Source organism: Myotis yumanensis, unplaced genomic scaffold (assembly GCF_028538775.1).
Source record: "Myotis yumanensis isolate MYYU_CA2020_CCGP unplaced genomic scaffold, mMyoYum1.0.hap1 SCAF_6, whole genome shotgun sequence".
NCBI classification, from domain to species: domain Eukaryota; kingdom Metazoa; phylum Chordata; class Mammalia; order Chiroptera; family Vespertilionidae; genus Myotis; species Myotis yumanensis.
Window position 1 is genome coordinate 38,252,096 of NW_027223757.1, and position 113,429 is coordinate 38,365,524.

A 113,429-nucleotide genomic window follows, 5' to 3' on the forward strand; every position below is an offset into this window, starting at 1 on the left:
AGAGAGAGAGAGAAACATCAACACGAGAGAGCATTGATCTGCCTCCCACATGTGCCCCAACCGGGGATTGAACCCGCAACCTAGGCATGTGCCCTGACTGGGAATTGCACCTGCGACCTTTTGGTGCACAGGAGGACACTCCAATTAACTGAGCCACACAGCCAGGGCAATCAACAGTTATTTTAAAGTTCCTATTGGATAGTATCAATATCTGGGCCACCTCTGGATCTAGTTCCGTTGACTACTTTATCTCTTGATAATGGGCCATTGTCATTTTTTCTTGCTTTTTAATGTATCTTGTAATTTGTGATTGAATGTCAGACATTGCATTTGAAAAAAAACAGTAGAAGCTGGTATAAATAGTATATATATACCTACAAATGGGCAAATCTCTCCTTCTATTAGCCATTAATGTTGGGGGGACCAGGTAACTCTCATCAGTAATTGATCTGTATTTGAGTTTTATTGCTGACCTTCAATATAACACAGATTTCAAATTCCTTCAGTGGTGGGCTGCTGCTACTTTATGTTTAGTGTGTGGAATGCCAGAGTTTTCCTCAGTGTTCCTGCTTCACCCTCAGCTTTCAGCTGACTGTACATCTGTACAAAAGTGCTATCTCTCACTTATCCTACCTACCTCCTAGCTGTAGAGATCTGTTGCTTGTTTCTTTGTGCAAGACTTGTAGTTGGGGCCACAGTCTCATGCAGGCCCTGTGCTCTTAACTAGTTAATTGCTACACATCCAAAACGGAAACCATCCCCACACACCATGATATTTTGAATTTAATTTAAAAAATCAACTTGCAATGAATATTATAAAAATAAATATATTACTCACAATCGGGTGTTCTTAAATATTTTCAGCTGAAAATTCTCACGAAAAATGATTTTACAGTTGGTCAAGGCTGCCATTTAGGGAAAACATGACGTGTGGGAAAGGTCCGCCGCTTGCGTCTACAGACGCTTATAGCGTACAGTGGGTTAAACTTTAAGTGTGGGCCTTCCTCTCCTTGTGGCAGTCAGACTCTGCATTGTAATGGTCTTAAGTGAGTGAGTTCCCTGTTCCTCTCTCATAGGCAGCAGAACAGTATCAGTGCAGGATCCTGGTCACAAGTGGGGTGACTCCTGCACCTCTCCACCACCACAGCCAACCTTTTCCTGGCACCAGGGGACAGGAAGGTTTTGTGCCACTCCTCTAAATGTTAAGAGATAAAACAACAACAACAACATGAGATTGATAACTTTGGAAAACATAAAAAAGGAATCAAGTCCCCAAGGGGGAAAAGGGGAGTAGTGAAATTAACTCAATGGAAGGGTTTTGTAGCAAATAAGACATAGAGCTGAAACCGGTTTGGCTCAGTGGATAGAGCGTCGGCCTGCGGACTGAAAGGTCCCAGGTTCGATTCCGGTCAAGGGCATGTACCTGGGTTGCAGGCACATCCCCAGTAGGAGATGTGCAGGAGGCAATTGATCGATGTTTCTAACTCTCTATCTCTCTCCCTTCCTCTCTGTAAAAAATCAATAAAATATATAAAAAAAAGACATAGAGATAGATAATTAAGACTATATTAGAATATTTCCAGAGGGAAACACTTAGGAAAATCATTTTAGTAATACAGGTGAAGTGTAAGAGAAATAGGGAACACAGTAAGATTATTTAAATGTATTTAGAATCCCTGAAGCAAAGAAGAGAGGAAAATGGGACAGAAGCAATTTTTTAAAAAGCTAATAGCTGAGAATTTTTGAAAACTGGTGAAAATGTCACAGATTATGAAGCCTAAGCCAAACTTAACCCCCCCCCAAAAAAACCTAGTCACATTCACAGTAAATAAAGACCAAAGAAAAACATCTTACAAAACATCTAGAGAAAAAAGACATTACCTTCAAAAGAGCAATAGTTAAACTTATTGCTGGTTTCTCAAAAGATATATGAAAGCCAGAGGGCAAATGGAAAATTTCCACAGTGCTAAAAGAAAGTAACAACAATCTAGAAATCTATACCCAGCAAAACAAAAACAAACACGTTCTTCAAAATGAAAAGAGAAATACTGTAAAGGCATCTCTGGACATCAAGGCAATTATCACAAATAGGCCTGTGTTAACGGAAATAAGACAGGTGTTCAAGCAGAAGTGAAATGAGCCTAGATGGAAAATCAGGGGGGCAAGAAGAAAAGATTGATGAGAAGGGTAAAATCTGTGGACAAATCTAAATAAATATTGACAGCATATAACAGTAATGCACTGTGGAGTTTAAAGCATAACAATGGCATGAAAGTCGAGATTCTTGGAGTTAAAATGTTTTAAGATCATTGCACTGTCTGGAAAAAAAGGTTCTTTTGTGCTGTTGCTGGAAGTTGAATTGACTGTCAAATGGGTACTGCTAAAGACTTTTGTTATTTTTAAATTAGATTGAAGGAACATTCTCCCTCAGACCCAATTCCACTTCTTTCATGACATTTTTTAAATGACTTTCTTCTGCTTTTGACTCTTAACATTTCTTAAAGAAGCAGCTTACCATAAAGGACAAAGCCAGGGCTTTTGAGTCTGACCTGGGTTTACACTCCTGCTTGTGCCTTTACTTGGACAAGCAATTTACTGGAGCTTTCCCTTTTCACACCTGTGACATCGAAGGTAATCACACTAGCCTCTCGAGATTATTGTGCAAATTAAATGAGATTAAGTATACGAAGAGCTTGCAGTGTCATGGCCAATACTGAGAGCCCCGTGCTGCTCCATAAGAAGTAGTCGTCTTCCTCGTGGGCTGCGTTGTGCACAAACTGTACTGTGCAGTTTGGCACTTGATTGATCACCCTCCCGCACTGCCTCCCAGGTTCCTATGTTTGTGATGACTCTCCCTCCCATCCTGACCAGATTGTAATCTTCTCCAGGTCAGGGACTATATCTCCTTTTCCTCTTGTATCCCTAGTTCAATGAATGGTTTTTGGAGTCAAGAGTAATACTTGTTGCAGCCACTATGGAAGACAGTACGGAGTTTCCTCAAAAAACTAAAAATGGGACTCCCATTTGACCCTGTGATCCCACTTCTAGGAATATATCCCAAGAAACCAGAAACACCACTCAGAAAGGATATATGAACCCATATGTTCATAGCAGCACAATTCATCATAGCTAAGATCTGGAAACAGCCTAAGTGCCCATCAGTAGATGAATGGATTAGAAAACTGTGGTACATCTACACGATGGAATACTATGCTGCTGTAAAAAAGAAGGAACTCTTACCATTTGCAACGGCATGGATGGAACTGGAGAGTATTATGTTAAGTGAAATAAGCCAGTCAATGAAGGAAAAATACCACATGATCTCACACATTCATGGATAATAGAGACCATTATAAATTTTTGAACAATAATAGATACAGAGGCAGAGCTGCCTCGAACAGACTGTCAAACTGCAGCGGGGAGGCCGGGGAGGGTTGAGGGGCAGGAGGGAGGGGGGTAAGAGATCAACCGAAGGACTTGTATGCATGCATATAAGCATAACCAATGGACTGGGGGGTAGGGGAAGGGGAAGCCAGGGGATTGTCAAGGGCGGGGAAAAAAAGGACATATATGTAATACCCTTTGTAATACTTTAACCAATAAAAAAAAAAGAGTAATACTTGTTTGGAGAAAACATGTAAATGAGATGAAATACACTCCTGAACCACACATTGTGTTGGAAGGTGTCTTCATAGCTGCCATTGCAGAAGGATGTCTGCAACCTTGAATTAAAGTTCTTCAGCTACGCATGAAAAGCATAAATGGTGAAAGCGTCACTAATTAATGAAAAGAGAAAAGTGCTGTTTACCATTCAGAAACCCTCCAGTTGAAGCACTGAAGAATCCAGCAAGGCCAATGCTGAGTATCATGGCTTGCTGCCCTTAAAACCAACATCTCGAATCATATATAATACCCTTCCTGGGCAAGAATCCCATCTGCTTAATCTCTGCTAACTGAGTGTATTTTAGATCTGACTGTTGAAAAATACCAAGCTAAATCAGTTTAAAAAAACACACAACAGAATGCTCATAACTGGTTTAATTGATCTTTCAGTAATCACACACATTACCTATTTATTTGCTATAATGAACACGCCATTTCAGCTAAAATAAAATTTAACTGCTCAAACCGTGGCATTACAGGCAGGGAACTTAAATGCTGCTTTGTGTCCATTGTAAGTTTCAGCAGTTAAATAATACGGTGTTGTCATTTCTTCCTTTGTCATCAAGACCGTTTCACTTAGGATTAGGGCTCCCCAGCCGATTCTCCTGATGGAACATTTGAAGCAGCAAATTTCTATGTGTAGGTTACGGTCTGGCAGCGATGACAACATTCAGAATCAAACCCGTTGGCCTCATCAGCACTCAGATTGCACTGCTCTTGGTGAAGCCCCCCTCTGCTGTAATGGTGATGACTCTCGCCTGCCAGGCAGACTATGCAAGGAAAATCGGAAGGGGGTTGGCCGTGCATCTGGAAAATGGCATTGTGATGACTCAGGTGGGATCGGAGTTCAGAAAATCAATCCAAGTTCCCCTCAAATGAACAAACACCTGTTCTCTGTGTCAAGGTCAAATCCTACTTCAGTGGAGCTTTTTAGACTGTTCCAGTCCCACACACACCTCTCTCTCTCTCTAACTCTAGTTGCAATTATAGTTCTCCCTACATTACTTAAGACTGATTATTTATTGATTTATATGAGTCATATTGTTGTTCTGTATGGGCTAACACTAGTCTCTTCAGTTAGACTGCAAGCTCTCAGAAGTCGGGGACTAACATCTACATGATTCTGGGCCCATAAGAAGGGCCCAATAATAGCACCTGACTGAAGGAAATACCCTCTGTGTGATTTGACCCTTTATGACTCTGCCTAGATAGTCTGCAGTGGGGACAGCAGCCTGCAGGGAGCTCCTAAACCTTATTACGCCTTCTCTTCTGTGGATCAGATTCCATGTTGTTTGTGAAACGGAGTTAACATGGTGACCAACAGATTTGCCCATCCATTCATTGATTTATTCACTCAATAAATATTAAGCACCTACTATGTGCCAAATCTCATTTCTCAAAACTCTAAGAACTGAGAAAATCCTTGCTGACCATTTTGGTAGAAATGGGGAAAACAGTTGAAAAGAGCTAGAAGAAAACTTTCTTCTCACACACTTCTCTTCAACCCCAACTATTGAGCAGGAGCACGCTACCCCCAGTCTCACCTCTCCTGCTAAAATCGCTGCCCTGATAGGTGGAACTGCCCCTCCCCTGCCTCCCTGGCTGGGATAATAACAGGCTATTGCAGTGATGGCGAACCTATGACACGCGTGTCAGAGGTGACACGCAAACTCATTTTTTTGGTTGATTTTTATTTGTTAAATGGCATTTAAGTATATAAAATAAATATCAAAAATATAAGTCTTTGTTTTACTATGGTTGCAAATATCAAAAAATTTCTATATGTGACACGGCACCAGAGTTAAGCTAGGGTTTTTCAAAATGCTGACACGCCGAGCTCAAAAGGTTCGCCATCACTGGGCTATTGAATTTTCCTGTGTGAAACTGGTTTGCTCAGGTCTCTGCTGGGCAGGCTGCCCTTGCTAGGTTGGATGGCTTCCAGCTATGTTCTTCTGGAGAAGATTTCGTGTGGATCAGGATTCCTCCTAGGGCAGGAAGAGGGTGGGGAGGGAAGAGGAAGATTAAGTTGGTTCTGCTCTCTCTGCCTAGGGGATCAGATCACTTCTTTTATAAATTATAAACAGGAAGCCCTGCCTTGGGTCTGCCCTCACCCCCAGCCCAATAACCACTGACCATGTTTTAACTCCTCCAGAGAAGAGTCAGAGCCTTAGTTGCCCATGAGATGATCTGAGCTGCCGTCTGTGCTGGACCTCTTGGGAAATCTGAGGTCACTCTCTTGACAGCTGTGAATCCAAGAATGATGCACCCTACTCCCTAGCTTCCTTCATTTTCCTACTAGAAACAAGATGTGCTAGAATGATAGGCTGTTAGAACCAAGAGGCACCTTAATCATCCTTTATTGCAGGCCTCCTTTTTCTCAGTTGTAGAAATTATGAGTCAAAGTGGTTTATCCAAACAGGCAGAGCCAGCGCTGTGTGCAGGTCCCCTGACTCCCAGACTGGGCTCTCTGATACGCTCTGTTATCTCTCACCATTCTCTTTCCATCACTCTGTTCTCTCAGTCCATTCTTTCTGCCTTGACTGGCTCATCTTACTGTTTTTCTCCCTTTTACAATTATAAAAGCAAAAACTACTAGTATAAGAATGAATATGAGCAAAACTGGTTTCCTCAACATTCTGCCAAACACCTTTGATTTGTCCACGGTTTGCTAAAAAAGATTTCTTAGATTTCAATCTGGTTAAGCATTCACTCTATTGATTTACTGTGGACTCCTAGAAGTTTATTGTCTTGCGCTGCTTTGCAAGCGTAACCCTGCTGAACGGAATCTGCAGGCCAGCTCGGCGGTTCTGTCCTGCAGTCCAGCATCCTCTCTTCCTCCATGTCACCTCCTTAAACATCGTTTAGGACAGGCTCGGCCTTCACCACTGAATTCCTTCACGCCACAGGGAGAAGAAGCGCCTGGCAGAGCATACAAGGGAGAAGTACTAGTAAGTGATGGTCAAATGAAAAGCTGATTCAATGATTAAGACAGATTTCTTATGAGACCTACTATCACCATCTGTTTTTTGAAATCCATGAATATTATATCAGTAGGAACCAAACATTTATTTCCAATTGCAGCAGATAATGACAAGTGATGATGGACCAAGGCTCGTGCCACTATCAGTTGTGTTTATTTCAGATTATTCACAGATTTTCCATTAAAAGGAAGTAAGCAATTTGTGAGGAAAGTATTTTAGGTGAAATGAAGGATAAATAATTTGATAATCTCTTGATTTCCTAATAAGGAAAAACTGTAAAATCTGTAGCTTCCTCTCAGAGAATACTTTACACTCATTAACTCAGAAAAAGTTTGTTATTGCAAAGAAAAGGAAAAGGCAAATTATCACATAAGCCTCTGGGAAGCAGGAGTGATTAAGTGCCACTGCCTACCTAGAGTGCAATCTTGTTTTCATGAGAAAACATCTGAAAAAAACTTGAGCAGCTTACACAGTCCAAAGCAACCTCTGTAAGCAGACATTGCCACCTCTGGAGCCACTAGAAAACAAATCACTGGGCAAATTACAAAATGGAACTTTTAGAAATTAGGAAAATAATGAGCCATTTTACTTTACAAACATATGGTGATGAAATCACATTATATCTGTGTTTGTGGTTCAGTTTTATTTAAAAGTATTTTTTAAAGTTGGTAGGAGTGAAGACACCTCCACCCCCATGCTTCCCACAAGTACCATCCAGCCAATGGCAGGGCACCCTGGGAAAGTGGAAGTATGAAGGAGCAAAACTTTTTAAGTGTCATTATTCCTCTGACATTCCTTAAAACCACTTCTGTGGAGTATCAGGCAAATTCCCTTAACCTCTGGAGTTTGGAATGGTTTTGTAGTTCATGTGACAACATGTGGGGCACGGTTACGGTGTTTTGGCCAGGTTCAAGCCTTGGGCTAATGAAAGGACAGGGTACTCTCATTGCCACGTGCAAGTCCCAGCTGGAGGGCAGGGCCCTCCCAGCACAATCATAGCCAACGGCTGTGGTTGTAAGCTTGAATCTATGGTCCAAACACATAGCCCCACGTGCCTTGTGATAGAGTTCTGGTGCATGTAGTTAGATGAGGTTGAAACTCATGAGAATGCTGTAAACAACATGATCACGCCTCTACTTTGCCTCGTGACATCTGCTATAAAATAAAGACACGGCTTGTGGGCACTGTCTTTGTTGTCTCCTCATCAGAGAGGCAGCGTCCCACTGAGACCCAGCTTTTCATTCTCTTCTCTGTCTTTTCTCAATCCTTTCACCCCCCCACTCAGGATCACCTTTGGCCATAACAACAACAGACTTCAAAATAAAGGCTTTTGGTCTGCAACTATGTGCTCTCTTTTCTAAATATGACTTACTAGAGGCCCGGTGCACAAAAATTTGTACACTGGGGGGGGGGGTCCCTCAGTTCGGCCTCTGCCCTCTCGCAGTCTGGGACCCCTCGGCGGATGTCCACCTGCTGACTTAGGCCCGCTCCCCGGGGGATCGGGCATAAGCTGGCAGTCAGACATCTCTCTGACAGCCTGGGAGCCCTCGGGGGATGTCCACTTGCCAGCCGGGAGCAGGCCTAAGCTGCAGTCGGACATCCTTAGCGCTGCTGAGGAGGCGGGAGAGGCTCCCGCCACCACCGCTTGCTGGCAGCCATCAGCCTGGCTTGTGGATGAGCAGAACTCCCCCTGTGGGAGTGCATTGACCACCAGGGGGCAGCTCCTGCATTGAGCGTCTGCCCCCTGGTGGTCAGTGTGTGTCATAGTGACCAGTCATTCCCAGTCGTTCTGCTGTTAGGGTCAATTTGCATATTACCCTTTTACTATATAGGATAGAGGCCTGGTGCACGGGTGAGGGCTGTCTGGTTTGCCCTGAAGGGTGTCCTGGATCAGGTTGGGGGTCCTTCTGGGGTGCCTGGCCAGCCTGGGTGAGAGGCCTATGGCTATTTGCAGGCTGGTCAAGCTCCCCAGTGGGGGCCCTCACCCCATGGGGGTGTGGCCAGCCTGGGTGAGGGGCTGAGGGCCGTTTTCAGGCTGGCCACAGCCCCTTCAGGGTCAGGGGCGGTCCTGCTGGGGTGCCTGGCCAGCCTGGGTGAGGGGCTGATGGCTGTTTTCAGGCTGGCCACACCCCCCAGTGACCCAAGCTCCCAGCCTCTCCTTTTTTTCTTTTTTTTTTTTCTGGGATTTATTTATCTTCTATAATTGAAACTTTATAGCCTTGAATCTAGCCCAGTGCCAGCCAGGGCAGGCGGGAAGCTTGGCTTCCTCCATCTCCAGGGGCAACCCAAGCCTCCTGCTCGCTCCAGCTCCGTAGCAGCCACCATCTTTGTGATGGAGTGATGGAGTGATGGTTAATTTGCATATTACTCTTTTATTAGATAGGATAAGAAGGCATATGCCTATGGAAGAGGGCGTGGGATGGGGAACCAGGGAAATAGTGGGGGAGAAAAAGAGGGGCCTTGGAGGAAGGATGGGTGAGAGGGAGAGTCAGAACAAAGGACACATGGGGTTCCAGTGTTCTGCCTCCTGGTCCCTCTTGTTAGCACAAGTGATGGGGCTGCCCATGGATTCACAATCCTCTCTAGCTCTTCTTGGGAGCTGCTTAAGGCCTGAGGCCCAGGCTGACTCTCCCAGGAGAGTGTGGCTATAGCAGAGGCAGAGGTCAGACAGACAGGCTCTGACACGTGAGTGAGCCGTGGGATGATATCAACAACAGCTGACCTGTCACAAGCCCTGAGGACGAAAACCAATGGGAATCTTGTTTCGGAGCTGCCAGTGCCCAGCTAGCTCTTGGCTAGGTGCTTGGGAACAGACTGACTAACATAATGGAGTAATTTTGTAATCTGTCATAATACCATAAGCCACAGATCCACAGGCCTTGACCCCTCACAGGTATAATAAGCTCCTTTTTTCAGCTGCACATGTTCTCCCTGTGGGGAGCAGAAAGGGGGCACTTTTTCAAAATGCATATCCAAAGCAGACGTTTTTCTGGAGAACAAAGCATTATATTCACTAGCAGCAATCTTATAAACCAGTTCTTTTTACTAGCCAGTTAACTAATTGACAGTTAAGAATCTGTATTAATAATATACTGTAGCCAGGCATTGCTTAATCTGACAGTTTTATTAAAAATGTAGGCAAGCTTTGCAAGCCAGCATGACTGTCAGCTTTAAGCAGGAATCCTGCTTACCAAGGATCTTAACGTTGCCTGTAAAACAATATCCCACCAGCAGAAAATTGTTCTCCCAGGACAAAGTCCAGGAGTCAGCAGAGTTCCTCACTTGGAGGACTTTTTGTTGTTGTTCCCTCTGTGATGCATCTGGGCAAGGAATTGATTTTTGTCCCTGTTTTCTTTTTTAAATATATTTTTATTGATTTTTTATTAGTGTAGATCCCTCATCTCATGCCTAGGTTGAGACCTTTTACAGAGAGGAAGGGAGAGAGATAGAGAGTTAGAAACATCGATGAGAGAGAAACATCGATCAACTGCCTCTTGCACACCCCCTCCTGGGGATGTGCCCGCAACCAAGATATATGCCCTTGACCGGAATCGAACCTGGGACCCTTCAGTCCGCAGGCCGACGCTCTATCTACTGAACCAAACCGGTTAGGGCTGTCCCTGTTTTCTTAAAATCTTATTGGCATGATTCACATGTTCTGGACCAAATGATCCAGGTGGTGAATTATCCCGACTCTTTCTTTCTGCTTTTCAGTGTCCTTCACCCTCTTTTAAAACATTTTGTTTTATGGGGTATAGAAAGAACTATTTCTCAAGTCATTAGCAACTCCATCAAAAGTTTTGTCCGTAATGGCAGAGATGGTGAAATTCACAATCTATAATATCACCTTTCCAGTCTTTGCCCTTGAAACCGTACCCATTTTTCAAGACCCCGCTTACACACTCCCTGAATCTTCTCTCCTTTCCTCCTCTGATGGAAATCAAGTATCTTCCTCTTCCACTGTCCCAGCACTTGCGCTAAACTTCTCTTGTGCCCTCGACTCACCTTGGGGCACAATCTGCCCCATCTATGCTCTCAGCCTCCCTCCCATGATCCCTTGCCCACGGCAAATACTAAATATTCAGTAGGTCAAATGGAACTTACCTTTCAGTGGTATCTCTAATCTCAGTCAGTCTGTAAACAGTCTTTTGACCTCTGTGCTTTTTATAACTACCTCTAGAATCTAGTCCTTCTCTGTGCCAAGACCTTTAACACCTCTTGCCCATCTTCCTGTTTCAGCCTCAGCCCCCTTAAGAGGACTGTCTCGAAGCCAAAAAATATGACCATGGGACTCCTCTGCTTAAAATTCTTCCACAGGTGTTCATTCATTCCCCAGATATTTACAGAGCACAGACTGTGTGCCACGTACTGTGTTGGGCGCTGGGACTCAGCAGTGAACAAAACACTCCAAGATCCTGCACTCGTGGAGCTGATATTCTAGTGGGGGGACAAACAATACATAAACAAGTAAGTATACAAGTGCTATGGGAGAAAAAACCAGCAAGGGGGATCTGGAGTGAAGAAAGGGAAGGTCATGCCCTGCCGACATGGCTCAGTGGTTGAACATTGACCTATGAACCAGGAGGTCAAGGTTCAATTCCTGGTTACCCGGTGGGGAGTATGCAAGAGGTGGCCGATCCATGTTTCTCTCTCATCATTGATGTTTCTATCTCTCCCTCTCCCTTCTTCTTTGAAATCAATAAAACATATTTTAAAAAAGAGAAAAGGAAAGAAAGAAAGAAAGAAAGAAAGAAAGAAAGAAAGAAAGAAAGAAAGAAAGAAAGAAAGAAGGAAGGAAAGAAAGAAAGAAAGAAAGAAAGAAAGAAAGAAAGAAAGAAAGAAAGAAAGAAAGAAAAAGAAAGAGAAGGCCAGCGCATCCTGGGTTGGGCACTAAAGGACAGACTTCTGTGAGAAGGTGCCTTTGAGCAGGAACTGGGGAAGTGGGGGAGAGAAGCAAGTGGAAACCTGGAGGAATTGCTCACCAGCTGGAGGAAACAGCAGTGGAAGAAGGTCCCATGGTGGCAAGGAGCAAATCAGTGTGTTTGGAACAGAGTGAGGGTAAGAGGTAGGAGGTGGTGGTGGGTGGGGGGTGGGGGGGGTGGGGGAGCGGGGGGATTGGGGGGGTGTTGGACTTTGTGGGCATTATAAGGACTTTGGATTTTACTGTGAGTGATATGGGGAGTTTAAAATGTTTCAACAGAGGAGAGTTTTAATCTAACTTCAGTTTTTAAAAGGTTACTCTGGCTACACTGTGAGTAGAATGCTAGGGAGGGCTGGATGAGGCCAGAGGTAGGGAGGCCTCCTCAGAGGCTATCGCAGCGCTTCATCAGAGAGATGGCGGTCACCTGCACAAAGGGGTATCATGCAGGTAGTGAGAAGTGACTGGCCTCCATGTTTTATCAAGGTGGAGCCACATGGCTTGCTATTGGGATGGTGTAAGGAGGGAGGGAGGGAGGAGGGAGGGAGGAACCAATGGTGATTGCAAGTTTTAAAATATTTATTTTAAGCAACTGGAAGAATGGCTTGTCCTAGGACTCTGTTTGGCCCACCTTCCAGTGTGGTCACCCTCCTCTCCTTTCCTATATTCTATACTCTATACACTACTCACACCTACCTTCTCCATGTTCCATACTCACATTCTTTCTCATGCCCAAATCTTTGCTCATAACAATCCCTCCTACTGGGTTGCCAAAGTAGGGCCTTTTGTCTACAAGGTGAACTCCTCTTCCTCCTTCAAGACTTCTAAATCTCTCTCTCTCTCTCTCTCTCTCTCTCTCTCCACCCCTCCCCTCTCTCACACACACTCGTAATAGGCATATTTTCTTGCTTTTTTGAATATCTGATAATCTTTGATTTGATGGCAGACATTGTACATTTTATTTTGTTGGGTAATATATATTTTGAATTTTTATAACTATTCAACATTTTTCTGAAATTAAGTTAAGGTATTTGAGAATCACTTGATCCTTTGGGCCTTTTGTTTAAGATATTTTAGAGTAAACTAGAGCAGTGTTTAGTCTAGGGCTAATAATCATTCCCCATTATTGAGGCAAGACCCTTCTGAAGACTACCAACCCTCCATGAATTCTGGGGTTTTCTGGTCTGGCTGGTGGGAACAGACACTATTCTTAGGTCTGTGCCTGTACCAGGTATTACTCTCTCTGATCCATTTAGATAGTTATTTTTCCAACCTTGGGTTACTCCCCGCCCCCGCCCCCCATATTCATGCTGATAAATACTCTATGGACTATTTGAAGGTGGTTTTCTACAGTCTCTGGCTTCTCCCTGTGTGCAGTCCTCTCTTCTCTGGCACTCTGTCCTGTGAACTTTACCTGCCTTGGTCTCCCCAGACTCTCAGCTCCATCTCCTCCATTCAGGGAGTCCAACAGGATCCACCAGAGTTCCACTTTGCTGTGGCCTAGAAACCACTCCAGACAGAAAGCTAAGGAAGTCACAGGACTCACCTCATTAGTTTCCTATCTCTCGGAGACCGCTGTCCTCCATTGCCTGATCACTGCTGTTTCACACATTTAATCTGGTCATGTTGCTGTTGCAGGTCAGAGGGTAAATCAAGTCCCTCTTACTCCATCATGGCTGAAAGCAGAAGTCCTACAGGCTCCTCAAATCTGCCCTGAACAAGCGTAAACGAAAGCATTGGGAAGATCAAACTCAAGTAACTTAGCTGCATGTCAGAATATAACAAATCCAGTGTCCCGCAATGTAAAATTCACAATGTCTGTCATCTAGGAAAAATGACCAGGCATACGAAGAAGCAGGAGAAGATGACCCACACCCAGGAGAAAAATCAACCAATAGAGACAGATCCAGAAATGACAGAGGTGATGGAATGAGCAGACGAAGAACTTAAAACATCTATTGTAAATTGTGAGGATGTAGAGGACAACATGTTGAGGAGAGATATGAAAGTTCCTTATTTACAAAGAACCAGAGACTTGGATCCTAGTGTTGACGCTTCCATGAGCTGGCTGTGTGATCCGGGAGAAAACCTCTCCCTCTGTGGGCTCATGACGTCCCTGCTAATGCTCTCTTCCTCTCGATCTCTTTCTCACCCCAAGCGTTCTACATCCTACGTATCTGCATGTCTCCATCTCTACCTCCCAATCATCTCTCCCCTGGACTATGGCCAGTCTCCCATCCTAGAAACTGCCACACCCAATCCTTTTCTCCCACAACATAGCCAGAGAGATTTTTCTAAAATGAACAATAAACCATGCCTCTCTTCTCGCCCTCCACTGCCCTTACGATAAAGTCCGCAGTCCATCTTGCAGACTCGAGGCCCCTCTCGGTCTGGTCCCACCCTGCTAGCTCCCTTGAGCCTCTCCAGAAACCCTCACGGCTCCACTCCTGCCCTTTCACCTGGGAGCTTCTTGCCTAGAACGTATCACCCGATGATTTTTTCACTCAATGAATTTCTGCTTCTTCATCAAATTCCCAGTTTAAACACCACGTCCTCAGGGAAGGTTTCCCTGACCACCTAGGTCCCGCCCCATGACTCAGTTGGGCGCTGCTCCTGCTCTGCACTTTCCTATTTCTCGGATTCAATGGTCACAGCACTTATTTCACCACAAGATAAATGCTTAATTGTCTCTGCCCGTCCCAACCTCTGTGCCTGTTCCCCATGGCGTCCCTGGTTCTAAAAAGAACAAATGAATGTCTCTCCTCTGTAATCTATTCCAGTTCTGCTCCTCCATCCCATCCCCAGAGCCCTGTGCTAGACCATGGCCCTGTCACCCTGGATCATGAATTAGCTCAGACCAGCCTCCCTGCCCGAGTGTCTTCACACAATTCACCCTGCTCAAAGCAGCAGGAGCCACTGTCCTCAAGCATTTGATCATATCACTGCCCTCCTTAGAAGCCTACAGTAGTTCCAATTGCCTCTTGAATTAAATTAAAACTGTTAATCATGGGTTTCAAGGGTCTCTACCAATTAGCTGCCTCCCTCCCCCCACATCTAACTGCTGTCATCTTCTCACAGGCCCTCAAGCAAGGCTTCCCCTGCTGCCCTAAACACCTGCGCTGTGTCGGTCCACCTCCCTCCTAAGCCAGTACCTGGGGCACCTCTCTCCTTTCTTAGCTCACTCCCTCTTTCTCCCAAGTCATAGCTCTTCCCCCATTTTAGAAATACAGGGTAGGGCAAATGTAGGCTTACAGTTGTTCATATGGAAAACAGTATAATAATGAATAAATAATAATACAAGAATAAACTGTTTTGCATACTCACGACTGTAAACTTAAATAACTGTTTCCTAAATCAATTCCATGTGGCTTTGTCCTTTCTATTATAACCTGTTTTTAGGTATGCAGCGTATCTGTGCTTAGTTAGTGCCTCAGCCTGTGACTTCTGCCGATTGAGTTTTGGTATTATCTGCCCTATTAGGGCCCAACAACGCCAAGGACAAGGGACTGTGTCTTTTCATCCCTTGGGACTCCCTGTGATCCTCAAGCATGTTCTGTGCCTGAGGTCCTTGCTCACCTCTGCAACAGAGATGGAGGGGAGACTGGAAAGTGGGAATTCCTAAAGGAAACCTGTTTTCCTTCAGGTTGCCCAGCCCAGTCTCCAGGCAGTCTGACAGGTGCAGCCCAGCTGAGCAGCAGTTAGTTAGTGGTCAGCATCGCTGCCCCAGAGGTGGGGGGTGGCGGGGGGTGGGGGTGGGGGATCTCAGTGTGGTGGTGAAGAAGAGGGACAACAGCAAATCTTCTGAGTGCCCACTCTGTGCCAGGCCCTGTGCTTGGAGCTTTACAGTTGTTTTTCATGTCCACGCCCCTGCTCTCCCCGCCCCGCCCCGCCCCCCGCCAAACCTGACGAGTTAGGTGAGATTATACTTAATTTACAAGCACTTTAGGAGTCAGAGCAGTGTGTATAATCAGCCCTCTCACTGACAGAGGTCTTGCAGACCCCCTAATGTGCTTCTCTTCTCACACCAGGAAGGACGGGTAGGGGGGAGCGGACCTTCTGGCACAGTGCTCCAGATCTAAACCCGAGGCTGACAATGTTGTATACACACAACACATACACAACATATACAATGTTGCCTCCCACTTTATGTCTGAGAAAGATGCCCCAAGCTTGCCTGCCCCACACAATCCTGCTCACCTTGTTTCTTTTTGAAGATATATTTTTATTATTGATTTCAGAGAGGAAGGGAGAGGCAGAGAGAGATAGAAACATCAATGATGAGAGAGAATCATTGATCGGCTGACGCCTGCACGCTCCACACTGGGGATCCAGCCTGCAATCTGGGCATATGTCCTGACCAGAAGCGAACCATGACCTCCTGGTTCATAGGTAGATGCTCAACCGCTGAGCCACACTGGCTGGGCCCTGCCCACCTTGTTTGTCTAGTCAGCCCATGTGAGACAGGACTCTTCCTATAAATAATTACTTTTTAAATTCTAGCCAAAGATTCCTTTAAGAATTTGATGAAAGCCATGGACTCTTTTCTGAGAAAAGAACGACATGAACATATGACACTTATGTATAACATCTGTGTGCGTGGAACTCCTCTCTGACTCCTCACCATTAGGTTATCCTAACGCAGGACCTACAGCGAGAACTGCGTGTTCTCTTCCGCCTTTCCGGCTTGCAGAATTCAGAACTGATTAAAGGGATGTGTTGGAAGACTCTGTGTCCATGTTATTTCTGTATGTCCATGTTTCAAACGATGTGCTGCCGGAGTCTGGAGTTATTTAACAATGCAAGTGCTAGCTTGATAGTGGCGACCTAAGAGAAAACCTAGGGATTGAAAAAGAAGTCAGAGAAGGAGTTTGCGGGAAGGTAATTTCATGCTCCTTTGCTCTGATTGTACCCAATGAATCTGTGGTCCCCACTGTCGGTTTGAGTCACAACACCTTTATTTCCAGAGGGACTCTTGTTGTGAGTGTAGATTACACTACCATTCTGCTTCGGCTTAATGTTTTGAAGCACTATGCCAGAGTGGGCTCCATTTACAAGGGGGGGCTCCTTTTCAAACAGTGAACTCGTTTTCCTGGAAAACTCTTCCCTTTGTATGTGATGAGAAAGGAAAAAAGAAGACAACTGGTCTTGTGGGAGGCTGTTTGAGGCTGAAGCGTGACATCTCTCGGTGGAGAGAAGGAAGGGCCTTCTAAGTAGGCCACTTTTAACTGCGACACTCCCGAGACCAGTGTCTGTGGCTTCAGCATGCCTGTGAACCCCCTAAAGGTGTATGCAAAATTTGGGGTGTAAAATATGCATTTTTCTTAACAAAAAAATTAGAAAAAGGTCCAGAGCTTTCATCAGGTCCTCAAAGGCTTCTTTGCTCACGAAGGTTAAGGTCCACTGGGTTGGGCCTGTTTTCTCCAAGTATTTGAGGGAAGATGACCTCCAGCAGAACCACTGGGGGAGCTTGTTGAACACTCAGATTCTGCCCTGCCCCCCCCCCCCCCCAACCAATCTTCTTAATCAGAATCTCTAGGGGTGTGACCTGGAACTCGGAATCTTTAACAACTTCCCCAGGTGATGTGGTTACATTTCTGAATTAGCTAGGAGGTTTCAATTGTTTAACATCACTGGTTAGAATAAGACCAACAATGACAGTGCGGTGCCTATATTTACCCAAATAGGGCTGCGTTCAAATCCCGGCCCAATTACTTACTAGTTATGTAACCTTGACAAATTATGAACCCCTGTGAACCTGAATGCCTTCATGTGTAACTGTGGGGCTAAAACATTTACCTGACTTGAGGTAATATTGCCCACTGCTTAGCAGGAGTCCAAAAAATACTTACTGGTCCTAGCTCTTCTTAAACACTGAGTATTTCCAAAACTCTCCAGGTCCAATGTTGTTTTCTTAAAAATGCCTTATGAGGCTCCCCCCCCCCCCCCCCTACACCCGACCCATAAAAATGTTGTCATTAAAAAAACAGGTTAATCATTTTCCACAATGATCCACCATCCATGTGTAAAGGAGTCTTGTTATGTCATCAAATATGCCTGAACTGTAAACTATAAGTTGAAATTTATTTGTCTCAACTGAACAAAATAGCAATATTCATATTTTGCAGGTTCTACTACACTGTAGCTCTCTCTGTGGGAATCCCTTCCTACTCCCCTCCCCCATGCACACACACTGGATTGTTTTGAGCAAATTCCTTCCCGCTGGTGATTTTGCAGCCTTATTCTACAACAGTTGCATGTTTTCTGTCATTGGAAAATCATTAACACAACTGGTCATTTTTATATACCAAAGAACATTTATGATATAAACAGAAAATATAAAAGACATACAATGTCTAAATAAAAACAACAAACTCTTCTCATTCATTTTCACATACATTAACCAAAGTTGTCATTTGAGGAAAAAAATCTAAGAATTTGTCCCTGGTGCCTTTTTGAGGTTAGACATTTATTTCAGTCACTGGTGGAAGAATTGCTTATTTTGAGCAACAGAAATTATGGCTCTGTGAAGAACCACAATTCTGCTTACCTTAAATTTATCACCTTATTATTCTTAAATTTGTTTATCAAAATCTTTTTGAATAGGATAAACCCAGGTTTTGTAGTCTTTGATTGCCATCTGCTGGTGGTTCTCCATACTAGAAAGTGAAAATTTCCAGGAAGATTGCAACACCCTGGCTATTGCTTGATTTAAGTAGTTCTTGCAACCTCAGAGAGAACGTTATTCTAATGCCCATAATGATATCAGAGAATCACGCCAAAGTTCCAGAGAACATGCCTCTCAGAGACATACCTTGGGCAGTTTTTTCAAGGGAGGATGGTTGCACAGCTACTAAGCATCACTCTGCAGGGCCAGTTGCTCACTTTTTTTAAAAAAAATAGACTTTATTTTTCAGAGCAGTTTTAGGTTCACAGCAAAATAGAGTGGCGAGTACAGAGAGTTCCCATATACCCGCTGCCTCCACACACACACAGCTTCCCCCACTATCAACATCTGGCACCAGAGTGAAATGTTTGCTGCAGTTGATGAACCTATATGGGTGCATCATAATTACCCAAAGTCCATAGTTTCCATTAGGGTTAACTCCTTTTTTAAAATTTTTTTTATTTTAAAAATATATTTTATTGGTTTTTTACAGAGAGGAAGGGAGTGGGATAGAAAGTTAGAAACATTGATGAGAGAGAAACATCGATCAGCTGCCTCCTGCACACCCCCTACTGGGGATGTGCCCGCAACCAAGGTACATGCCCTTGATCGGAATCGAACCTGGGACCCTTCAGTCCGCAGGCCGACGTTCTATCCACTGAGCCAAACCGGTCAGGGCAGGGTTAACTCTTGATGTTGTCTATTCTGTGGGCTTTGACAATGTATAATGATGTGTATTTAACATTACAGTAGAGAATAGTTTCACTGCCCTAAAAATCCTCTGTGTTCTGTTCACCCCTCCCTAAACCCTGGCAACCACGGATAGTTTTACAGTCTCATAGTTTTGCCTTTTCCAGAATGTCATATAGTTGGAATCCAATAATACATGGCCTTTTTATTTTATTATTTTTAAAAATATATTTTTCTTGATTTCAGAGAGGAAGGGAGAGGGAGAGAGAGATAGAAACATTATTGATGAGAGAGAATTATCAATCCACACTGGGGACTGAGCCGCAACCTGGACATATGCCCTGACCGGGAATTGAACCGTGACCTCCTGGTTCATAGGCTGATGCTCAACCACTGAGCCACACTGGCTGGGCGGGATATAACTTTTGTACTAGATCTTTAAAAGGTTTGGCTGATATCCAAGGGTGAAAACTATATTCTGAGTAAAGAGGAAAGAAGGAATTAGTAGAAATGGTGAGCTAGTTCACCCTCTTGTTTACTGCAGGAACATACTTAAGCCATACACTAGTTAAAAACCACCTCTCTCTCTCAGCATCCAAAGGAGATTGCAATGTCTCTCACTCATGTACTTCTTTAATAAAGTTCATTTTAAAGGAAGTATTGCTAATGTGTAGACTGTAACCTGGAAGCTGGACTGAAAAGTATTTTCCCACCTCTTATTCCTATTCACAGCCAGACTGGACTTCATGCTATTTTCCAAATGTGCTCTGAGATGATTCCACCTGGATTTTTTTCTTTCATTTCTAGTTAAGTTTCAAGACCTAGCGCAATTGCCTTCTCTCTTGAGGCCTTCTGATTCTGTCAAAAGAAATGACCCTTTCCTATGAACTTATGATTTATTTATATATCTCTTATAACATTTACAATTTCTTTTTTGGGTTTTGTCCACTTATTGAAATATTTTGTTCTCCTTATTAGATTGTAGGTGAGTTTCTGGAGGTCAGAGACCCTGTCTTAAACATTCTTGTACTCCCCACACTGGCTAATAGTGTGTATGAACTCTGAGAATGTTGAATGTTGAGTGACTGAATTTATAATAATCTGTATATTTGGAGGTTGGGAGGTACATTCATTCTGGAGTTGATGATGTTTTTACATGGTTTACAGTTACTTGATGTATAGTTGCTATCACTTCCAGGAATGCCCCTTCCACCTCCACGCCCCTGCAGCAAACTCACCCAGCATTGAAACATGAGTGATACATGTTTTTGTTGTTGTTGTTGCTAATCCTTTCCAGAGGATATATATATATATATATATACATATTTATTTATTTTTCCATTGATTTTTCAAAGAATGAAAGGGAGATGGAGGGAGGGAGGGAGGGAGAAAGAGAGAGAGAGAAACATCAATGTGAGAGAGAGACATCGATTGGCTGCCTCCCGCACACGCCCCAACAGGAGTCAGGTATCGAGCCTGCAACCAAGGTATGTGCCCTTTACCGGAATCAAACCTGACACCCTTGAGTTCTCAGGCTGACACTCTAACCACCGAGCCAAACTGGCTAGGGCAAGAGTGATACATTTTGATTCACATTATGAATATATCTCACTAGGCCTGGCACTTTAAGTATGTAGGTAGTGGAGAAGAAACATTGTTTAAAATGTATGGAGCCAGAAACTATTCTGTGGAAAATTCTTCTACTCATTAGATGGTAAATTTGTAAGCAGAGGATTTGATTGTCATTGAGCCTTGTCAAAAAGGAAAATCTATTTTAGTAGGAATATACTCAATATGCAGTGCATACAATTATGAATGTATCATATTTTTAAAAAATTCTGATGGGAACCATGCAAAATAGAATTTATCAGAATTTTTCTGTTTGTAGAATACAAACTTACAGCAATTACAATTATTATAAACTAGAGGCCTAGTGCATGAAATTCATGCACTGGGCAGGGGGAGGGGTCCCTCAGCCCGGCCTGTGCCCTCTCGCAGTCTGGAACCCCTTGGTGGATGTCTGCCTGCAGGCCTAAGCCCCCTCACAGTCTGGGACCCCTCACTCCTTACCACTTGCTCGCTGCTCCTTAGTCCTGCTGCTGAGGTAGGAGAGGCTCCCTCCACCACGGCAGTGCTTGCCAGCATGAGCCTGGCATCTGGCTGAGCAGCGCTCCCCCTGTGTTGAGCGTCTATTGCCTGGTGGTCAGTGCACATCATAGCGACCGGTCTTTCTGGTCGTTCCGCCGTAACGGTCGCTTAGGCTTTTATAATATAGATATTAACTTTTTGAGTAGACCTTTATTTTTTAGAGCAGATTTAGGGTCACAGAAAAATAAAGTGGAAAGTACAGAGGTTTCTCATATCCTTTCTGCCCCCGCATCAACATCCCTCACCAGAGTGGTACAAGTGTTACAACTGATGAACCCACATTACACATCATTTCCACCCAAAGTCCATAGCAAATATTAACTTCTGTACCTAATTTTATAATTTTGTATTTTTCTTAATTAGAAATCCTCAATTTTATAAGCTTCAGGACCCAGAAATATTTGCTTTTTAACAAGATGATTTATGTTTTTACTGAAGTTCTAATCTCTACTGAGATTTTTTCTTCTTCTTACTCAAATATCTACGCCTTTGAAATTGCCCAGAGTGAACTCTTCTGTTGACTTATGGCGCTCTTCCAGGTTATAATTCAATCTGGGTGGGAAATTTCACTAAGTGCTATTTTATGGCTTACTTTGCAATGCCAATCATTACTTTTTCACCATGCAATTTAGCTGTATTGGTGATGCATAAAGTTAATTCATAAAGAAATGACCTGAGTTTGTTGATACTTCATCGACAACTTGCTGTAGTACAATAAATTTTCAGCTTTGTAATCGCAAAAGTATTGACAAGTCCAACATACTAATGAAAACTGAGGAGCCAAAATACAAACCTGCTCCCAATACTAAAGGAAAAACATAGACCTCAACTCCTCTTTTAAAGTTGTTTTCATGGTTTTAGAGTTGAGCATAAACAAGTTCTAATGTTTTTCTAACTCACACCTCCCTTCACATTCTCTCCAAGTCTGAGATTGGGATTTCATTGGGTCCTAAGGGCCTTAGGGGGATAGGGAATGAAAGAATTGCAATTGTTTAGTACCTTTTACCGAGTCAAAGTTTCCACATGTAGGCTACAATTTGAAATTTCAACTGAAAAAGTGTTGTGGAAGCTTTTTGTCCATCATAAGTGTTGTAGAAATGTTACTTTGTTGATGTTACTGTTGTCATTATGATGGAGGTTACTTTTCATTTTTATTAGAGACAAATAAAAGAAATTGGTTAACCTGAAGAAATTTAGCTCTTTTTTAAAAAATTTGTTTTTATTGATTTTATAGAGACAGGAAAGGAGAGGGATAGAGAGATAGAAACATCAATGACATTGAAGGGCTACCTCCTGCACACCCCCTACTGGGGACCAAGCCTGCAACCGGGAGGTGTGTGCCCTGACCGGGAATCAAACCGGTAACCTCTTGGTTCATGGGTCAATGCTCAACCACTGAGCCACACCATCTGGGCAGATTTAGCTTTTAATGGGAAAAAATCCTGACTCTGAAACAAAATAATAAGGGTGATTTGCTAGGCTTTGGCAGTGAAGGTTATTGTAAGGTTTGGGGGAAAGAGGACTGGAAACACTGTATGTATCTACTTAGTAATTCCAGTCTTTTTGAGGCTAATTCCATTAAGTAGAAAATTAAATAATGTTGATTATGGCTACACAAATGTATTTTGGTATGTATAAATGTAAGTCAACACCAGTAGTACAAGGATGACTTGCAACGAAGAAAAGAGTCACTCTAAAGAAAAAGCAAATTATTAAAAGGAACCTAAAAATAGTTAGGCTTTCTACACTTGAGGGGAAATATCTGCCTAGCAATTAAATATTCATTTATACACATATAGAGACAACACAAAAATGCCTTTTAACATGTACCATTAGAACGAGAAGAAAATGTGGTTGTAGCTCTGGTTCTACCATACTCATTTACTTTTAAATATTTCATTAAAATGATCTCTTGAAAGGAACTATTGTGTTGGCTTAAAAGCATCACAGTGAATCAAAAATTGTGACTAATTAAAGGTAAAATTCAGATTTGCTTTGGAGAATATTTGGATGATTTGAGTTTATCTATGTTCAATAAAGTTAAGTTTTAGGGTGAAATGTGTTTATACTTTTGGAAATAGAATACATTTTCAAATCTTTAATCTGCTTTGGTAAAAAAAATCACATTTTAGACTGGTCTGGATGTTAGTAAATAAATGCGATTTGTTCAAAATGTTGTTTCATGGTTCAGTTCTGTTCAAGCCACTCTTATGCATGACCCCAAAGCTGCAGTGAAAAGATTACTACTGCAGAAAAAAAGTCAGAAGTGAAGTATTTATCATCAATAATTTATGTTGCCACGAGATTATAAAACTGATGGGTTATCTTTACACAAATGCTGAGTAAAACATGTAATCAGAGCAATAAAAAATAACCAGTTCAGCATTATTAATAGCTGGGAAGACTTAATAACAAATTCAACATAAACAAAAGAAACAAGGATCCTACCCATATCCGCTGAGCCAGCTTTTGTTTCTGAAGCCAGGCCAATAGTTCTGAGCATCTTAGCTTTGGGTGATCACAATACTGCTCTGACTTCATAGCCCAGTCCTCTTCCTCTCATGTCTATGTTTTATTTTCCCCCCTCTAATATAGTCTTTGATAACTTTATACAGAACAAAGTGAGGAGGGAAACACAGAGAAAATGATTTTCTGAAATTTCCTTTCAAAATGGGACATTTCAAAGGGAAGACAGAATCCGTGTGAACATAGTCTATGACAAAGGAAAGCATTACTGATAATGATACTACTAGTTTTGAGGACATGATATAAAAGATGACATATGGCTAGATTTCTCTTCCAACAACGGCAAGTATATGGAAAGGAATTTAGTAAATAGAATATAAAGTCTTAAAGTGGCTTTTTAAAAATACAGTATACTATGTAATAGGACATAAGCAATCACGGTCTTCGCCTACTGCCTGGGTCGGAGAAAGCGCTGTTGGCTCGGCGGCGGGGACGGGGAGGTCACCCTCTCTCCCGGCTCGGGGAATGTCCAGCTGTGAAATGGGCGCATGGAAGACCTCAGTCTTTTAATAAAAGGAATACGTGGCAAACAAAACCTTGTCCGCCCTGTTCTGAGTGACCCTTGTTTCCAAAATGTGGGGGCTGGAGGAGCGGATCCGGAACCCAAAGAAAATGATTATCCGCCATGGAAATTAAAAAGCGAGAAGGCAGAACTGGGTGAGGTAGGGGTAGGAGAGAGGGAGAGACAAGGACGTTCTGCGCCCCCAATCCCACCACGTGAACGGCCCGCACCCACTGCTCGGCGCGGAAGCCGTCGTTAGGGCTCCACTCACCGCCCCCTGGGCCGGGAGTGGGTCCTGGGACAGGAGGCAAAGCAGGAGCGTGGAGGAACCAGGAGCCGGGTCCTGGGGGCGGGCCTACGGGAGCTCTGGGGGCGGAGCTGTAGCTCCGGGGGCGGGGCCAGGGGCGGGGCCTCGCAGAATTTCACGGCTGCGCGCGCCACGTCTCCCTTAGCGAGCGTCTGAAGCAGAGGCAGGGGGAGGGAAAAACCGAGCGGGGCGGGAACTATCTCTTCTCGCGAGAGTAGGCGACGGCAGCGGCGGTGGCGGCGGCGTGTCCGTGAAAGTAGCGTGGGGGCGGGGAGGAGAGGCGGCGTCGGCGTCCGAGCTACGCCACACCGGGCCGGAGCGCTGGGCGTCAGAGCGCTGAGCGGGGTCGTGGGGGCGGCGGGGAGAAGAGGGAGGCAGAGGAGGGTGGGCCATGGCGGGGCAGCAGTTTCAGTACGATGACAGCGGGAACACCTTCTTCTACTTCCTCACCTCTTTCGTGGGGCTCATCGTGATCCCGGCCACATACTACCTCTGGCCCCGAGACCAGAATGCCGGTAAGTTCCTCCTGCAGCTGCCCGCGGACCTGCTCAGGCCCCGCCGGCCCCTCCGGGCCGCGCCGCTCCCGCCAGCTCGGGCCCAGCCCAGCTCGCCGCGTCCCGGTGATACCGCCCGCGCGGCCCGGTCTGGCGTCCAGGCGTCCGCCGCTCGCGGGCCCCGGGCGCGGCGGTGTTCATCTCCACCAGCCTTCATTGTCCTCCTACAGTGGGGAGTTTCGCTTCTCCCCCTCTCCCCATTGTTCTGGACACTCGGCAGCCTCCTCCTGTCTCTTTGTCTTCTCTGCCTCTGGTTTTATTGTGTATTTTCCTTTATGGAGGGAGCAGGATGGGAATGGGGCGTGAGAGAAGAGTTGGCAAAGGCGGTAGCCGTAGGTGCAGGCACAACTCTCAGTCCCCCAGCCACGTTCCTCTGCCCCCACCCCCGTTCCTCTCCCCCCACCCCCGTTTCCCAGCTGCAGCTGTCGTTACAGATGTTTTAGGAGCCGTCTGAGCTGGGTGGCGTGTTTAGGATTCCAGCGGAGCTCACCAGCCGTCCCTCCCCCGTCCCTTTCCCCCCTCGCTTTTCCATTTGTTAACTCATACTTGTGGTGGTTATTCATTCCCCTTAGCAAAAATAGGCTTTCCTCTATTTCCCTTTCTTTTGGCGTTTCCTGTTTGTGGCGGAAAAAAGTGCGAGTGCGAAGGATTAAGGCTTGGAGGTAGTTCGTCTTGTAGGTAGTTATGAGGTAGCTGGTTCATTTGCTTTTAGTTGCAAATCTTTTCACATTAAATGACCATTGGATTAGAACACAGAATATAGATTCTTGTCAAGGTATTTTATGTGTGGGCAATGCGTGCATTCCATTTGTTGCACTCTCCTAGGGCATATGGCAGGTGCTATTCTTAATGCAGATGGAACTGTAAGGCCCTAATAGGTTATTTATGGAAGCGTTAACAGTGACTAGTAGGTTTTGAGTACTAACATTTAGGGAAAGTTTCTACTTCACAAGAGCTTTGCTTACTTGATTAAATTTTCCCTTAAGTTGGGTGTGGTGGAGGTCTAGGTTGTCCAGGTTATATACTGTACTTTGGGGTAAATGTTAACACAAACATTTGAATATGTCCAGAACTTATGCTTTAAGGCTGATTATTGCTTTCCAAAATTCTTTGAGTTATAGAAGTTAAAATTGAATGTAGGATAAATAATAGCAAAGGGTTCCATTTTTTTTTGTACATTTAGCAGTAATTAAAATATCCTTTAGGTGCAGAATACTGATCAAAGTTACCAGTTTTCTCATTCAGTGGGTAGTTTATGAAAATTGGATTTTGATCTTTTGTGCCTTTTCTTTCCTAAGTTTATTTAAATTTCTGGGTTCTTTGGACAGTAGTTGTGTATAAGTGATAAAGTCTATTGTTTCCCTTTATCTGCAAATCCTAGGCCATTTTGGTAATTTTATTTCAATTAAAAAGAGTTCATTTTTCAGTATAGAGTTTATTTTCACTTATCACCCATTTGTATGTGTAGTTGGTTGTGTGGAAGACAAAAGGGTACTGGGAGAATAGGTAGGTTTGGTTTGAATGTGCTTCAAGAAGCTGCCCGGATTTCAGAAATTAGTCATTTTAGTCTACATTGAATTTTTGAAACTTGAAAGTTATGTATATATATAATTATTATTTTTAAAATATATTTTTATTGATTTCAGAGAGGAAGGAAGAGGGAGAGAGAGATAGAAACATCAATGATGAGAGAGAATCATTGATTGGCTGCCTCATGCATGGGATTGAGCCTGCAACCTAGGCATGTGCCCTTGACTGGAATCGAACCTGGGACCCTTCAGTCTGCAGGCTGACGCTCTATCCACTGAGCCAAACCAGCTAGGGCTTGAAAGTTATATTTTCATGATGGGTTTTATATGATAAAATTTGCCTGATAACATATCATAGGCAGGTCATACTTGAGCCCCTTCATATAGTTTGGTCTTTGGAAAAGTGGTAGGGAATTAATGTTGACTAAGTCAATATGGACTTAAAATGTTACTTTATTTAATCCTTAAAAATATACAATGAAGTAGGTACTATTCTTTTTTTTTTTTTTTAATATATTTTATTGATTTTTTTTTTTACAGAGAGGAAGGGAGAAGGATAGAGTTAGAAACATCGATCAGCTGCCTCCTGCACACTCCCTACTGGGGATGTGCCCGCAACCAAGGTACATGCCCTTGACCAGAATCGAACCTGGGACCCTTGAGTCTGCAGGCCGATGCTCTATCCACTGAGCCAAACCGGTTAGGGCAGTAGGTACTATTATTATCACCTTTATTCTTACATACAGAAACTGGAATTTAAAGAGCTTAAGTAACTTTCCTGTGTGGTGTGGTAGAGCCAGGTCAGTTTAGCTTCCAATCCCTCTGTTATTTCCATATTGCTAGATAGAAAGTTAGATGTTTATCTGCCCTTTCTTCACACCTGGCTCTCTGCTTCAGATTTGCCTTAGCCAGCAAGTGTGCATATTTTGACATTTGTTTGGTCTTGCCTCACATTGCATTATAAAAGTTCAGGTGGATACTTAAATGCTATTCTAATCATCATGAAAATTGGTGTGTATCTTTAGAATAGAGTCGTTTCTTTAGAATTGCAGTGGTATTAAAAGGATGTTTTTGTCATAGTGACATTTTCCCTAAAGTGTCTTGAATATCAGAGACATCTTGAATTATAGGTTCACCCAAAGCTCTGAAAAAAATAGTTTTTCAGATTTTTGCAGCAAAATAATTTGGTGACTTGTACTGACAGGAGGCTACTTATAATATTTATTCATCTCACTTAAAAAATCATATTTTGCTGTTGTAGTGTTTCTTCGTTTGTTTATTGGAGCTGTTTTAGACCTCCAGGGCTTGTTAGGGTAGAAATATACTGTCTTTATAAAATCTGAGAAATTCTGAAGTATATCTGTCCTCAAAGATTTTGAATAAAGGATGTGGACCTGTAATAGTACTTTTGAATAACACAATAGGATATTTTAATATTTGAGTTTTAAGCTTATGTTATTTAATTTTCCTGTGAAACTATAAGTAGCCAATACAAAAAGTTAGGCATATGAGTCTGAATTTCAGAGTTCTTTTATGGCAGTCTTGACTTTTCAGGGATATCCTCTGTATGAAAGCATGAAAAGATTTTCTTTGCCAGCAATTATACAACCTTAAAGTTTAGTTTAAGTAATTTTTGTTTAGCTTTTTTAAAAAAGATGACATATTTGGGGCTTTTAGTTTCATGGTTAATAGTTGTTTTAGTGTAGCTCATTTGGAATTATTGGGCTCTCAGAAAATATGGCACCATTTCACAGATTGTAAAATCTAGGATTTGAGAAATAGAAATAGCTTGGTCATTGGCATATTTGGCATGTTAATAGAAGTTAGTCTGTTATCCAAAACATTATCAGTAGGATCCTTTTGCCTTGATGTTTTGTCTAATATTTTGGGTTAAGTGGGCTTATAATTAATACCCCTTTTAGTAGTTGAAGGTGATAATATTGTAATGAACCCAGTTATTAATAACTGGGAAGGAGCAAAGAAGGCCAAATATTATAGGCATGCCCAATAAAGTCTGGGTGAAATAGGGAAGGTACTTTGTTAGTCACACCTAGGAGCAGGTCATTGGCCAGAGTAGGTGTGGCTATAGCAAGGGCGGGAAGATTTAGGATACTTAAGCTCCTAGAGAAGGGGTGGGCAAACTTTTTGACTCGAGGGCCACAATGGGTTCTTAAACTGGCCCGGAGGGCTGGAACAAAAGCATGGATGGAGTGTTTGTGTGAACTAATATAAATTCAAAGTAAACATCATTACATAAAAGGGTACGGTCTTTTTTTTTTTTTAGTTTTATTCATTTCAAACGGGCCGGATCTGGCCCGCAGGCCATAGTTTGCCAACGGCTGCTCTAGACAGAGGAGTTCTCTCTCCTGCTTGCTCGCATTTGACTCCTGGCTTGTGGTGTTCTCATGCTCCTTCATTTGCCCACATGGCCCACTGCCATGTGTACCCCCCACACAATGGACTGATGGAATGTAACTAGCCTGACCCAGCACTACCAGGACTGGAAATTGAACACTAGTTTTGTTTCTAGCTCTGCCGAATCTCCATTTGCAAACAGAGGGATGTAACTCCACACAGGTCTCTCATTCTCTTGTGAGAGTTTCAGAAGATCATTTGTCTTGATATTGTAAGGACCTCCCCCCTAGCACTCAGTTGGGAAAAACGATTCTCCACATCCACTGGTGGATACCCCACTTTGACAACAATTAGACATTTATATAACTTATGAAGTAATCATCCCAATAAGTCAAGTACCCACCTGACACTATACTTAGTTATTGTAATATTATTGACTATATTCCCTGTGCTGTACTTTACCTCCCTATGACTGTTTTTGGAACTGGCAGTTTGAACTCCTTAATCCCTTCACCTTTTCCTTCCATCCCGCCCAACCTTGCTCCCATCTATCTGGTGGCCAATGATTTGTTTTCTGTATCTGAGTTTGTTTTTGTTTTGTTTGTTTATATTGTTTTTCAGAGTCCACATATAAGTAAAATCATACACTATTTATCTTTCTCTGACATAGTTAACTTTGCATAATACCCTCTAGATCCACCTATGTTGTTGAAAAGGCAAGATTTCATTATTTTTTATGGTTGAGCAAAATTTCATTTTGTGTGTGTGTGTGTGTGTATTACATCTTTTTTTTTTTTTTTAATGTTTTTTATTGATTTCAGAGAGGAAGGGAGAGGGAGTAAGAGATAGAAACATCAATGATGAGAGAGAATCATTGATCGGCTGCCTCCTACACACCCACCCCCTACTGGAGATCAAGCCTGCAACCTGGGCATGTATCCTTGACCAGGAATTGAACCATGACCTCCTGTTTCATAGGTCCACGCTTAACCACTGAACCACACCGGCAGGGCTATACTACATCTTCTTTATCCATTTATCAACCTGTGGGCACTTAAGTTGCTTCCATATCTTGGCTATTGAAAATAATGCTGCAGTGAACATAGGGGTGCATATATCTTTTCTAATTAGTTTTTTGGATCTCTTCAGATAAATATGTAGAGGTGAAATTGCTGAAAACTTTTTGATCTTACTGCTTGATCTTTTTCAATACTCACTGTGTGATCTTAGGCAAATTACTATTTAACTTCTATGTGTTTACTTATCTGTGAAAGAGAACGTAGTTACCTCTTTCATAGAATTTAAAGTCAGGATTAAACAAATAGATACATGTAATGTGTTAGCAGTGTCTGGCACATAGTGGGGCTGTTAGCTCCTTCTGTTTTTGCTGGTTACATATCCTTTAAAAATATATATTTTTTTATTGATTTCAGAGAGGAAGGGAGAGGGAGAGATAGAAACATCAATGATGAGAGAGAATCATTGATTGGCTGTCTCCTGCATGCCTCCTACTGGGGATAGAGCGTGAAACCTGGGCATGAGTCCTAACTGGGAATTGAATCATGACTTCCTCGTTCATAGGTCAACACTCAACCTCTGAGCCATTCTGGCTGGGCTGGTTACATAGTCTTTCTGGAACAGTTTCATTGGGAACTTAAGTACTCAGATTTTTATTTTTGTTTGGAAGGATTAATGAAACTTTTAAAAAAAAATTACATTTCTTTATTCTTCTTTGCTTACTCCCTCTCAAATGTCAAGTGATTCATCTCTGACCTGGGAATGTCAGTAGGAGTCCACTTTTAGTGCTTAGTAGTAGAGTAAGAAAACTCTACATTTGAAAAGTTAGACATTTTGGTTTTAAGTTCCAACCTAGTCCCTATTTAGTTATGTCTGAACTCACAGCTTCATTTTGTAGGGGTAGTAATAAAAACCTGCCCTACCTACCCAACAAGTGATTATGAGAAGCAAATAAATAAATGCATATAAACAAGCAAAACTGTGCACTGTAGAAATTGCGTCATTTAGCAAATGTTTATAGAGCATTAACTTTGTGCTAGATACATCTTCTAGACAATGGATTAGAAGCATAAGGGAACTGAACAAAAATTACCCATGGCTAATTAAATATTTTGGTGTATGCAACCCCATTGTTTTCCCCCTGTGAGGACGACTTTAGACATAATTCCTCCTCTTGTGGGGAAAGGCCTCACATCCCCTCCAGTCTTGAGTGAGATGATTGTGGTCCCTCCTCATCAGCTCTGCTGCTGTTCATTGAATGTTTACTAGCATCAAGGTGGGTAATACTAAATGCACTCACAATAGCACTTTGAGCTAGATTCTTGTATTATCTCAGTTTTATTAATGAAAAAATGGAGCCTTAGAGAGGTAACTAACTTGCCTAAAGCCATATAGCTACTAGGTAGAAGATTGGGTGTTAGACCCAAATCGGTCTTATGCCAGAGCTTCTCTTATTAGCCACTAATCTATACTGCCTCCTGTAGTTAATATAACATAATAAGTATTAAAATGGCAAGTTGGAAAGTGCTCTGGGAGGACAGAGGAAGGAGTGGATAATTTTGTTTTGGGATTTAGGTGTTTCATGCACAGGAGAGGTGATTTATGATAGGTCTTAAAAGGTAAGTGGAATAAGAACATTCTAGATGTGGGGAAAGCATATGCAAAAGCAAGACGATGTTCAGAAATGGTAAAAATTTAATGTCATTGACACTTAGGAGCATATCAGCCATTTTAGGAAGTTCATACTTTATTTGGTATGTTATTGCATAAACAATGGAGGTTTTTAAGTAGGGGAACAACATACAATGCTTGTGGAGCATTGTATGAAGAATGATTTCATAGAAGCGGGGGTGGTGGCTAGGTGGAAAAAAAGTAGATGGAGAAGGAGTCCATTTCAGAGACTTATTAGTCCATTGAGATGTCAGGATATAGGGGAATGGGCAGATTCGAAAGAGAATTCTAAGGTAACTTGGGCTATTTATGGAATGTAAGTAGAGAGAATGAGAGAGTGGAATGTAGATTTTGAATTTTCACTCATCTCTGTTTTTACTTATTTCTCTTTTTCTTAAAAGCTATTTGGTGATTGGCCCAATAATAACCTATTAACATTTGTCAGTTTTGAAGATTGAGTGCAGGGAAAAGGACGGGTATGAACATTTTTATTTAAAATGAAATATTGGTCTTACTGATTTAGTTTAGGTGATTTCTAATTACAGTAATTTTCTCAATTTCTTGAATAGATTTATTTGTGTGTGTGTTTTTTTTAAACAAAAAACTGGCTAGTATCAGCTTTATGTTCAAAGGAATATATTTTATGAGTGTGCATATTTAATTTAGAGCAGCTGTTGCCAACCTCTCGGACTTCACAGACCACCAGTGGTCTGCGAACCACTGGTTGGCGACCGCTGATTTAGAGCATATAGTCTTCCTAAGACTTTAGATCTCAAAGGGATATTAGAGATCTGAGAAGTTTGAGTTGTTTTAAAATAAAGTCATTCCCACTGTATTCCATCTTGACAGAAAGGGGTATTAGACTGGTAGTATAGACACACTGAAGTCCTACACAGTAGAGGAAACCAGCTGAGTACTTGGCAGTATGAATTATATTACAGCATTTAGGCTTTATAGATGTGGTGACAAACATTGGGTTAGTAAATGCTTTGTGTAAAATTGTTTTTATTTAAAGGTCATATTGCATTCTTGCTTGATCTTAGAGAAGCTAAAAAACAAAGATAGGCTTATTTTTGTTTCCTCAGATGTTCTCTTAATCATACTTTTTATTCAGACATAAAGGTCATAACAAATATATCCATATTGTACCTGGACTTCCTTTTTAAAAATGTTTCCTATTAACAGACTATTGATAAGAAATGTTGCCACCTCACCATCACATTGCTTCTTTGAAAAGTGATGTTCATTCTCTTAACATTGTGGAATTGTGTTTGTGTCAGTATGGATGGAGGAATTTTCTCATATAGATTTCAAATCATTTGGCTTTAGATTTTTGCCTGTTTAGTTAAATCTAGTAGTTATTGGTTGAACATTTCACTGTTTGCCTGTACTAGGAGCAGCAGACACCTATAGAGATGAATGCAATATAGTCCTGTTTTGGTAAGTCTGTAATCAGGGTGGAGTGGAAGGATTATAATTAGATAACTACACAAATTATTATATTCAGAGCACAACAGAATGTATAGTTCTTTTTTTTTTGTAAGCTATAAAAATATTTAAAAATTTATAATTCCACTTCTGGGACTCTTCTGAGGATACAGTCCTTTTATAATAAACTGGGTGTTTGCTATTCTTTTGGACTTTGACATTTTATAGCAAATTGAGAAAAAAGAAACAAGAAAGAACTGGTTTGCCGTCCCCCTCCCCCTGAAATTTATGTGCTGTGTTGCCTTGTTCCACGCAAGTAGAACTGAAGTCCTTGCAGCAGTTTTATTTGTTGCACTTTCTTTTTTGTAAAATTCTATTTCGACTTTTTATTAGAGGTATCATCTGATAAGTTGTTTTTAGCTACCTCTCGTTCTTAAAATTTTTGACTTGGATTTCTTTTTTTTTTTTAAATATTTTATTGATTTTTTACAGAGAGGAAGGGAGAGAGATAGAGAGTTAGAAACATCGATGAGAGAGAAACATCGATCAGCTGCCTCCTGCACATCTCCTACTGGGGATGTGCCCGCAACCCAGGTACATGCCCTTGACCGGAATCGAACCTGGGACTCTTCAGTCCGCAGGCCGATGCTCTATCCACTGAGCCAAACCGGTTTCGGCGACTTGGATTTCTTACATATTACATTTTCTGCTTTGAATATACAGTTAGGATAGGTGTGATTAAATTAATGAGAACAGGGACACTGTATTTTAGACAATCTAGCTATTCCTTTAGTAGAGGAAGGCAGTTAAAATAGTGATTAATCATACACGCTTATGAGTTTAAACCTGGGCACAATTCCTATCTCTTCTTTAGTGGTTACTTGCTAATCCTTTGATACCATCTGTAACTTTGGGCAAGTTACTGAACCTCTCGGAGCGTTTAAAAAAAAAAGTATAATACATACATATCCCCAGGGTGATAGGGGAGTGTCCTAAATGAGATAATTCATACATTCAACAAATTAGCACCTCCTATTTGCCAGACATTGTGTTAGGCACTGGAATATGGGGGTGAACAATATAGATGAGATACCTGTTCTTTTGAAGCTTACATCTTAATGTGGGGGAGACATACTACATATAAACAATAAAAAATACCAGATAGTGATAAATACTGTGTAGAGAAGTAGAGTATTCAGAGAATCTTCCTGAGAACGTTTCTTCAAGCTGAGTGACAAAGGAGAGTCAGCTATTCAAAGACATGAATTGGATGAGTAAAGCCTATTTCAGGCTTGAGGAACAGTTGTGTATAAAATCTTTTACTAGTAAAGCAAGAAACAGTGTACATATCCAGGAACAAGGGAGACCAAAGTGGCAGGCATGTGGCGGGTGAGGAGAATAATCTGGGATAAAGTCAGAGAGGGAGCTGGGATGCATCATATCTGTAAGCCAGAGTAAGAGGCTTGAATTTTATTTTAGATGCAATGGGAAACTATTGAAGGTTTATAAGCAGAGAAGTGACAAGGTCTGACTTACTACAGCATTTCTTAATGAGATGAAAACATTCTTTTTTTTAAAAAAATATATTTTATTGGTTTTTTACAGAGAGGAAGGGAGAGGGATAGAGAGTTAGAAACATCGATGAGAGAGAAACATCGATCAGCTGCCTCCTGCACGCTCCCTACTGGGGATGTGTCCGCAACCAAGGTACATGCCCTTGACCGGAATCAAACCTATCCATTGAGCCAAACCAATTTTATGAGTAAAATGCAGCAGGGTGGGGTGGCAGGAATTGGATACTTGGCCATATAAAGAATTTGTATAAAACACTGTAAAATCTCAAATGGAAAATTATGTGACAGTGAATAAAGAATGGGATATATATATATATATATATATATAGTCAAAATCTATAATTAAGGGTGGTGAACAGACACATTAGGTTTCAGGTATCTGTTTCAATTAGAAAAGGTAAATAAATCCCAGAATAAAAAAAAAAGAAAAAAAGGAGAGGCTGGGAGCTTATATTGCCAGGATGCTTGGCCAGCCTGAAAACAGCCCTCAGCCCCTCACCTAGACTGGCCAGGCACCCCAGTGGGACCCCCCATCCTAAAGGGGGTGTGGCCAGCCTAAAAACAGCCATCAGCGCCTCACTCAGGCTGGCCAAACCTCCATGGGGTGAGGGTCCACACTGGGGTGGACATCCTCCAAGGGGTCCCACACTGCAAGAGGGCATAGGCCGGGCTGAGAGAGACCCCCCCACCCCCCGAGTGCACAAATTTTTGTGCACTGGGCCTCTAGTTTTCTATAAATTGAATGATTCAAGGTAATTTGCAACTTCAGGTTTTGGCAAGGAAATAGTTCTTTTCAGAAATTTCAGAATACATTATACTGTATATATATCCCATGTTCAAAGACTGTTAAATTGTGTTGTTTACCCATATCTTCAGAAAAAAATCACTTCTACTGTTGTGGTAAACAACCTGCTTCCCTATTTATAATGGTCTGGCCCTCTAGCAACTTCAGCGTGAAATTATAGCTAATTTGCCTACAAACGTCAGGTGGTCATAATAATCTGGCCACTCAGTGTATATGTTTTGTTTACATTTGCTTGGGGTATAGGACTTGGGTTCTGAATATGATACAATCACTGGACATTTTTTTCTAAGCCACAGGTGTGTCATTATGTAACACTAGTGACCCAGTGTGTGAAATCACGTGAGACCCAGACCCGTGGGAAATCACACGAGACCTGGGACCACAGAACCTGCCGCACCGCGGGACTCCCCTGAGACCCAGAGTCAAGTCCCCGCCCACCCGCGTGTGCCTTGCTGTGCACACAGCCTCTTGGTGACCGGTCTTTGGTCGTTACAGCGTTAGGGCCACTGGGTTTTTATAATATAGATTAGGTATTTTGATCATACTTTAGATAACCTACAGCATTTTTAATCTCCATAATGTAGCTACTTGCTGTATTTTTAAAGTGGTCTTTACAGAGGTTGCTTACAGTAACAGATAACACTGTAATTGTGAGATATACCTACCTCCTTGGGATAATTATGGAAATTATTATTATTGTTATTGCCTTCAGATGATCTCTAAGTATGCCTAACTACCATTGAGATTTTAGGAGGAAGAGGGGGCTGTTTTTTTGTTTGTTTTGTTGATGTTGCTGCTTGGCTTTTTGGTCTTTTAAAATAGTTATCAAGCTCCCCAGCTTGATTGTCCCAACAATGAGTGAGCCAGTATCATATTGGTGAGTATCTATCAACTAACTGCAGATAGACTTTGGATAGCTAGAAAACTGATGTATAATGTTTTTAGACTTTTTGGAATATTGAATATAACTTTTGATTCTTGGTACTGTTTTCTGGGATCCTTTTAAGGATTTAGGAATAGTTTTAAGAGACTCTGAATTTTGAAAAGAGAAATGTGGAACATCTTTTTCTTTTAAATAAATGGTTATCTGTATATCATTTGGCTTTAATTTTAATAATCTTTGTTAAAAGGCATGTCCTAAAATTTAATCCTCAAAATATAAAAATTTATAGATATATTTATCTGAACTGAAAAATGAAGTCAGACTTTTCTGACCAAGTTTCATTTGCCTAATTGGTTTAACAGTGAGGACTGCTTTTGCCAATTAGGTTACACAGCATATATTTTCTATAAATTGAATGATTCAAGGTAATTTGCAACTTTAAGTTTTGGCAAAATATGGTTAAAGTAGAAGATAAAGCCATTTTGTCTTTGTCTTTATATTTTGCCATATGGGCCAAAGTGTACTTTTTGTTTTTAAAAATAAGTCATAGTATTTACAGTTTTAACTCTTTTTGGACATATAGAATATTTACAAGTTGCTTATTAGTGAAAGCATACATATTTTACTTTTATTTTAATAATTTATCAACTTGTAATATTTATGTTGCCTTGATAACATAAATGTAGTGTCAGATATTTTAACACATAAAACCTTATAGATGTTAAACTTAAGTATGATGTATAAACTTATGATATGTAATAAGTCTTTGATGATATGTGCCAAAGCATTTATAGGTGTAATGTCTTGATGTCTGCAACTTGCTCTAAAATAATTCAGATAAAAAGGAGGGGGAGGGAAAGTGGGAGCTAGAGTTAAAGTCAAAGCTGCAAAATCTGTGAATTTAGGTGAAGGGTGTTTATTTTAATATTTTTTTTAGCTATGCTGAAGGCCTGAAAATGTTTGAAATATAAAGTTGGAAAACCGTAGTAGTCACAGGGATTAAAAACTTAATTTTAAGAAGTATGTGTCAGTGTTATAAGAAATGTCTTACCAGGGTGAAAGTAGGTTAGGATACAATTATGTGGGGGAAGTAGAATGATGGGCTTGTTCATGAATTTTTGTAAATGGATGATGGTGGTATGAAATTACTATGGTTTTTAGATGCCATTGGTACATTTAACAGCAATGGAACTATTTTATTTTAAAATGTCAACTTTATGTCAGAAATGGCATCTTTTGCAACTCTTCAAACTTACGATGAAACATTTTTATGCCAAATTAGAAATCTATAAGAAAGTACATGATTTTAATGAAATTTTTGTGGTAAACAGGCAGGCAGGTTTGAAGACTTCAGACCTGGCTAACCATTCTTTCAGCTCTTTGGGTTCTAGGAATATGGTGCTCTGAGTTCATTCAGTTATACTACACTTTGGCAGATTATCATGGCATGGCCAGATGGATGTGACTGTTTTAGGAAAGGCACTGTTGGCACAACCATAATGGCATCCCCCCCTAAACCTGAACTACCCCCAAAGACATATAACCTTACGTTCAACTGCTGAGAGCAATCATAATATGTTATGTTATTATGCTGTTTTTTAAACTACAGAATTGTTTTATGACCTTGTAATTTCCCTTTTCTATAAATATGGATAATTTCTTAAAGAAACTATATCATATGTTAATGATATTACTAACATAATTTTTACTGGCCATGAAATTAGTAATTTCATAAACTGGAAGTTTAAAAAGTGAACTGCTTTTTTTATTCTTTTAAGTGTCTATGTCATTGTACTGTGGGATAAACCATACCTTGTAATACTTATTGACTAACTTAAATTTCTCTTAAAAGGTTAAGAATTTTAATTTTTGGATTGGAAGAGTGAGACATAATGTACATATTGTACAAGACTGTGGAGGCTGAAAACCATGTGTACTTTTTTCTCTTGGCCAGAGACATTGGGAGAATATCATTTCTTTGAATAGATCAGGCTCTCTGGCTAATAGATTTCAGCATTGTTCTTATAATCTTATCAATTGTTTCCTTGGTTTTGTGCCTGAAAATGGGAGATTGTGGAGGCTTAATTTAATGAAATACAGATAAAAAAATCACCAGTGGTATTTTCAGAAATGTCCATAATTTAATTATGAAATTCAGAAAGTTAACATTATTACCATTTCCTTTTCAGATCCCATTCAAGTTTTGTCACTTACCTTACTGATGTCCTTTATAGTAGAAGATCCAATTCAGAATTACACATTACATTTAGTTGACACGTTTCTGTAGTTTTTTTAAGTGCAGCACAATTCTTCAGCTTTTTTCTTGACTTTAAAGATTATTTTTAGAATGAACCTGAATTTGGATTGTCTGGTGTGTTTTGTTTTTTAATCCTCACCCAAGGATATTTTTCCATTGATTTTTAGAGAGAGTGGAAGAGAGGGAAAGACAGAAATATTGATGTGAGAGACACACATTGATTGGTTGCCTCCTGCACAAGACCCTATCAGTGCTTCTGTCTTTGGTCCTCTTGCCTCCTTCTAATAAGGACCACTGTGATTATATTGGGCCCACCCAGATAATCTAGGATAACTTCCTCATCTCAAGATCTTTAATTTAGTCACATCTGTATAGTCCCATTTGCCATGTAAGTTAATATGTTCACTGGTTCTGGGTTTTAGGATGAAGACATCTTTGGGGGAATGGGGGCGGGAATTATTCAGCCTATTTCCCCACTGTGAAATCATTCTTTTCTCTTTTGTAATGTTTTTGTGGGAAGATACTTGGATCCCTTCCTCTTAATGGAGAAAGATATCTAGAAGCCAAGATCTGGGTGCTAGGTGTGCTCACTACTATTGAGATGTCAGTGTTCTAGCCTCACTTATTAGATAGAGCTAGGGAATATGTATGTATGTGTATTGAGCTACTTCTGTATTAAAAAATATTAGTTCATACTGAGACCTTCAATTCTAATCCAATAACACACACACACACACACACACACACATCTATACTAATAATAGCCCTCACGTCATCACAAGATGGCTGTGTGCACAGCAGAAGCGGGGCCCAGCGGCCACTCTGCATGGTGAGGCCTGGGGGTCGCATGGCTCTGCGCGACGTAGAGGAGGCTGGTCCTGGCGTCTCCGCTGCCTCGCGCGGAGGAGGCTGGTCCTGGCAGAGGAGGTGGGTCATGGCAGGGAAGGGCAGTTGTGGGCGATCAGGCCAGCAGGGGAGGGCAATTGTGGGCGATCAGGCCGCCATGGGAGGGCAGTTGGGTGATCAGGCTGGCAGGGGAGCAGTTAGGGGGTGATCAGGCAGGCAGGCAGGCAAACGGTTAGGAGCCAGCAGTCCTGGATTGTGAGAGGGATGTCTGACTGCTGGTTTAGGCCCGATCCCGGCAGTCGGACATCCCCCGAGGGGGTCCCAGATTGGAGAGGGTGCACGCCGGGCTGAGGGACACTCCCCCCCCTCCCCACCCCCGTGCACGAATTTCGTGTACCGGGCCTCGCTCGCTCGCGCGCGCGTGTGTGTGTGTGTGTGTGTGTGTATGCCTTCTCTGACAGTGAAAAACTGATTCCAGTTATCTCTAGAGGGGTGGGCAAAAGTAGGTTAACAGTAATAATATACAAGAATAAACTGTTTTGTATACTAACAACTGTATACCCACTTTTGCTCACTCCTGTATTATTTAGTCAGTCTTCCTGCATATTTCCCTTTCTGCCACCTCCCCTTCAACTACATGGATCCTCCTTTACCATATCTGGTTCTGGTAGCTCCTGTCATATAGCTGCCTTGTGGATGCTTTTCTCAAAGCATGGTGCTAACAGGATAGTTGGACTCCTTTTTTTTTTTTTTAATTTTATTTTTAGGTATTTTATTATTTTATTTTATTTATTTTTATATATTTTATTGACTTTTTACAGAGAGGAAGGGAGAGGGATAGAGAGTTAGAAACATCGATGAGAGAGTAACATCGATCAGTTGCCTCCTGCACACCCCCCACTGGGGATGTGCCCGCAACCAAGGCACATGCCCTTCACTGGAATCGAACCCGGGACCCTTGAGTCCGCAGGCCGACACTCTATCCACTGAGCCAAACCGGTTACGGCGGTTGGACTTCTTAACATGGTGGCTTTGAAACATTCTGTTATCTATAAAGTTCTTTTACTTATTTGACATCTCATTTAAAGACTGTGGTTTTGTAGTTTCCTAATAGCATTAGCCAGCTGGACTCAGTTTAGATGACTTTGGTTTTATTGGCAACATCCAAAGCATCCTAAATAGTTAGGACCCAGTTGAACATATGCCTTCTCTGCAATAGGCCTGAGTAATGTGTAACCGTGGCTGTGGCTGTGTCATTGTCATAGAGCTTTTTTTTTTTTAATCCTCACTTGAGGATATGTTTTTATTGATTTTAGAGAGAGAGGAAGGGAGAGAGAGAGAGAAACACAAATCGGTTGCCTCCTGTATGTGCCCTGATCGGCAATCGAACCTGCAACATCTTGATGTATGAGATGGTGCTCCAACTAACTTTATGAGCCACCCAGCCAGGGCTGCCATAGAGTTTCTTCACAGTCTGTTTGGTCTGGTGCTTGTTAGCCTTGACATTGGCAGTGAACCCAAGTGTGTTTTTGTCTTCTATTTTCATGGTTGACTTCAGTACTAAGGGGGAACCCAATGATGGCATAGTGGTCAAGCTTGTTGCTCTTTTGAGGATACTTGGGCTGCTTTTGGAATGTCTTGGGCTACCAGAAGGTGAATAACATGTGGATAATTTTTTGTGTGTGGCTGTGGATGCCTTATAGCACCTGCCTTCTCGGCCTTGTCTTCTTTCTTTGCTTTCTGCATGCCATCTTTGTGAAAGGGTATTTTATTTTAAAACTTAAAATATTTTTTTTTAAGTTGGGAGTATTACCCAAACCAAGTGATTATAGTTTCATTATAGTAAAACTCTACATGATATTTTGGCCTTGGTTTAATTTCTTTTCAATTTTTTCCTGGAGACTAAAATAATGCCTTTTGTCATAACTTATATGGACTCATTTTAACATCTTATGGATTTGGGTGACTTTTCTAGTTTAATATAATTATTTTCATGTTTGAAGAATATAATTTCTGCCTAGCTTCCTTAATAAACCACATACTTCAACTACTTTATACTTTTTATTCTTTCTATAGTAGAAGGGAAAGGAGGAGAGAATATCTCAGAAAATACTGATTATGTGACTAAGTATTTTGGATTCAAGTTAGTTTTTACATATTTCAATTAGAAGTATTTAAGCCTCACATGGAAAATGATTCCCTGGTAGTTGAATAAAATTTCCCAAATAGATCATTTGTTCTAAGTGGCAGAAAATTTAACCTATCTTGTGAAATTATCCTAAATGTTATTTAAATAGGCAGTATTTTCTTGGCCAATAAAGTATTAGCAAGGTAATGAAGGTTAGTATGGTATTAACTCTGGTTTTGCCTTTACTGTGAAAAATGGTTTAACTTATCCCCTTATTTTTTTTTTGACAGAGCAAATTCGATTAAAGAATATCAGAAAAGTATATGGAAGATGTATGTGGTATCGTTTACGGTTATTAAAGCCCCAGCCAAATATTATTCCTACAATAAAGTAAGTAATTGGTTTCAATAAAAAAATATTTAGTGTTTACTTTTTGCTAGGTATCATCTAAAATAGGTGTATAATAATGAATAAAACATGTATCTGTAAAGAAATTGTGACCTTAGTATGGTTAAGATGTGAATAGTAAATTTGAGAGGTGTCTGAACAGATTTGTTTACAAATTGAAAGGCGAGAGTGTGCTTCTGACTCAAAGGAGAAGGGGAGAAAGAGAAGTCAAATCTTAAAGGAAAACCTTGTGCATCTTGTGTCAGTATTAGAATTTTTGTCTTAAAGACATAGAAGAATCTTTAAAAGATTATTAAAAAAGCAGGGAAGTGACATGATCAAGTTTGAATTTCATGTGATAAAGTTTATTGAGCACATACTGTATGCCAGGTGCTGTGCTAGGGCCTTGTAAGTTATCTCATTAGCTTTATATTAACTTCAAGGTAGATGTTTTTGCTTTTTCTCAGATGAGGAAACTGCGACTAAAAAAATGAGGTTACTTGAATGAGATCATACAGCTAGAAGTGGTGGATTGGAGACCTAGTTACTCTTTGTTTTGGCAGGCCTATCTGCTTAAACAGGCAGTTACCATGTTTAATTAGAGTCGGCCTATTTGATTTTGTGAGGCTATGGCAGTGGTCAGCAAACTGCAGCTCGGGAGCCGCATGCAGCTCTTTGGCCCCTTGAGTGTGGCTCTTCCACAAAATACCGACTTCTGTGCATGGGCCACGAAGTTTCAATCGCACTGTACGTGCGTGCCCGCACATGGTATTTTGTGGAAGAGCCACACTCAAGGGGCCAAAGAGCCGTATGTGGCTCGCGAGCCTCAGTTTGCTGACCACTGGGCTATGGGATATGCCGGTTTAGAGCATAGGCTTTGGATCTTCACCCTAAGTCAGTGGTTCTCAACCTTCTTAATGCCGTGACCCTTTAGTACAGTTCCTCATGTTGTGGTGACCCCCAACCATAAAATTATTTTCGTTGCTACTTCATAACTGTAATTTTGCTACTGTTATGAATTGTAATGTAAATATCTGATATGCAGGATGTATTTTCATTGTTACAAATTGAACATAATTAAAGCATAGTGATTAATCACAAAAACAATATGTAATTATATATGTGCTTGCTGATGGTCTTAGGCGACCCCTGTGAAAGGGTCGTTCGACCCCCAAAGGGGTCGCAACCCACAGGTTGGCGACCCACAGGTTGAGAACTGCTGCCCTAAGTCATCAATCCTTTATAATAAAAGGCAAATATGCAAATCGACAGAACAGCGGAACAACCGGTTGCTATGACGTGGACTGACCACCAAGGGGCAGATGCTCAATGCAGGAGCTGCCCCCTGGTGGTCAGTGCACTCCCACAGGGGGAGCTGTCAGTCAGACATCCCCCAAGGACTCCTGGACTGGGGGAGGGCGCAGGCTGGGCTGAGGGACACCCCCACCCAAAGTGCATGAATTTTGTGCACTGAGCCTCTAGTTTAGAGATAATACTACATGAAACTGAGAGGAGGTGAAAGAGTTGCCATTATTGGAGGACTGTATCTTGTAAATTACCTACATTTATCTATCCAGTAGATAGGAGGGGAAAAACCTAACAGGAAATAAGTAAAAGTCGAACCAGTTTTTTTTTTTTCTTAAAATAAATATGTTTTTATTGATTTCAGAGAGGAAGGGGGAGAGAGAGAGAGAGAGAGAGAGAGAGAGAAATTTCAGTGATGAGAGAGAATGATTGATCGGCTGCCTCCTGCACTCCTCACACTGGCGATGGAGCCTGCAAACTGGGCATGTGCCCTGACCAGGAATTGAACCTTGACCTCCTGGTTCATAGGTCTACACTCACCCACTGAGCCATGTTGGCCAGGTCTTAATCTTGTTTAAAATGATGATGATAGTTTTTACTTGTGTAACTTCAGGAGGTTTAAATAGATTTTCTTTTTTAAGACTTTGCCTGGTTTAGTTCCTTTGTAGAGGGAGGGAAATCTTGGCTTTGGTGTTGAGTTCTTCAATGATGTGAAACTAAAAGGCAAATATTTTTGACCTACCAATCTCTTCTTTTCTGGACTTTGGTCAACACTTTGTAGGTATTTGAACCTTAGTTTTCAAGAAAAAAACAGCAGACCAACTTTGAAATTCTCTTCAGTGATTAATAAACTGATTTACTTAACTGGAAGTACAGATTCAAGGATGTTCAAGTAAGGAAGGGTTACATTGATACTGGTAACAATTTAGATAAGGTCAGAAACATCAAAACCTTTTTTGCTACTTAACCCTGAAGTATTCTTTTACAATTAAGCAGTCTTTGTGTAATACTTTAATTTCTGAAAGTTGCTTCCAAAATAACTTTTAAAGTGTGCTTAAGAAAAATACAAGACTTCACAAGTTAACTAATTACTGACTCTATATAGTGAAAATGCTTATCTTTTTAGAGCAGTGGTTCTCAACCTTGGCTGCACATTAGAATCACCTGGGAATCTTTTTAAAATCCTGATTTCTGGGCCTCATCCTCTGGAAATTCTGTTTCTTTGTTACTAATGTTGTGGCCCCACCCCATAACAGAGAAACAGAATTTCCGGAGGATGAGGCCCAGAAATCAGGATTTTAAAAAAGATTCCCAGGTGATTCTAATGTGCAGCCAAGGTTGAGAACCACTGTTTTAGAGGAACCAAACATGCTTTCTAAAAAAATTGGTCACAGAGCATGATGCAGTTTATTGTTTCCACCTTTGCTTTGGCTCGGGAAATTAGACCAGGGTTTTATTGGTTGTGGTAATTTTTTTCATCAATCTGTGGGTTCTGTCTTGAGCCTCTGCTCTCCTCCCTTTGGCTTATAGAGCCAGATGCTACAAGTAAAGCATCTAACAAGGGGCATAACATATCCTAGGTGTTTTGTTTCCTTTTCCTTCTGCCCTTGTTTGCTTTTAAATCTGGCTTTCAATTTCACCTTTATCTTTGTTTTCTGACCTTTGTTAGCCTGTTGGGAGAATTGGTAAAAGAAAATGCGGAGCCCTAGCTGGCTTGGCTCAGTGGATAGAGCATCGGCCTGCAGACTCAAGGGTCCCAGGTTTGATTCTGGTCAAGGGCATGTACCTTGGTTGCGGGCACATCCCCAGTAGGGAGTGTGCAGGAGGCAGCTGATTGATGTTTCTCTCTCATCGATATTTCTAACTCTCTATCCTTCTCCCTTCGTCTCTGTAAAAAATCAATAAAATATATTAAAAAAAAAAAAGAAAATGCAGAGTTATTTGTGTGGGAATAAAGTATATTTTCATGTGTTCTTTTGGATATTGGGGTAATTAGCAAACTTTGGAGTTGAGTTAAAATTACTATTTTAAATTATTTTTATTTTAATTCAATAAGTAGTTATTGTGCACCTACTATGTATATGCCAGGTATTATGCTAGGTGCCAATATACTGTGATTAATAAGTAGACATGTTTCAACTACTTACAGTTTTGGGGGATACTGTTAAGTAAACAAATAATAATAGAGTTTAGTAAGGGGGATGCCATGAAGGAGTAGAGGAATGGCTTATAACTCTGGCTCTACACAGAGAAGTGTCCCTGAATAATGAGGTCTGAGCTGAGATTTGGGTGGAGTTACTAATAACAGTCAATAGCTAGTATGAATTATTTATGATATCTGAAGCACTTTCTAGGTGCTTTACATACCTAATCTCAGTTAATTCTCAAACCTACCCTAAAAGTTGGAAACTGAGATATAAAAGGCTAAGCAACTTGTTAAGATCTCTTGGTTAATAAGTGGTGAAGCAGGGATTTGGCTTTAGTTGGTAGTTTTGTTCCAGAGCCTCTGTTCTTAAGTACCTCTCCCTAGATAGCCAGGTAAGAGTGGGAGTACTCCAGATAGGGCTCCCTTTTCTTCTTTTGGCCTATAGATAGTGTGGAAAGCAGCTTGCAGTACTTATTATGCTCTTAATAAAGAGTAGAGTGTTATTTTGACCAGATGGAAATAAATTTGCATCTCAGTGCTAACTATTTAAGCTACTCTGAAGTTAGTTAAAACTGAATTAAGATCATATCCAGGGCTCAAGGAGCTTGCATCGAGCCAGAGGAGGAAAGTCACGGTTTCTACTTTTTTGTGATAGTAGTTACAGTCTCCCCGTTGATGAGGACTGCTTCTTGGAGGGTGAATAACCTGAGTTGAGTCTTGAAGAATGAAATAGAGTTTGGATAGGCAGAGATGTGAAATGGGAATTCTAGGTAGAAAGATCCAAGAGAGCAAAAGCGTGATGGTGGGACAAGCTTAGGGGACTTTGAAAAATCAGCATGATAGAGGTAAGCAGGTGGGTTGGAACTAGATTCTAGAGCAGCCGTGGGCAAACTATGGCCCGAGGGCCGGATCCGGCCCGTTTGAAATGAATAAAACTAAAAAAAAAAAAAAAGACCGTACCCTTTTATGTAATGATGTTTACTTTGAATTTATATTAGTTCACACAAACACTCCATCCATGCTTTTGTTCCGGCCCTCCGGTCCAGTTTAAGAACCCATTGTGGCCCTCGAGTCAAAAAGTTTGCCCACCCCTGTTCTAGAGTCTCATTCCAAAGCTGGGTTCCTAACAAGAGAGATTAAACACATGGAACATTTTCTTTCTGTCTTTGAAGACAGGCCACCCCATTTTTTTTATTAGGCCTCCTATGATTCTTTTTGTCTTGGTTTAACAATTTCTATTCAGTGTAACAGATTGTGATATTTCATAAATCTTTCAATTTCATCACTTAAAGATAGCCACTATTAAGATGATTTACATTTCTATATTTTTATTTGCAATAAACTTATTTACAAAAATAGGATTATATTACATGTACATACAGCTTTGAAAGCTGTGTTGGTTTTTTTAATTTAATAACACAAGGTAGATAATATTCCAGTGCACAAGTTTTTAGTGGCCAGGTAGTGTTTCACTGTATAGATGTACAGTGTTTCACTGTTAATTTATTTGTCTAGTACTCTGTTGATCGGCATTTATGTGCATATATGTTTTCGGTTATTTATATCTGTAACCACCCTTTTATACTTTATATATTTAATTCTAGTTTATTTCCTTTTAAGTTTCTTGAAGTAAAGTAGATGGACAGTTGAAAGGGTATGTACTGCTTTAGGTCTTTTGATACCTTATTGCCAGATATTCCTTCAGAGTATAGAGTGTGTGAGAGTTCCTTTTTTCTTTAGTCTCTCCAACACTGGTAATAATCTTTAAAATATTTTCACTAAACAGAACATATCAGAGAGAATAAATTAGTTTTTTTCCCAAATTAAATGTTATTTTATATCTTTTTAAAAACTAGTATGTGCATCTTTTTTTATATATTTATTGGCTAAAAAATGTTCCATTATGTGGTTCTATCTTTGTTTACTTAGTTTCCTATTAAAGGACACTTAAGTTGTTTCCAGAGTTTTACCATTATAAACATGGCTATATATTCATCTTTGCACAATTGACCCATTATTTTTTGTAGTTTGTTTTTCTAAAAGTATTATTGCAAGGTCAAGAACAATTCTCTTTTACATTAAATGGTTTACTGAATTCTTGGCATTAATGTATTTTGATTGAATGTAATAGTCTAATAAATTAATAAGTTGAATTTGGTACTTACAGTTCTGCAAGTAGTAACTGAGAATATGAAATGCCAGGCATTATACGATATTCTAGAGAATTCAAAGGTGAAAAAGACACTGTTCTTGCTATAACAGGAGTTTAGAATTTGAGTCAGTGGCATAGTGTTATGAGACCACTTCAGATTGTTTATGCCTTGATCTTGCCATAATGACTCTTAAAGGAAAACCATATAGATGTATTTATTTATATTTCACTTATCTTTTTTCTAAACAGGAAAATAATTCTGCTTGCAGGATGGGCATTATTCTTATTCCTTGCATACAAAGTTTCTAAAACCGACCGAGAATATCAGGAATACAATCCTTATGAAGTATTAAATTTGGATCCTGTAAGTAGTATTTTTATATAATGCACATTAGTTTAATGATCCCATGAAAACACTGTAAGTGCACGTCCTAGAAGAAATTGGACTGTGCCTAAAAAATAAAACTGTGGTCAGTTAAAATTTTTATTAAAATGAGCTATCTAATCCATTATTTATTATTCTAATGTACATATGTAATTGCCATCCTATTAAGAATTGATTTGTAATTACTAAAATGTAAGAATATTTGAAGATCAGGTGTAAAGTTAGTGAGTGGGTATATTTTTAAAAGACGTGTAAGATGGGTTAATGCAAAGTTAAAACCAGGAGATTTATATATGTTAGTTGGATGATTAAAATCTTATGTCCCTGTGTTAGTTGACACTAAGGTAGAGTGTTAACTCTTTATGTATTTTAAAGAACTGGTGTCATTGTCATAGAAATTCACATTAACTTTGGGTGACCCATTGGGTGATCTCTCTCTCTCTCTCTCTCTTTTTTTTTAAAAATATATTTTATTGATTCTTCACAGAGAGGAAGGGAGAGGAACAGAGAGTCAGAAATATCGATGAGAGAGAAACATCGATCAGCTGCCTCCTACACGCTCCCCACTGGGGATGTGCCCACAACCAAGGCACATGCCCTTGACCGGAATCGAACCTGGGACCCTTCAGTCCACAGGCCGACGCTCTACCCACTGAGCCAAACCGGTTAGGGCAAGGGTGATCTCTTGGTTGATTAATTGAACTTGATTATTGGGTCCCAAAAGAAAATTAGTCTTTTAGGTATATCAGTGGAAAGTTAGAATTGAAATGAATGCTAGAGGTCAGCTAGCCTTTTTTCCTGATGGTGAAAATGGGATCTGAAAAATTTGTATATTGTCCAGGATCCTATAACTTCTTAGGAGTCAAGCTAAATCTAGTGCTCTTTCCATGTTTTCCCCAAACCAATTCTTTTACTTCTAGTCTCTGCTCAGTACTAGTAGATGACTTGACCCAGAGATTCATATAATACAAAGTAAGGAATGTGTTTATCTTCCAGTTTTCTGCTTTGTTAGAAGCAAAGTATTTCTATAATTTGTTTTTCTTTCATTGTGATGATCATGGTCATCAAGAAATTTTAAAAATTAAAAGGGTTGGGGGCAATTTGATGCTATGAAAGTTATGAAAAACTTATTAATAGAAAGTGATTCTAATAGGAAACAACTAAAGTAAGCTTATTAAGTATTTACTTAATTTTAAAATATTGACAAGCAGATGAAACCAAATATTCTTCAGATTATTTCTTACAAAGGAAGTTAAGCTTTGATTGGAGGTTTTTTTCAGCCAGACTTAATTTAGTGTGATCATTCTTTGATATTTAAATGTGACAATCCTTTTATTTTATTTAAATACATCATTACAGTTGACCCTTGACAGCATGGGGGTTGAGGTGCTGCTCTTGCCTCGTCAAAAATTCGCGTATAGCTTTTGACTCTATAGTCCTTCACGTCACAGTATTTTTAGTCTGCGGTTAATTGATTCCACAATGTCAAATCCGCGAATACCAAAAAAATCCATGTATAAATAAATGAACTTGTGTACTTCAAACCTGTGCTGTTCGTGGTTTCTTTCTCATATCATCAGTGCTTAGTGTACTGCATGACACATAGTAGGTGCTCAATAAAATAAATATATCGGACAAAATAAGTATATTTTTATTTAAAAAGTACATGGGGTGGAATTTATGGCACAAAATACATAGGATAAAAATTCATTTTCTCTTTCTGGAAATATTGAGTATTTAATATCTTAAGTTCCAAATGGGATGGGTTTTGTTTTTACAGCATTGTGCTTACTTTTACTAAAACAAACCTTTTCCTTTTAGGGGGCAACAGTAACAGAAATTAAGAAACAATATCGTTTGCTGTCACTTAAATATCATCCAGATAAAGGGGGTGATGAAGTTATGTTCATGAGGATAGCAAAAGCTTATGCAGCGTAAGTATCATAGGATTCATTACATATTTTTAAGAGTGGTAAAGATAGTTTTCTATTTGAATAAAATAGTAAATAAAATAGTTGTCATACATTTCTATTAAATGTTGACCTCATATTCAGAGTCTGTCATTTATAGAACTGCCTGGCAGAGCTAAAATGGTAATCTAACTAAAACCTTAATTTTAAGTAACTTAGAGTAGTGCATTTGCCATATGAAGTTGGTTAGATTAAGTAGTGATGTGTTAATTGACCTTTTTCTAAGCATCCTAATTAAAAGAGGATATACTTATTCCCGTTTTCATTTCTAGTTTTTTTAAATAAGGTCAGATCTATTTCTCTTGTTTTGGCAGTGTAACTTGTCTCATTTAAATTCTTTACAAGACCAATTTAGTTTTGGGGAAACAGGATAGATTATATACAATTAGAAGTAGTTATTCCTTGAGCATTACTATTACAAGAGTTAAAGGTTAGCTGGATTCTTTAGGACTTGTGATAGGTATATCTCTACATAGCTCTTATGTTGAATTAAAGAGTAAAATACAAACAAGATGTCTGTTTTTTGAGGATTCAATGACATAAAATATAAGTAAATATTAGGATACTCAGATATAATAACAAACTGAATGACAAAAGTTGGGGAAATACTATCTTATTTATGTTCTCAGTAAAAATACATTGACTGTGTCTCTTCTTCCCCCTTTCCTGTGGATTGCTTGTTATCTATATGAATGTGATTTTGTAATTCAGGAGCATCTGAAGTCCGTACCACTTTTTTCTTTTCTGTACAGCTAATGTCCTTCAAATTACTGTCTTTCTATTGGTGTCTCCTTTTCCCCCTTTTTTTGATTGTGTCTCCTTCAAGAATTTACTCTAATTGTGCAAGTATTGCCGTGCCTTAGTTGCCGTTTTCAGAAGAACTGAAGATTTCAGAGGAAATCAGATAGACAGTATTACTTAATTAGTAGTTTTAATTTTAGTGCAATTTTTTTTTTCTGCCCTAGTCTTCAGGTATTGTAACATGTTCAAATTTCTGAATTTGTTCTGAAGTTACTGGAAATATGACTATTATGTATCACTATTCTAAAAAGTACAGAAGAATAAAATGTAGCCTTTCATTTTAACTCAGTTACATGATTGAGATATAGAATGTTTTGTATGTAAGATGTCTTAGTTGATGGTCTATATTACACGAATTGAGAAGTAAATGATTATGGGACCCAGACTTAGAGATCTTGTAACTTGTACAGTATAACTAGATTTGATAAAACTGTACATTTTACCAAATACAAGTTCTGACTGATTGAATTGAAGCTCCCATCTTATGTATAACTCTAGCAGCCTGTGTATAACTCAAGCAGCTTTTGGAATGCAAAAGTTATAGGCTTTGATCTATAAAGCTTTTTAGAATTTGCTTTGGTTATTCAGGATATTTTCTCTTCCCTTATTTGTCCATTATAATAAACTAGCTGGGTCATTCCTATTTCTTCATACCAGATTTTTAACTTAGAGGAAAAAAGGAGGTCTGGTTATTTTTGAGGAGTTAGAAACTATTCAATTTTCTGTTTCTTTCTTCTGGATACAGTTGGGATTTGACTTTCAGGTATAAAACCTAGGATCAAGCTACTTTCTAACAAGTGGGCAGCAGAGATGTAACCTTAAAGCTATTACAATTTTTAAAAATATGTTTTCATGTGTTTGTACACATGAGTATGTAACTTAGCTTTACATAGCCAACTCAGGGTCACGAATATATAATTTAGTGAAAGCATTCTCTAGATCAGATTTATAATCTGGGGTCCTTGAAATTGTATACAGAATATTATATATATAAATTTTTTATTGATTTTTAGAGAGAGGAAAGGAGAAGGAGAGAGAGAAACATTGATGTGAGAGTGAAACATCGATTGGCTGCCTCCTGTATGCCTTCTACTGGGGATGGAGCCTGCAACCTGGGCATGTGCCCTGACTAGGAATCGAACTGGCAACTTTTTGGTGCCCAGGATGACACCCAACCAATTGAGCCACAATGGCCAGGGCTTTATGTATATATTTAAATGTGTATATATTCCAGAGCAAAAGAGGCACAGATTCCATTAAATTTATACGTGGATCTATGATACAACCTTCTACCTCCAAAGTTAGGGGATATAATCATGTTTAGGAAACTTTATTCTCATTGAATTAAAAAACATTATGTTAGCATTATTGGGCTTGTTTAAACTTATATGAATTAACAAATCACCTATAGCATGTTCTTTCATATTCTTTAGCATATTTATACTTTTTCCTGTGAAAATTTATGATTCTTTGTTTATATCTTTACTAGAGTCTATGTCTTAGGAATGGTATTATACTAAAGCACTAGTAAGTGGCAAAGAAATCACTGACTTTTTAAAAAGTTGATGAATCCTTTTATTTGAGTATCCAGCATGGTGCCTATCACAGCGGTTGTACAAGTTGGTTTAATGAATGAATTAATAGAATTATAATCAGGTTGCAGGTTAAAAATCAACTGCTTCTATTATGTGAGCTGTGCTTTATTTTGCAAAATCTGAGGGCATTGAATAGAGAACAGAGCAGTTTATTGTGCTGACATCAACAGAAAGGCAGAGGGGTCAGAGATAATTATTTGGTGGAAAAGAATCTAGTTAGAAGACAGCATATTGAGAGAAACAATAGCTGAAGCTTTGGATGGGGTGTACAATTGTAAAAGAAACTGGGGCAAACTTTTTTGAGAAACATCTCAACAGAAAAGAATCTTAGCACCATTCCTTATTAACTTGAAATCTCTCTAATTATGCTTTCCATTGGCTCCTATATTTTATTGTGACCTTAGTTCAAATAGTGTAAGTAGAGATATGGACTAAATAAGGACTAAAGATGTCAGGATACTTATTTTTATAAATTATCAAATCGATAAGTTCTAAAATATTTTCAAATTGTTGAAAATTTTTGCCATTTTATAAAGGTACTTCTGCATTCTCTCTTTCAACTTGGAACTTGGTTGAATAGAACCTACATTGTATCTTAAGTACATATATTCTGGGAAATAGAAATAGGACCAAAATTGGATTTGGACATAAACATAATCTTTTGCCAACTAATCTACAAGAAAGCCTTTCTTATTTTATTATTAGTCTTTTTTTTTTTTTTTTTTTTTTTTGGTGTATTTCTGCCTTGTTCCCTTAACAACATTATAAAGTGTTCGAAGGAAATAAAATTTTATTTTAATGTTTTCTTAGCATCTACACTGGAACCTGGAATAAAACCACTCTCACTCTGTGCCTTTAGCTATTCCCCAGCTCATAGGTAATATTTATATTTAGATGTTAAAAAATATATTCACTCTATCACTTCATATTGCCTGGGTTAGGAAGAAAATTGTGATCTCAGCACAGTGCTAATGACCTTTTTCACAGCAATGGATTTTTATAGGTGTTTTTCTTCTTTTTTTGTTGAGAATATGGCACCAGTTTTGGAGGGATTATTATGAATTAATTTTATATTTAGAAAATACGTTATATTATTATTGAAGTGTGAGCATGCTCATTGAAGAAATTTTGGAAATGTATGAGCATATAAAGAACAAAAAAAAAAGGCACCAATAATCCTCCTGCCTTCTCTCAGAAAATGTGTTAGCTTTTAAAGTTTCACTTCCTGGCTTAAAGTATCTAAATTTGAAGACCCATGGGGCAACCAGGAATTTGTATCAAGGCTCAATAGTTGACATTTTCTGTTAATCCAGAATTTCTAGTTTCCCTGTTTTTCTGATTTCAAAGAGGCTTTCTTTGATTCTCTGAAATTAATATCTTTAAGAAATGAGTTGGTTGTTTAATGGAATTTGTATATATGAGTACTTTTTTTCATGTGGGGCTTTCTAACTATTAAACTTTGTTCTTTTGATGCTAGTTTAACTGATGAAGAGTCCCGGAAAAATTGGGAAGAGTTTGGAAATCCAGATGGACCTCAAGGTGGGGTAAATGATTATTAAAAAACACTGGGGATATGATATATATTATTAAAATGTTAATTAGATAGAAAAGAATATTTTAACAGCCACAGGGAGTTAAACAGATGTGTAAATTGAGTTCCTTTTAATTAATTTTTAACTATTTTTTTTCTAGAGAATAGCTTAGAAGATAAAACTTAGATTGTTTTGATGAGAAGAGTAGTCACTGTCATTCACATTTTCAGTTAGTAGTTCATAAAAATTGAATGACAAAAAGTTTTTTTTTTTGCTGACTTTAAATATTTTCTCACACACAGTGTTTACATAAACTCAGGAAATATAAAAGGATTTAGATTTTTTTTAAGAAGGAATTTATGTACTTTGATTTTTTTTTCCTTCTGGAACGATTTAGTTTCAGATATAGACTATTTCCATTAATTTGTGTAATGAGAACACATGTAGTAATCAGATAATTTTTCTCAGTTTTTTTTTTGGGGGGGTGGGGTGGGGATGAGAGGCAGAATTTTGGGATATAAATTCTGGAAGTACAGAGATGTTCTTTCTATTTTAGCCACAAGCTTCGGAATAGCCCTGCCAGCTTGGATAGTTGACCAGAAAAATTCAATTTTGGTGAGTCTATTTATATCACATTATAATATGTTTGACATAAAGAGAGCTATTACAATGAAAATATTGGTATGCTATTTTTAATTTAACTGTGTATTGTGAAACTTTTTATGTGATGGAGAAAAGAATTCTTTCCCATGATTAGGTTGCTGGTTTGGGGCAGTGTGTTCTAACTGTAGTTTTAAAACAAAGATGTGATTTTCTTTTGGAGTCAGTTTCAGATGAGGTCATACCCTTGGTTTGGGGAACTACTGCTTTTTAAATTTTATTTGCCATTAATTTTTATTTTCCAATTCAGTTGACATACAACATTATATTAGTTTCAGGTGTACACCCAGTGATTAGACATATAACTTAGACCTGATCCCGGTAAATCTTATACCCATCTGACACCGTTCATAGTTATTAGGATACTATTGACTATATTCCCTATGCCAGTGATGGCGAACCTATGACACGCGTGTCAGAGGTGACATGTGAACTCATTTTTTTGGTTGATTTTTCTTTGTTAAATGGCATTTAAATATATAAAATAAATATCAAAATATAAGTCTTTGTTTTACTATGGTTGCAAATATCAAAAAATTTTTATATGTGACACGGCACCAGAGTTAAGTTAGGGTTTTTCAAAATGCTGACACGCCGAGCTCAAAAGGTTCACCATCACTGCCCTGTGCTGTACTTTACATCCCCATGACTATTCTGTAACAACCAATTTGTATTTCTTAATCCCTTCACCTTTTTCACCCACCCCTTCACCCCCTTCCTATCTGGCAGCTGTAAAAATATTCTCTGTATCTATGAATCTGTTTCTGTTCTGCTTGTTCGTTTATTTTGGTTTTTATATTCAGTTGTTGATAGGTATCCACTTACTGCCATTTTATTGTTCATATTTTTATATCCCCTTTTCTTAAAGAAGACCCTTTAACATCTATATATGTAAAAGGCTAATATGCTAAGTGTCCCTCCAACCAGTTGCTATGACACACACTGACCACCAGGGGGCAGATGCTCATCGCAGGAGCTGCTGTGACGCACATTGGCCATTTACAAAGAAATGGCACCAGGGACCTGGCACCCACAAAGCAACACTCGGCTTCCCCCAAGTGGAACACAGGCCCTGCCACCACGCTGGAGCGACACCCCACCAAATTGCAGCTAACACTGCCAAGACCCCATGGTGCAAAATTCGGCCCACAGCCCAGCCCAGCCCGAAAACGGTGGCTGTGGGTGCTGGGTAATGATGTCATGTAGCAATGCCCAGCTTCCTTTCCCTAGTGACTAGCCTCCTTGGAGTTTCTTCAGCCCAGGAACCAGACTTGCTTTATAGCCAGGTGGAAACATTTTACACTTTAACCAAATGTCTGTGAAGTGTTTTCCCATGCCTCATCTCATTTGAAACTCACAGAAGTCCTGGAGTAGGTAGATAGGAGACTCGGTGGAATTCTATTTTTTTTTCATTGGCCAGCAAACAAGATTTAGAAAGCTTAGAAACTTGACCCAACTGAAAAGAAGGAAGAAATGGTGGAACTTGAAAATGACTTCAGATTTTCTCACTGCAGAATATAGTCAAACACTGCTGCAGTTAAATATTTTTTCCTTTGTTCTCCCTGCATGATCTACAATAATCATCTGCTTTGTGTTGATATTTATTGCTGTGTTGCTGACAATTACCTGAAAGAGAAGTTGGGGTGCTTCACTGGGCTGGAAAAAGTTTAGCTAAATCAGAAAGCAGGTCTAATTAAGCAAGTGTATTCTATATTCTATATATATAAAAGGCTAAGTTGACTCACACATGTGCAGTACATTCAAAATTCTTGCTGGCACCAATCGCATGCATGTGTTTTGATCTGTCATTGTCAATTGTGAATTTGGTTGACACTTGTATTATAGAGAAAGGGTGAATAGCATTATTAAAATATTTCTTCTAATTAATTTCCTTCCAATGTGCATGAATTCGTGCACCGGGCCACTAGTTTCATATAATAATGATTTGGTGATGATGAGCTCTTTTAGCCTTTTCATGTCTTGGAAGCTCTTTATATATCCTTTGATTCTAAATGATAGCTGGGTAGAGTAATTTTGGCTATAGGTCCTTGCTTTTCATCACTTTGAATATTTCTTGCCATTCCTTTCTGGCCTGCAAAGTTTCTTTTGAGAAATAAGCTGACAGTCTTATGGGAGTTACCTTATAGGTAACTGTTTTTCTCTTGCTGCTTTTAAGATTCTTTGTCGTTAACCTTTTGCATGTATTTATGATGTGTCTTGGTATGGGTCTCTTTGGTTCACCTTGTTTGGGACTCTCTGCACTTCCTAGACTTGTATGTCTATTTCCTTCACCAAGTTAGGGAAGTTTTCTTCATTATTTTTTTTCGAAGAAGTTTTCAATTTCTTGCTTCTTCTCTTCTTCCAGTGACTCCATGATGCGTATGTTGGTACACTTGTCTCAGAAACTCCTTATACTACCTTTTTTTGGATTTCTTTTACTTTTCTGATTGTGTAATTTGGCTTCCTTATGTTCCAAATCACTGATTTGATTCTTGGCTTCATCAAATCTACTGTTGATTCCCTGTAAATTATTCTTCGTTTCAGTTAGTGTATTTTTCATTTCTGATTGGTTCCTTTTTATGATTTCTATGTCCTTTTTCATGCTGTTGAAGTTCTCACTAAGTTCCTTGAGCATCCTTATAACCATTGTTTTGAACTCTATGGTAGTTTGCTTGCTTGCTTCCATTTCATTTAGTTCTTTTTTTTTAGAGGGTAAGGGGGAGAGAGAGAAAGAAACATTATTGTGAGAGAGTAACATAGATTGGTTGCCTCTAACACATGCCCTGACCAGGGATCAAATGTACAACCCAAGTATGTGCCCTGACCAAGAATCAAACCAGCCACCTCTGGTGTACAGGATGACACTCCAACCCAACCAACTGAGCCCCACTGGCCCCAGCTCATTTAGCTCTTTTTTCTGGAAATTTCTACTGTTCTTTTATTTGGGACCTATTTCTTTGTCTCCACATTTTGGCTGCTTCCCTAAGTTTGTTTGTAGGTATTAGGTAGAGCTGCTATGTCTCCTGGACTTAGTAGAGTGGCCTTGTGTAGTAGGTGTTCTGTAGGGCCCAGTGGCACAGCCTCCCCAGTTATCCCAGCTGGGAACTCTAGGTGCGCCCCTGTGTGGGCTGTGTGCACTGTCCTGTTGTAGTTGAGCCTTAATTTTTCTGTTGGCATCACTGGAAGGGATTGACCCCCAGGCCAATTGGCTGTGAGGACCTGCTGTGACTACAGCAGAGTAGCTGTTGTGCAGGAGCCAACCTTATAGAACTTCAGTGGGGCTGTTGTGCTCACCAAGTTAGCCCAAAGAGTTTCTTGCTAGTGAAGGTGGTAGGATTGTAATCTGGCATGGTCTAAAGCTATCCACCAGGTGCACTGGCCCTGGGGACTCCCAGGAGGTGCAAGGTCATCCACTGCCTTTGCCCTGTCTGGGACCACCTGGCATGAGCTTCGGAGCAATCTGCAGATGGCTCCTACTTGTGCTGGGTTTGGAAGTGCCCAGGAGAGGCCAGGCTGCAAACTAAGGCTGGCTGCCACTAGTGCTGGGGCTGGGCCCACTTAGCGAAAGGAATAGGACATGCCAAGACCAGATGCTGCTTGTTTGAGAGATTTTAGGAAAGTCTGTAGCAGGTGCCAAGAAAGGCGGTTTGTATGGAAAAACCACTGGAAACAGCTTGGGCGGGCCCTCAAGTTGGGTGGATGGGGTTTCAGGCAATCACCAGAGTGTGGTGAACAGTGTGAGCCAGGTTGATGGAGATATGACACCCACTTGCGGGCTCTTTGAGGTTGGAGGGGGTCTCAGAAAAAGAACAATGGCACATTTGTCTGCTCCTCCAGCTTTTGCTCTGATGCCAGATAATTCAGTTCCTCCCTGTATGTCCCTGGTGCCTTTTGAGCTGCTGTCCCAGTGCTGGAGCTCAGAGGGAGTGAGTCCAAATAAATCCATGTGCAGGCCCTTTAAGAGGAACTGCATGGGATTCCAGAAGCCCTCATTATCACTCAACCACAATCCCCACTGGTTTTTACAGCCAGAAGTTATGGGGACTTCTCCTCCTGGCACTGGAACGCTGGGCTGGGGGGGCGGGGAGGGGCCTGGTATGGGCCTGGGATTCCTTGCTCTTCAGGGGGACCACCGTGACTGAGATACTCCTCCTGATTTTTATCTAGCACATGTGGATGTGGACTAGCCCATTCCAAGTCTCTGCCCCTCTGACCAGTCTCTATGTAGCTTCTTTAAATCCCTATTTTTAGGTCTTACATTCAGCTAGATTTTAGGTGGCTCTGAATGATGGTTCTGTAGTTGAGTTGGAGGATTCAAATACTGCATTTATCTATGCCGCTGTCTTGACTGGAAGTCCTGGAACTACTCTTTTTTTATGGTTTCTGTATTTATCCTAAGTTGTACTCAAATGTTAAATTACCCTTCATTTCACATTTACCCAGACTAAATTAATTATAATATATGCTAAATTAGTGGTATATATTCCGTATGGGTACTTCAGGAGGCAGTAGGATACAGACTTCAATCATATAGATGCTGAACTCTAAAATGTCAGGAATTCCTATTGTTTAGGAATAGATGATTCCCTGCTTTCTTGAAAATAATGATCTAGGAGCTATCTTTGAAGTAATAAAAACCAAAATCCATATAGTCTGTAATTTGTTTTGAAATGACTATTTATAATGTTATTTTATGGCAGATTAACATTTGTTTTCTTCAGTGGTATATAGTTGCTGTATGTAAGTGTGCTTCTCATGCCTACGTTTATTCTGGGAATACTAAAGAAGAGAAACATAGTTAGCTACCAGATTAGGGATCAAGCAGTGGGAGAAAAATCTGAGACCAATAGACTTCAAACAGAACATTATGAAGTTACTCCTCAATATTTAGACAAAGGAACCAAACAGGGTTCTATTATTTATTTCCAAGGCATTAACCGCTTGCCAAGGTGTGGCTATATAAGTGCTTGACTGGAAGGGAAATATAATTTCTGTTTTGCTGGTGTTATCTATAGAGCAAATGAAAAGGTAATTTATTAGTAGTGGCAAAGAACATAGTTTCTGTAGGTGGAATGCCAATCCTGGTTCTCACCTACTTACTAGCTGTGTGACCTAGGACAAGCTATGAAACATATATATGCTGCAGGTTATCTTCAAAAGGAAAATAATAATGGTACCTTCCTCAGAGCATTTGAAAATAAGAATTAAACAAAATAATACATGAGGAGTGCTTTTAATAGTGCCGCCTCCATGTAAGCCTCAAAATAAGTGTTCATGGATATTGTTAGAATTTGCCTGATGAAGACCATAATTTTTTTCTCTTTAATTCTAGGTTTTACTTGTATATGGTTTGGCATTCATGGTCATCCTTCCAGTTGTTGTGGTAAGTTCTAGCTCTTTTTATGAACATATTTTTGGAAAGGGAATTGTTGGTATGCTTTGGAGTCTCCTTATTAGATTGTAATTTGTATTAGAATATAATCCATTGATCCATGAATTTTAAGAATCTTATTATATTCAACTATATTTTAAAGGTCTTCTAAAGGTGACATCACTTGAGTATGCTAAAGTGTATTTCCTCCCAGTTCAAAAGTTAGACACAACTGATAATACTACAGTTGTATTTAGAGTTTAAAATGAGTCTTCCTTCACTACCTCCCTCCACATCTCTGTTAGAGATAATCAAAGCTTAAGTTTGGTGATTTCCCTTTTAAATACAGTTTCAGGCAAAAGTAGGTTTACAGTACATGAAACAGAATTTATTCTTGTTTTATTATTTATTAATTGCATTATTTTCCATACAAACATCTGTAAACCTACTTTTGCCCCAGCCTGTATTTTTCTATACACACATTACAAAATATATGTATTGTTCTGACTTTTTTGCTTTAACTATTAGGGGCATGACATTTAGAGCGATCTCATTTTTAAAACAGCTACATGGTACCTCAGTATGTACATACCATAAAGATTATGATTTTACTGTTTATTACTTTTATGACTGGTGGTGTTCTTTTTGCTCTTACAGTTTTTGAGTCCTATGTGAGGCTAATAATTAACCTGTGTGCCTTCCTCATAGGATTTTTGTGTTTAGGATCCAATTGTATGGAATAATGTGAATTAAAATAGTAAAATTAATTATTTATTTATTAAATATTTATTGAAGACATATTATGTATCAGGAACCAGTTTGTTGCTTATAGTAGTGGGTTGGTTCATTTCTATTTTGTCTTCAAACAATTTCTAGCTGAAACTTAAATGTCTTAATGGTATAATTATAGTTAGGTAGTCATCAGGCAGTATACATATTTGCAAAATAATTAATTTAAAATAAGTGTTGAAGTTATTTGTTCTAAAGCTGAGGAATTTTTATTGGTTTATGAGCATTTAGAAAATTTGACCACAAACATATTTCTTATTAAACTAGCATTTATTATAGTTTTTATGCTTTATTTATTTAATTTTATTTGTGTTTAAGGGGTCTTGGTGGTATCGCTCAATACGCTATAGTGGAGACCAGATTCTAATACGCACCACACAGATTTATACATATTTTGTTTATAAAACTCGAAATATGGATATGAAACGTAAGTAAATTTAAGTAACCATGACAATAGATTATTTTCTGAGTCACTTATGTGGAATTGATACACATTCAAATAGAGAAATTCCATTTTATGTTTATAGATATTTAGTTCATATACCTAAAACGGGAGGAAAATGCTAACACCTTTATCACAGTTCTTGATCTATTGCTATTATTTCCATCTACTCAGCTATATATGTATTTTTTTCTCAGAAATTTTATGTTAAAGCTTCATGTGGACTAATTTTATAATACCAGCTAACATTTTTTGAGTATTTGTTATGTGCCAGGCACGCATGAACTCATTTAGTATTTGCTACGCCCCTGTAAGTGTGTGCTGTTTGTAAGCACATTTTATAGATGAGAAAACTGAACTCAAGGATGCACAGTAGGTGACAGAGCCAGCGTCAAACCCAGGCAGTTTGGTTCCTGAGCCATAAACCAGTACATTATCCTGTATTAATTGTAATAAAATAAGTAGAGGTCTTGGGTGTGTTGAAAGAAAACTGTCAGGATATTTCATTCTCAGAGTCTTACTTTAAAATCCTATATAATAAAAGACTAATATGCAAATTGACTGAATGGTGGAACAACCGGTTGCTGTGATGTGCACTGACCACCAGGGGGTAGATGCTCAACACAGGAGCTGCCCTCTGGTGGTCAGTGCAATCCCACAAGGGGAGTGTAGTGGCGGTGGCGGGAGCCTCTCCTGCCTCCGTGGCAGCACTTAAGGATGTCCTACTGGCGGCCTAGGCCCACTCCTGGACTGCGAGAGGGCGCAGGCTGGGCTGAGGGATCACCCCCCCCCCCCCCCCCCCCGCACGAATTTTGTGCATTGGGCCTCTAGTTTCTTTAAAAAAAAAAAAAATACCATCCTAAATACTTTCCGTGAGCTCATAAAGCTAATATTGTAAATTTTATCCCTGCAATATAGTATTGTCTTTCACAATCACTGCTATGCAGAAATCATAGACATCCCGCTTCCCCTCCTTAAAAAGGAAAGATAAAAGTTTTAAATTGTGCCTCACTGGAAAATGCATTTTTTTGTTTCAAACCATAAGTAGACTTTTCTGTATTTTGGATTTGCCATTTTACTATCTTTCTTGATCATCAGAAAGAGACTCCTCAGGATCATGTGACTGTGTGATTATATTCCTGAGGAATGAGCATATCTTTTATTTCTGAGGAGCAAATGAACATTACTCTCCCTTATGCACACATGCCACTCTTCCTTATGCTGGCTTGAAATATTAATATAGAACTATTTCCTTATGTCGATGTTTCATGTTTTTATCTGTTTTAATTTTTTTTGCATCGGTAATCTTTTTTCTGTTTCATTTCTGAGGGTGGTATTTAGACTTATACAATTAGTCTGTTAAAAAAGCATTATTTAACTGGTGGGATTGGTTATATATCTGTTGTTACTTTATCATTGGCACCATTTATATGGCCATCTTAGGAACAATTTCATGAAAACATTTGGAGGTAGTAAGGGTAATAGTTCACATATTACTGTGTTTATTGTGTGTCAGGCTCATGTGAAGAAACTAGGGTCCATAGAGGTGAAGACTATTATCTAGGTCAGTGGTAGGCAAACTCATTAGTCAACAGAGCCAAATATCAAAAGTACAACGATTGAAATTTCTTTTGAGAGCCAAATTTTTTAAACTTAAACTATATAGGTAGGTACATTGTTATTAACTTAATTAGGGTACTCCTAAGGCTTAGGAAGAGCCACACTCAAGGGGCCAAAGAGCCGCATGTGGCTCTCAAGTTGCAGTTTTCCGACCACTGATCCAGGTCATTTAGCTAGGATGCAGAAACTCTAGGTCAGGGGTGGGCAACCTTTTTGTGAGTGCATGCCAAAACCAGCAAAATCTCTGACTCAAAATTCTTCTGCGTGCCAACCCTAATTTTTTGAGAACATGTTATGCCTACTTGATATCTCTTAAGGTGTACATATGTGAAGAACCTTGAAGAAATAATAACATTCATTCGAGCGACAAAAACACAGTATATGATGATGAAAAATACATTTATTTTTTAATGTATACATGTACACTGATAGTCCGACAGAAAACTTTATGACTCTGTTTGATATTATCAGTGGGACTTTTGCTGCTGCATCACTGATGACAGAGATTTTACATCAGGTTTATATTTTGTGACCTTCAGAGATATGCACGAGCTACTACTTTCATCCGTCAAGCTACTCCTATTACGAGACTTAACAAAATTCATCACTGAGAACAAAGATTCACAAGTGTATGTGGATGAACACATGGAGAGTAACGCTGTTGCAAAGTTTTTTAAACAGAAAAAATTTTCTGGAATGGCATTTCAAGTCCTTAATAGTTCGTTTTCGACACTATTGAAATTGCTCGTCCCCTCTCTCGTCAATCCATGTCTATGGTCTTTAAGATAACTTGTTATGTAAAATTATTTATTTATCTAAGATGCACCTACACTGAATTTATCTGAAAAATAAAAAAGTCAATATTAAGAAAAAAATTGTAAATGGAAGATTATAAGAGAGGGTTTCGCGTGCCAGCAAAAGTTACTGGCGTGCCATGTTTGGCACGCATGCCAGGGGTTGCCCACCCCTGCTCTAGGGTTTTAGGCGCTTAACCTCTGTGTTGCCCTGCTTTTTGTGAACATGTTGTGTGTATTTTCTGCTGGAAGGTGAGATTAATAACTCTAGTGCAAGTCATGAAAGAGCTTGTAGAGGCTTACAAGAGTAATGCTAATATTTGGGTAGGGCAAAAGTAGGTTTATAATTGTATGGAAAATACAATAATTAATAAATAATAATAAAAGAATGAACTCTGTGTCCCACCCACTCACAACAGTAAACCTACTTTCGCCCCACCCTGTATGAGGCTGCGAATCATGTGTTTTTCAAGGAACACTATTCTCCCAAACCCTCCAGAGTTCTATAATAAAAGTTTCTGTAAATGACAGTATATTTTAGTTTATTGAAGGCTCTGAGTAGTCATAAAGCAAAGAAACATGTAACTCTTTTTAACTCATTATTTCCCATATTTAACCATAGAGCCCCCTTTTTTCACATAACATTTATTAATATCACATGGAACATTTAATGCTCTATAGAAAGTTTCTGTGGAACACATGGTTAGGTCTAGAAACAGACATTATTTGAAGAGATTTTAATGCATCTAGTTGCTTTGGGGTCCTTAATTTGATTTATATTTCTATTCACTTGGGATAGGTAACATTGTGCATGTTTTAAAAAGTGAGGCTTTTTTATGGAATAAATTAATACTTGTTAGTAGTGGAGTTCACATGGCTTTTAAGCATTGAGTATGGTTGGAAAATTGCCTCACCCTAGGATTAATGAAGTATCATAGCAGGGAAATTAATAGGTGAGCAAATATATGTATTTACTTTCATATGTCTTTTGTTTCCTTAGGTCTTATCATGGTTTTGGCTGGAGCCTCTGAATTTGATCCTCAGTACAATAAAGATGCCACAAGCAGACCAACAGATAATATTCTAATACCTCAGGTTAGTCCAATCTCCTACATTCCTTGATAAGCATTTACATATTAAAGTTAATGCTTTTTTTTAGATGTGTATTTTTGAATAATTATTTTATTTACTCTAGCTAATCAGAGAAATTGGCAGCATTAATTTAAAGAAGAATGAACCTCCACTTACATGTCCATATAGCCTGAAGGCGAGAGTTCTTTTACTGTGTCATCTTGCTAGAATGAAAATTCCTGAGACCCTTGAAGAAGGTATTTGTGATATGCGGATTTAATTAGACTTCATGGTGCACTGTTTTAGTCACTGTTATTTTTTGCTCAATCAAATAATTGCTCAAGGGCTTTTTAAAAAGAAATCGACATGCTACATAATTACTTCACAAATACTTTGAAGGTCTAAGTAAGTCAGATGTTAGAGCAAATGTTAAAATGTGAAAGTGAGAGAATATATGAGAAATGTTTAGTCAGTTGCAGATTATGTAATAATTCCTAATGACTTTTAAAAAAAGGATTTTGTAAGGTTTTGCAGGGAGAGGATGAGAAAACATTGATTTCACAACAAATATCTCAACTCCATTGCTCCACCCACCACTCTCTAGGAGTTGTTATCAAAGAATGGTTAATATCTAGTTAAAGCTTCATAAATACTTACTTAAAAGAAAGGCAGTAGATTGAGACAGTGGTGTTTCCAGGGCTGTCATAAACTCGAGTGTCGTTTCTTCTTCACTTGTATCATTTCAATTGAAGTTTTTTTAAATATTTTTTTTATTGATGTCAGAGAGAGAGGGACAGGGAGAGAGGGGGAGGGAGGTAAGGAGGGAGGGAAAGAGAGAGCGAGCGAGCGAGCGAGAGAGAGAAGCATCCATGATGAGAGAGAATCATGGATCGGCTGCCTCCTGCACGACCCACACTGGGGATCGAGCCTACAACCCAGGCATGTGCCCTTGACCGGAATTGAACCCGGGACCTTTAGTCCGCAGGCCGATGCTCTATCCACTGAGCCACACGAGGGCTCAATTGAAGTTATAAAAGAAAGTTATTCTCAGGGAATAAATGTTCTTTCTGAATGATCCTTTTAAGTCAATAATACAATCAAATGCCTCTGGAAACAAGGCCAGTTGATGCTCAGTGATTGGTGATAGGATAGTTTGCTTATGATGGCATGAGGGAGCACTATTTAAGCATTGTTATTAGAGTTGCAAGTTAAATAATAATTCTGTTTCTAATATTTTGTACAGATATAAACCATCTCCATTTTTACCAAATACCTAAGAGGTAGGGAACAAAATTTTTTTAGCTTGAGTATTAATCCAATGGATGATCTTAATGGTTAACTATTATATGCAGTACTAGAGGCCCAGTGCATGAAATTCGTGCATAGTAGGGTCCCTAGGCCTGGCCGGCAATCAGGGCCAGTCTGTGGGGTGACCGGCAGGATGATTGGGGCCCCCACTCTCACATGCCTTAGCTGTCCTGGTGCTGCCCCCTTGCTGGCCCTGCCCCCCACCGTTGCCACTGGTTGGGGCCTGCAGGCTGGGGGTAGCTCCTGTGTTGAGTGTCTGCCCCCTGATGGTCAGTGCACATCATAGTGACCAGTCATTCCGCTGGTCATTCTGCCATTCGGTCTATTTGCATATTAGGCTTTTATTATATAGGATAAATGAAAGCATCTCTCCCTCATTTCTCCTCTTCCTCTCTGTGCATTTATTCTCAATCTTAGCCTTTGGATTTATCCATAATTCTACTCATAGAAACTTTAATGCACAAGAAGAAAATTCTTAAAGTTCTTAAATATAGTAAGATTAAGCTAAAGATTAATTGGGTAGGGAATCGATTGATAAAGCCTAATCCCATAATATTAAAATTTGGCCTTTGGAACATCTAATCTGAGTTTGGGTTTTCTGACTGATTGTGATGATATGTTGAGTAGATACTATTAGGTTCAACCTGTAAAATTCTGAGGTCATGGGCAATATTTGTAGGATACCTTAAATTTGTATTAGTCTTGGACTATAGGTGATAAAGATGTTTTAATTATAAGGATAGAATGATTTGTCGGGTTTTTCATTGTTTTGCAGATCAGCAATTTATGCTGAAAAAATGCCCTGCCCTACTTCAAGAAATGGTTAATGTAATCTGCCAACTAATAATAATGGCTCGGAGCCGTGAAGGTGAGGAGGAGATGTAATTAATTATGTCGTACTTTTCCTTGCAAGCATATGTAGATTACTCTTCATAGTTTTAAGATTTATGGGTACTTACCGTAATTCTGTCTATAAATTGAATCAGCTTTCTCACATTTATTTATGGTTTTTCTTATTTTTTTCCTTATATTTTTCCACCATGTAAGTGTTTATCATAACTTATGTTTTAATTTTATTTTTTTCATGTTTTATTACTATTTGAAAGATTTAAAATATCCTTTTCTTCTGATTTTGTTGGAGTTGGGTTATTATGTATTTTAACAATGAGTTTAAAATAATTCTTTAAGTGATGTAATGATGATTCCTCTGATATGTAGTGCTTTTTTTGCACGAGGAAAAAAAATGAGGGAGTTTGTGGTCTGTAATGGAAAGGGAGAGAGGGGCCCTTAAAAAAGGAGGCAGTGGTTGTTGTTTGTTAATATGGATGATGTCAGTTATTGGCATGCTGTTAGTATGTTCTTGATACTGATAATTTCTGATAACTTGCTGTTTTTGGAGGTAATGCGAAGAATTTTTCTATTAAATCAATGGTTGTTGCTAGATAATACACATTTAACCAAGTGTGTGTGTGTGTGTGTGTGTGTGTGTGTGTGTGTGTGTAGTATTTTATCCAGTAACTTTTAAAGGAAAATCAACACTAAGATTTTAAAATTTGAGGGGTTTGGGATAGTGAATCTTAGCTTGTCATGCATTGTATACTCCTCAACATGTAGAAAGTCCAGCTTTGTCTTTTCTTTTCCTCCTATTCTTTCTAAGAAAGGGAGTTTCGTGCTCCAACTTTGGCATCCCTAGAAAACTGCATGAAGCTTTCTCAGATGGCGGTGCAAGGCCTTCAGCAGTTCAAGTCTCCCCTTCTGCAGCTCCCTCACATTGAAGAGGACAATCTTAGAAGGGTTTCTAATCATAAAAAGGTAATTCTTTGCTACTTTAAAATTGGTTTTAAGCAGTTTGTCATGTCACTTAAAGATAACATGAATGAAAGTTTTCTAGAAATTGTTACTATGAATTACTTAGATTTAAAATATCTTAAACATTCTGAAACTCCCTCAAGTGGTTCTGTCAGGTAGCTGTTTAATATCTTACTACTGTAAGTGATTTTAGTACGGGGCCAGTGCATTTTTAGCAGTTAACACTTTGTTCTTTATATTACGTTACTAAAAATAAATGCACTAAGTAAAAATGCATTGTATACTTTGCAATAATTTTATTTGTGGGTTAAATGTTGGGCAGTGGTTTATTAGTTTAGAGTGAAGAGAATAAGTGTTCAAAATAAGTAGATTAGCCCTAACTGGTTTGGCTCTGTGGATAGAGTGTCGGTCTGCGGACTGAAAAGTCCCAGGTTCAATTCTGGTCAAGGGCATGTACCTTGGTTGTGGGCACATCCCCAGTGGGAAGTGTACAGGAGGCAGCTGATTGATGTTTCTCTCTCATCGTTGTTTCTAACTCTCTATCCCTCTCCCTTCCTCTCTGTAAAAAATCAATAAAACATATTAAAAATAAGTAGATCAAATAAAGATAGTGCTTTAAAAATATACATATATATATTTTAAATACTTTTTTTATTGATTTCAGAGAGGAAGGGAGAGGGAGAGATAGACACATCAATGATGAGAGAGAAGCATTGATTGGCTGCCTACTGCACACTCCCTACTGGGTATTGAGCCTGCAACCTGGGTATGTGCCCTGACTATGAACTCCTGGTTCATAAGTCAATGTTCAACCACTGAGCCACACCGCTGGGCAAGATAATTCTTATTTAGAAAACATGGTTTATAGTAAAGACATGATAATGAATCTTAAGATAAATGAAAAACTTGAGGAAACACAAGAAAATACTGAACAAAATCGTAATTTTGTAGATTTTAAACATTAGTTTGTATGCATTAGACAAAGTAGGCAGAAGATGGACATTAGATTGATAGTATATTAAGGTAAAACTAATGTATATTAGAAATTTGCATTAGAGTTCTCCTTTCAAGTAATTGTGTTATTATGCTTATAAGTTCGATCACATTTTAGGTTACAATTGAAGATTTAAGAATCCAAAAGCAGGCATTTCACATACCTCGTGATCTAATCCATGTCTGTGAAAATAAAAATTAGTGACTAGCACTAAACACCTGAAAATTAAAGAACACTCCTAAGTATCCATTTAGATAAGATAGATATTACTGTAATAACAGATAGCTATATTTAGACAATAAAAAAATGAGAATATTCTGTAGGATACAGCTGTACTTGGAGATAAAGTCATATTCTTAGCATTAAAATTGAATAAAGGTCAGAAAACTGAGCACTGAAATGACAGTAGTTCTTGTGTGGGTCAAGATTCTATATGAATACTAATTTTTCCCTATAACTTTTTTTTTCTAATTAAAAAATATAACCCTGTATTAACTCTGTAATAAATAAATACTAAATTTAATTTTCCTTGGAGAAAAAGGGCATGAAATGCTATAAAGCTGTTATTTGCTCCTTTAAAATATATATAATCTTAACATTTTTCTACAAGTTCTTGGATTGTGTTTTAGTAAACATGCTAATAGTTTTCTTTTATGAAAAGTTTTATGACTTTAGGATTTCTTTTTTTTAAAATTCAGTACAAAATTAAGACTATTCAGGATTTGGTGAGTTTAAAAGAAACAGATCGTCAATATCTATTGCACTTCCTAGAAGATGAAAAATATGAAGAGGTTATGGCTGTCCTTGGGAGTTTTCCACATATAACTATGGACATAAAATCACAAGGTAAGTGGGAGGTTTCCTTGTGGAATATTGCTTCCCTTTTGATAGAATGGCTCTTGTTTGCTTGACTCAGGATTCTCCAAAAACTTCATTTAATAACATAACTTGTAATTAGACTTACAGAGTCTAATTACCTATTTACCTGTCAGATTTACTGTGATGGAAAATGATGTACACTTAATAGTTTTGAGAACACAGAGTCCTACTTTTATTATCCTCGTAATGGGAATCAAAGAGTTCCAGATGTAATGAAAGGAACTTAAAATGTATCCATTAGTGTGAAAAACATAGCTGCGTAGTTCAAACATTTAATTAAAAACTCCAACTTATTTATGTTCATGAAGCCTTGAAAATTATCATATTCTGTGCCACATTGCACGTGTTTTTCTTGACTTACCTCTGTGTGTGCTTGGAGTGAATTTCACCTACATAATTGCCCTGTTTGTTCCCATTTCAATAGCTGAATAATATCGTGAAATGACCAAATTAGAGATTATCTGCTTCATTTCTTCATTATGGCATTATTCTGAGCTTTGACATTTATTAAGCTACTATTGTGCTAACATTCTTGTGGGACCAAGAATACAAACATGCATCAGGAATGGTTTCAGCCTTTAAAGGGCTTATAGTCTAACTAGAGGCCCAGTGCACAAAATTAGTGCACTGGTAGGGTCCCTAGCAGCTACTGGCTCCTGGCTGGGTACTTCCTCCCTTCCCCCGGCTGGCCCTGGACGAACTCCCAGTCAAGGGGACAATTTGCATACTACGCTTTTATTATATAGGATTTGGGGATATAGGTCATAAACATAGGATTAAAATAAGGAATCTTGGGCTAAGTGTTAAGTGAATGGCACAGACATTGTGCATTTATTCACTCACAAATATTGAATGACACTACTACTTCTGAGTGCTGGAGAAGCAGTAGTAAGACAAAGATTCTGCCTTATTGAGTTTACATTCTAATTGGAATTGAGATAGAAGGCTCTCAAAGATTGGGTGTTTGAGAAAGGAAGCTAAATTGCAATCTGGTTTCAATTTGGCTGGTGTATAGGATACATGTAGTGAAGACTGGTGCTGCTTTGATGGGGTTGGGGTGTTACGATTTCCTTGTAGGCCCATGAGTTTTCAAACATTAAACATACAAAGCTTCATTCAGGACCATAATAATTTAATTAGAAGCTATTAATACATCTAGTTTGAGACTGAAGAGATACTCTTTGATAATAATCAAGGGTTGTAAAAATTACATGCTGCTTTAAAAAAATGAATGTTGGAGAGATTATTTTTTCATCTTCACTCAAGGATATTTTTCCATTGATTTTTAGAGTGAAAGGGAGGGAGGAGTGGGAGAGAGAGAGAAACATTGATGTGAGAGAGAGACATGATTGGTTGCTTTCCACATCCACCCTGACCCAGGCCGGGGATCAAGCCTGCAACTGAGGTACATGCCCTTAACCAGGAATCAAACCCGTGACCCTTTGTTTCATGGGCCAATGGGAGAGATTCTTTATTAGATGTGTAAGATAAGATTATTCTGTCTTACTGCAGAACGTTATGCTGTGTTTCATTCCATAGTATTTTGTATAGATGATTTATATTTTTACTATGCTATCCAAATGTATAATATGAGTAGTGTAGTTACTGGAGAGAGAGTAGAATTATAGAAGCAGAAAGGGGCATCTGCATGATCCAGTGTTGGACATGGTGGATCCCTTTTCCCACATTGCTGGAGGAAATACAGAGTAAGCTCTTCTTCACTTTAAAGCAGTGGTTCTCAACCTCCTAATGCCACGACCCTTTAATACAGTTCCTCATGTTGTGGTGACCCCAACCATAAAATTATTTTCGTTGCTACTTCATAACTGTAATTTTGCTACTGTTATGACTCGTAAATATCTGATATGCAGGATGTATTTTCATTGTTACAAATTGAACATAATTAAAGCATAGTGATTAATCACAAAAACAATATGTAATTATATATGTGTTTTCCAATGGTCTTGGGCGACCCCTGTGAAAGGGTTGTTTGACCCCCAAAGGGGTTGCGACCCACAGGTTGAGAACCGCTGCTTTAAAGTGTCAGAAGGCAGGTAGACACTGTTAGAGCTGTTGATTCATGTGCAATGCTCATGTACATACAGTTTTGCAATCTTGATGAATATGTAGCCCAGATTTTGTTTGAGGTAATGGAGACTTCCAGAAGAAAGGATATTGTACCCTTTTTTGATGCCCAGCCATTGCACTTCACAGCCAGTAATTTAGATAGTAGTTATAGGTTGTTGGAGGCCATTCTTTTCCAACTGGTGGTGTGTCAGTGCAGACTAGAACAGAGTATGCTCATCTAAAGCTGTGTAAAATACACGTGACAAACTTAGAAAAACCTGGAGGCAGAAATGCATAGTGAAGAAAACATTTATAGGTAAAATCTGTAGAAAAAAAACACACATTTGAATGCAGGATCATGTTTGGTAAGTTATATTAATTTTACTGTTAGTTTATTTTAATGTTATTTTAATATTAAAATTTATTTCATTATTAGACTTTTGGGACTGTGTGTGGCAAACATGGTTTTAAGAAATTAATTGCAGCCCACTGGTATGCTCAGTGGTTGAGCATTGACCTATGAACAAGGAGGTCATGGTTCAATTCCCAGTTAGGGCACATGCCGGGTTGTGGGCTCGATCCCCAGTGTGGGGTGTGCAGGAGGCAGCTGATGGATGATTCTCTCTCACTATTGATGTTTCTATCTCTCCCTCCCTCTCTGAAATCAATAAAAAAATAAATAAATATAAAAGATATTAATTGCAAAAACATTGCAAAATATAGTTTTAAATATCTTGAAGTTCTTCCCTTAAAAATTAAACCTTTTCATGTGGCATACTAGAGGCCCGGTGCATGATATTCATACACGGAGGGGCGGGGGGGGGGGGGGGGGGGGGTTTGTGTCTCTCAGCCCAGCCTGCACCCTGTCCAATCTGGGACCCATCAAGGGATGTCCGACTGCCCACTTAGGCCTCACCGGGATCAGGACTAAATAGGCAGTCGGACATCCCTCTCACAATCCAGGACTGCTGGCTCCCAACCGCTCACCTGCCTGCTTGCCTGATTGCCCGATTGCCCCTAACCACTTCTGCCTGCCAGCCTGATCACCCCCTAACCACTCCCCTGCCAGCCTGATCGACGCCTAACTGCTCTCCAGCCAGCCTGGTCGCCCCCAACTGCCCTCCCCTGCCAGCCCGGTCACCCCTAACTGTCCTCCCCTGCAGGCCTGGTTGCCTTCAACTGCCCTCCCTTTCAGGCCTGGTCCCTCCCCTGCTGGCCTGATCACCCACAACTGTCCTCCCCTGCCGGCCATCTTGTGGTGGCCATCTTTGACCACATGGGGGTGGCCATCTTGTGTGTTGGAGTGATGGTCAGTTTGCACATTGCTCTTTTATTAGATAGGATAATACTAGTTTTAGTTGATTCTGATAGGCAGCACTGATCATACAGGTAAAATCTTGTGACTGTAAGGTTTGCACAATTCAATGGAGTAACATAACCCTATTTTTAATATCACTGTGAGAGAAGGCTATGGTATGGTAGTCCTCACATTATACTTTGTTTAAAAAAAACAACCTGGGTTTGAAATGTGGCAGTGCCAGTTTAGCCATTATGTGACCTTAGGCATTTTACTTTATTTCTGAACCTTAGTTTCTTCTTTAAAGTAGAAGTAACAATAATTCTCATAGAGCTAGTTCAAGGGTTTAAATGAGCACATTGCTGAAGGCATCTATTGGAGGGCCTTATACAAAGTAGGCAATCACATTATTTTTTTGAGTAAGTTTAAAATATAACATATTTGAAATACTGAAGTATCAACTTCATTTGGGTAGGTTAAATTTTATTGTTTGCATTGACATAAAGCTTAATTTTTAACTCAAATTTTTTCTTTCATCTTACAGTATTGGATGATGAAGACAGCAACAACATCACAGTAGGATCCCTAGTTACAGTATTGGTTAAATTGACAAGGCAAACAATGGCAGTAAGTAGTCTATTTGTATTTTTATGCTTTAAGTTATGTGTTATATAACCAATGTCACCCTAATAAATATAAGGAGAAAAAAAGTTATGTATTGAGGTTTTTATATTTAATTTCTCGTTTTAAGTTATATATTCTCAGATTAAAACTATTGAATAGCAAAATCTAATTTTGCAAGTTATGTTAGCTGTTTTGAAATTTTAAATTAACTCTCATAGTTTTTCATATGAGTTTTTACACAAGAAAACTTTGGGAAATAAATTAATTCTTCATGTGATGGTTTAATTCCTTATAAAACATTATAACGGTAATGTGGGTATAATTCTTAAATTTTTAAGTGCTATACAGAGTTTACTATTGATTATTGTTGAGAATTTCATCACCTATTCTTTTTCAGTCCATTCTTTAGAGCAGCAATCACCAACCTTTTGGACCTCACAGACCACCAGTAGTCCGCAGACCACCAGTTGGCGACCGCTGCTTTAGAGAATTTACTCCCTTTAAATTTTTAAATAAGAAATTTAAAAATTATAATGAAAATACACAATTTTAATGTGAAAAATTCATGCTGTCTGAGAAAAAATTTGGGCACTGCAAAAAAAAAGTAAAGGAAGAGGTGAATATTACTTAAAATCCTACCCATCTGATATTATCAGTTTTGAAGCTCACCCCTTTAGATATCCTAATGCATGACTATCCATAAAGTTAATTTTTTTTTTTTTTTTTAATAATCCTCACCCGAGGATATTTTTTCCATTGATTTTGAGAGAGAGAGAGACAGACAGACAGACAGAGAAACAGCAATGTGAGAGAAACACATCAATTGGTTGCCTCCTGCAGGCACCCTCATCAGGGCCAGAGATCAAACCTGCAACCCAGGTACATGCCCTTGACTGGGAATTTAACCTGCTGCCCTTGGTTCGCAGGCCAGTGCTCTAACCGCTTAGCACACTGGCCAGGGCTTAAATGATGTTTTTATCACAGATGCCTTCTCTCACTTCTCTCAGGAAACCCCTTGTCCGTCTCCAATGACTAGAATTTAGACTTGTGTATATCTTTTCATATGTTTCTTCATTGGTTCTATTTGTATTTACTACCTGGACCTTTACAGTGCACATATGTATATACATATATACTGGTATTTTTCTCATTCTTCTTTATTAAATGTGATCATATTAATATGTTTCCGCATCTTGTTTTTCTCAGTTTCTATTACATTTATGTTACTTCCCAAGTTATAACTTTAGTTGTAATTTGTTTTTAATAGACTATAGTATTTCAACTCAGTTTATTCAACTAATGGTAGATTTTAGCCTGTTCTGCTCTGAGATCTGTGAGCATCTGTAGGAAACATTTGCTGCATTTAAAGTCTATGTCTAAAACCTCCGGTAGGAGAATCATCTTTTGTAGTAGGCTATATCAAATCAAAATATGTTGATTTTATAGTAGCAAGTGGTAAGGAAGCATTTGTGTTACAGATTCTGGATGAGAGGTGCCTTCTGGGAGAAGAGGAAACTAAGCTAGTGGTTAGGATTGGTTTTAGAATCCAAATTTATACTACCTACATACTTTGGAATTCCCAGCCTGAGAAATGAACAAAATATCGGCCTTGGGCTGTTGATACCTGGAATAACTGGTAGAAGAGAAAACAAAACTGCTTTGGAGGAAGGGGAAGAATCAAGTATTTATTGTTCAGTTTTTGTGTGAACTGTACCTGAGAGTAATTAAGAATTAAAACCCAGTAATAAATGAAGAAATGAACCAGAGATGATAGAATTAGATAAGAAGTTGGCAAATCTTTCTGTAAAGGTCCAATTAATAAATATTTTTTGTGATATAGCCCATGTAGTCTCTGTAGCAACTACTGAACTCACAAATGGGCATTGTGTTCCAATAAACTGTTTAAAAAGCAGACCCCTAAATTAGGCAAACAGTTTAGAGCCTAACAATTGTCATTGTTTATACTTGTTAGCTTTAATAATTTCAAGGAATTTATGAAACACAACCCACATCACTTGTCATCTTCTCGTGTAGATTCTTACTGGAATTTAAATGCTAAATGTACTGATTCTAAATGGATTGTATGGTGGATGGATGTCTTTAGGGTATGTGGATTTTCTTGGTGTTCCACTTCTTAGTTATAGACCCAATGAGCAATATCACTGACAATAAAGAATAAACTAATATTTGTCTCATGAAGTTTTCATGTTGGAAAATAATGTAATATATTCAAATTTTCATAACATTAAAATAGTCATGTCTAATTACTATTAGAATAAAAGTGAAAATTTAAACTAAAATGTTTTTGATTTTATAATGAGTGTACATATCTTAAGTCATTGCATTTATAAATTTCAGTACAGTGTACTTTTCAAAAAATATTCAGGACAGATGTGAGAAATTTCAGAAGGTAATGTCTGAAGTATCATTTAGTGATTGCTAATTTTCCTGTTCTCTCCCTCCCTCCACCCCCATTGTCACCAGTTTAAAAACTTACTGATGATATATTTGAAAGATGGTTTTGCTTACCTGAAAGATGAGTGCAGGTGATAGATTATACTTTTTTTCTCGCTTCCTCTAGGAAGTATTTGAAAAGGAGCAGTCCATCTGTGCTGCAGAGGAACAGCCAGCAGAAGATGTGGTAAAAACTTGAGTTTTCTTACAGTTCTTTCCTGGTGATAGGAATGCTTTGTTTAGTTTTCTGACTGATTTACATTTCTGTGGAAGAATCATTCAGTTTATGAAAACGTTTACTTTAGCCATTCCCATTTAAAAATTACCATGACTCCCAAATGAAACTATTGCTATAATTTCTGAGTGTGTATGTGATTTACAGCAAGGTGATACTAACAAGAACAGGACAAAAGGAGGATGGCAACAGAAGAGTAAAGGACCCAAGAAAACCACTAAATCAAAAAAAAAGAAAACTGTAAAAAAAAAACCTATACCTATTCCCTTATCACAATCAAAGCAACAGAAACAAAAGCAAGCAAATGGAGTCATTGGGAATGTAAGTTTATTATTGTTATTATATAATTATCTTTATTGAGGTATAACATACACTAAAATGTTCAAATCTTATGTGTGCAGCTCCTGAAATTTTACATATGTATGTACTCATGATACCCAGATCCAGATATAAAACCTTACCACCATCCTAGAAAGCTCCCGTGTGCCCATTTTCAATCAGTGCCCCTTCCACCCACCTTTGTACTCTCCCCCTATTCTGTTATTACCATAGATGAGTTTTGCCTGTTCTTAAACTTCATGTAAGTGGACTTATGTTTGGTTGCTTTGATTTGACATCATATTTGTGATACTCTATTGTATATAGCAGTAGTTCATTCCTGTGTGTGTGTGTGTGTGTGTGTGTGTGTGTGTGATTCCATTGCATGGATATACTACAATTTCTCTCTTCTGTAGTTGGTGGACATGTGGATTGTTTCTAGTTTTTGCCTATTATGAATAAAGGTGCTATGCTTATTCTTGTACATTTCATTTTGTGGACATTCATTTTTCTTGGATAGGTACCTAGCAGTGGAATTACTAGGTCATAAAATTGGTGTGTGTTTTAACTCATTGAAAGAATCTGTCTTCCAAAGTTGTACCATTTTATGCTCCTGCCAGCAAATAATGAGTCCATTTCTTTCACATCCTCACGAGTATTTGGTTTTACCAATCTTTTCTTTTTTTTAAATATATTTTATTGATTTCTTACAGAGAGGAAGGGAGAGAGATAGAGAGTCAGAAACATCGATGAGAGAGAAACATCGATCAGCTGCCTCCTGCACATCTACTGGGGATGTGCCCGCAACCCAGGTACATGCCCCTGACTGGAATCGAACGTGGGACCCTTGACGCTCTATCCACTGAGCCAAACCGGTTTCGGCCCAATCTTTTTTTTTTTTTAATTTTAACCACCTGTGGTAGATCTGTTGCAGTATCCCTGTGTGTGGTTTTTATTTGTATTTGCCAGATTAATGATATTGAGCACCTGTTCATATGCTTACTGGTCATTTTGGATATCCTCTTTTTCTATTGGGTTGTTTGTCTTCTTATGGAATTGTAGGATTCCTTTATATATTCTAGATATTAGTCCTTTTTTACTCTTCATGGTAGCTTTTGGTGGGTCTTAATTTTAATGAAGTCTATTTCATCAGTCTTTTATGATTAGTTCTTTTGTGTCCTGTTTAAGACATTTCTGGCTATCCCAAGAACATGAAGATATTTTTGTTCCCTTTTAGAAGAATTATTATTTTACTTGTTATATTTAGCACTGTGATACATCTTGAATTAATTTTTGTGAGCAGTGTGAGATAGGGATTATGGACCAGTTATTCTAGCATCATCTGTTAAAAGGATCATCCTTTCTTGTCTGAATTGCAATGGTGATTTGTTTTAAAACAAATGGTTATAACAGTTTATGTGCAGATCTGTTTATGGACTCTTAAATCATTTCATTGGTTATTTGTCTATTCTTGTGCCAGTGCCACACTATCAATTAATTAATTATGGTGGTTTTATGTTGTCTTGAAATATGGTAGTGTAAGTCCTCAAACTCTTCACTTCTTCAAAATGTTCTTGACTACCATATTTAGATCCTTTGCATTTCCAGTTAAAACAATTTTCACCAAAAAAAAGAAAAAATTGTTTTAGTTGGAAATGCAAAGGATCTAAATATGGTAGTCAAGAACATTTTGAAGAAGTGAAGAGTTTGAGGACTTAACACTACCATATTTCAAGACTTAACATAAAACCACCATAATTAATTAATTGATAGTGTGGCATTGGCATAGAATAGTCATAGAGAACATGGCCCTGCCAGCACCTGGATTTCAGACTTCTAACCCCCAGAGCTGTAAGACTGGTTTAAGCTACCAAAAAAAAAAAAAAATCATTCTGCAATATTTAATTGTTGATGTATAGAAATAGTTATTTTCTAAATATTGACCTTATATCAAAGAGTGTTGATGAATTGACAGTAATTCTCACCATTTGTAGATGTTTTTAAAAAGATTTTCTAGGTACACAATTATGCCATCTGGAAATAACAGTTTAGCTTTTTTTTCTTTTTAAATCTGTATACTCTTCCTTTTTCTGTTAACATACTGGCTAGAACTTTCAGTGTAATGTGGATTAGAAGTGAAGATGGTTATCCATGTCTTATTGATCTCGGGGAGAAAGCAAACATTATTTCATATTAAATGTGATGTTAGCTCTAGAGTTTTTGTAGACATCCTTTATCATTTTAAGAAAGTGTTCCCCTCTCTTTCCATGCTGAGAATTTTTATGAACAGATACTGAATTGTATTAAATGCTTTTTAAACTCCATCTAATGAGACAATTTTATGATTTTTTTCCTTTCTGTTAATATGGTGAATTATATTGATGTGTTAAGAATTTTTAAACCCTCATTGCATTACTGGAACAAATCTCATTTGTCATAACATAGTATCCTTTTTTTATATTTATCTGGATTTGATAATATTTGTTTAGGATTTCTAAATCTGTTTTTATGAAAAAATATTGGTTTATCATTCTCCTTTCTTGTAATATCCTTCATATGTTTTGTATTGGGTTTACCTCATTAAACAAGTTAGGAAGTAGTTTATCTTTCTTTTTCTTGGAAGAGTATATGTAAGATTGGATTTGTTTCTTTCTTATTTGGAAGAATTATCTAGAGAAGCCATCTGGGTTTAGTTTTAGAGTTCTTATCCTCAAAATATTCTACTTTTTTCTTATATCAATTTTCAAAATTGTGTTTTTCAAGGAATTTATCCATTTCTTCTTGAGTTATCAACTTTATTGACATAAAGCTAATAATAATATCCTTAATTTTTAATGTCTTTTGGATCTGTAGTTATGTCTCTTATTCCTAATGTTGGTAATTTGTATTTTTTTATCTTTTTTCCCTCTGGTCAGTTAGTCTTGCCTAATAATGCCTATCAATTTTATTTATTTACTATTATTTTAAAGAGAACTTTGGTTTTCTTTCTGAAAAATACAAAATTATCACTGTGATATATTGCCAACTCTCATTTATCTGTATTTGAATTATTCATGTTATGGATTATCCAAGGAAAAGTTTTTTGTAAGCCTTTCTTTTTAAAAAAAACTTTTATTATTGAAAGTATTACACATATCCCCTGTAGTTTCCCATTGACCCCTTCTAGCATGCCCCTGCTTCCCACTTATCAATTTTATTAATATTTTCAAAGAACTAACTTGGTTTTGTTTGGTTTCCCTTCTGTATATCTGCTTCCTCTTTCATTGATTTCTGATCTGTTTTATTTATACTTTTTTTGCGTTTAATTTTGCTGTTCTTTTTTTGCTTCTTGAAATAGACTAGTAAGTATTTTGTTTGGGATATTAGCTTTCCTTACCGCATTATACTCTATCAGTTATAGAAGATAATTGAACTATCAAAACAGTACTTTTCTATAAACTTCCTATTTTCCCTCTTCAAATAAATATATTGCATAATATATGTTTTTGAAGTATGAGCCATCTTAGCCATTGTGGTAGTATACTTTGCAAATAGGAATAAAATATTTTTATTTTACAAAGTATGAAAAATGAATAAAATTACTAACAATAGACAGATAAGCCAAATGTTAAAGCCTTTCAGCCTGACTCCCACATATTTATAAATAAGAATGTTTATAATTCTCTAAAATTCTACAGAAGTAGTGAAATTGTGATTTGAGCTATATTAAATAAGTGACATTCAGGGACTCAGAGTCATATAGTCATTGAGACATTCAGGACCTTTGTGTTTGCTTTTTCCTTTTAGGAAGCTCCAGTAAAGGAAGATGAAGAAGAAGTTTCTGACAAAGGCAGTGATTCTGAAGAAGAAGAAAATAGAGACTCCCAGAGTGAAAAAGAGGATGGTAGTGACAGAGACTCCGATAGAGAGCAAGATGAAAAACAAAACAAAGATGATGAAGCAGTAAGACTTAGGGGTTTAAATAATTGGAATTATAACTCTGATGATAATTTTGGTTTTTGTTATTCTTTATTTGCTTGTTTCTTTGCTTGTCAGTTTGCTTCCAGTATATTTTATAATCCTGTATTGTTTTTTAGGAATATATTTGAGGAATAGTGGTCAGAATTATAAAGAAAATAGTTTCTAACAAGGATTGGAAATGCTAATTTTCTTGCTATTTTTCAAAATATTTTTATTGATTTCAGAGAGAGGGATAGATAAAAACATCTTGGCTGCCTCCTGCACACCCTCTACTGGGGATTGAGCTTGCAACTCAGGCATGTGCCCTGACCGGGAATAGAACCAGTGACCTTCTGTGGGACGATGCTCAACCAACTGAGCAACACCAGCTGGCTAATTTTCTTAAAGTTTAGATTGCTAAGTAGATTAGGATCCGGGTCTGAGGTGACGTCAGTTCAGTCTCTTAAAGCAGTTTTCAGTTCTAGAGATGACTGGAAGTATGAGTAAAGAAAAGTGGGTTATGAAATAGGTAGCAGTTTGCTGGGAAGAGTCTCTCAAGTTCAATGTAGTGGTTAGGGTAAAGAAACATTACTGTGAACTCTAATGTCAAGAGGTTGGTTAAGGGAAATGCTAACATTTTTTAGAAAGCCACCTTATTTCAAGAGGTATAGTAGACATTAAGAAAAGAGGAGTTAAAAAAACAAACAAACAAAAAATAAAAAAAAAGAGTTTCTTAATAAGATTGTGAAGTTATAGAGAATAGAAAAAAAATCTCATGGCATGGCATTAAGTTGCACATGATTTATGGGAGGACAATAGAAAAGAATATTTGGTGGACAAATAATGGTCATTACAAATTCCCTGTAAATGATCTCTAATTGATCAGCTGTTTTCTTTATGTTTGTGTTGTTCTTTTTGACTGAGCCATTTATCTAAAATAAGTGGTTTAGGAGAGAAAAAAAGAGATTCCCGGAATAATCTCTGAGGCAAAAGCAGAGTCAAAAAAAGAGGAAAAGATAAAGGGCAAGGATGAAAGTAAAGGAAATAATGTACCTGCTCTTGGGAGTGGTGGGGGGAAAAATAAGGATGATTGTTTTTTAAAAAAATATATTTTTATTGATTTCAGAGAGGAAGGGAGAGAGAGAGAGAGAAACAGAGACATTAATGATGAGAGAACCATTGATCGGCTGCCTCCCGCATGCCCCCCACTGGTGACTAAGCCCTCAACCCAAGCATGTGCCCCGACCGGGAATCAAACCATGACCCCTAGTTCACAGGTCGACACTCAACCACTGAGCCAGCAGGCTGGCCCATACTTTGGGAATTAAGCTGATAGTCAGAAAATTAAAACCTATCAAATTATCCCCAGCCTTGCTTTGAGAAAGAATTTACATATTCCTTTCTGAGTCTATTAGGGTTAGAAGAGTAGATTCTTAGGATTCAAGTCTCTTCAGATGACCAAAAATACATTCATTCAATTGACAAAAATTATACAAATAACAAATAATTATTCATTATCTGTCATATTCCAAGCACTGCATTAGATGACAGAAGGGCAAAGCCAAATGTGAAACAGTTTCTGCCCTTGAATGATAGTAGGGTAGTGGGCAAGGCGGTAAACAAAACATTAGAGTACAAAAGAATATGCACATTTAGAGCAGGGTGCAGTTATAGCACCAAGGAGAGAGCAGAGGGAAATTGGTGGAATTTAGGGACTTATACTTCAGGCTTTAGATCAGCGATTCTCAACCTGTGGGTCGAGACCCCTTTGGGGATCGAATGACCCTTTCACAGGGGTCGCCTAAGACCATCGGAAAACACATATATAATTACATATTGTTTTTGTGATTAATCACTATGCTTTAATTATGTTCAATTTGTAACAATGAAAATACATCCTGCATATCAGATATTTACATTACAATTCATAACAGTAGCAAAATTACAGTTATGAAGTAGCAACGAAAATAATTTTATGGTTGGGGTCACCACAACATGAGGAACTGTATTAAAGGGTCGTGGCATTAGGAAGGTTGAGAACCACTGCTTTAGATGCTCCTGAAAGAATAATGAGTAGGAATTTGTCAGGTAGAGAAAGAGGAAAACAAAAATGGAAACAGGGTTTAGGACAAGTGAAATAGCTCTGTGAGTTCAGAGAAGTCTAGGTAGTTTGAAATGACTGTAGTAAAGAGTGCAAGGAGGACGGCAGTGATTGGAGACTGGAGAGATGGGCCAGGTCAGATTGTGAATGGAACTGTGGTCATGCTAAACGGGTTAGATTTGATTCATGAAAAGTAGTGTAAGTTTTGAGCAGGGACATGACCAGATTGGTGGGACTGAACTTAGCAGTAGTTAGCATTTTCAGGAATAATCCTATATAATAAAAGGCTAATATGCAAATTGTCCCCTCAACCAGGAGTTAAACTAGGGGGCGAGGCCGGCTGGCCAACCGCCTGTGGTCCCTACCCCCGGACAGCCTGGGCCGATCTCAGCCTGACTGGGGCGGGCTGGCCGGACCCCACCTGTGCATGAATTCGTGCCCCAGGCTTCTAGTATAGAATAAGATGGAAGCTCCTCAAAATGATTGAAAACATACTTGATTTCATTTAATTTTTATTTTACTAGGAGTGGCAAGAATTACAACAAAGTATACAGCGAAAGGAAAGAGCTCTACTGGAAACCAAATCAAAGATAACACATCCTGTTTATAGTCTTTACTTTCCTGAGGTGAGTTACACATGGCCTAGTGTTTTCCTTATTCCATTCACTTTCTCTTCATATATTCTCAGTTGCCATTTATCCTTTGTGGTGGGTACTGGCTCAGATGTGCTAAATGCGGTCTGTTCTTGATAGGCCTCATTTCTGAAGCATATATTTCTTTTTTTAAGGTATGTTTTTATTGATTATAGAGAGAGAAAGGGAGAGGGAGAGAGAGAGAGAGAAACATTAATGATGAGAGAGAATCATCGATCGGCCGCCTCCTGCACACCTCCTATTGGGGATCAAGCCCAGACCCCAGGCATGTGCCCTGATAGGGTATTGAACCATGAAGGATATATCTCTATATGAATTATGTGTTTAAAAAGAGGATTGTTAACTTTTTAAGAATTTTTGTGGTTCTCTGTGCATGTGTGCAGATTACTAAGGGTTGTGTTTTATGATTTCTCATTAGCAGTTCAGGCAGCTACTCATACAAATGCATATTTTGGCTCTAGCTAGGTGGCTATTGTGAATCTTTCACTTCTGTCAAGTTTTAAATAGGATGAAAGTTCTTAGACTTTTCCCATGGGCTTTCTTTGTGAGACCTGTACTGGCATCCTAGAGCTACTAAACTTGCTGTGGTCCCAGTAATTGCCTCAGACTTTGGCAGTTGTGGGACCAGCTAAAGGTCAGTAATTGTGAGCGTGGCTGAGCCTCTGGCTCAGGTCAGGTCATTGCAATGCTGCTTGTTCCCTTGTCCTTGTTTACTTTGTGCTTGTGGGCTGCTCAACTTTTGATCTCCTTTATAGGCTATATTTGTCTTTCAAATGAATGGGATTTGCTTGACATTTCACTTCTGTGGATGATTCTGTCTGTGGCTAGAGGTTAAGAACTAGTTGCCTCTGTTCAGGGAAGCTGTTCTGCAGATTGCCTCACAGCTTTGCCATAGAACCTATGTTTACCACTCATGTTTGGCAGGTGATTTCATGTATCACTCTGCTTTCTGCTCTGTCAATGCAGAGTTGCTGGGAGCTGCTGAAAGCAAATTCCTAAGTAATTTGGCTTTCCTAATAATTAATGAGTCGCTCTGACAGACTTTTGTTGTGACTTGGTGAGACGTCAGCCCAGGATTCCATCTTAATACATATGCTGATCCATGGCATGTCCTGAACATTAGCCCATCTGTTAGGGGCATTTTTCCCATTGCCTTGGTCGTCTGCCAACCACAGGGCTCCTGAAATCAAGCAAATAAGTTCACTCTGATTTATTTTTAAAAGTGCCATGGGATTCTTTAAGCTGCATAATTTTTATCCTTGTAACAGTTTCATTTTAGACCATGCTTAGTTAACAGGCAAAATATTCATTCACTTTCTTAGAACATTTTAGCAGTAAAAATACCTTTTCCCAATATAATCTGCATCTGCATGTTAAGCATCTCAAAGTACCATTTATCAGATACTATTTATTTAGGACTTTTCTAATGTTTACCTGTCTACTTCCCAAGTATCTACACAACTACCCACTTAAAGATTTATATTAATAATTGACTTTCATGTTATTGAAACTCATTTACTATATTTATTTATTTATTTTTTAATATGTGATTTTTTACAGAGAGGAAGGGAGAGGGATAGAGAGTTAGAAACATCGATGAGAGAGAAACATCGATCAGCTGCCTCCTGCACACCTCCCACTGGGGATGTGCCTGCAACCCAGGTACATGCCCTTGACCGGAATCGAACCTGGGACCCTGAGTCCGCAGGCCGACGCTCCATCCACTGAGCCAAAACGGCCAGGGCCATTTACTATATTTATATTTAATATGTTAAGAATGGTTGGGAATCATACACAACAGAAAAACAATTTTGTTTAACGTACAAATAACTCTGGGTAGAGCATCTTTTCCACTTTCACCATGTGCATCAGAGTTTAGGCACAGGTGCCATGCCACAGATTGATATTCCCATGCTTCTTAATAGATATTCTGGAATGAGTCTCGTTTTAATAAGTAGCCTGGGAGAAGGGAGGGAGAGGCATTCTCCAAGTGAAGTAAAGAAGAAATGCATGTTCTTGAACATATCGCTGTGCTTCCTATGTTACATGCATGTTCTGACTGTGAAATGTCACAACTACCTAAATAACAGAGGCCTTTACCTCACTTCACTAATAATCATAACCTATTTATTGCTATCTTTATGCTAGACATTCTAACATATTTTACTTGTATGATCTCAGTTCATCTTTACTACACAGCCTGAGGTAGGCACTCATCATTGAACAGAAGAGAAAAGCAATGGTTAGAGGAATGAAATAATCCAGGCCTGTGTGGCTTTAAAACATAATTGGCAAACTGCAGCATGCAGACAGATCTGCTTCCCTCCCGCTCTTGTGAATGAAGTTTTATTGTAAATGTTTTACTGGAACACAGCCACATTCATTCTTGTCCTGCTACAATGGCAGAGTTGAGTAGTTAAAACAGACTCTATGGCCCACAAAGCCCAGGTATTAATACTCCACTTTCAGGCAATTATGTTTTTACCCACTTTGTGTGTGCAAAACACACAGATAAACTTATATAGATACACATATCCTGTTGTGGTCGTCCTAACCCTCAGGTTAAGCTGAGGCTGGGCTAATCATGTAACATGTACTTGTGATTTATTTATTCTGCTTATTAATGTTGTATTACTTTTTTAAAATTGCTTTTAAGTCATTTAAACAAAAGAGCTTTTAATTTTAATGCCTCACGGTTAAAATAAAATGGGAAGTGCAAGTGATTTTAGCTTAAACACAAACATTTTTCCTATGAAACTTCAGTAAAAAGTTATTTTTTTAACCTTCTTTTGATAATTATTTAGAATAGTCTGTTGTTGTTTTGGTTAAGTATTTAGAATATTCTAGAGTTAATTTTATTGTTGGCTCCAAAACATTTTTTAAGCTATTTTATAAAGATCTCTGTCCTAAGCAGATGACTAAACAACCACTGATATACTGTAATGTAGTGATGGTAACAAGCAGACTGGAGTTCAGTGCTTCCAGGCTGCTTCGTCATCTGTTTTTTTTTGTGTTTTTTTTTTAGTTTTTCTGTTTCCGTTGGTTCTCCCTGATGTCCCTGCTGTGCTTTCTGGTGACAGGTGTTTTTGTTTTGTTTTTAACCAGCTCCTTTTCTGTTTCTAATCTTTTATGAAGTACACCTAAAAATGCTGAACTTATTAATATACAAATCATGTGCAATGAAAGGTATAGGCTCTTAGACTTCAAGATGGTCTCTTATGAGTAATGTGTTTCAATTTATTGATTTCTCATTTGGTTGCCCAAGTCTCTTCCACTCCTACTTCCTGGCTTTTGCTTATTACTAGCTGAGCTTACTAAGATTATTTGCTAGATGCTATTGTAATAGTTTATACTGTTTTCTTTTTTTAGAATATCTTCTTTTTTAGTTTTCTTAAGGTTAATCAGGGGTTTTTAATACAGAGGCCCATTGATAGGGCCTAAGGGGCCATTGGAAACCCCAACGTTCGATACAGAATTCTTTTGGAGAGCAGATCTACAAGTGGATAAGAAAAATTTATTTGTTCAGTAAATATTTCTTATACATCTATTTTGTACAGTACAGCAGTGACTAAAACAAGGATAATACCTCTTAATTGAAACAAGGCAAAACTGTTTCTCTAGTTCTTTCTGATGATTTATACTCTTTTTTTCGTTTGCAGGAAAAACAAGAATGGTGGTGGCTTTATATTGCAGATAGGAAGGAGCAGACACTAATATCTATGCCATATCATGTGTGTACACTGAAAGATACAGAAGAGGTAACTGTCCAACAGTAGTATTTTAGTTTTTACCAATGTACAGCATCTCATCATCATGCTGCTTCATAAAATTTGTTTTTAGAAAACAGTTTATCATATTTGGCTTATTGCATTTTAAGACATTTTAAACTATTCTCTGATGTCTCCTGGGGGAGGTCATTTAAAATTTATAAAGTTTGAATGGCTAAGGTAGGCAACTTGGTCAGTCTTTGAAAAAACTTGTTTTCAACTTATTTTTGGAGATTTTCACCGTGTCTAAGAATATATGCCTTTCCTTCACTCTAGACTTTCATTGCATTGTACAAAAATGTATGGTTAGTGCTAAGTTATATACTTTTCCTAAAAATGTAAGAATGGGTGATTAGATTTTTAGTGTGGAATTTTTGATTATGTGGCATTGGCCACTGTTGTGATGAACATATTTTATCCCTTGGGAACACTTTTCTTCTTTATTCTTGATTTTTTTTTTTCCTACTCCTCACCCAAGGAGTGAGGATATTTTTTCCATTGCTTTTTAGAGAGTAGAAGGGAGGGCAGAGGGGGATAGAGAGAGGAGAGAGTAACATCCATGTGAGAGAGACACATCGATTGGTTGCCTCCTGCACACACCTTGACTGGGGTCTGGGATTGAACCTGCAACTCAGGTATGTGCCCTTGACTGGGAATCAAACCTGGGACCCTTTAGTGCATGGGCTGAAGCTCTAACCACTGAACCACGTGAGCTAGGGCTAGTTTTGTTTTTAAATTCAGGATCCAATCAAGGATCACGTATTACATTTGGTTGCCATTCTTCTTTAGAACACTTCCTTGGCCTTTTTCTTTTTCAATTTTTCATGCCATTGATATTTTTGAAGAGTCTAGGCAAGGCATTTTGTAGAATATTCCTTTGTTTGAATTTGTCTCATTAGTTACTCATGGTTTTATTCATCTTAAATATTTTTGGCCAAAATACTACGCAAATGCTGTAACCTTAGTGCATTACATCAAGGGCATAAATGTAACAGTTCTTCCCATATTGCTGATATTATGGTTGATCATTTAGTTAAAGCTTTTCTCTCTTGTGAAAGCTATTTTTTTCCCCTAACCTAGGGAGGCAGGGGAGGTGATACTTGGGTACCAGGTGACTATCCTGTTCTTCAACAATCTCTTAGCCACTCATTTTAGCATACATTGATGATTCTTGCCTGCATCAGTTTTTACTCTGCTGGTTGTATTCAGTGTAGTTTTAATGAGTGAATCTGAAGATTGAAAATCAGGGTGTTTGAATTGTATTTCATTTTGTATCTGTTTGTGACTATTGTTCTTTTTTGTCAGGTTATTGGTCTTTTAGTTGGTTTTAGATTTTTTTTTTAATGTTAAGAAAACAGCCCTTTGTTATATGTATAGCAAATGTTTCTCCCCAGTTTGTTTTACTATTATGATTGTTTTTACCAAGCAAAATTATACATATTTGCTTATCCATTTATTTATTTGGAGTTTTTTAATAATGTGATTAAGTAATTTTTCTTTTATGATTTTTAGGTTTTTGTATTTTAGTTGTTAGGAAAACCAAACTGTGAGATCAATAAAAAAAGAGATTCTCCCGTCATATTTTTCTAGTTTGTATTAATGTCATTTTTTTAAAAATTTCAAAAATAATAATTAAGTTGATTTTTAGAGAAAAAGAGGGAGAGAGGGAGAGAGAGACATAGACATCAGTTTGTTGTTTCATTTATTTAAGCATTCATTGGTTGATTCTTGTATGTGCCTTGATAGGAAGTCAAACCCACAACCTTGATGTATCCTCACGATGCTCTAACCTACTAAGCTACCCAATTGGGGCTTAATGGCATATTGTAATACATAATCTTGCCTACAAAATCTGAATTTTGGAGATTGGAGGCAGATAACCAGAAATTCCAAATGTTATCTTAAATATGTATTCTTCCTTTGTCCAAGTAGAATTAAAACTTCTAAGACTTTGTAGCTCTGTATTTGAAGTTTATGATTTGATAGGAAATAAAATATCTTCTTGACCTTTTAAGGCATTGGGCATTTGTAAAGGAAAAACATAACTTCTCCTGTGTTTCTGCTTTACTCAATCACATTACTAACAACCTCACAATACTCTGACACAGATGTGTGGTTTGCCTCCCACACCAAGCAATTCTCTGTCATGCCAGCTGAGTGTCCTTCAGTTTAACTAAATGCTGCCAGTATAGCTGGATAGTGTCAGATCTCACCAGCTAAGATCAGTCCCACAAGACTGCTGTCCCCCACTTTCCCACTTCAGGTGCCTCTCACAAGTCCTAGGTTGTCACCTGTACTTCTCACCAAATGGCTAAAAATCAGGGTCCCATGACTCCCTCCCTGGATTCAGTAATTTTCCAGAATGGTTCACAGAACTCAAGGAAACACGTGTACCATTTTGTTATAAAAGAATATGATAAAGAATATAAATGAACATCCGTATGCAAGAGATAGATAAGAAAGGTATGTGGGAAGGGGCATGGAGCTGTCATGCTCTTTTTGAGTATACACTCTCCCAGCACCTCCATGTGTTGACAATCTCGGAAGCTCCCCTGAACCCCTTGTTTGGGAATTTTTATGGAGGCTTCATCATATAGGTTGTGATTGATCATTAACTCAATTTCCAGCCCTTCTCTGGAGAATGGGGTGGGGGACTGGACTTTCCAAGCTTCTCTAATCATGGCTTGTCTTTCTGGTGACCAGTTCTTATCTAGGAGTCCACCAGGAGTCACCTCATTCGAATAAAACATTCCTATCACCCAGGAAATTTCAAAGGATTTACGAATCAGGGTCAGAGAGCAAATATTAGAACAAAAGATTCTCCTAGTGTGCTTGTCACTTAGAAAGTTATAGGGATTTGAGGAGCTCTGTGCCAGGAACCAACAGCAGGGACCAATATATATATATTCTATTATTTCACAGCATTTATCTTAGAAATAAGTAAATTTGGCAAGAATTATTACCTTTCTGGTGAAGTCTATTTTATTTCAACATTTCATTTTACTTTTATACCTTACTTGCTTCATTTCTTCAAGTTGTCAGGGTGTGATGGTCAACAAAGAACTTTGTTGCTTTAAATATACTTTCTTAAATTATGGTGATACAAATTAACCCTATTGATTCTGCCTAATTTTATTTCCTTTTGTATAGTATATATAATGTATGACATAAGTATCATATACATATTTGCTGTTGTTAGAACTTTTGTAGCATTTGTTAGGCTGTCATCTGAGTAAACACCTAGCTATTAAATACTCTGGTGAAGGAATTTTAGGAGTTCTGTGGTGTTTTTTCCACTCCTCAAGATACAGATTTTAAGTGCTAATTTTTCTTCCAGGTAGAACTGAAGTTTCCTGCACCGGGTAAGCCTGGAAATTATCAGTATACAGTGTTTTTGAGATCAGACTCCTATATGGGTTTGGATCAGATAAAACCTTTGAAGGTAAGAATAGTGACTCTTCAGTAAATGTGGTTATCTATTTGAAGAAGTGCTTAATATACTAGGGAAGCATTTCTAGTTTTAAAATGTAGAGTAATGGAAAAAGAGTTCATCTCATACTTTATATATGGTACATTTGATGGACTGTTCTTTCAGTAATAAACCAAATTTGTTGAGTTAAAGGGGTGTTAACAATTTAGAATCTTAGATATAAATTACTGTAATAATTTAGAATCTTGACTATAAATTACTTAAGTGATACCTTTTAATGTGCTGTAACTTTATAGGGGTTCTGTTTTCTTTAGAAAAGGATAGTGTGTTTTCCCACAGATTCTCTTGGCCTGTTTATTAATTTTTCTTTCTTCTAAGGAGATTATTTAGGTTACTGTAATAGGGAAAAGGTTCATTTTATCAAAAGGAAGGGGCTCTCGATAAATAAGGGTGTCATCCTCAAGTTTTATGGGGTCATGAGGAAAGATGGAGATGGTCCTGCCTTGGCATTTAAGAGGATCCTTTACACTTTGTCATCTCCCAGAATACAAAAGAATGGGGAAATTTCTCAACTGGTATTGCTCAGATAAAGGTCAATGTTATCAAAATAAAGTATGTAAAACATTTAGCACAGAGACTTAGAGTTCATAGTGGGGACTTCTAAGTGACAACAGTTGTTTAGAATAAACAGAAGAGTAAAAGCTACCCTTTAAAGACCCCATCGCTAGGAGTTTCCTCATGGACAGCTGTTCCATATTCATTTTTTTGAATATTTATTCTAGTTCTGTGAAATATGCCATTGGTATCTTGATAGGAATTGCATTGAATCTATAGATTTCTTTGGGTAGTATGGACATTTTAATGATGTTAATTCTTCCTATTTATGAACATAGTATATGCTTCCACTTATTTGTATCTTCTTCAGTTTTTTCTTCATTGTCTTATAATTTTCTGAGTCAGGTCTTTTACATCCTTGGTTAAATTTATTCCTAGGTTTTTTATTTTTTTTATGTAATTGTAAATGGGGTTGTTTTCTTAGTTTCCCTTTCTGATGGTTCATTATTGGTATATAAAAATGCTGTTTATTAATTTTGAAAGTAATTTATTCTTTAGCATTTTAGAGCATATACTCTGTGTAAGTGTCATTTGAACCACACTCCCCTTAGTGTTTACTATTTCGCTGCAGGATTTTTGTGAAAGCATTCTGTTGGCTTAGGAAGATTGTGCTACAGTATCATTTCATGTGGACTGGCGTCCCAGCATAAAGGGAGCCAGTAAAGGCACACCTCTTTTCCCACAAGGGTACCATATGTCTTTCCCTTGGCTGTAGAATTTTGCTTCACGAGTCTGGAGGCTACAAAATAACCTCTTTGAAAGTCACATTTGAGTTTTTTTCCCTCAGCAGAAGACATGAAGACATCACTCATTGTTCTTGCTCAGGAATTACAATTATTAATCTTTCATTCCACAGAATAAATAGTATAGCTTCTATAAAATCAAACTATCAAACAGAAATTTAACTACATTTACATGTTAGTAGATTTACCTTCTTATTTCTGGGATGAATGTCTGTTCTAAATAAATACTTCAAATTTAGAGTTATGACCATAAAATCTAGTCCTATATAATAAAAGCCTAATATGCTAAGTGTCCAGTCGTCCGGTCATTCATTCAACCAATCAAAGCGTAATATGCTAATAATATGCTAAGGCCGCTCAACCTCTGGCTATGCCATAGCCAGACAGTCGACCAGTCGCTATGATGTGCACTGACCACCAGGGGGCAGACAGTCGACTGGTCGATCAGTTGCTATGATGTCCACTGACCACCAGGATACACACGCTCTGACTGGTAGTTTAGCTTGCTGCTGGGGTCCGGCCGATCGGGATTGAGCGAGACAGGCTGGACACGCTCTGGAGCTCTCCCACGGTCCCTCCCCAGCTGGCCAACTTCCTACGTTCCTCTCTGGCCCGCACCGGTGGGGTCCCCCGGCCTGGCCTGTGCCCTCTCGCAATCCAGAACCCCTTGGGGGATGTTGGAGAGCCGGTTTTGGCCCAGTCCCGCAGGCCAGGTCGAGGAATCCCACTGGTACATGCATTCATGCACTGGGCCTCTAGTTATTTATAACTGCTTTGGTCAAAGAAAACCTTTTTTTTTTTTTTTTAATCAGTTATATCTATCAACATTTCTGTTGTCTACATTTAATTCTTCTTTATAGTTGGAAGTTCATGAGGCTAAGCCTGTGCCAGAAAATCATCCACAGTGGGATACAGCAATAGAGGGGGATGAAGACCAGGAGGACAGCGAGGGCTTTGAAGATAGCTTTGAGGAAGAGGAAGAAGAAGAGGAAGATGATGACTAAGCAAGACTACAAATGGACCATATTTGCACATGTTCGCAATTTTTTGCTGTTTTGGAAGTGTATAATAAACCAGAAACAGTGCAGAACTGATGTTGAGGGAGGTATTCTTTCCTAGAAATGGATGCATAATATAACATAGGCAGTGCTGGTGCCTTGGTACAGTCTGAAAAATGCTTAAGGCTTGTTAAAGCCTTTCAAGTATGGGAGGGTGCATTTACTTCATCTGCAAATGATAATAAACCCTTTGTTATAATGTCCAGAAGTGTGGGCTATGTATTATCTGATCAATTTATGGTCCCAGTAAAAGAAAAAGTACATGAAAAACAGTCTATAAATGAGCAACTTCTTTGTTCAGTTTTAGTTTTAGCAAGAAAGTATGATAAACATCACAACTCTGTTTTAAGTAACATCTGCTCAAGTTTTCATCTTGATAAGCGCTATCATTTATTGACATTTTGCAGTGATACAAGATTATTTATCACAGTTCCATTTATAGCTTTAAACTTTTTATTTTTAGCTGTCATCATCATAAGTTGGCATTCTCTCACATTCCACATTAAATAGAGGGCTACATTTTGGGATTTTCCTTTCTTAATTTCCCAGAGTTAATAGACAGATTATTAAAATGGCTTTTAATGGCTTAAAATATTTTTAAGCCTCTGTTTGAGCAGATCAATGCAGGATCTAGTTCTTTTATAAGCTATAGATCTAAAAATGATTGTGGGACCATATGTTCTCTGATGTGGTGACTTACGTTATTAAACCTTTTTTTAAAGGTTCATTATAAAAGCTGAAACACATTCATAGCTTTTAATCTACCTGATTCTATCACAAGCCTTTTAAGGAAAAAAAATATATAAATGCAGAGGAGGCATTTTTTGTATTCATTTTGGACTCCTGTCAATAAAATAGAAGTTTGACTCGTTTTACGTTTGTAATGGTGTGTGTCTTTTTACTCCCAGAGAAAGGATATAATAGGATAATTCTTTTATTTTCCAACTAAAAATTTAATATTGTACATTACTGCTGAAGTGACTGCTCTTTCTATATACCATAGAAAAACCCACGAATGGGAGGACTTTCCCTCTCACACTACATCCTAGAAGGAGAATGCTCATAAAGAGTAGGAATGTATACGTGATGAATCGTTGAAGTAAGATGAATATTTTCATGACTAGGTATGGAGGCAGCATAAGATTCTAATATTATAGGACTGATTGTAATATTACTCTCCTATCAAAATCTTCATGGGCCAAAGTACTATCAGAATACTAATTTGTGACCTTGTGTATTTAAAAGTTTGCCACTTTCCATGCAGAATTAGTACTGGTATTTTGTTACTGCAGTAATTGGAAATAAAACTTGAAAATTACCAGAAACATGAATGTTTTTTGGGGTTCTAAATTGAGGATGTAGTCTTTTCTGAGATACAGTGAAAGTAGTTTTTCCATTGGAACTTTAATCACCTGTTTTTCTTTTTAAAGGTGTGAGACCCTTCCTTGGGGGGCAGGAGTGCCACTGAGGATTTGTTTCATTTTACAAGTCAGGAGTGGGTTTAATTTTTGAGTCAGGTTTTACTGGGAAGCTCTGGTGGCAGGGGAGGCAGCTGGTGGTTGTGGAAGGGAGTGAACCAGCCTGTAGCATCAGTGAAAGGGGAGGCTAGAGAACGCGTGTGGCGTGAAGGCAAAGTGAGCAAACCAAACAGTGTGTAACATGCATAGGTCATGGTTCTCGTGAAAAATTCTTCCAAGAAAGGAATGTCTATTCTATTGGCTATTTTCTCTTAAAGAGGCTTTATCAGTTTATTGAAATAACTGGCTTCTTTCTGTTTGACTCTAGTAAGGATGATTTCACAACCCAGTAACTCCCCACAGTGCTGACCACAACAGCATCACCTCAACCCACCGCTCCATTTTCCTTTGCCCTTCGGGTGATATACAGGGTGGAGCAAAAGTAGGCTTACAGCTGTTCATTTGGAAAATAATGCAATAATTAATAATACAATAATAAACTCTGTTTCATGTACTCACGACTATAAACCTACTTTTGCCGCACCCTGTATGTGTACTTCCCAATAAAATAAGTACATTTTTCTCTAATGAGTACATTAAATTCTTTCCATACCACAGTAACGAAAGGCTTGAGCCTTCGGGTTATGGTTCATCTTTCCAGCAAGTCTGGAAACTGCATCCCATTTTTCTTTCCCTTAACTGAGATTTACTAGTGAGAACTGACTTAAACGTACCCTGGTTTGCATTTAATCTAATGGAAACCCTTATTGAGTGTAGTTCCTGTTTTTGTTCCCATCAAGAAAGTGACATTTTGTCATGGGATACATGAACATATAGATGAAAACTGTGGGTATACAAAGTGAAACATTATGAAATTAAGTTGCATAATATTTTTATCTTTGTAATTGGTGAAGTTCCTATTAAAACAAAAAACTCTCCCAAGGGGAAACCACAATTAAAAGTCTAGCAGTTGTAAATGTTAGGGTTATAAAACTTGAGGCCCCACGCTGTCTTCTATGTGCATAACTCAATCTCAAAGTCAGATGTTCATGTACTTTAAATTTTTTGGTCCGTTTTTAGAAATTAAGGGGCACATTGAATGAGGTTGTATAGAATAAATGTTCTGTTGTGTTTCTCTCAGCTTGCACTGAGAGGTGAAGCACCAGCCTGTTGATCGGAATTGCTCCACTGTGTGGTGGGAAGCTCAGGCCCTGGGGGGAAGCAGAGCGGGAGGAGGGGCGGGGAAGGGAGGGAGGTGTTGAATGCAATGAGGCTCTGAGCATATTATTATTCCTCACCCGAGGATATGTGTATTGATTTGAGAGAGAGAAAAACATCAATCAGCTGCTTCCTGTACACACCCCAATCAGGGTTTGAACCCGTTGACCTCGGTATGTGCCCTGATCAGGCATCAAACCCACAGCCTTTTTGGTGTACAGCCACTGGCTGGGGCTGAGCATATTATTCTTGACCACAATCCTTATCCGGTTACTTGTTTCAGCCAATCAAAACCAGATACTGGAACGTTCTTTAGCAACAATTCTTTCAAATGGAATTCAGCACTTCAGATAGTTTTTGGGGATTATTGGTCATCATTCATTGCATATTTACTGAGTGTCTATGCGCCTGGGTCTGTGATTGGATACTGGGGCTATGAAAAAAAAATTGTATTTTCTTTTTTAAAAAATTATTTATTGATTGATTTTAGAGAGAAAGAGAGAAACATTCATTTGTTCCACCTCTGAATTCATTGGTTGATTGCAGTATATCCCGTAACTAGGGATCAAACCCGACACCTTGGTGTGTAGGACAATGCTCTAACCAGTCAGGGCAAGAATTTGTGTTCCTAAGAACTCACCAGTATCAGGGCAGATGTGTGGCAATCTATTTTAATCCTTTAGCATTAGCTAATATCCATTGTTTGGAATGTCTTTTTTTCAGTCTGTAGGCAGAGGGATTATATTTTTAGGTGCTAGCTGTTTATTGGCTTAAAAAAGAAAGCAAATCCTCGACCTTTCTTTAAAGCATTTTTCTCCCCAAGTATTCTTACTCAACTCCTTGAAATCCCCTATTATAGTCTGCCTTAAAGTGAAACAGCCTAACAGTGAACCATAATGTGACATTTTACCAGCTGTGTTGTGATTAATCCAAACACGTCTTAAGAAGTTAGCATTAAGCATCTTCACATATTTAAACTTGATGCTAGGGCTATTTTGCAAAACTTAAAAAAAAAAGCTGTGATCTTATACATTTTTGTAACCTGAGCTAAAAATCCAAATGCAGCAGTCATTGGCAGGCTCTAGGGCTGTAGTCTCAGGTGGGGGTGCACATCGCAGGGCATGGGATGATCCGTCCATTGGGGAAATGTTAAAATGGTTATTTGTATTTAATCTCATCCTTTGAAATTTCTATTTTTGTGTGTTTTATAATGTACACAATATATTGTTCAATTGTACACTTCTATAATTTATAAATAAATAATACATTTTATTGGTGATTATTCCTTCTGATGTCAATGCATGGTAAAAACATTTGGAAGCTCTGTGTTTGAAGTACTGATAGGGTGACATTTAAGCTAAAATTAAGGTTTGGACCTTTGCCAAATCACCATTTGAGTTCACAGTTGTGCTACTCTGCTGGAGTTGAAGGGTTGGCATTCACTGTGTCTAGCTCTACAGTGGCCCAGGAGCAAAGTGATGGGTTTGGTGATGGAACTGAGCCGGTTTGGTGATGGGGATTACTGGAAGAAGGGAGAGGCCCATGGAATGGAAGTGGGGCAGGTAAGGGCAGAAGGGCTGGTGGTTGATTTCCAGCAAAGGCTGCAGCTCTGTTAGTGGTCCCCACAATCAGTGGCTGCTACAAATTAAAGGTGAGTGTGGTAAGGGCTATCCACTCTCTTCAGCACTAAGTGGTTCAGCAAAACCTGTCAAGCTGGGTCTGCAAAGGGAACTGTGTTCCTCTCACCTCTGAACACCTGAGGTTCCGAGGTCTGTCTACTTGAGGTTAAAATCTGGATAATGGCAGCAATGGATGCCACGGAGGAGTGCAGTCCACAAAGCAACTGCAAATGGTTACCTGTAGTTTTCAGTGTGGTTCCAGTAGAGGGCGCTATGGCCGCACTTTTCAGAAGTACAGAATGGGTTAGCTTGTGGGACTAAGAACCACAATTTAAGACATGCTTTCTAATGCATTTATATTTCTGAATTCTAGGATTATTTCCTTTTCCTTTAATCTCTGTTATTCCTATCTGTTTCCTTTCCTATGTGTGTCCTTTAATACATTCAATTCACTTCTCGGTTTTCTGGCTGGAAACATTAAGTCGCTTTGCAACAAACCACAGGAGACAATCCATATTTGTTCATTGTGTCAGAACTGTATTAGATTGTTTTCTTGAGAGAGGTAGGAAGTCAGGTAGGACAAAGAAATCCTTTTATTCTACAAATTTAAATTTTTTGGATGTTTTTAAGAACTATGAAAGGTCTGAGATTTTTACTCTGTACAAGCTAATGAGTTAACCCACAACAGGGCCACGGACACTGGCAGAAGACGGGACTCCCAGGTCAGAGGCACCGAAGGCGGAGGGAGCTTCATTCCCCATCTGCTCCTCTTGTCCCCCCGGCTCCATGGGGGGGGGGGCGTGGATTAGCCCAGGCGGGTGCTGCACATGCAGTGTGTTTGTGTCACAGCTGAAGAATTTTGAGCTTGGAAAACCTAATCTAAAGGATCTGCAAGCAAAGCTGTGTGCAGAAACATGAGAGATCCACGGAAATTGTCCCAAAAAGTTGGAGTTCAAAATATATAGAACTTCTTTACAAAGAGATACAGAACACATATTTTCAAAGGGTGTGAGTTCTATTTAGTGAACATGAGGACCAGCGAGGTCATCGTCCTGGAGAATAATGTGCATGTAAGCCTCTTACCTTGTTGTCAAGACAGTTTTATATTACAAATGATAGTTCACCAACTGAAAAATACCCAGAATTTTCCAAGTTGAAACTGGTCCAGCATGACCATGGAAAAAGGGTGTGTAAAAAGTGAACACTCTGTTGTATATTGTAACCATAAAAGATTTTTTTTCATTGCTCTCTGCATCCCTCCCCAAAACCTCAACCCCAAAGCCTGTCCTTCCCCCAAACAACAGCCCTCCACACTCTTCCCAACAAACCGATTGTCTGCCTCCTGTGAGTCTGAGTCCTGGTCGGAGAGTCGCCGTTCCATTGGCCATGTCCTTCCTGAGACGCTGCCAAGCCAGGGAGTGTTTGGAACCCCCATTGGTTGAAATAATTGAGGACCCGCTGAAATATTTTTCTGAACAGTCATGCTGGCACCTGATCATCCTTTGAGGGGAAATTTGTTTGTTTCTAGCTGTGAAAATGTATTTATTTAGAGATGATGCAGGTGAATAGAGAGGGCAATCAAATTTGCTGATATTTTGATAAAAAATTAGGCATGTGACTAGAATTCAATGAGATTTAAAAAATCATGACCTCTAAACTATATTGCAGATTCCCAAGGCAATATTCACTAATATTTCTGAAGTACGATAGGCTCTCGCATTTCTACATCACTCTGCATCTGTATCTTTGCAAAACTAGTCCGCTTCCTTTATTAATCACATCCAAATTTCCCCAACTTTATTTATTTTGTGCCACGCTCTTGGGACTCCAGTCACTGGCTATCATGTGCATCACTTTCCAAATTTCTCCCAAAGCCTACAATTCCTCTTCTCCACACATGAGAGAATGATGGGGAGCATCTGGAGGGGCTCCAAGTTGAAGGGAGGCAAGACACCCCTTCCTGGTGTCTTGGAGTTCCCCCAACCCTTGGTTCAGAACGCTGCACTTCCTCCTTGTCTCAGGATCCAAGGGATCCTGCCCTATCTACCCCAGCCCTCCTCACAACACACTGATTTAGGCCTGTCATCATGGAAATTATAAGGATGTGATTTTCAGCAAAATGCTTTTGAGACTTGGAAGTGAGACAGTCGTGTTAGGATTCAGAGCATCATTTATACACGGAAACCCCCACATCCTTCTAGTGCGCTGACTTAATGACAGGGTATCTCACAAAATGTCAGGAGTGACACTGCAAGCGCAGTGCATTTCAGATGGCGTTTAGGTTTGCTAATACCAAAACCGAGATTGTGAATTGTCAGGGTGTTAAAAAGAATAGTTTCTAGAGTGAGAACAAAATCTCTAGCAAGGAAAGTCTTCCTCCATCTCAGTGTGATTTGCAGTTTCCTTTGCATTTGTTAGTAGGTACTTTTGTAATCCCATTGAAACAAGTGCCTGCCTCCCCCAATCCCTCTGCAACCTAGTAGCAGCAGAGCTGAAATGGAGGGATAGTAACAAAATTCCTGGATTTTAGTTTTTAAGCCACTGCCATGGGGTAGAATTGTCGTGGGAAGTTAAGTGTGTGTGTGTAGAACTTGTGTGTGTGAGTGTGGAGAACGTGTGTGTGAGTGTGGAGAACGTGTGTGTGTGTGAAGGACTTGTGTGTGTGAGTGTGGAGAACGTGTGTGTGTGAGTGGAGAATGTGTGTGTGAATGTGGAGAACTTGTGTGTGTGTGTGTGTGAAGGACTTGTGTGTGTGAGTGTGGAGAACGTGTGTGAGTGTGGAGAATGTGTGTGTGTGAGTGGAGAATGTGTGTGTGAATGTGGAGAACTTGTGTGAGTGTGGAGAACGCGTGTGTGAATGTGGAGAACGTGTGTGTGTGTGTGTGTGAAGGACTTGTGTGTGTGAGTGTGGAGAACGTGTGTGAGTGTGGAGAATGTGTGTGTGTGAGTGGAGAATGTGTGTGTGAATGTGGAGAACTTGTGTGAGTGTGGAGAACGCGTGTGTGAATGTGGAGAACGTGTGTGTGTGTGTGTGTGAAGGACTTGTGTGTGTGAGTGTGGAGAACGTGTGTGTGTGTGAAGGACTAGTGTGTGTGAGTGTGGAGAACGTGTGTGTGTGAATGGAGAATGTGTGTGTGAATGTGGAGAACGTGTGTGTGTGTGTGTGTGTGAAGGACTTGTGTGTGTGAGTGTGGAGAACGTGTGTGTGTGAATGGAGAATGTGTGTGTGAATGTGGAGAACGTGTGTGTGTGTGTGTGTGTGTGTGTGAAGGACTTGTGTGTGTGAGTGTGGAGAATGTGTGTGTGTGAATGGAGAATGTGTGTGTGAATGTGGAGAACGTGTGTGTGTGTGTGTGTGTGTGTGAAGGACTTGTGTGTGTGAGTGTGGAGAACGTGTGTGAGTGTGGAGAATGTGTGTGTGTGAGTGGAGAATGTGTGTGAATGTGGAGAACTTGTGTGTGTGAGTGTGGAGAACGCGTGTGTGAATGTGGAGAACGTGTGTGTGTGTGTGTGTGTGTGTGAAGGACTTGTGTGTGTGAGTGTGGAGAACGTGTGTGAGTGTGGAGAATGTGTGTGTGAATGTGGAAAACGTGTGTGTGTGTGTGAAGGACTTGTGTGAGTGTGGAGAATATGTGTATGCGTATGTGTGAGTGGAGAACGTGTGTGTGTGTGAGTGGAGAACTGTGTGTGTGTGTGTGGAGAACGTGTGTGTGTGTGTGTGTGTGTGTGTGTGGAGAACGTGTGTGTGTGTGTGTGTGTGTGTGTGGAGAACATGTATGAGTGTGTGGAGAACTGGTGCGGCGCCCTCTCTGCAGCTCTGATTTGAAGTGAATGGCACTCCCAGTTGCACCCACGGAGAAAAACCAATGGTGTCCAGAAGACGCTGTGACAGCGAGAAGTGGGTATCAGTGTCAACTGCAGCTGAGAAGGCAAGCGAACTGAAGACTGAGAATCGACCATTGGATTTGCCAAGAGGAGGTGTTGCTAATCTTCATAAGGACAATTTCAGTGGGACAATTGGAGACAAAATCCCCACTCCGAGTGGGCTTGAAAGGGAATGGGGTTATGACTGTGGTATTGGGACAAGAGCAGACAAAGGGCCAGTGGGAATCCAGAAACCGACCCACACGTGGGGACAGACTCACATACTTGACATATGTGACAAGTTGGCACACAGAACAGTGCAGGGAAGGAGGCATCTTCAAAATGTGCTGGGACAATGGGGTATCCATCTGGGAAAAAATGACATATGGCCCCCATCTCATGTCTTACACAACAATTAATTCCAGGTGGCTTGTAAGTCTAAATTTGAAAGACAAAACAATAAAAGCTGTTAGAATATAATACAGGACAATCTCGTCATGACCTTAGGGTAGGATAAAAAGAGCATGTCTCAAAAGGAAAAAAATAATATGATTAATTAAATTACATCCAAATGAAGGGCTTCTGGTTTTCAGAGACACAATAAAGCAATGAACAAGGCAAGACCCAGACAGGAGAAGATATTTGCCACACATAATTGACAAAGCACTTGAACCCATACTAAGTAAAGTCTCCTACAAATTGGTAAGGAAAAAAAAAAAAGACAACTCAATAGGAAAGTGGACAATAGGCTTAAAAGGTGACTGGGTCATTCAGAAGTAGACCCTGAGAAGGAGTTTGTGGTGCAAGATGTTTATTCTGAACAAAAAGGGGAGGAAGCAGGACTGGGCAGAGGTAGGATTTGAACTTCGATGTAGGCCTAGCAACGTCTGGACCAATCTGCTGTGGCTCAGGAGTGATATTGCTTGTTAACGTGTCCTGTGTCAGGCTGACATGGCCTTGCTCAGTCAGGGCAGGGGCTTCTAGGAACAGCGTGACCTGGGACAGGGTGGTTCTCTGGCTTAAGGGTGGAGTTGCTGCCTAAGGCTGCCTGCTGACCGCCTCCTTGAAGGAGGGTCTGACTGCTGTGTGTCCAGGTCTACTACTTCACAAAACATATCTTAAGGGCCGAAAAAATATATGAAAAGCTGTTCAAGCTCTTTGTTCATCAGGGACATGCCAATTAAAATCACAATGAATTATCACTCCATGCTCACCAGAATGGCAGAAGTTGAAAAGATGGACTATACCAAATGGTATTGAGGAAACATATCAACTGGACATTTCATCTACTCCAGGGAGGACTATAAATTTGTATATCAACTTGTCACACAGTTTGCCATTAGTTACTAAAGTTGACATTATGCATAGGCAGTGATCTAGCAATGGCACTTCTAGGTATTTATCCAACAGAAATGTATGCACATGTGTACCAATAGACACGTACAAGACCATTCACAGATGTTCTGTTCATAACAGCTCCAAACTAGAAGCAACCTAAATGTGGACTGATAATAGAATGGATAAATACATTTTTCTGTGTTTATACAAAGGTTGTGGTTGGCAGCCTCCAAGATGGTCTCCAATGAACGCTTTCTCCTGGTGCTCACATCCTTGGATGGTCCCCTTCTCCACTGGACCAGGAAGGTCCATGTGATCAATCGCATATAGCCAGTGATGACGTGTCACTTCTAAGACTAAGTGACAATGTAAAATACAAAAGACATTGCAGCTTCCATCTGGGAAGCTTTCTCACAAGAGAGAGAGCTCTCTTTTTTCTCTTGGACTATTGGCTCTGGGGAATCTATGACATAAGCAGCCCTGTGGAGTGGCCCATGTGGTAAGGAACTAGTTTCTTGTGAACAGCCGTGTGAGTGAATTTGGAAGTAGATCCTACAGCCCTAGTTATGTCTTCAGAGATGACAACCTCAGGCAACAGCTTGACTGCAACTACAATGAGAGCTCCCAAGCCAGAACACCCAGCTAAGCCACAAATGATTCCTGACTCTCAGAGTATAGGTGTGGAGTGGCTGAGTGGTTGAGTGAGCCAGGTTGAGTGAACCTATGAACCAGGAGGTAATAGGTTTGATCCCTGGTCAGGGCACATGCCCGGGTTGTGGGCTTGATCCCCAGTGTGGAGTGTGCAGGAGGCAACCAATCAATGATTCTCTCTCGTCATTGATGTTTCTATCTCTCCCTCTCCCTTCCTTTTTGAAATCAATAAAAGTATATATTAAATAAATAAATAAATAAATAAATAAATAAATGTAATTTTTAAGCTGCTAACTTTTGGGGTAAGTTGTTACGCAGCAATAGATAACTAGTGCTGGGATGCGATTCTATAAAGTAATGAAAATAGATGAAATGCAGTTACATATGTCAACATGGGTGAATTTTACCAACACAATATTGAGTGAAATAAACCAACCACAGAAGATGTTTTTTTTATTATTCCAGTAAAGGTAAAAAAAAAAAAAAAACCACCACAGGTTAAACTAAAGTACAGGTTTTTTGTTTGTTTGTTTGTTTGTTTTTAGAAATGCATGCTTAAATGGTAAAACAATAAAGTCAGGGAGTGATTTTTGTAAAAGGATGGTGGTTACCTTTGGAGCAGACAGGGGTGGGCAGTGGGAGGGGCATGGAGAAGGCTTCTGTGCTCTTGCTAACCTGCTGTTTCTTGACCTAATGGTTGTAGCAAGGGTATTTTTGAGATAAATCATTAAGCTGCCTGCTTCTATTTTTACGCACCCCCCTCCCCTATTTTTTTTTGTATATGTGTTACATTTCACAATAAAAAGGAAAACAAAGAATGGGAGGAAAGAACTTTGGGGACAGACCGCATAGATAACTCTTTAGAGGAATGTTGTTGTAAAGAGGACCAAAAACCCCAGCAGTAGCTGGATGAGCATTGAAATCAAGATTATTTATTTTTTAAGATAAGAGGAAACAACAATGTTTTATGTGGAAGGAAATCATCAATTGGATAAGAAAGACTGACAAGACAAGAGGTTGTATTAATGGAGCCAGGTTCTGGAGTAAGTGAGAAGGATGGGTCTGGGCTGAGCTGGGCCCCAGGCCCCAGGGTTACTGAATTACTCAGGGTTCTGCAGAGAAACAGAACCAGTAGGCTGTATTATAGTTATGCAACCGATTATTAAGCCTGTATCTGTCTATCTATTTACATCTATCATCTACCTATATCTACCTATCATCTATATCTATCTATCTATCATCTATCTATCTATCATCTATCTATCTATCTATCATCTATCTATTATCTATTTCCTTCCTTCCTTCCTTCCTTCCTTCCTTCCTTCCTTCCTTCCTTCCTTCCTTCCTTCCTTCCTTCTTTCCTTCCTTCCTTTCATCTATCTATCATCGTCTATCCCTGTGATTCCCTTGTCCGTGAAGATAGTGAATGAGGTGTCTTAGGTGAAAACACTCTCTTCTCAGCTTCAGGAAGTACTAGCTTCCCCAGGACCCCTCTCCCGCTTCCCCATCCCCGCCTCCAAGTCCTGGCCCTCAGGCCCAGTGCCTGGATTGTAACCGGGAACTGAATGAGTGAGTGGCGTCTCCAGTTGTGGCCACCAGGGGGCGGGAGGTGGCCTGGACCAGGCGGGCGGGTACCAAGGACAGCCCGCTGCCTGCGCGGGTGTGGCTGGGCGCCTTTGCCATCCCCCATCTCCGCCGGCGACCTCACCGACACTCCCGGGCCCCGGACACTCCAGAGTCAGGGCGGCCCGGGCACCCGCTATTCCACCGACCCCGAGTCCTGACCAGGCCCCCTGCGCCCACACCCAGGACCAGCGACTTGTTCCTGGCCCCCTAGGGCGGCATTGCCATTTCAGTGTTTGGTTTCTCTGTCCGAGGGATCCAGCTGCGCCCTGCCTCCTAAGAGCTCCTCCCCCGCCGCTGTCCCAGGCACTAGCTCCTTCACCCCCACCCTGGGGCGGGGGTGCGGGCGGAGAAAATACAGCTGCCTAGTCCAGCTGCCTCAGAGGGGTTCCCGAGTGAACTTTCAGGGTCTCTCCCCAGCAGGGGGGGTTCAGCTACCCCCACAATTAATGTAATCCTCATTAGGACGCGCCGCCACCACACAGTCCATCTGAGCTGTGTGGGGGTGGCTTTGGGGAACAGGACTCCAGATTTAGCACACACAAAAGGATGGTAGGGAAATCTGAATTTCAGATAGACAACAAGTTATATTTTAGTGTATAAGTGTGCCCCATGCAATATTTATATTAAATATAAATATGGAAATATATTTGGAGAATCAAAATATTCCTTATTTATCTGAATTTCAAATTGGACTTGAGTGTCCTGTATTTTTTTTCTGGCAACTCTAGCCAGGAATGAATATACTATATGGAGAGAGGAGGAGGAAGCTCTTGTTATAAGAGAGTCATTTCTGTTTGGCTTTTTGAATGGTTTCCTATCTACATATTTTAAATTCCATTTATAAATATCCAGCTAGTTAACAAAAAATCCAACGTCTCTCTGTTTTGTTTCAGTTAAACTCATGTACAACCAAGCCATCAGTTTTCTTTTTTTAAAAAAAAAATATTTTTATTGATTTTTAGAGAAGGGAGAGGGAGAGATAGAAACATCAATGATGAGAGAGAATCATTGATTGTCTGCCTCCTGCACATCCCTTACTGGGGATCGAGCCTGCAACCCAGGCATGTACCCTTGACTGGAATCGAACCTGGGACCCTTCAGTCCGCAAGCCGATGCTCTATCCCCTGAGCCAAGCCGGCTAGAGCCCATTAGTTTTCTTAATAGAGTTTAAAAGAAGCAATGGATCATGTCAATCATGGCAGTTGGCTAAAGCTGTTGCCCTTGCATCTGGGGAGCCTTTCCTTTTGTGGAGCTTAGTATATATATTTTGAATTTTTATGAGTTTATTTGAGCTAAACTGATGACATGTGTCAGGGAGCAAGATCTTAAATGCTCTCGAGAATAACAGTCTTGCGATTTCTTTTATCCATTTGAAGTAAAGGAGGGGAATCTCTTTATATTGATTTATTTTTGTGGGCAAATATGGATTTTGACTTTTTGGCAGGGAGGTTTACTTTCCGATGGGAGTCCAAGCTAAATGGGAACTGTTCTGTGGGGCAGAAACACGGAAGTCATGATACCACCTGTACACCTCCCTGAACGAGGCTGCGGCCACCTCCTGGGAATCTCACTTCTGGGTAACCATTTCTCACACACGCACACACACACACACACACACACACACACACATACTATGTGTCCATCCCATTATTCCATTTAGATTTGGGGTCAAGGACTCAATCCCCGATAAGGGAACAAATCCTTTACAATCCTGAGAACACTGCGTAGCCCTTGTTGAGCCCGTTTCCCTCACTCCGCTGTGAAATCCCATCCAGAAGCGGACAAGCTCAGACGTAGACCGGCTCCCCCTGGCCCTGACCTGCTTGGTCTTGGGTAGAGAAAGCCGAGTGTATGGGTTTCCTAGGGCTGCTGAAACCACGTGCCACCGACTGGGTGGCCTACACGACGGAAATGTGTTGCCTCACAGTCCTGGAGGCTGGATGTCCGAGACCAAAGTGTCAGCAGGGCTGGCTCCCTCCGAGGGCTGTAAGGGAGGACCTGTCCCAGGCCTCTCTCCTTGGTTTGTGTCTTTACATCGTCTTCCCTCTATGCACGTCTGTCTCTGTCTAAATTTCTCCATTTTGTAAGGACACCAGTCATGTTGTCATAGAGCCCACCCTAATGACCTCACCTTACTCTGATGATGCTGGGGTCCAGCCCCAGCGGTCCAGGGGTTCCCAAAGGTGTGGACGGAGTCGGCGAAGGATGTTTTACACGGAGACAGTGTTCAGAACTCTCTAGCTTTCCTCAGTCTCCGTGGATCTTCCCTGTGCCTGGCTGAGGCCACAGAGAGAGGATCCCAAGGCAAGCTGAGCCTTTATTTTATAGTGAGCGGTAAACAAGGTAGTGGTTTCCATAGTTACACAGTAAGTTACACTGTTGTAAGTTTCACTTGTTTTTGTTCTTGTTGCACTTCCCTCAGCCCATTAACTTCCCGAGTAAGATCTAGGGAGCTTTATACAAGGTCAAGCCTAATTATGCTAAGAGGACTGTGCTCTCTAAGCTGGGAATTGTTTATGACTTTGCTCACAGGTCAGTCCGAGGCTTAACCCTATATCAGTTCCCCACATGATGACCTCTATGTCAAATAAGGTCATGTTCTGAGGTCCTGGGGGTAAGGAGTTCAACGTGTCTTTCGTGGGGAGGTACAGTGTAACCCATGACACCAAGGAAACGTGGTGAGTGAAGGTGCAACTCATCGGTGCCTGAAAGATGACTCTCTCAGGGCGCCCAGCAGCACCTCGATGCAGGGCCTTGGCTAGGCCTGAGCTTTAGTCAGGAAGCTCCTGGGACCCGGGCGGTGCTGGCTTCATGGGAGAACTTGCTTTCCTGTTGGACACCTAAGCTCGGTCTGAGAGGCACTTTGCTTCCCACAGGGAGCCTTTCCTGTCCCCTGGGGAGGGTCCCCTCTCTCCCAGGCAGGGCTCCCGGGGCTTCTCTCACCACAGGCGGGACCAGGACTGTGAGCAGAGCATCCCCTACAGGTTTGTCTAACAATGTGGGAGGAGGTCCAGGAGAGAAAAACAAGGGCAGGCATTGGGGGGATTTGAGGAAAACATTGAAGAACTTGTGTAGTAAACGTTCATAGTAATTTGGGTCTCATAAAACCCCACCTCCACACAGTCTCCCCTTACTCAGACGATAAAACTCTGATGCCGCTCCGTGTTCTGTCACACACAGTTGAAATCTGAGGAGTCAAAATAATACTCTGGCTACTTATTTCTAAGGGAGCTTAGTCACTTCTGCGTTTCCAACTTTGACTTTGGTCACCTTATCCTCACAAGATTTGAATATTCTAATTAGTAACAGGAAGCCATGCAAGCAAGTGAGACAATCCCAGTTCCTCCTTTGGTTCTTGGAGAAAAAGAATCCAGTCAATCATCCTGTAATTTCCACAGAACCACCACCTTTCCAGTAGCTGCCAAGGCCAGTGTGAAAACAAGCCAATAGCACATGTGCTCCCCCACCATTGCCGTCCCGCTGGGAGCTTCCCCAGGCTCCGGCAATGCTAACGTGGTAGCCAGGGCCATCGTGTCCTGCTGCGGTAGGGCAGACTTTGTTGACCCCCAAGCCTAATTTCAGATGGTTCTTTTTGCCAAAGTAAGATCCCTGTGTCACTATGTTGGGGATATGAATTTTTTTGTCTCTCTAAAATATATAGTGTGCAAAACTGGCAAGTGAACAAATGGGATGGGGAATTGACTGCAGGGAGGGAGTCCCTCTGCTGTACCTTGGGGCTTCCAAGGTAGTTGTTTGGAGAATGAATTGGATTCGTCCTTAAAAAGAAAGTTGTTTGGTAAAGGGAGGAAGCCTTGATCCAGCTGAGCCACTGGAACAGCTGGGGCATAATCCCCTCTGCACACACGCAAGGACGTTTGAAGCTGTGGCTGCTAACCAGCTCCTGCCAATCATTCTCATCAGCAGCTTCTTACTGCACTGCGAGCACACTCATAATGTTTTCTCAGTATGTTTCAGGTAAGAAGAGATTGTGGAGAAGACTCCTTACTCACTGTGCCTCCCTCCTTGGTGCCCTCCTTCTGGACATACAGCTTCAGCTTTTGTGTGTCAGCCCTGCCCCAGGAGACACCCACCCTCTCAACACGCTTGTTCTGTCTGTCAGTCTCTTCATTTTCTTCCTCCTCCCTCAGCAGAAACATTCATGTTTCCCATTATTTAATTGCTCTGTGTTCTGGTTTACAGTTTATTCTTTAATTTTCCTCTATCTACCATGTTACATGTAGCTTAGCAAACACACACTCATTTCATTCTGATACTGGGTCTTTAATGGTTTCCCTTATTTGGTTTGCTTCTCCCCTCCCCCCCTCCCCCTGATGCTTTGGTTTCCTCCCTCTTTCTCGGGGGTAGGGAAACCAGGGTGCAGGTGTCAAAAGTTGTCAGTCCTGGTGCCACACTGCCAATCTCTTCAACAGTGGTCTCTCTAACTCTTGGGAGAGCAGGGTGTGGGAAAGTCCCCTTCCCATTCCTACAACCTGTTTGAGGAAGTTTGTGTGGGCAACATATGTAGTCTCCATCCCCAAAGTTGAATGTGCCTTCGAGTTTACTGCTTCTCCACAACCCCCTCTGTAAGGCCTGTGGCGATAACAGTGCAGAAGTCACCAGCAGGTCTTCGAGCAGAGCAGGCAGGCTGATGAAGAAGTTGGTGAGTAACAGAAGTATACTGGTGTGCGGGGAATTGTTTTCCTGGGTTACTTTGAATAAGGCACTTCTCTGTGCTCTGGAATATCTGGTGGTCAAAGGACATGTTATTCAGTTTTAGGATTTCTGCAAAAAGAAGTTGCTATAAGTTTGGTGAAATCAATTCTATGTTTAAAAAAATTTTTGGATTGATGACCTTCTCATAGGGCACTAAATGTTTCTGACTACTCTTTGAAAGTCTCCTGCCTTCCCCAGGGAATGTAATGTACCTTTTTTCCCTCTGGTTGTCTTCAATATTTCCTTTTCATCTTTTATTTTCACCAGTTTGAAAATGGTATACCTAGATGTGATGTTTTGTTTGTTTTCAGCTTGATGTTTCTAAGCTTCTTGGATTTGTGGTTTGGTGAATTTTGGGATATTCTAAGCCATAACTTAATCCAAAAAAATTATTTTTGCTCCATTCTCTCTCTTTTCTCCTTCTGGTATTCCAATTGCATATGTATTAGACCATTTGATATTGTCTCACTTTTAATATAAAAACATAGATACATTATGAGTAAAAGTATATAAATAAATACCATGCAAAAGCTAAAGAAAGCTGAAGTAGCTATATTACATTAATATCTGGAAAAGTAGACTTCAGAAAGGAATATTTTCAGGGATACATGGTGTGCTACATCATGATAAAGGGATGAATCATCCAAGAAGACACAACAATCCTAAATATGTATATACCTAACAAAGCAAGAACTGCTAGAAGTAAAAGATGAAAGAAACAAATCCACAATTATAGATGGAGACTTCAGTGATTGCTAGAAAAAGTAGAATATCATTAGATATAGAAGATCTGAATAATATAATTAACCTACTTAACCTAATTGGTACTTATAAAATACTCTATTCAACAACAGCAGATACACATTATTTTCAATTGCACACAGAATAATCACCAAGATAAACCATATAATGGCTCACACAGAAAATCTTAACACGCTTTTTGAAATGGAAATCTCTTATTGACTTCCAGAGCTGTAGCCCATGGACAAGAGTGGTGATGTTACCTTGAGAGCATTAACGGAATTCCTACTAGGCCAGGGGCAGAGGGCAGGACAAAATATTAAAAAAAAGAGAATATGTCACACACTAAGTCTTTGGAGCATAATGACATTACACTAGAAATCAATGGCAAAATATCTGGAAAATCCCCCAATGCTTAGAAATTAAACAAAATACTTCTATATAATCCATGGGATAAAAATGAAGCCTCAAGGCAAACTTAAAAATACTTTGGGAAAAATAAACAAACATGAAAATACATTATATCTAATTGGTGGGTTGCAGCTAAAGCAGTGCTTAGAGGAAAATTTATAGAATTAAAATCTTACATTAGAAAAGAAACAATGTTGCCAATCAATACTTTAAGCTTCTATCCTAAGAAACTAGAAAAAAAAATCAGTTGACACCAAAGCAAGCAGAAGGAAGGAAATAATAGTCTAAAGCAATTACATTGAAAAAAATAAACCTCCTACCCACTCCTCACCCCCAGAAGAGTCCCAACTCCTTATGTACATCAGTGGATACACGTAGAAATGTATGGAGGAGGAGGAATTCATCAATGACACAGGTCAAACTTGTGTTACCTCTCTCCCACCCAGGACCTTGGAGAACACTTGATGTTATAAAGGCTTTAAAAAAAGATTATAAGCTATTTATGTTATTTTTAAAGCTAACATATATTGAGAGCTTATGACAGTCTAGGTCAGGGGTGGGCAACCTTTTTGTGAGTGCGTGCCAAAACCAGCAAAATCTCTGACTCAAAATTCTTATGCGTGCCAACCCTAATTTTTTGAGAACATGTTACGCCTACTTGATATCTCTTAAGGTGTACGTATGTGAAGAACCTTGAAGAAATAATACAATTAATTCGAGCGACAAAAACACAGTATATGATGATGAAAAATACATTTATTTTTTAATGTATACATGTACACTGATAGTCCGACAGAAAACTTTATGACTCTGTTTGATATTATCAGTGGGACTTTTGCTGCTGCATCACTGATGACAGAGATTTTACATCAGGTTTATATTTCGTGACCTTCAGAGATATGCACGAGCTACTCCTTTCATCCATCAAGCTACTCCTATTATGAGACTTAACAAAATTCGTCACTGAGAACAAAGATTCACAAGCATATGTGGATGAAACCAAAACACTGGTCGGATCTAGGAAGGCAGGGAGAGTTAAGGCAGAGGCATAGAAATTGCTCTTCCCCTCTCTCGTCAATCCATGTCTATGGTCTTTAAGATAACTTGTTATGTAAACTTATTTATTTATCTAAGATGCACCTACACTGAATTTATCTGAAAAATAAAAAAGTCAATATTAAGAAAAAAATTGTAAATGGAAGTTTACAAGAGAGGGTTTCGCGTGCCAGCAAAGGTTACTGGCGTGCCATGTTTGGCACGCATGCCAGGGGTTGCCCACCCCTGGTCTAGGTATTGTTGTAAGCATTTAAAATATATTAGTTCATCTAATCCTTACTAGTAACCTATATACCTACCCCCATTTTAGAGATGTAAAAACTGAATTGCATAGAAATTTAGTCATGTGCCAAAAGTTACTCACCTAAAAAGTGACAACGTCAAGATTTGAATGCAAGCAGTCTGGCCTCAGAGCTCAGATATAAAGGAGTGTTTGTTGGTGTCTGTGACTGTATTTGTGTCCTCTGTGCCTAGCACAGTGTCTGGCATACAGTAACTCTGGATGAGTGTTAATTAGGTGATTTACAACTTGAGGTCACTTTGGAATAAAAATGGAAAGAATCTTGGCCTATTAGAAAGGTGACTTCAAAGTTGCTAAGAGACTAGATCCTAAACGTTCTCACCACACGTGCACACACACACAAAGGAAATGATAATTATGGGATGTGACAGAGGTGTCAGCTAAGTCTACAGTGGTAATCATTTTGCAATACATAAATGGATCAAAGCAACAAGCTGTATACCTTAAACTTACACAATGTTATAAGTCACAAAAAAGGAGGATGACGATGACTCTACATTTTAAACTATTTATAATTTTCTGATGTTGGACAATATAGAGGACCCTTCCCTTTATATTGTATGCTGTGATATAATGAGTGACAGGAGAGAGATGATGTGTTTGGGAATTGAGCTGAGAAGATGGGGAGGGAGGTTTCTCTGATAATATCACGAAAGTCACAGAAGAGAGCCGACTCATTCTCTAGAATCTCCATACCCATTCTGCGTGTTAACTGTCATTACTTTCACTCTGAGGAGCCCCGACAGAGGTTCGGTAACTTGTCCAAGGCTGCTCTGCCAACGTGCCGTGGGTAAGGGGCCACCAGAGCAGACTGATCCCACCCCCTACCTCCCCACTCCCCACTCCTTTATCACCCTTTATCTACTGGATTCCAGTGGAGGAGCTGAGGCTCAGATGGCTCCCCACTCAATGCCTTCAGGTAAAAAAAAACACCCCACACATTTTTATTGATTTCAGAGAGGAAGGGAGAGGGCAAGAGAGATAGAAACATCAATGATGAGAGAGAATCATTGATAGGCTGCCTCCTGCACCCTCCCTCCCCCCCCCCCCCCCCCCCCAGTGGGGATTGAGCCTGCAGCTCAGGCAAGTGCCCTGATCTGGAATCGAACCCAGGACTCTTCAGTCCACAGGCCAACACTCTATCCACTGAGTCACACTGGACAGTCTGCCTTCAGGTTTTAACACACCTTTCTGCCCGGGAGACTTTCCTCGCTCCTCCAAAATGTCATGGATAATGATGTATGTGGTGACCAGGGTGCTGCTTGGGGTCCCAGAGACAGTGGGAGTGCCCCTGGAGTCGGTAAGCCCTGTGTTGGAAAGTCCCTCGGCCTGGCGATGTGGTTGGAGGTTCAGTATCTGGAAATGAGAATTAAAGTGGTGCCTGAAGTGTAGTTTTATCAGTTATGATGTTGATGAGGTGGCCTCTGGGCTGGTGAGAGATGAAGCTCTGAGGATAAGGAGACGGTGCCCTCTGACCTGTGGGCCTCATCCCCGTGTCAGCTCCAATCCCACGTGTGTGTCTTTAGAGTGCTTCCCCTACTAAAGGTTTCTTAAATGAGAGAGCAACAGTATTCCAATTAGCATACTTTCCCCAAGCAGCAGGGTTTCTTAGCAGGATGTGTAAATTAGCGTTAAGAAATTTATTCTATGCTTCTAATACACATATTAAAGCACAGG

The 113,429-nt window shown here is 39.5% G+C and overlaps 2 protein-coding genes across 2 annotated transcripts in view; both read left to right on the plus strand.

Annotated features, from left to right (window-relative positions):
• The first annotated feature begins 24,775 nt into the window (after positions 1-24,775).
• On the plus strand, positions 24,776-96,711 carry SEC63 (SEC63 homolog, protein translocation regulator). The gene is made up of 21 exons (XM_070417982.1): positions 24,776-24,914; positions 41,737-41,836; positions 47,686-47,800; positions 49,643-49,755; positions 53,665-53,726; positions 54,276-54,334; positions 59,712-59,762; positions 60,858-60,966; positions 64,396-64,490; positions 64,591-64,723; positions 66,550-66,642; positions 67,432-67,586; positions 69,276-69,423; positions 73,365-73,447; positions 76,026-76,085; positions 76,281-76,454; positions 80,238-80,393; positions 83,016-83,117; positions 86,804-86,902; positions 90,249-90,353; positions 92,560-96,711. Exons 1-21 carry the CDS (start codon positions 24,791-24,793, stop codon positions 92,701-92,703), a joined length of 2,280 nt encoding a protein of 759 aa, XP_070274083.1. The 5' UTR covers positions 24,776-24,790; the 3' UTR covers positions 92,704-96,711.
• Positions 96,712-109,127: 12,416 nt separating this feature from the next.
• The window catches only part of SCML4 (Scm polycomb group protein like 4), a 103,094-nt gene continuing 98,792 nt past the window's right edge, over positions 109,128-113,429 (plus strand). Inside the window, exon 1 of the mRNA XM_070417984.1 lies at positions 109,128-109,190. The gene's annotated coding sequence lies outside the window, so the exon portion shown is untranslated. The remainder of the gene's footprint in view (positions 109,191-113,429) is intronic.

Coding starts and splice junctions, on each gene's coding strand:
- SEC63 (XM_070417982.1), top strand. CDS start 24,791: ATGGCGGGGCAGCAGTTTCAGTACGATGACAGCGGGAACACCTTCTTC. Junction 24,915..41,736: donor GCCCCGAGACCAGAATGCCG/GTAAGTTCCTCC, acceptor TTTTTTTGACAG/AGCAAATTCGATTAAAGAAT. Junction 60,967..64,395: donor TCGAAATATGGATATGAAAC/GTAAGTAAATTT, acceptor TTGTTTCCTTAG/GTCTTATCATGGTTTTGGCT.